The sequence below is a fragment of the Artemia sp. Qi Xiang Cuo genome, chromosome 8 (genome assembly GCF_049724085.1).
Source record: "Artemia sp. Qi Xiang Cuo chromosome 8, ASM4972408v1, whole genome shotgun sequence".
Lineage (NCBI taxonomy): Eukaryota > Metazoa > Arthropoda > Branchiopoda > Anostraca > Artemiidae > Artemia > Artemia sp. Qi Xiang Cuo.
In genome coordinates, this window is record NC_142801.1 from 61,739,154 (window position 1) to 61,879,770 (window position 140,617).

General features: G+C 35.0%; 2 protein-coding genes across 3 annotated transcripts; one reads left to right on the forward strand and one right to left on the reverse strand.

Moving 5' to 3' along the window:
- Positions 1 to 67,395: 67,395 nt before the first annotated feature.
- On the reverse strand, positions 67,396 to 68,466 carry LOC148949665 (protein CFDP2-like). The gene is made up of 2 exons (XM_089092751.1): positions 68,409 to 68,466; positions 67,396 to 68,003 (listed from the first exon to the last, which is right to left on the reverse strand). Exons 1-2 carry the CDS (start codon positions 68,464 to 68,466, stop codon positions 67,396 to 67,398), a joined length of 666 nt encoding a protein of 221 aa, XP_088948877.1.
- A 212-nt stretch (positions 68,467 to 68,678) lies between these two features.
- LOC148949666 (uncharacterized) lies at positions 68,679 to 121,418 on the forward strand. Of its 2 annotated transcripts, none has more exons than XM_089093650.1 (2): positions 68,679 to 68,985; positions 115,339 to 121,417. In XM_089093650.1, the coding sequence occupies exons 1-2, from the start codon at positions 68,968 to 68,970 to the stop codon at positions 117,715 to 117,717; spliced, it is 2,397 nt and encodes a 798-aa protein (XP_088949776.1). In that variant the 5' UTR covers positions 68,679 to 68,967; the 3' UTR covers positions 117,718 to 121,417. The 2 variants fall into 2 exon arrangements, with proteins under 2 accessions (XP_088949776.1, XP_088949777.1); XM_089093651.1 differs by lacking the exon at positions 68,679 to 68,985 and adding an exon at positions 69,108 to 69,186 and having other exon boundaries at positions 115,339 to 121,418.
- Positions 121,419 to 140,617: the final 19,199 nt, after the last annotated feature.

Here is a 140,617-nt window from a genome sequence, read left to right on the forward strand (position 1 = left end):
CCTTTGATACAGAGTGCCCTAGTCTAAACAACAACAACAACAAAAAATAAAACATTATACCCACATCGATCTTTACTATAAAAATGTCAAGCCTTCCAATCACTTTCGACTATTCAAAAAGGGCACTACTTCTTTCGATTTCCAATCGAATGAGCCCTTTTGGACATGACAACACTTTCTATAAACACCTTACATGCCCCCAGGGCATAAATTACAACCCTTACCTTAAGGTCTGTTAGGGTTGTTGTCATCCTCTTAAGACCAAATTTCCAGAACTTTCAACTGCGTTAAACAAAATGGCTATCTAAAAATTTTGATTGGATGTGTTTGGAGAAATGGTGGGCGTGAGAGGGGTGGTAGTCGCTCTCCAATCACTTTCAACTATTAAAAATGACCCTATCCCTTTCAATTTCCAACCAAATGAGCCCTTTTGAAGTTTCTACGACAAAACTTTCAATAAAAATCAATCTTATGTGCCCCCATGGTATAACTTACAACCCTTGCCCCGAGTGCTGGGGGGGTGGTGGCATTCTCAAAGACCTAATTTTCTAAACTTTCTACTATGTTGAACAAAATGGCTATCTGAAAATTTTGATTGCATGTGTTTGGAGGAATGGTGGGCGTGAGAGCGGGGTTAGTTACCCTCCAATCACTTTTGACTATTACAAAGGGCACTAGCCCTCTCAATTACGATTTGAATGAGGCCCTTTTGAAGTTTTACGACAACTCTATCTATAAAAACCTTATATGTCCCAAGGGCAGAACTTACAACCTTTGCCCTTGGGGCTCCGGGGCGTTTGTCATCCTTAAATATATAATTTCCAGAACTTTCAACTGCGTTGAACAAAATGGCTATTTCTAAACTTTGATTGAATGTTTTTGGGGAAATGGTGGGCGTAAGAGGGGGGTTAATTACTCTCCACTTACTTTCGACTATTAGAAAGGGCAATTTCAATTTCCAATCAAATGAGCCTTTTTTGAAATTTCTATAACAACTTTCTATATAAACTTTATATGCACCCAGGGCATAACTTACAACCCTTGTACTGAGGGCTCTGAGGGGGTTATTATCCTAAAAGACCTGATTTCAAGAGCTTTCAACTACGTTGATATCTCAAAATTTTGATTTGATGTCTTTGGGAAAATGGTGGGCGTGAGAGGGGCGTTATTCGCTTTCCAATCACTTTCAACTATTAAAAAAGGCACTAACCCTTTCAATTTCCAATTGAATTAGCCCTTTTGAAGTTTCTACACTTTCAAAAAAAACCTTATATGCCCCCAGGATATAACTTACAATCCTTGCCCTGAGGGCTCTGGGGGGGGAGGGTTGTCATCCTTAAAGACCTAATTTCCAAGACTCTCAACTACGTTGAATTAATTAGCTATCTAAAATATTGATTGGATGTGTTTGGAGAAAAGATGGGCGTGAGAGGGGGATTAGTTGCCCTCAAATCACTTTCAACTATAAAAAAGGTACTAACCCTTTCAATTTCCAATTGAATTAGCCCTTTTGATGTTTCTACGCTTTCAATAAAAACCTTATATGCCCCGAGGATATAACTTACAATCCTTGCCCTGAGGGCTGTGGGGGGGAGGGGTTGTCATCCTTAAAGACCTTATTTCCAAGACTTTCAACTACGTTGAATAAAATAGCTATCTAAAATATTGATTGGATGTGTTTGGAGAAAAGATGGGCGTGAGAGGGGGGTTAGTTGCCCTCAAATCACTTTCGACTATTAAAAAGGGTACTAGTCCAAGGAATTTCCAATCGAATGAGCCCTTTTTCAAGTTTCTACGACAAAGATTTCAATAAAAACCTTATATTCCCCCAGGGCATAACGTATAACCCTTGCCCTGAAGACTGTGAGGGGGGTTTCCTGCTCAAAGGTGTGGTTTCCTGAACTTTGAAGTGTGTGAAACAAAATGGCTATCTCAAAATCTTTATTGGATGTGTTTGGGGAAATGGTGGGCGTGTAAGGGGTGTTAGTTGCTTTTCAATCACTTTACTAAAAAGAGCACTAGCCATTTCAATATCCAATCGAGTGAACACTTTTTGAAGTTTCTACGACAACGCGTTATATAAAAACCTTATATGCCCCCTGGGCATAATTTACAACCCTTGCCTTGAGGGATATGGGGGTGTTATCATCCTCAAATACTAATTTCCAGAACTTAAAACTACGTTGAATAAAATGGCTATCTCAAAGTTTCGATTAGATGGGTATGGTGAAAAGTTGGGCGTGAGAGGCAGGTTAGTTGCCCTCCAATCCCTTTCGACTATTAAAAAGAGCACTAACCCTTTGAATTTCCAACTAAATGAGCTTTTTTTGAAGTTTATATGACAACGACTTCTATAAGAAACCTTATAATCCCACAGCGCATAACTTACAACCCTTGCCCTAAGGGCTGTGGGGGACTGTCCTAAAAACATAATTTCTATCTTTAAATCAACTACACTGAACAAAATGGCTATCTCAAAATTTGATTGGACGTGTTTCGGGAAATGGTGGGCGTGGAAGGGGTGTTAGTTGCCTTCCAATCACTTTCGACTATTAAGAAGGGCACAAGCCACTCCAATTTCTAATTGAATGAGCACTTTTCAAAGTTTCTACGACAACTTCTTCGATACGAAGTGCCCTGCTTTAAAGGTTAAAATTAATAAATAATACATTGTGCCAACATCGTTCTGACATGCCCCCATGGCATAACTGAAAACACTTGCCCTGAGGGTTGTGGGGGAGTGTCCTCCTCTTTACTTATTCCCCGTTTCTCGTCTCGTTCTCGAGTGTCCCCGTTCTTTACTTAGGCAGCCCGATCGCGCTGCCTATGATTTATATAATAAATTTCTATATAAACCTTATATGCACCCAGGGCATAACTTACAACCCTTGCACTGAGGGTTCTGAGGGGGTTATCATCCTAAAAGACGTAATTTCCAGAAAGTTCAACTGCGTTGAACAAAATGGATATCTCAGAATTTTTATTTGATGTGTTTTGGAAAATGGTGGGCGTGAGAGGGACGTTAGTCGCTATACAATCACTTTCAACTATTAAAAAAGGCGCTAGCCCTTTCAATTTCCAATTGAATGAGCCCTTTTGAAGTTTCTACGACAACGCTTTCAATAAAAACTTTATATACCCCCAGGGCATAACTTACCACCCTTGCACTGGGGGCTCTGTGGGGAGTTATCATCCTAAAAGAGCCAATTTCCAGAACTTTCAACTACGTTGAACAAAATGGATATCTCAAAATTTTAATTCGATATGTTTGGGGAAATGATGGGCGTGAGAGGGGCGTTATTCGCTATCCAATCACTTTCAACTATTAAAAAAGACACTGGCCTTTCAATTTCCTATGGAATGAGCCCTTTTGAAGTTTCTACGACAACGCTTTCAATAAAAACTTTATATGCCCCCAGGGTATAACTTACAACTCTTGCCCTGAGGGCTGTGGGGGTAAGGGTTGTCATCCTTAAAGACCTAATTTCCAAAACTTTCAACTATGTTGAATAAAATGGCTATCTAAAAATTTTGATTGGATGTGTTTGGCGAAAAGATGGGCGTGAGACAGGGGTTAGTTGCCCTCAAATCACTTTCGACTATTAAAAAGGGCACTAGCCCTTTAAACTCCAAATCGAATGAGCGATTTGGAGGAGGAACCTTTTTAGAGATTCTATGACAAAGATTTCAATAAAAACCTTATATGCCCCCAGGGCATAACTTATAACCCTTGCCCTGAGGGCTTTGGGGGAGTGTCCTCCTCAAAAATATGTTTTCTATCTGGAAATCAACTACGCTGAACAAAATGTCTATCTGAAAATTTTTATTTTATGTGTTTGGGGGAATGATGGGTGTGGGGGGGCTAGTTACCCTCCAATCACTTTTGACTATTAAAAAGGGCACTAGCCCTTTGAATTTTCAATTGAATGAGCTTTTTTTGAAGTTTATACGACAACAACTTCTTTAAAAACCTTAGATGCCCCCAGGGCATAACTTACAACCAGTGCCTTGAGAGTTCTTGGCGAGTTTCCATCTCAAAAATGAATATTATATCTGAACATTAACTATACTGAGCAAAATATCTGTCTAAAAATTTTGATTGGAGGTCTTTAGGGGAATGATGGGCGTGGGGGGGGGGGCGAGTTGCCCCCAATCACTTTCGACTATTAAAAAGGGCACTAGCTCTTTGAATTTCCAATCGAATGAGCATTTTTTAAGTTTCTACGACAACACCTTCTATAAAAACCTTAAATGCCCCTAGGGCATAGCTTAAAACCCTTGCCCTGAGGGTTGTGGGGGAGTGTCCTCCTCAAGAATATATTTTCTATCAGGAAATCAACTACGCTGAACAAAATGGCTATCTCAAAATTTTGATTGGATGTGTTTGGGAGAATGATGAGCGTGGGTGGGGGGGGGGGTTAGTTGCCCTCTAATCGCTTTCGACTATTAAAAAGGGTGGTAGCCCTTTGAATTTCCCTTACATCTGAATCCGGCCTTGAGATTTTGTTTATAATGGACATGCGTTGAGGTTAAATTATCATACAGTCTCAAGACATCATGGAGAGAACAATGAATGCTCTGGATTTAGCTACACATATTTATAATGTGAGTTCTGTTTAGTAAATTTTCTTAGGTTATTTCCAAATAAAATAATTTTTGTATACATGATTAAACCCCTCCAGTATATTCAAATTCAGGGTATACCCCCCCCCCAATACAAAAAATCTCCACTATGCGATGTTTATAGTCGTTAGAAAAGGTAAAATACGCTCTTTTTTACTGTGTAAACCCTCTCCCCCCACCCACCGTTAACTATTTTAATTCTTTCATTGGAATTTATTATCTTTCTCGATAAATTTATACATTTTTTTTGCTTTATATATCCTAGCTAAAAGTGACAACTTACATCCGTCAACTCTTATATATTAATATACTGATCTCCTTATTATATTAAGCCGCTAACTTGACTTTTATCCTTTCCGTAAAGATTTAAATAAGGGTAATTATTGGCACCCGTCAAATGCACATCCGGCTTTGCTAAATCCATATGAATTAGGATAGCAGAGGTTTCGCTTAAAAAAGATACTTTTTTATTCCCGTTAAATTGACTGCAGTAAATCCTTTGAATTGCTAGGGTTGCGGGTGTTAGTTATGATAAATAGTTTCAAATTGAAAATATTTTCCACTTTGATTACCCAGTGTTTATGTGGGGGGAGGGGGGTTAAGAAAAGAAACATACCTACTATGAGAGGGTTTATTGAAGCGCAGGTCATTTTAAATTATATAAACCTTTGACCCTTGAGGAATAATGTGCAAATATATGCGTTGCGTCTCTAAGCATGTTTTTATTTTTTTTTTCTAAATAATAAAAATAGGATTTCTATGCTTTTCGGGTTTTTTTTTTCCAACACGGAGGGTATTTAATTTTTTCTCTAAATGGTAAAAATAGGAGCTACTAACTGTCGCGGTATATTTTTCGCAAATTTTACTTTTTGCTTTGCTGAAAAGGGGGGATGGGCTTCATTGGGACAATGGCGGATGCTCTATAGAGAATATTATGTCTTACAATAAGTTCTGTAGAAGGGACTACTAATTTTTCTTCTCTAACAGGGAGTCGTTATTTTATACCAAATTTTTTCTTCTTTTTAAGGACGATTATGACAAATGCCCTCCACCTCCTGAAAAGAGAGCTAGAGGTAATGATGTATCTCATATACAATGGCTGGAGATGGCTGGTCCATCAAGAGCCACCCACATCCGTTCCAGACCAGCGCTGCCTGCCACAGTCCAATCCAATCAGCCACCAATGCAGCCTGGCAAAAAATTAAAGAGAGAGTGGATGACTGCTCACACGATGTTGAACCCTGCTGGTTCATCTGTGCAAGCCAGTGACATCGATGCCCCGGCTGCACAACCCTGTGACATTTCTGGCCCGGCTGCGCAAGAAACAGACGTCACCACCCCGTCCATCCCCCATCATGCTTTGCAAGGACCATTCGGCACTCAAATGCAGCCTGAATTTGGAAATGTAAGTTTAAATTTTGTTTCTCGCTAATGATTCTTTTTTCCCAAGTAAATTTGAAGAACTGAGAATTGTACCGTTAGACATAATTCCAGATTATAATTTGCGTAATGAAGGCTTTGATGCGAGACTTAACGGTCTTCATTTTTTTCAATACCTCCGGAAAATCTTGAAAATAACACTTGCATTTATGAATGTAAGGACAAACTAAATTGGTTTATAAACATTGAAAATAGGCTATTTCTAGGATATGATATGAATGAATTAGACCCCGTTTTTTTCTCCAAAGCAGATAAAGAGTATTAATATGAAATTTTTGGGGGGTTGTATGAAGAAAATCCAAACCTACTCAGTCATGTTTTAGATTGTAAATATCTTATATTAAGTTGGAAATTGGAACTTTCAGGATATATAGAGTAGTTAGAGTAGTGAATTAACCAAATGCTACTATAGGCATGCTGCTTCTGCTACTACTACTAAGCGTGTTTGAAATGATATGTAAATAGTAATCCAATTTTAAAAATAGGGTGATTTAGACACTTTGAAAATAAGCTATTTTTTTTATAGATTGTGTTGGTTCCATATTCTCTATCTTCCCCCTCATCAGTTGAAGAAGAAACAAGTCAAGAACTCATTGACACGCCTTTAGAGTTTCATGCCATTCAGGACAATGAAACATCACCTATCAACGAATGGCATGGTATCGTTAACTCTGTTGAAATACCTTATAATATTGACGATTTATTAACTAATTTTTTCAATGTAGATAATAGCACAGTTGAGCAAGGTAATGTAACAATTTAAGCGGGGGACTCACCATTCCTAAGTCCAAATACATTGCAAATTTTATATGATTTTGCCAATGAGTTAACTGAGAACCCTCCCCCCACTAATTTAATGAATACAATTCCACTTCAAACAAATGAAATGACTCGAATGGATTTAGACAGCCCTATTATTGAACAAAGTGAAGGTGGAGGGGGGGAGAAAATACACAAGAGGGAGGGGGGGTAACAATACACAATTTACAACACTACAAGAACTCAATCAATCAAATTCAATATCAAGTACAATAGTCGTCTATACTGCAACCTTCGGGATCCATTTAATACACTTATGGGGGGATGGAATTTTATATTTGACCCTATAGATATTGTTCATGTATATGTAGAAAAAAGTAGTAAACTTTTAGAAAACCAGATTCAGGTGAGGGGGGGGGTAGGGACTCTATTAAGGTCTCAATTGTTTTAAAGATATTTTATTTGAATGAGGGCAAAAGTGAGTTGTATGACCATTATGAACACACCGAGATGCTAGTGGTCTATCCTCATTTGGAAAATTGTGAAACAGTTTTTATGCAGTGGATAGACCAAATTATTAGGCATCTCGAAATTTATAATGAGAACGGGAGTGGTTCCGTAGTTTTATTTATTGAAAATTTAAGCGTTAACATTTGGAAATTTAAAAAAAGATTTTATTTTAAGAGGTGGGGCTGGAGGGCCGGGGGCAACAGTTTTAAAATATAATCTAGATTTAGAGGGTTGTAAGGGCGTTCAACGAATCTGTTTTGAAACAGGCCAAAAATGTTTCATGTACGCTTTCCTAATATCAGCATTTGAACCTCTAACACATGACGCTACAATGAGAAATTTGGACTACTGGGCTGTACATGGGAAGGAGGGCTCTGATTTTCCCCCTGTAGATTTCACTTGTTTAGATGGAAAATATCCAGTAACGCTAAGGTCAATTGATATTTTCGAACGGGCCAATGCCCATTTAAATATCGGCGTTACTGTGCTACAATATGAAACTGAATTTGAGGATGGAGCACGTTCTAATAAAAAGGGGGTGTTGTTCCCAGTAAGGGGCCTGTCAATTGAACTGGTGAAACACTGGGTTTGGTTGTTGTATACACCACCTAGTGAACCCTTTGCAATTGGCCATTTTAACCCAATTACAGACATCAGTAGAGTTCTGGAAGGGGGTAGGGATCTGGGGGTATGTTTCTACTGTCCAACATGCCTGTCCCAATTTCATAGTGATTTAAAACTACAAAATTATATGAAGCATTGTAGATGGCATGGTGATCCATCAGTAGAAATATTTTCGGGTGACAGGGCCATTTTAAGATCTGAACATTTCCAAAACACCCTCCTGCAAAGTAATAAGATCGCTTTAGATTGTGAAGCTAGGCTAGTGGATGTGAACGATCATTAATTTCCGAATCGAATCAAAGAACATCAAGCTATTGCGGTTTCCTATGCCCGCGCACAAAGAGACAACTCTAACATAATGCGATTGTTAGAAATAGTCGAAATATTGGATGAGAATGAGAGAATGAGTGAGAAATGTTGTACTGAACAAGAATATAGCGGGAGGTAGTTCAGTACTGGAAATTTCCCAAAAGCTTATGTTGTCGTTTTTTTACAATGTGTGCAAGTTACAATGGCCTAGGGAGGGGGAGGTTCAAGTTTATTATGGGGACACAGATTCTTTGCTGTTAAAATTTAAAACCGGGGATTTATTAAATGATTTAGAAAAAGGGCTGCACATCAGCTCGCGGATGGATTTCACTAACTGGAATGCGTCTCTCTACCCCAAGTTGGTGAAACGTCAAGCTCCCAATCAACTACTAATGTTAAAATAAGAGACGGGGAGCGATTTAATATCCAATGGGGTGTTCCCCGGTCCTAAATTTTATTATGTAGAAACACACAACAAAGATGTAAAGCAGGCGTGCTAAGGGGTGCCTACACATTTTGTAAAAAATAATTTCAACATGAGTGTCTACAGAAACTGTGTAGATAGTTGTCTAGTGCCAAGAGCACAGGTGCTAGCAATTCGCTCTCTACAGTATAGAAATTACACTGTTGGATTGAAAAAGAATGGCCACTCCGACCATATTCGACAAAGTCTATGGGTTCAAGGGTGGTCTAAAAGCGATTCTCAGTAGCCAATATCAATTTTCAGACCTGGTTGACTGCATAAGCTATCAAAATCAGCTCGATCATGACAAATTGAAGTAACCCTCCATAACCTGATAAATTATCTGAAATGCTCAAATGCAGTACAACACAACCTAACCTGATAAATTAACTTAAATGCTCAAATAGTACAACCTAACCTAACCTGCACCAGCGGCTATTGTACACAAAATTCCCACACCCCCCACAAAGTCCCCGGGGGTGGGGGTTTAAAAGGAAGCCGTCCCGCCCGCGACCGGCTTCCGGCCCGTGGCTCCCGCCCTCGGCCGGCCTTTGGCCCAAGACCCCCGGGAGTTGGGTGGGGGGTGTATTCTCATCTTTTAAATTCTTAGTCTAGAAATTTGTTCAACTGTGCTATTCCTATTGTTCGTGTTGTATTTTAAGTTTTTTTTTTGTCAATAAGTGAAAAATGTTGTTCATGCTATTGTTGTACAACTAGTGTGTGCTATTGCTATTCGTGCTGTATTTTAAGTTGTACAAAATGTGATGTTAATAAATGAAAAATATTGCTATAGCTATTTATGATGTCATTTTAGTTGTTTTTGTCAATAAATGAAAAAATATGTTTTCTTTGTTCTTGTTATTAAATAACGTACTAGTTAGATCTAAGCGAACCTTATTATTTGTTCATCAGACAAGTGTGGTTTACAGTTAGGTGTAGACCGACTGTTGTCAACAGCAGCAGTATGTATCAATTTAAAACACCATTCAGATCATTTCTCTGTGGACCGTCAATGTCAGGTAAAACGTTTAGAATGTTAATTAAAAAGTCAGAGATGTATGAAAAAGGAATTTTCATAGATATCGATACTACTAGCAGACTCATAACACCATTAATTATTGACTGAGTGTCAAAAATTACTAAAAAAATACTTTTGCGTAGAACAAATTCAACTACACAGATATTTCATAGCATCAAAAGGATCTTACAACATTTCACAGAATCGAGAGACTACTATTGCCATCTACCAACCTATAGCCTTAGATGGCAGCTCGAGAGAGACTACTAATGTCATCTTCACACCTATAGCTATAGATAACAGCACAGTCACTCAGACACACGGCTATAGTGTGCTAGACATGCAAAAAGTTAGGTTAATTTATGGTCACTTAGCCCACTAAGTGACCTTAAACTTTTTGCATGTCACTCACACTAAAGCCGTGTGTCTGAGTGACTGTGCTGTCATCTATAGCTATAGGTGTGAAGATGACATTAGTAGTCTCTCTCGAGCTGCCATCTAAGGCTATAGGTTGGTAGATGGCAATAGTAGTCTCTCGATTCTGTGAAATGCTGTAAGATCCTTTTGATGCTATGAAATATCTGTGTAGTTGAATTTGTTCTATGCAAAAGTACTTTTTTTATTAATTTTGACACTCGGTCAAAGACCTTGTGAGATATACATGACATGGCATTCTTTTCAACTCTAAGAGTATAGTTTCTATACCTCAGAGAGCGAATTGCAAGCACTTGTGATCTTGGCACTAGGCAACTATCTACACAGTTTCTGTAGACACTCATGTTGAAATTATTTTTTACAAAATGTGTAGGCACCCCTTTGCGCGCCTGCTTTACATCTTTGTTGTGTGTTTCTACACAATAAACTTTAGGACCGGGGAACACCCTATTGGATATTAAATCGCTCCCCGTCTCTGATTTTAACATTAGTAGTTGATTGAGAGCTTGAAGTTTCACCAACTCGGGGTAGAGGGACGCATTCCAGTTAGTGAAATCCATCCGCGAGCTGATATGCACCCCTTTTTCCAAATCATTTAATAGTTCCCCGGTTTTAACTTTTAACAGCAGATAATCTGTGTCCGCATAATAAACATGAACCTCCCCCTCCCTTGGCCATTGTACCTTGCACACATTGTAAAAAAACGAAACCATTTTTGGAAATTTCCAGTACTGAACTACATCCCGCTATATTCTTGTTCAGTACAAAGTTTCTCTTTTTCCTGTGTAGAAGAACCATGTTTGACTCTCTGCTTGTGAATGTTGTAAAATTAGGGTCGGCTATGATTCGTGCACATTCTTGGGGGCATGTCACGACTTCACAACGTGATCTGTTTCGTAAGCTTTCACACATTTTTCCAAACGCTGAATTTAAAATGAGCTTATACATTTCCTTTTCAACTTTACTTTTTGCCTGAGAGAGTTTACTGACAAAGGTGTCGACAAACGTCTTCAAGTATGGCTTCTGACTGAATTGCAGGACCCTATGTTTTTTTGTGATCTTGAAACAATTGTTCACCATCCATCGCAGAAGCACATGGTGAACAACGATATTTGGTTTAGGGTCTAGATCTGCAATCAGTTTCTGCTTGGAGGGGGTCCAGTGCATGCCCATATCATCAACAAAAGATCGATTGTATGGGCTCAGCAAGTCCTAGGTCACTGGTCTATTGACACAGGGGAATAAAAAATCTTTGACAGAATCGTGAAGTTCCAGTGGTATGTGCCCGTCAATTTCAAAGAACTATCCTTTTGACCCATTGTCCTCGATGGTGTGAATTTCGGGGATCTCACAAAGATTCTCAAGCCATTATAGTTTCCACACGGCAAAGAGTAGTGAGACATTGCCGAGGGGTACAAAGAGTTCATGTCAAGGAAAACTGCATTAGACTTTACACCTGTGTCTTGTCCACTTGGATCTGTTGTTAAAACGCAATACCCGTGAAAAACATACCCCCCCCCCCTCCCCGATCGTTCTACAAAAAGGTGTTTATCCACATCACTGATCAACCCTATTTCCTCCCTATTTTTATAATCAAGTCCATCACCAAATGTGATGTGGAAAAATAGTAACCTAAATCTAATCCAAACTCTGAATAAATTTGATCTGTGTTTATATAAACAATGTCTAATAGAGTTGAAACATCACTGGCAAAGTACATTCTACAATAATCCCACCCATTTTTACAATTACCCTTACCCCAAATCCTCTTGGCAAATTCATATTCCTCGGCAGGGCATTCACTATTGGTAAGTGAATTATAGAATGCTTCAATTGGAGGTAGTTTCACCTCACTTAACCGTGCGCCAGAACAGTAATAGTCATATGCATATATGCCTTTACAGGTCAGTAGGTCATTAATTTCACTGTCTGGAAAGCGCTGTTTAAGCAGAGAAAAACTATCAAAATTGTCACTTTTCTGCTCTTGAATCAACTGACTCAAAGCCTTGGGGAAAAACTAAACGAATCTAAGAACCAGATTTTATTCCAGCAAGTAAACCCAATATTCACTACCTGCCATTACAATTCAAGAAGTGACAGCTTCTCAGCTGATTTGAGGATAATATTGTAGGTAAATAAATTGTTTACCCATGGACTATCTACTCCCCCTCCCTCCCTGTGCATACGTACCAAAGCCTGTAAAATAAATTTTAAATTATAATTTGAACTGTGAATGAAAACCGGTATAAAAACTGCTGGCTTACATTCACATTACACGATTGATGTGCTACACCATGAAAATCACTACCGCCTGATGATATTTTCTTTGACAAAAGATTATGGTCCCTGACTTTCCCCTTTCCCCCTCTTTTCCCCCTAGTCCCTTTCCCCTTAGACCTCTCTTCAAATTACCCCTTACAAACCCAGCATATTTTTTGATTTTTAATCGCCAGACGATCCTCTGTGGACAACAACATTGGGTAATGAGTATTCCTCAAACGAGAAGTAGCTCCATTCGCAGTGACAATTAATTTAGTAAATGCCTTGATCATGCACTCATTCTCATCCAATATCTCGACTATTTCTAACAATTGCATTGTGTTAGAGTTGTCTCTTTGTGCGTGGGCATAGGAAACCGCAATAGCTTGATGTTCTTTGATTCGATTCGGAAATCGATGATCGTCCACATCCACTAGCCTAGCTTCACAGTCTAAAGAGATCTTATTGCTTTGAAGGAGCGTATTTTGAAAATTTTTAAATCTTAAAATAGCCCTGTCACCCGAAGCTGTTTCCACTGATTGAAAACCATGCCGCCTACAATACTTCATATGATTCTGTAGTTTTAAATCACTACGAAGTCGGGACAGGCATGTTGGACAGTAGAAACGTACCCTAGATCCTTACCCCCTCCCAGAACTCTACTGATATCTGTAATTGGGTTAAAATGGCCAATTGCATTGGGTTCATTAGGTGGTGTGTACAACAACCAAACCCAGTGGGCCAATGTGGCCCAGTGGGCCATTAGGCAACGAATAGGTACTATTTGAAAGATAAAAATGGCTTTAAACGATTGTTTTGCCTGAAATTTCAAGCAAATTTATGGTCCTATGTCAATTTTAAATTCTTGGTCAACCTTCTTAAGACCATAGGCGGGTCTGCCTTGTTTGCCTCTTTTTTAAATTCTTTATCAGCATGCCTAAGACTCTAGGAATGCATGCCTTTCCAAAAACTAACCTGACAAGTATGTGTCCAATAAGAGAGTCATTCATACTCCTGCCATTTACCCGTGCCCCAGCCATTTAAACATTTGCCTCTCAATTACTTGGACTATCTGTCTTGGCTTTTCTCTGTCTACAATTACCCAGCCCAGTCTTGATGCAACCTATTGCCCAAAATACTTGATAAATTCAATTCATGGGCCTTTTACTGGGAACAACACCCACTTTTTATTAGAACGTGCTCCATCCTTAAATTCAGTTTCATACTGAATCATAGTAACGCCGATATTTAAATGGGCATTGGCTGGTTCGAAAATATCAATTGACCTTAGCGTTACTGGGAATTTTCCATCTAAACAAGTGAAATCTACAGGGGGAAAATCAGAGCCCTCCTTCCCATGTACAGCCCAGTAGTCCAAATTTCTCATTGTAGCATCACGTGTTAGAGGTTAGAATGCTGATATTAGGAAAGTGTATATGAAACATTTTTGGCTTGTTTCAAAACAGATTCGTTGAACGCCCTGACAACCCTCTAAATCTGGATTATATTTAAAAACTATTGACCCTGCCCCCTTCTCTCCTGTTCCACCTCTTAAAATAAAATCTTTTTTTTAAATTTACAAATATTAACGCTTAAATTTTCAATAAATAAAACTACGGAACCACTCATGTTCTCATTATAATTTTAGAGATGCGTAATAATGTGGTCTATCCACTGCATAAAAACTGTTTCATAATTTTCCAAATAAGCATAGACCACTAGCATCTCGGTGTGTACGTAATGGTCATACAACTCACTTTTGCCCTCATTCAAATAAAATATCTTTAAAACAATTGAAACCTTGATAGAGTCCCTACCCCCCCCCCCCAAACCTGAATCTGGTTTTCTAAAAGTGCAAGAATTTTTTCTACATATACATAAACAATATCTATAGGGTCTAATATAAAATAACCTCCCATAAGTGTATTAAATGGATCCCCAAAGGTTGCAGTATAGACGACTATTGTATTTAATATTGAATTTGATTGATTGAATTCTGGTGGTGTTGTAAATTGTGTATTGTTACCCTCCCCCTCTTGTATATTATCACCCCCTCCCCCACTTTGTTCAAAAATAGGGCTATGTAATTCTATTGGAGTCATTTCATTTGTTTGAAGTGGAACTATATTCATTAAATCAGTGGGGGGATGGTTCTCAGTTAACTCATTGGTAAAATCCTATAAAATTTGCAATGTATTTGACATAGCAATGGTGAGTTCCCCTCTGAACTAGCTACATTACCTTGCTCAACTGTGCTATTATCTACATTGAAAAAATTAGTTGATAAATCGTCAATATTATAAGGTATTTCAACAGAGTTAACGATACCATGCCATTCGTTGATAGGTGATGTTTCATTGTTCTGAATGGCATGATATTCCATAGGCGTATCAATGAGTTCTTGACTTGTTTGTTCTTCAACTGATGAGGGGGGAGACAGAGAATATGGAACCAATGCAATCTATAAAAGGAAATAACTTATTTTCAAAGTGTCTAAATCACCCTATTTTTAAAATTGGATTATTATTTACGTATTATTTAAAACAAGCTTAGTAGTAGTAGTAGTAGTAGCATGTACATAGTAGCATTTGGTTAATTCACTACTCTAACTTCTCTATATATCCTGAAGGTTCAAATTTCCAACTTAATATATGATATTTACAATCTAAGACATGACAGAGTAGGGTTGGATTTTGTTCAAATAACCCCCCCCCCCTCCCCGCCCAAAAAAAAATTTCATATTAATGCTCTTTATCTGCTTTGGAGAAAAAAATGTGGTCTAATTCATTCATGTCATCTCCTAAAAAAGCCTATTTTCAATGTGTATAAACCCTCTAGTTTGTCCTTACATTCATAAATGCAAGTTTATTTTCCAAATTTTCCGGAGAAAATGATAAGATGAAGACCGTTAAGTCTCGCATCAAAGCCTTTATTACGCAAATTAGAATCTGGAAATTTTTCTAACGGTACTATTCTCAGATCTTCAAATTGACTTAGGAAAAAAGAATCATTAGCGAGAAATAAAATTTGAACTTACATTTCCAAATTCTGGCTGCATTTGAGTGCCGAATGGTTCCTGGTAAGCATGATGGGAGATGGACGGGGTGGTGACGTCAGTTTCTTGCGCAGCCAGGCCAGAAATGTCACAGGGTTGTGCAGCCGGGGCATCGATGTCACTGGCTTGCACAGATGAGCCAGCAGGGTTCAACATCGTGTGAGCAGTCATCCACTCTCTCTTTAATTTTCTGCCAGGCTGCATTGGTGTCTGATTGGATTCGACTGTGGCAGGCAGCGCTGGTCTGGAACGGATGTGGGTGGCTCTTGATGGACCAGCCATCTCCAGCCATTACATATGAGATACATCATTACCTCTAGCTCCCTTTTCAGGAGGAGGAGGGCATTTGTCAGAATCGTCCTTAAAAAGAAGAAAAAATTTGGTATAAAATAACGACTCCCTGTTAGAGAAGAAAAATTAGTAGTCCCTTCTACAGAACTTATTGTAAGACATAATTTTCTCTATTTAGCATCTACCATTGTCCCAAAGAAGCCCCTCCCCCCTTTTCAGCAAAGCAAAAAGTAAAATTTGCGAGGAATATATACCGTGACAGTCAGTAGCTCCTATTTCTACCATTTAGAGAAAAAATTAAATACACTCCGTGTTGGAAATAAGCCTGAAAAGCATAGAAATCCTATTTTTATTATTTAGAAAAAAAATTAAAAACATGCCTAGAGACGCAACGCATATATTTGCACATTATTCCTCTAGGGTCAAAGGTTTATATAATTTAAAATGACCTGCGCTTCAATAAACCTTCTCATAGTAGGTATTTTTCTTTTTCTTAACCCCCCTCCCCCACATAACACTGGGTAATAAAAGTGGAAAATATTTTCAATATGAAACAATTTATTATAAGTAACACCCACACCCCTAGCAATTAAAAGGATTTACTGCAGTCAATTTGACGGAAATAAAAAAGTATCGTTTTCAGCAAAAACTCTGCTATCCTAATTCATATGGATTTAGCAAAGCCGGATGTGCATTTGACGGGTGCCAATAATTACCCTTATTTAAATCTTTACGGAAAGGATAAAAGTCAAGTTAGCGGCTTAATATAATAAGGAGATCAGTATATTAATATATAAGAGTTGACGGATGTAAGTTGTCACTTTTAGCTAGGATATATAAAGCAAAAAAAATGTATAAATTTATCGAGAAAGAAAATAAATTCCAATGAAAGAATTAAAATCGTTAACGGTGGGGGGGGGTTAGGGTTTACATAGTAAAAAAGAGCGTATTTTACGCTATCTAACGACTATAAACATCGCATAGTGGAGATTTTTTGTATTGGGGGGGGGTATACCCTGAATTTGAATATACTTGAGGGGGTTAATCATTTATACAAAAATGATTTTATTTGCAAATAACCTCAGAAAATTTACTAAATAGAACTCACATTATAAATCTGTGTAGCTAAATCCAGAGTATTCATTGTTCTCTTCATGATGTTTTGAGACTGTATGATAATTTAACCTCAACGCATGTCCATTATAAACAAAATCTCAAGGCCGGATAGTGATGTAAGGGAAACTTTACTCCCTGATTGACCTAAAAAGAGACACGTGATCCTGTCCCCTTAGAATCGATAATTCACCGTCGATTATGCAAATCAATTTCTCAGGAATTCTGTCCCCTACGATTATGTAATCAATTTCTCAGAAATCTAGTCCCCTTCGTGGAACAATAACATTGTTCAGTTAGTATTCAGTGCGCATGTGCATATTTCGTATCGTCCTGGCACTGTCATCCCTACTTACGAAGTGCCCGGGTATGGAGAAAAAAACAAAAAAAGCAGATTTTGCCCACATCGTTCTTTACTTAGGCAGCGCGCCTAAGTTGGAATATGCATACATTGTTCGGGCGGGAAGGGGAGGAAAAATTTTCTGCTGGTAGGATTTTACGAGTGGAGAATTTTCCATGGAGAGAGAAGTTTCCAGGAGGTGAACTTTAATGGAGAAATTTTACTCTTGGTGAATTTGCCAGAATTCTTATTTGAAATGTTTAAATGTCTTGCTTTTTCTTTACCGATTCAATTTTAGGCGTGGATATGTTAAGGGTAATTGTCCAGGATAAATTCTCACCAGGATAGTATTGTCAAGAAGATATTAGTAGGGATGAAAGTGCCAGCGCTGGGCTAAGTATACATCATTGCCAGATAAGAAAGGTACTATTTAGTACTTTAAATGTACCTCTTTCTAATCCTGTTTGTTAATTGTTTTATGGTTTGATGGTTATATTGTTTGATGGTTATATGATTTGATGTTTCATAGATGGGTCAGAATGTACTGAATATATATGGTTTTGTTGTTTGATGGTTATGAGTGCTGTTTCATGGTTATATAGTTTGATGTTTATATGATTTGATGGTTCATAGATGGGTCAGAAGGTACTGAATATACATGGTTTTGTTGTTTGATGGTTATGAGTGCTGTTTCATAGATGGATCAGAAGGTACTGAATATACATGGTTATCTTGTTTGATGGTTATGGGGGTTGTTTCATGATTATCTGGTTTGATGGTTATGTGATTTGATGTTTCATAGATGGGTCAGAAGCAACTGAATGTACATGGTTTTGTTGTTTGATGGTTATGAGTGCTGTTTGATGGTTATGTGATTTGATGTTTCATAGATGTGTCAGAAGGTACTGATTACACATGATTTTGTTGTTTGATGGTTATGAGTGCTGTTTCATGGTTATGTGGTTTGATGGTTATGTGGTTTGATGGTTATGTGATTTGATGTTTCATAGATGGGTCAGAAGGTACTGAATATACATGATTTTGTTGTTTGATCGTTATGAGTGCTGTTTATTGGTTATGTGGTTTGATGGTAGTAGTATAGTAAATACAGGAGCTGGACCACATCATTAATTAATCCAATTTACCCCCTTTTCAATTGAATTCACCCAATTTTAAATGAAAATTCCCAACATTTTAACAATTTTCGATCATGAGCTTTAACATCAAAAAAGGTCTTCTGAAATAAGAATTTTTGATGTAATTTGAAAAAATATTCCACTCTTCTTATACTACTGATAAAATGTAATAATTTAATATTTATTAGATAGTTCTATATGCTACTAATTAAAATCAATATCAATATCTAGATAATTATTATCTTTCCCTTTTCTTTCATTTACCTTTAAAATCATACCTTCATCTTTTTCTATTTTTTTTAATTTCTTTTCAAAATCAGCTGCTTTAGAATCAAATCATTTTGGTGCAAAGATATTAACCATTTCTCCCTCAAAATTAACAATAATAACAAGTTTATTACCATATTTAGTTACTACGTTTTTCATTGGTTTAATTGTGTATTCTATTCCAATGTCTAAGTCTTCTTTCTTAACGGTTCGATTGCATTTATTTTCCACTTTCATTTCTCTTAAAAGTTTCTCCATTTATTTGTAAATTATTTTATTAAACAAATTTTCTGATTCGAAAATAATTTATAGATGAACATTTAATTTATATATTAACATGTAATATATAATCAATGAAATCCATGTTTGCTTTTCTTTCTGAAAATATGACGCAGTAAATGTTGTATGAATCAGCAGTCCTTTGATCTAACAAAAGTTTAATTTCTATATCAGCAGTTGATCCAGATGCATAAATATTAGGTTCATTTTTTGAAACATCAAAACAAAACAATGGATACACTGTTTTAAAGTCATTGTAGCTAACAATAGTTCCATTATCAACTTTTTGATGTTTGTACCCTAAATGTAAAAATCTTAGATAAGCATTAGCATAATCCTCATTATCATTACTAAAATCACATTTTAAATCTTCGTGTGGATATTTATAGCCATTCACTCTCACTTCAATTTTGTTAATATTGATATGATCAAATACCATATTATTTTGTAAAGCATTATCATCTTTTTTCGGTTTTCTGTAATACAACAAAAATTTTAGTTGTATTATATCTTTCACTGACGACTCTCCGTGTCAATTCTTTGTCATTTTTATTATCACTTTCATAAGTATTACACGCTTCCCATCTTAATTCAAATGAACTCTTTCTAACTAATTTACCTTCTAACTCATTTCTATTGGATAAACTAGGATTTAATGTTGGTAGAATCCAAGATAAATCTATTATATCTATTTAAAAATTTTGAGAACCCTTTTATATAATCATAATATTGTTACTATTCCTTTTCAACTCAATTTTGTTTGTAACACCTCTAAATACACGATTAATGTCTTGACAAAATCCAAATAATCTTGATAATGGTAAATACATACTAATTACATGAATTTCTTTTGTTTTATTATATCTTTTTAATAAACCGCTATTAGATTAATCATTTTTCTTTGTTTTAATTATTGGAATTTTACCTGCTTTTGCAGTTGTACAAGTACTTACAAACTCACTTTCCTCTGTAAATGAATCATTTGTTTGTGCTTTATGTTTATACAATAACACATTTGTTGCTGCGCTTCTAGAATAGTCATCAGAAAATTCTAATAGATTTTTAACGGTTGTTGATATACCAACATAATCAACAGTTTCAATTGCTTTACCATTAATGATATATTCCGAACTTCTAAACAGATTAAACCCATTATTTGTTGAAGTAGCCTTATCTACAGCATCCATATTCTTTCCATCATCTTGCGATATTTTTATTTTTGCATGAAGGTAGCTATCACTAGGAAGGATCCAAGATTCTAAATCTTTTGTTATAAAGTTAAAGTTAGATAATTTTGAAACATTAACATTTGTTTCTTGAAGTTCTGTAAATTCATATTTCGTTGTTGAATCATCAACAATAGGCTTTTCAAATATTTGCCGATAAGGAGCAACAACTTCATTAACCTCCATTTATATAGAGAAGAAATTTATTAAATAATATTTCATTTTAAAATTTTTAACCCTTTGCCTGTAATCAACGTATTTAAGAGATCTCGACCTCTTCTATCTGTATACCTTTTATTATTTCCAATACCTTCTTTCATCTATATTTTATTTTTAAATACTTCATCTAATTCTTTTCTATTTAAATCGATGAATTCTTTTCCATATTCAATACCTCTATTTTTTACTAACTCTAATCGAGGTTTAATCATACTATTATACACTGATAATCCTCCATCTTTTATATTTTTCAGGGAAGTCTTCAATAATTCCGAGTTAGGTATATTCTTAATGAAGCTACCAATACCACTACCGTATTGTCTTGTGTATAGCAATTGTTTTTTTATTAATCAACATTTATTATAGTAAAAATTTTATAAGAGAAAGAATGAATTTAAACTTTTTAATTTCATTAAACTTTTTTCAAATCCCAAACATAACCAACATTATCGCCATTCAAATCGATAAGTCTACCTAATTGATCTGTAATTGACATTTCCAAAGAATTAATAAACTCTTTTCGATTTATTAAGAGATATTGTCTTTCTTTAAGAATTTCTAGAATCAAACAACCTGGTTCAGTATTAGGTGCAAATATCGATTTTACATCAGATCGAACTCCATTGACGATTGAAATATCGACTAATGAACAATGGACTTGGATTTTATCAACATTTCTTGTAATATTCGGAACTTTTGTACCTTCATTAATTTTATCTGATAATTTAACATCATTTTCAAATCCTAAAATGATACTTAAATCACTATTAAATTTAAATTCATAATTACCATTCAATAATACAACGAATCTCATTGTTGCAGGATTTGATGAAACACTTATTGGGCAATTTTCTAAGTCATTCAAAAAATGACTTAGAAAGTAATTTAAACACTCATCATTATACATACCATTGGGTATCACAACATTTATCCATGGTTCATCTTTATTTTTTCTAATCTCAAATGTATTGTTTTTAAATTTACCAATAATATTATGCCATGAATATCATAAGGTACACTGCGTTAAGGCAATTTCATAATCATAATTACGATCTAATCTAATTGGATTACTTGTATAAGATTGTTCAATTTCACTTTTATTACCTTCAATAATATTCAAACCCAATTAATAGAATACATTTTTTTAAGAACAATTTTTTTTTTTTCAATTATTTAGAAAATTTATCTAATAATTTCAGTCTCTTATAAATGGAAATGAATTTACAAAGTAAAATTTATTGTATGCGATCTAAAAAGGTTACTGCAACTACTTCAATGACTCAAGCAGTTTCAAAAAGAAATGATGTGCCAATGATTAAAGGTATATGTGTACTATGTGGTTGAAAGAAAAATCGTTTTTTAAAAAAGGAAGCAATGAACAAAAACCCTGGGTAGAGCAAAAATCTGGGTATAAGCAAATCGAAGACAAGGTTTTGGAATTATATTACTCTAATTTTTCAGGGATTGATGATTCACATAGAAAATTAAGAGAAAATGGTTATATTGTTTCAAAAGCTAAAATAAAAGAAGGATTGCAAAAACAAAATATTTATTCTTTACACAATCCCTCTTATCACACATTTGAAAGAAGACGAGTTTATATACATAGTATTGATGAACAGTGGCAAGCTGATTTAGTTTATATGCAACAGTATAAAAAGAAAAATAATAATCTTATTTACATTCTTACAGTGATTGATTGTTTTATTAAATATGCTTGGTGTATCCCTTTAAAAAATAAAATGGGTAAGGAAATTATTAATGCTTTCACGGATTTATTTAAAAATAGAAAACCTAAAAAGTTACAAACAGATAAAGGTAAAGAATTTGTTATGAAAAACGTTCAAGTATTTTCAAAAGTCATGAAATTCATTGGTTTTCATCTGAAAGTGAATTGAAAGCTCAAATAGTGGAACGATTTAATAGAACTATTAAAGAGAAATTATGGAAATATTTTACTTACAACAATACTAAACGTTGGATAGATGTATTACCGTCATTCGTTGACAATTAAAATAATTCATATCATAGATCAATCAAAATGAAACCAATAGAAGCTAGTAGAAAAGAAAATGAAAACAAGGTATATAAAAATTTGTTTCCAGACATAGAACCTCAAACAATGAAACATAAATTTAATGTAGGTAATTTGGTTAGAATTAATAAGAAAAAAAGTGTTTTTGATGAAGGCTATCTTCCAAATTATACAACGGAAATATTTCAAATTGCTACAGTTAAACAAACAACTCCTATTACGTATGAATTATCCAATAAATCGGGTGAGTTAATTATTGGTGCTTTTTATGAAAAAGAGTTATCAAAAGTTATTGATTTATAATAATAATAATTTTTTTATATATAATTTGATCTATATAAATGGATGTTAAAGAATTAAAAAAGTTGTTAACGAATATAGTTAACAACAGGGAAATACTAAGACAAAAGGTTAGACAGAATGCATTAATACAAGAAGGATTTTATGAATATACTGAAGAGTTAAATGCTCCAGTTGTTGAAAAATCAAAAGAAAATGATGATAATTTGAAACGGCGATTTCTAAGATTAGATCAAAATTTAAGAAACGCTTTACCAGCACCGTCACAACTTCAAGGTATTGAATCATTACCAGCACCATCATCACTGCTTCAAGGTATTGAACCATTAGAAATACCAAATATAAAAACTCCTTATAAATCACCGAGATTGTATGATCTAAATTTGAATCTAGGCACTAAACCGCTGTCACAGTTAAATGAAGACGATAAAAAGTATTATCCCCAAGAGTCAACTTCTTTTTAATTTCTTAACTATCACTCGAATCATCCTGAATTCCTTCAAGACGCTTTGAAGAAATCGGTTGAATTGACTATGAAATATTGTGGGAATAAAGTACACGGAATACTTGAATATGTTAAACAAGTTGATTTTTTAAAACTTTATAGGTGGTTATTGTCAAAGGTTGCTGAAATTCATAAAATGGACATAGAAATAGCATAAGTAGGAACTGGATTGTTTTTAAATGCGAATGAAATGATTGAACGTTTATACAGTCTAATAGGTAGCAGAGCTGCTGGAAATACATCAGATGAAGTTATAAATGAAGTTGTAACTTTGTTAAATTCCTTATTAAAAAATAAAATATCAAAGAAAAATTAATATAATACAATTTATCAAAATTATCTTAAAATTTAATTAAAAATAATTTTTTATTTTAAAACAAATATAATTAAACATATAAAAAAATATAAATTAAAACAAATTAAATTAAAACAAATTTAAACAAATATAATTAAACATATAAAACAAATATAAATAAAAAAAAGCAAGGAAATTCTTCAGGACTGAAAATTTTTAAGATTCGGAAATTTATTTTACAAAATAATTTCTAAATAACTGGAGGGTATTGCAGAAGTTATTAAAAGTTGTTTACAACGAAAATCCAAATTCATCAAAACAAAAAATAAATTATCGTGTTACACAATTCATTAATTACGCGCAGCAGCTAAATTATTTGATATAAAAGCTGTTGGTAGAAAAGATGAACTATTCGATAAAAGAAAGAATAATCTTAATCATAATATAATACTTGAAGGTAATCTGATTAGGTTAAAGCGTAGTAAAAAGTATCGAGATGATAAAAAACCCTGCCGATTTAATAATATTCCAGGGTTAAAAAAGGGCTAGAAAATGAGATAATAGACAATAATGAAACTATATCAGATTTAGACAATCAATTTAACACTGTGAAAAATAAATGTATTATTGAATTTAAAAGACTCTTAAAATGAAAGCAGACTACAACCACTGGAAATTTTAGAGAAGTTAAGAATAAAGTAGAAAATTATTTAAATAAAGGAGTTGATATTAATAAAAAAGTGACTGACGAAACTCAAAAACCTATAAGAGAATTAATTAGTAAAAATAGGGTTAAAAAAGATTGGAATACTGAAATTTATAATTTATTTCTAAGTAACAAAAAAAAAGGGATGCACCAAGTATTCAAGAGTATATTTTTAAAATAGAAGAAGAACGTAATAATAACCCCCAAGTATTCATTGGATTGGAGAAAATTCCATTACAGTTATTATTTTAATAAATGCAAAGGGAACAGAATTTTGACCACTTTTTGACTAAGTTGTTACAGATTTAAAAAATAGAATGAATGAAAGATATAGTTACAGAGTTCAATTCACAACTCGGGTAATATTTTATTCTCAGAAGGATAATGAAGAACTCGAACCTATCCATTATCATAGTTATTCCTGCAGTTTTAATAAAAATAGTTATATCGATCAAAGCCATCTAAATAGTAATCACAGGAATATGTATGCATTAGTCATTGAAAATACCCTAAGATCAGGCTTACAATTTGAAAAAGTCGATGGAATTGATTATCGAATGACAAGATTACCCAATTATGTGGGAGGTACTTATAAAGAATTACCTGAATTTGTAAAAAATAAAAAAGCGTGTATTAATATAAAAAATAATGATAATAAATGCAAATAGCGACGAAGACCACACTTCCTTTCCATCATAAACAAATAAGTAGAACAACAGGTGAATTTTTATACAAGACAGTGGAACGCAAATTTAAATGAATATTTCGACCCTATATCCAAAGGCCGTCCTCAGCAAAACAGACGAAGAGAATAAAATCAATATAAAAGAAACTTACATTAACATTCAATCATTAAAACTGAAAGGTTTTTTGAAAAAATGTTTTAAAACAGCCCTAATATCATTACTTCGAGGAAGTTCAACCAAGACTCTTTTACAAGATTCTAAAAACTTTTGTTGATTGATAATATTAGCATGTTTTTTGCCTAAACTAATGAAATAAAAGATATCATAAGTCAACTGCTCCCCGTAAGCTAGACGCAAATAGCGACGAAGACCAAACTGCCTTTCCATCATAAACGAATAAGTAGAACAACAGGGAAATTTTTATACAAGACAGTGGAACGATAACTTTAAATGAATATTTCGACCCTATATCCAAAGGCTGTCCTAAGAAAAACAGACGAAGAGAATAAAAACAATATAAAAGAAACTTACATTAAAATTCAATCATTAAAACTGAAAGGTTTTCTTTAAAAATTGTTTTAAAACAGCCCTAATATCATTACTTCAAGGAAGTTCAACCAGGACTAAAAAAAAACCTTTCAGTTTTAATGATTGAATTTTAATGTAAGTTTCTTTTATATTTTTTTAATCTCTTCGTCTGTTTTGCTGAGGACGGGTATATATCCTTGGATATAGGGTCGAAATATTCATTTAAAGTTGCGTTCCACTGTCTTGTATAAAAAAAAAATCCCTGTTGTTCTACTTATTTGTTTATGATAATAAATGCTTTCTTTGGTCAATCTTACCTTATCTTCATCCATCTAAAAATCATGTAGACAGACTATCAAACTATCAAAAATATGAAAATGAGTTCAATTTTACGGGGATTACTAATTTTCCATTGGATATTCAAGATATTTATAAATTTGAAAAGAAATACAATATTAAAATTTGTTTATTTGAAATGAGTGAAAATAAAGTGATTAGAACTCATATTCCCAAAACTAAGATCAATGGAAAAACTGCTACACATATCATTCATTTACTCTATTTTAATAATCATTATGTTTTAATTAAAGATTTAAACAAACTACTTGCATCTCAAATATCAAAAACTAAATGGAAAATTCATCTTTGCATCTACTGTGGGAGACACTTTAATGAACAAGAAAAATTTGAAAAGCATGATAAAAAAGAAAATTTTGAAGATCCCGACATCATTATGCAAGAACCAGTTTCTAAAATTGGATTTAAAAGTATAGCTAAATAAATGAAGGTACCTTATTGCACAATAGGTGATTTTGAATAGTATATCGATGAATTTAATCAAAGGAAAGTAAAAATAATAACCAAAGAAGCAGAACAAAAAGTACTTGCTTATGGATTCCAAGTCTGATGTTCGTTTGATACTGTACAAAATAAATATTATGAATACTGTGGTGAGGATGCTAGCAAACATTTTGTAACTACCATAACAGAAGTTTGTAAAGAAATAGCCAATGAGTATGAAAATAGACAAAAAGAACATGGTTATCAACAAGAAGAAGTAAGAGAAAATGGAATAATACAACTAATAAAAGCTGCCATATTTGTGAAAAACAAATAATAGATAATAATTTCCATTTAGATCATAACCTCATGACTGGTAATATACGTGGATTTACACATGCCGAATGTAATAAAAACTTTAGAATTCCTAAACATATACTTATTGTAATGCATAATCTCTCAAAATATGACTCTCATTTATTTCTTAGACACTTAGTACCTGATAATGGTATTTTTGATTCACTGGTTAGTTTTACATCATTTTATAAAACAATTACTGCTAATGAAACCCAATACGAAATGCGCTTCATAGATTCATTTCGATTTATGGCTTCATCATTGGATAAATTATCTGAAAATTTAGCAAAATGTGATCTTAAATTAAATTGCAACTGTTTGAGAAAATAATTTCAAGTATACTTCTGCTGTATTTGAAAATACTGAAGAATTTAAAGAAATAATAAAGAAAGGTGTATATCATTATGAATATGTCGATGGATATGATAAAATGAATGTTAGAAAATTACCTTCAATTGATAAGCTTTATTCTAGATTAACAGGAAAAAATATTTCAGAAGAAGATTATGAAAGAGCACACACTATTTGGAAATTATTTAAATGTAAAACGCTATTAGATTACACTAAATTATACCTAAAAATTGATGTTTTAATTCTATCAGATGTCATTGAAAATTTTAGAAATGTACCTTTAAATAATTATAAACTATATCCATTATATTTCCTCTCAGTACCAGGATTAATTTGGGAAACTTTTCTAAAACATTCTGAAGCTAAAATTCCATTATTTTCTGACGAAGATATGTATACATTTATCGAAAAAGGTATGAGAGGTGGCGTATCTCAGTGTATGAAAAGATATGCTAAAGCAAATAATAAATATATGAAAAACTTTGATAAAACAAAGCCTTCTAATTATTTAATGTATTTAGACGCTAATTATTCGTATGATTTGGTAATGCCCGAAAAATTACCGGAAACAGATTTTACGTTTATTTATATAGCAGAAAGTTTAATATAAAATAATTCTTTAGATTACTACCAACAACTAAAACAACATATGAAATCAGAAATGAATAAAAATAATGTGTGAACCATTTATGAAGTTGATTTAGAATATCGAAGAGATTTACACAATTTACACAAAGATTCACCACTAGCTCCTGAAAATTTTCAATATAAATTAAGTACAACTTTAAATAATAAAATAAACTATGTTGTGTATTATAAGAATTTAGAATTTTATTTAAAACATGGCTTAGTATTGAAAAAAGTACATAGAATACTAGCATTTACTGAAGCACCCTATTTAAAAGAATATATGAATCGTAATACTATATTCTGAAAAAAGTAATGGAATGATTTAAAGAAATATTTGATTTAAATAATGAATAATGTTGGTTTTGGGATAACTATGGAAAATGTTAGGTAAACAGCTAACATGGAAATGCTCATTAGTGATGAACAAAGACAAATAATAGTTAGAAGATATAAAATTATATCGGAAAAAATCTCGATCAAGAGATTAGCAGAAGCTAGAATGGCCAAGTTAAAAATAAATCCGGATAAGCCTATTTATATCGGATTCATTGCATTATAGTAATCCGAGTTGTGAATGTTTTAACTTAATCATGAATGCGTGATACACAAGTACGATAAAAATACTGAATCTTGCAACAAAGGTATGGATAGTTTTATTTATGATATTCGACCTGAGGATTTTTATGAAGACATTAAAGCTGACCTCAAAGAGAAATTCGACACTTCAGATTATAAGAAAGATAATCCTTATAACTTCCCTGCAATCAATAAAAAAGTGATAGGTTTAATGAAGGATGAATTATTTGGAACAATAATGTCAGAGTTTGTAGGTTTGAGGTCAAAACTATACGCTTATTTAAAAGAGGGTGACAATGAAACTAAAGCAAATAAAAAATTAAAAGGTATCAAAACTAATATCGTCAAAGATAAAAATAACATTACAGAATTATAAAGATTTACTATTCGGAAAGGTGGAAAGCTTATCAGAAACCCAGTATACTTTAAGAGAAAATAAACACAGAACGTTCTTAGAGAAACAAAATAAAAAAGCTCTAAACCCCAATGACACTAAAATAGAAGTATTGAAAAATAAAGTTAACACATTGCCGTGGGGATTTAACCCATAGTTAGGTAGTTAAGTTAGTTAGATAGTTAGGTTGTTAAGTTGGTTAGGTAGTTAAGTAGGTAATTAGTTAGTTAGTTAGGTAGGCAGGTAGTTAAGTGAGGTAGGTAGGTAGCTAAGTTAGGTAGGTAGGTAGCCAAGTTAGGTAGGTAGGTAGCTAAGTTAAGTAGGTAGGTAGCTAAGTTAGGTAGGTAGGTATACTACATTATGCACTACTAGTACTTTATCTATTAAAATTTTATACTAAGTAAATGAATCAAAAAGCACCTATTAAAGTATATGATTTTAAACGCTCAAATAGTCAATTGCAGGATAAACATCCACTAGCACCTCAATGGCCTTTTCGACAATTAATTTGCGGAAATTCGGGTAGTGGTAAAACCAATTTACTTTTAAATTTAATATATGATTATGTATATTTCAATAAAATTTATTTATATGCTAAAGATCTTGAAGAAGACAAATATCAAGACTTAATTCAAAGCATAAATTGTTTAGAAGAAAAAAGTGGGCAGGATATATTGTTTGCAAGTAATGATAAAAACGATATCGTAGAAGTAGATGACTTAGACCCTAATTATATGAATTTAGATATCTTTGACGATTTTGTAACAGAAAAGGATCAGAAAAAATTTGAAAATTTATTCGTGAGAGGTAGAAAACGAAATGCCTCAATAGTATATATTTCTCAAAGCTATTTTTGCTATTAAAGCTATCAAAGCTATTAAATTGTAATTATTTTGCATTTTTCAAATGCTCTAATCGAAGCGAAATCGGTAAAATTTGACAAAATCATGCATCTGACTTAAAAGAATATAAATTTCTCAATTACTTTAATCGTGCTACAAAAAGGATCATGGATTTTTACTTATTGATCTGAAAACAAATCTGAAATCTTGATCTGAAAATTTCGGGTATTAGCATTCAAATGAAAGCAAAGAGGAAAAGAAAGGCCTACTCTTCTACTAATATCATAAACAATATCTTGTCTACATGCCGGTACTGTTACCTATATAAAAATAATGTTGTAATAGAGAGTGGAATTGATGGAAAAATAAAACGTACATTGGCGGACAATATCACTAAGGATTACAAAGATGAATCAATGAAAAACAAAGTGCCAGCAAACGTTATTACTACTATTAATCATATAGTCAATGAACCTAATTATACCAAAGATGAAACACATATTGAATCTTTCGATGACACACAAGTAAATATTGTGTATGACTCAAAATAGAATAAGGATTATTCTACTGATTACGAACTAAGAGAAGACAATAGCTACATTATCAAGAGAGAACATGGTGAACTATTTTATGGAACAAATTCAAATGACCAAAGCTACTCATTGATATTAATAATGTATCACCATATATTTTTTGTATTAACATTCTACATGACATTATTTCATTAAAAATGTACTATGCATTACTTTGTTATGTGTTCATTATTTTTAGGATATGCTAGAACTTCAAACGTTTAGAATATCCACTAAAACATCGGAGATGTAAGAAAAGGAATTTGCATGCACCTATTGTCAGACAAACGGGATAACATTGACAAAATCTAAGTATCAGTGAATAAATTCTTTATCGACATCCTTTGTCGGATACGTTGGATAACATTGTCAAAATCTAAGTATCAGATTGAATAAATTCTTTATCAACATCCTTTTCCGAATACATGGGGTAATATTGTCAAAACCTAAGCATCAGAATAAATAAATTCTTTATCAATATCATTTGACAGATACGTTTGTTAGTGTCATAGTGAATAAATTCTTTATTAAGGTCCTTTGCCAGTTATGATTGATAAAATTGAGAAAATCTAAGTATCAGAGTGAATAAATTCCTTATCATCATCCGTTGTTGGATATGTCAATATGAAAAATTGTAAATAAGTAAGAAACTCATCCTTGAATTCACCTCTTGGATACACAATACAGAAATTTCATTCAAGAAACTATGAAAAAAATCTAAGTAAGTAACAAACTCATTCTTGAATTCACCTCCTGGTTACACAATACAGAAATTTCATTCATGTAATTATGAAAAAATTGTAAGTAAGTAACAAGTTCGTTCTTGAATTCACCTCTTGGATACACAATACAGACATTTCATTCAATAATTTATAAGAAAACTGTATGTAAGTAACAAACTCATTCATGAATTCACCTCCTGGTTTACACAATACAGAAATTTCATTCATGTAATTATGAAAAAATTGTAAGTAAGTACCAAAGTGCAGAAAATTTATTCAAGAAATTATGAAAAAATTGTATGTAGGTAACAAACTCTTTCTTGAATTCACCCCTTAGACACACAATACGGAATTTTCATTCATGAAATTATGAAAAAATTGTAAGTAAGTAACAATCTCTTTCTTGAATTCACCTCTTGGATACACAAAACAGAAATTACATTCAAGAAATTTAGAAAACATTTTAAGTAAGTAACAAACTCCTTCTTTAATTCACATCTTGAATACACATTACAGAAATTTCATTCAAGAAATCATGAAAAATTTGTAAGTAACTACCAAACTGTTTCTTGAATTCATCTCTTGAATACACAATACTGAAAATACCTTCATGAAATTATGAAAAATATTAAGTAAGAACCAAAACGCAGAAATTTCACTCAAGAAATTATGAAAAATTGTAAGTAGGTAACAAACTATTTCTTGAATTCACCTCCTGAATAGACAATGCAGAAATTTCATTCATGAGATTATGAAAAATTATAAGTAGCTAACAAACTCTTTCTTGGACTCGCCTCTTAAATACACAATACAAACATTTCATTCAAGAAATTATGAAAAAATTATAAGTAAGTACCAAACTCTTTCTTGGATTCATCTCTTGAATACACAATACAGAAATTTCATTCATGAAATTATGAAACAAATTGTAAGTATGAACCAAAATGCGGAAATTTCATTCAAAAAATTATGAAAAATTGTAAGTACGACACAAACTCTTTCTTGAATTCACCTCATGGATACAAAATACAGAAATTTCATTCAAGAAATTATGAAAAAATTGTAAGTAACAAACTTTCTTTAATTCACCTCTTGAATACACAATACAGAAATGTCATTCAAGAAACTATGAAAAAATTGTAAGTAACACTCCTTTTTGAATTCACCTCTTGGATACATAAGTGACGCGCCACTCTAAGTGAACCTAGATCAGTGAACCTCACGCGCCACTCAGTGACGCGCCACTCGAAGTGAACCTATATCAACCCAACTTTTTGGATATCTCTCTCACTATTATTGTGTGTCTGAGCGGGTATGCTGCCATCTATAATTGATCTACCCTAAACTCAACGAACTGATGCATAGTCATATCTCAATGCCTGTCACTGTTGGTTTGTATGTCCGAATCAATATATTTTCATGTGTTTTTATCTCTCCCCCTCTCATTGCCTATGTGTCTGGGTTGATACTTGCTTCTCCCGGTGCCTTTCTTTGTCGGTTTGTATGTCAGAATATATATATTTATGTGTTCTTGACTCTCTCACTCTCTTTGATTATGTGTCTGGGCGGGTGTTTGCCTATCTCAATGCCTGTCATTGTTGCTTTGTATGTCTGAATCTATATATTTGCATGTGTATTTGTCTCTGTCACTCTCTAGGCCTATGTATCTGGGCAGGTTTTTGCTTGTCCCAGTGACTGACTTTGTCGGTTTGTGTGTCAGAATCTATATATTTATGTGCTTTTGTCTCTGTCACTCTCTTTGCTCGGGGTGTTTGCCTATCTCAATGCCTGTCATTGTTGCTTTGTATGTCTGAATTTGTATGGCAAAACTTAAAAGGAACCGTGATAACCACCGGTTCTTTATATTAAAGTTTGACGTGTGCTTTCCTGAAAGCATTTTAAAATAAACAAATACAAGCCAGTTGGTAATTGCAAGTATTTTGTTTAGTGATTAGTGTTCCAAGCATTTAAGCTTTTTAATTTTATTGTTCGGAACAAATGTAAGTAGATGAGGTCTATCATTCTCAATCCACACTGGGATGAAGGTGGAGGGTGCGTAGCTGTGTTGGCCTCAGGTGGCTTGTGCTGCAGTGACTTGTTAGCAGCAGGGGTTGCCAACTGGACATATTTTGTGTCCAAAGGACGTATTCCTATGTGCCGGGATACAATGACATAATAGGGCCAAAAAGGGACATATTTTAGAAATTTGGGACATAAAAGGGGCATATTTTGCAAATTTATGACATAAAATAGAATATTTCCTTGCTGGATACATATTTTTGTAAAAACAAAAGGTCATTTTTCACCAAATCGGTATTAAAACTACTTGTCTAGCACTAAATTTACTTAACTAATTATTTTCTACTAATTTTTTTACCATGTTATTTTCTTACAAACGTTATTATTTTTCGGAGTTGCTTTGCAACGTTATATTTTTATGTGCTTTTGTCTCTCTCACTTTCTGAGCCTATGTGTCTGGGTGGCTCTTTGCTTATCTCATTCAAACTCTTACATTTCACGGTAAAAAAAAATCCAAAATGAACTTTGAAACATTTAGAGAATAAAAAAGTGGCAATGTAAACCACGCCAAAACACTATTAAAATAATCCAATTCTTACATTTCAACGAAAAAAAATCCAAAATGAACTTTGAAGCATCTTAAGAATTTAATAACGACATTTTAAACACTGACAAAGCAATGTTTAAATGATAAAGATATGATATTTAAACGAAAAAAAATGACATTTGAATCATTAAGATATTTTAACGGTGACAGGATAAAGTATAACAAAAAACAAATGAAATATTCCAACTCTTACATTTCAACAAAAAAATCAGAAGTCAACTTTGAAACATTATGAGAACGAAAAATTGACAATGTAAATCATGACAAAACACTACTGAAATATTCCAACTCTTACACTTCAACGAAAAAAAAGGTCCAAAATGAATTTTGAAATATCAAGAGAATGTACCAGTCACAAGTTGAACCACGAAAAATCACTACAGAAACGTTCGAACTCTTACATTTCAACGAAAACAAAATAATCAAAAATGAACTTTAAAAAATCTTAAGAATGTATCAGTGACATGGTAAAGCAAGCTAAAACACTACTGAAATAATCCAACTCTTATATTTCAATGAAAAAAAATCCAAAATGAACTTTGAAGCATTAAGAGAATGTAACAGTGACAAAGTAAAGCACGAGAAAACAGTACTTAAATATTCCAACTCTTACAGTTCAATGAAAAAAAAAATCAAAAATGAACTTTAAAACATCTTCAGAATGTAGCAGTGACAAGGTAAACCACGACAAAACACTACTGAAATATTCTAACCCTTACATTTCAACGAGTAAAATCCAAAATGAACTTTGAAACATCAAGAGAATGTAATGGTGAGAAGGTAAACCCCGACAAAACACTACTGAAATAACCCAACTCTTACATTTCAACGAAAAAAATCCAAAATTAACTTTGAAACATCAAGAGAATGTAAAAGTGACAAGGTAAACAACGAGAAAACACTACTGAAATATTCTAACTCTTACAGTTCAATGGAAAAAAATCAAAAATGAACTTTGAAACACCTTCAGAATGTAGCGGTGACAAGGTAAACCACGACAAAACACAACTAATATATTCCAACTCTTGCATTTCAACGAAAAAAATCCAAAATGAACTTTTAAGCATCAAGAGAATGTAACAGTGACAAGATAAACCACGACAAAAACACTACTGAAATAATCCAACTCTTACATTTCAACGAAAAAAAAAATCCAAAATGAACTTTGATGCATCAAGAGAATGTCATAGTGACAAGGTAAACCTCGACAAAACAGTAATGAAATATGCCAACTCTTACATTTCAACGAATGAAATCCAAAATGAACTTTGAAACATCAAGAGAATGTAACAGTGACAAGGTAAACCACGACAAAACACTACTGAAATAATTCAACTCTTACATTTCAACGAAAAAAAAATTAAAATGAACTTTGAAGCATCAAGAGAATGTAACAGTGACAAGGTAAACCACGCAAAAGTATCATAATGAGTATTATTTGGTTTTTTCTTACTTTGTTTTTTTTGTTATCAAAACTGTTATATTTAATTTCTTTACTTTGTGCCACACTTTTCCTGATTTTTGTTATATAAGGTTTTCATGTTATAAAGTTCTAGTTTTTTGTTTATGTTTGTCTCTTTCAGATAAAGTTCTGGTTACAATTGTGTCTCCTTTAACTCTCCGTATGGTTGGTAAGTCACTTTTTGTCAATAAGTATACCCAGCATCAAGATAAGGGATAATAGAATTCGTAATTTTGAGGACCACCCCCTTAATTTAGGTAAAATATTTGAGCATTTATGCAATGATGACGATGCTTTTTATATGATGGTTCATTCTATCCCAAAAAATAAATATCTACTCCCCACCCATGTTTTAAATAAAGGCTCTAATTTTAGAATGGTATTTTTGAACTGTCGCGGGTTACTAAATATTTTTGATCAAATATCCCTGTTTATTTCTCGTCATAATATAGATGTCTTCGCCTCTTGTGAAACATTTTTAAATGATTCGACAAAGACATTTATTAATAAACAGGATTATTCTTTTTTTCTTAAGAATCGGATTAATAAAAAACAGGGAGGGGTAGGTTTTTTCATTAAATCAACAATTCAGTCAGATCTGGTGAGAGAATTTGATCACCTATATCTTGAAATGGCGTTTGAATTTTTGGCAGTTAAAATAGATGTAAATGGTATGAAACTTTTGTGTTGTGTTTTTTACCGGCCTCCAAGTTCTCCTGCTTCAAAATTCATGGAACTTCTTGATGATTTTGTGCTTATTGCCTCAAAAAGTATCCAAAAATAGTTTTCATGGGTGACTTTAATATTGATTTATATAATTCTAATAATTCAAGTGGTAATTTCCACGGAATATCTTCTGACGGGGCTGACTTGTTATCAGTTTGCTTATCCAGTGGTCTCTTACCAGCTTATGGAGTCCCAACAAGAATAACAAAAGATTCTGCTTCCCTTTATTGATAGTTTGTTTACGAATCTGGAACTGAAGTCTAGTGATGTGGTTATTGAAGATTTTTCAGACCATTTGATGCTTGTGACCGACTTTCACTTGATTACAGAGTTTAATAGGCCTACTAAAAAAAAATGAGGATGACTAATAGAAACTCCTTAAGTAAACTTAAAGTATTGCTTTCTTCAAGTGACTTTTCTTCTTGTTTAGAGTCTTCGGACCCTGATTTTACTGCTGAATGTTTTGTGAATCAGTTTAAACGTTGTTTCAATAATGCTTTCCCTCTCCGTCAAATATCAAGAAGAATAGTATAAAGCCGATTAAGCCTTGGACATCTCCTGGATTGCTGGTATCAATAAAAAATAAGAATCTGTTATATAAGGCATACTTAATGCATCCATCTGAAGTTAAATTAGCTGAATTTCGCAGATACAAAAATTATTTAACAAAAAGTTTAAGATCAGCAAAAAGTCATTACTTCGCCGAAGCATTTGTTGAAGCAGAAGTGTCCCCCAAGAAAACATGGAAAATAATTAATAAGTGCTTAGGAAAACATAAGACCCATGATCTTCCTGATGAATTAATAGCTGAAGATGGAACTAAACTGGCTAAAGGGAAAGTGGAAGTTATCAATGCATTAAATATACACTTTGCAAAAATTGGTGAGGAAACCGCATCAACTGCTGGAAACAACCTGGGCCATCATCTGGATAATGAAACTGGAGAGGACTTTCAATCATATCTACCCCTGTCTCACAATTGCTCCATTTTTCTTACTACTGTAACCCCAGATGAACTTTTACTTACAACAAACCTTTTAAAGAATGGATCTTCGGAAGGGACCGATGGGTCATCGACTAATCTGATTAAGTGCATAGCACCACATATTGTAAACCCGCTTTCCTATGTGTTCAACCTCTGTTTTAAAACTGGAAGATTTCCTTCTTGTTTCAAGTCTGCAAGAATTATCTCTTTGTATAAAGGAGGAGACCCGAAGAACCCAACAAACTATCGGCAAAATTCAATCCTGTCTACTTTTGGGAAGTTGCTTGAAAAGTGCCTATATAACCGTATAGTCAGCTTTCTAATGAAATCTAAATTTTTTAGTCCGATGCAATTTGGGTTCCGGAAGTGTCACTCAACGGAGCATGCTATTATGGCAATGACTCAGTTTGTTCATGACGCCTTCGACAAAGGTGATATTCCTGCTACAATTTTTATTGACATTAAAAGGCATTTGATACGATTTCCCATAAAATATTGCATACTAAACTTGATAACTGCGGCATAAGAGGCCCAGTTAATGACTTAGTAATGTCATACCTAAAAAACCGAAATCAGTTTGTAGACGGAGGTGATACTTCTTCCTCATCAGTATCTCAATCTCAGTCAGTCGGAGTCCCACAAGGCTCTATTTTGGGTCATCTCCTTTTTCTTATCTATGTTAATGATATCAGTAATAGCATCAATGATATTGGCATTAACACATTATTTGCCAATGACACGGCATGCAATGTAAGCAGCCCCGACTCTAGATCTTTGAAGCTTAGATTGTAATCAGCACTGTTGAAGCTTATCTTATGGTTTTAGAGAAATAAATTGAATATTAATTGTACTAAGACAAAACTCATCATCTTTTCTCGTACTGGGAAAACAGCACCGGAAATTATGATGATTAATATTCAAGGCCCACCTATTGAAACTGAAAGAGTTGATGATATTAAATATCTCGGGATAATACTGGATTCAAGTTTATCATTTAAAAGCCATGCAATTTATCTTCGAATGACACTGGCAAGAAATATTGGTATGATGAATTATCTGAAATTTGTTCTGCCGTTTTTTGCCCTGAAATCTCTTTATCATTCTCTAGTGCATTCATATATAAATTACTGTCCCATTATTTTTTTGAATACTTTTGAAACTCATATTCTTCCTCTTCAGAGGCAACAAAATAAAGCTCTGTATCTATTGAAAAATTGCCTGACTAGCCCGTTTTCTTACCCTGGTAAATCGTCAACAGAAAGTATGTATCAAATTTTAAATATCCTTCCCCTGGATCTTTTCTCTTCTTTCCATTCTGTTCTTTATATGATTAAACACGTTCAAGGTCTTTTTCCTGAGTATTTTTATTTTCATAATAATTTTTTTCAGGATGATATTCAGGTTTTGCATGCATATTGGACCAGTGGCAGTTACGTAGTCCGTCAGGCTTTAATAAAATCTGAAAGGTCCCATTTTTCACCAAGGCATAGCATTATATATAATTGGAATAAATTTCATAGTTTTATAGATTTGAATAATTCGTTGGTTAATAATAAAATTAGATTAATGAATCATGTAATCAGTAATTATTGATTTGATTAACTTTCTGGGGTGGATGCTCCTCATTTCATTGTATTTATTTGGTTATTTTGATTTTTTTCGGATTTTGTTTGTTGTTACCGTACGGAGAGTTGAAGAGCAGACTTTCTATTCCAGTATCTGGAGAAAGTATTAGTTATTTACTGTTGAGTGTGTATAAACCCACACACGAGTTATTCTCACTGTGAGTAATTAATTTGATAGTTTTGTCAAAAAATTTTTTTTATTGATTAATAAAGAACTTGAACTTGAACGAGAAAACAGTACTGAAATATGCCAACTTTTGCATTTCAACGAAAAAAATCCACAATTAACTTTGAAGCATCAATATATGGTAATAGTGACATTTTAGACCACGACAAAACAGTAATGTAATATGGCAACTCTTACGTTTCATCCAATAAAATCCAAAATGAACTTTGAAACATCAAGAGAATGTAACAGTGACAAGGTAAACCACAACAAAAAACTACTGAATTAATCCAACTCTTGAATTTCAACAAAAAAAATTCAAAATGAACTTTGAAGCATCAAGAGAATGTAAAAGTGACAAGGTAAACCACAAAAAAACTGTGCTGAAATATGCCAACTCTTGCAGTTAAACGAAAAAAATCAAATATGAACTTTGAAACATCTTCAGAATGTAGCAGTGACAAGGTAAACCACGACAAAACACTACTGAAATATGCCAACTTTTGCATTTCCATGAAAAAAATCCAAAATGAACTTTGAAACGCCAAGAGAATGTAACAGTGACAAGGTAAACCACGACAAAACACTAATGAAATATTCCAACTCTTACATTTCAACGAAACAAATCCAAAATGAACTTTGAAACATCAAGAGAATGTAACAGTGACAAGGTAAACCACAACAAAACCAATACTGAAATAATCCAACTCTTACATTTCAACGAAAAAAATCCAAAAAGAACTTTTAAACATCAAAAGAATGTACCAGTGACAAGGTAAACCACGACAAAACACTACTGAAATATTCCAACTCTTACATTTCAACGAAAACAAAATCTAAAATGAACTTTGAAACATCTTAAGAATGTAACAGTGACATGGTAAAGAACGCTAAAACACTACTGAAATAATCCAACTCTTACATTTCAATGAAAAAAAATCCAAAATGAACTTTGAACCATCAAAAGAATGTAACAGTGACAAGGTAAACCACGAAGAAACACTACTGAAATAATCCAACTCTAACATTTCAACGAAAAAAATCCAAAATGAACTTTGAAGGATCAAGAAAATGTAATTGCGACAAGGTAAACCACGAGGAAACACTACTGAAATATTCTAACTCTTACAGTTCAACAAAAAAAAATCAAAAATGAACTTTGAAACATCTTCAAAATGTAACAGTGACAAGGTAAACCACGACAAACACTACTGAAATATTCCAACTCTTACATTTCAACGAAAAAAAATCAAAAATGAACTTTTAAACATCAAGAGAATGTAATAGTGACAAGGTAAACCACGACAAAACACTAATGAAATAATCTAACTCTTACATTTCAACGAAAAGAAAAATTCAAAATGAACTTTGATACATCAAGAGAATGTAATAGTGACAAGGTAAACCATGAGAAAATAGTAATGAAATATGCCAACTCTTACATTTAAACGAAATAAATCAAAAATGAACTTTGAAACATTTTCAGAATGTAGCAGTGACAAGATAAAACGCGAGGCAACACTACAGAAATAATCCAACTCTTACATTTCAACAAAAAAAAATCCAAAATGAACTTTGAAGCATCAAGAAAATGTAACAGTGACAAGATAAACCACGACAAAAAACTACTGAAATATTCTATCTCTTACAATTCAACAAAAAAAAATCAAAAATGAACTTTGAAACATCTTCAAAATGTAACATTGACAAGGTAAACCACGACAAAAACTACTGAAATATTCCAACTCTTACATTTCAACGAAAAAATATCCAAAAAGAACTTTGAAATAACAAGAGAAATGTAACAGTGACATGGTAAACCACGACAAAACAATACTGAAATAATCCAACTCTTACATTTCAACGAAAAAAATCCAAAATGAACTTTGAAGCATCAAGAGAATGTAACAGTGACAAGGTAAACCACGAGAAAACACTACTGATATATTCCAACTCTTACATTTCATCGAAAGAAATCCAAAAAGAACTTTGAAACCTCATGAGAATGTAACAGTGACAAGGTAAACCATTACAAAACACTACTGAAATATTCAAACTCTTACATTTCAAAGAAAAAAAAATCTAAAATGAACTTTGAAACATCAAGAGAGTGTAACAGAGACAATGTAAACCCTGACAAAACAGTACTGAAATAATCCAACTCTAACATTTCAACGAATAAAATCCAAAATGAGCTTTGAAACATCAATAGAATGTAACAGTGACAAGGTAAACCACGACAAACACTACTGAAATATTCCAGCTCTTACATTTCAACGAAAGAAATCCAAAATGAACTTTGAAATATCCAGAGAATGTAACAGTGACATTGTAAACAACTAAAAAAAACTTATGAAATATTTTAAAACTTACATTTCAACGAAAAAAAAAATCCAAAATGAACTTTGAAACATCAAGAGAATGGAACACTTACAAGGTAAACCACGACAAAAACACTACTGAAATAATCCAACTCTTACATTTCAACGAAAAAAATCAAAAATGAACTTTGAAACATCTTCAGAATGTTGCAGTGACAAGGTAAACCTCGACAAAAAAGTACTGAAATATGCCAACTCTTACATTTCAACGAATGAAATCCAAAATAAACTTTGAAACATCAAGACGAATGTAACAGTGTCAAGGTGAACCACGACAAACACTACTCAAATATTCCAACTCTTACATTTCAACGAAAGAAATCCAAAAGAAACTTTGAAACATCATGAGAATGTAACAGTGACAAGGTAAACCACGACAAAACACTACTGAAATATTCCAACTCTTATATTTCAAGGGAAAAAAAATATAAATGAACTTTGAAAGATCAAGAGAATGTAACAGTGACAAGGTAAACCACGAAAAAACACTTCTGAAATATGCCAACTCTTACATTTCAATGAATGTAATCTGAAATGAACTTTGAAACATCAAGAGAATGTAACAGTAACAAGTTAAACTACGACAAAACACTACTGAAATATTCCAATTCTTGCATTTCAACGAAAAAAAAATCCAAAATGAATTTTGAAACATCTTCAGAATGTAACAGTGATATGGTAAACCACGACAAAACACTACTGAAATATTCTAATTCTTACATTTCAGCAAAAAGAAATCCAAAGTGAAATTTGAAACATCAAGAGAATGGAACAGTGACAAGGTACCGCATCGTGTCTCTGAGGAAGCATAGAGTACAATTGTTAGAGCCATTAGCATATTTCATGTCATTTTAAGATATGTAAAAAAAAGAAAAAAGTTGAATAATTTCGAAGTCCAAAAAAAAATTCATTCCAATAAAAAAAAAAGTGCTACTACAAACAGTATTTTTCTAATAGTAAAAGTTCCGACTAACATTTCTATATTATTCTCATTTTTAATTTGGAAAATATTAAATGAGATTTTTCTTTATGTTTTAAGTATGTTTCATGTCATTCTATGAGATGTAAAAAAAAGTTGAAAAAATTTATCATGTTAAAAAAATAATAAAAAAAAGTTTAAAAAAAAAAACTCAAAAAAAAAATCAAAAAATGGGGGGGAACTTGCGGGGAGGGGCCCAAAACGTGGGGGGGTGGGGGTCCCTGGTGGTTAGGGACATTGGTGCTTATGATCCTAGACGGTTCATACTCATATCTACCTCACTACTTGATTTGCAAGGATTTCTAAGGGTTGTTCTGAATTTTATTATTAAAATTCTTTTCTTGACATCTACATCTCTATTAGTATCAACTTTTTAGTATACTATAACGTTAGACCATATTTTATATTGACAACACTGTTCAAACGGTACTTGTGAATTATACAGAACACATCGGTGAAGTAAAGCTAGGTCAACTCACAGGGTCATTTTATCATCGTTAACCATTCCCATAGATTGATGCTATTCCAAATTTATAATAAATGGCCTGCGTTAACAACCCCTTCGGGCTTACCTTAACTGGTAATCAGTTTAACCCTTTTTTACCACCTTCATACGATCCGATCACTAATTTGGATCATTCACGCTAGAAAAAGACCATCTTTCGAACATGAAATATAAGGAAGTTCAATTTTGAATACTGAACCAGGAAAAAAAACATGTTATGGTGATAGATGAACGAACTTGGTAAAGCATGTATCGTCTCACCCAGTCTGATTACATTACACAATCTCCACCACGGTTCCAAATATAGCTTGTTTGATCGCTTTATAGGTCTATAATATAGAGGGCTTGGTTGCTTTTTGCGATGTGCTCGTCAAACTGCACTGTATATTCATGCCTCAGGCCTTATCCCTTCCGGACCTTATTCATAGATACTACTTATATATTTGCACATAAGGGGGGGGGGGCAGATTATGGGGATAGTTTGAAGTCAGAAAATAATTCTTACTTCGTGACATGCAAAATAATTGTATCTAACATATTTTCAATGCAGCCCCGCTATACTCCCCCCCCCCTCCTTATGTGCAAATCGATTGCCAAAATTTGTTTATAAAGTAACGAAGAAACCGGTTTGTTCTCGTGTTTTACACATAGTGTAAACTGGAGTGAGTGGTGCATAATACACAAGTACCAAAATTTCTTTTCCCAACGGAAATTAAAAAACTAAAACTCGAATAAAATTCTCAAATTTGGAAAGCCTTATTTTCCACAGGGGGTTATTTTCCTGGGGGAGGGGATTTTCCGCTGGGGGGTAATTTTTACGAGGCGGTATTTTATGGAAGGGGGTATTTTCCGGGGGGTAATTGCCGGCCACCTAATAAAATAATGTTGTAAATACGTTTCAAAAACTTATACTCTCAAGACTAGAACTGTCAATTTCTGATCTAAAGAGCACCCTCGGAAGTTTTTACGATCATGAGACGGAGTTGTGGATGGGGAAGGGCATTCCATCTTTTCTACAAAATAAATTATGTTCATTTTGGGGTTTAATTTTACTCTTTATATTCATAATAACAGCATAGACCAGAAATTTTCCCAGAAATCAAGAGAGATTAATTATCAATTTCACATTTTTGATACGTTTTTTAAAGTTCCTTTTGTACCCCCTCTCCCTAAAAAAATACGTCCTCGCCCCAAAACAAATCCTGGTTATGGCCTTGGGGATTATACATCAATTCCTACCTCCACACTCTCCTCATCTTCCCGTTAGAACTAATTCCAGTAGTAAGAGTATAATAGATTGAAAACTTACATTCAAGCGTACATTCACGCCTACAAGAATATGGTTAAAAGTGTAATAGATTGAAAACTTACATTCAAGCGTACATTAACGCCTACAAGAATATGGTCAAAAGTGTAATAGATTGAAAACTTACATTCAAGCGTACATTCATGCCTACAAGAATCATTTTACCAGTAAATTCAAATTCAGGGGCATAGGCCCCCTTCCCCTCCAACAATACAAACCTTACGATAGTATGAGTATACTCGCTATAAAACGCAAAGTACGCTATTTTTTCTATTATGTAAACAAAAACCCTCCCTCACTGCTCTATAGAAATAGTTATTTCGTTCAAAAATGTCCTTGTTCCAATTATCAAAAATCTTTTTCCGGTCTAACTAAAGGCATCTGTGTTTGTAATTAGAGAAAGAGTCCCTTTTGAAGCAAAACTTCGCACGTGTCCTATCTGAAAACAAAAGCTTGGTGATGAAGACGGGTTTTGTGTAATTCTAGCCAGAAACTCAGAATTGATATGGGAGCAAGATGGAACGATGCCACATTGACTGTGTGTGTGAGCGGTGCATGCGCTGTTTATTTTTCTGTCTACTCGATAATTCATTGAGTAAGTATAATGAATACTGCAAATTCAACAACAACGTAATGATTTTCACTATTTGGTTGTTTGCGTGCCAGTGTGTTTGTGTGTGTAGATTCTTTTTATTGTCAAATTAAAGGTGAGTAAAGCCTTTGAAATGCGATGCATAAGTGATGTTTGAACAATGTTGTCAATTTAACAATGGGTCTAGCGTTATGGTATACTAAAAAATTGATATTAAAATCATTAATTAAATAATAGTACACTAAACTCAGAATTGACTTTAGGGGGTAATTCATATCATGGGAAGATTTTTTTGAAATCCCCCTTCCCCCCAAACTCAAAATTTTCCAAAATTTTACTTTGGAAGCTTTTTAAATATTTCTAAAGCGCTAAGACATAGAGCGCAACAAACATCAGAATTGAATTTAGGGGTTAATTTATATCATGGGATGATGTTTTTGAAATTCCCCTTCTCCCCAAACTCAAATTTTCCAAAATTTTACTTTAGAAGCTTTTTAAAAATATTTCTAAAGCACTAAGACATAGAGCGCTACAAACATCATAATCAACACTAGAGGATAAATTATGTTATGGCAAGATGTTTTTGAAATCCCCCTTCACCCAAACTTGAAATTTTCCAAAATTTTACTTTAGAAGCTTTTTAAAAATATTTCTAAAGCGCTAAGACATAGAGCGCTAGAAACATCAGAATTGACTTTAGGGGATAATTTATATCATGGGAAGATGTTTTTGAAATCCCCCTTCCCCCCAAACTCAAAATTTTCCAAAATTTTACTTTAGAAGCTTTTTAAAAATATTTCTAAAGCGTTTTTACGTGAAAAAAAATTCAACCGTGCCCAGCCCCCCGCGATCAGAAATTAAATTATAAAAAAGTTTCTTCAACTGAAAGTAAGGAGCAACATCAAAACTTAAACGGGCAGAAATAGAGGCTGTTTCCAAAGAGTTAGGATTCATTAACTTTAGTGTTGCCAGTCAAAAGCTCTGAGCTTGAGAAAATTGCCTGATTATCGAAAAATGGAGAAACACCCTCCAAAAGTCGACAGGAATGGAATTTTAATGAGGGGGGAATTTTCCATGGAAGAGGGGAAGGGTATTTTTACGTGAAAACAACTTCAACCGTGGCCCGCTCCCCGCGATCAGAAATTAAATTATAAAAAAGTTTATAAGACAATAACTACAATATCACATTACAATATCACATAATGAACACATTACAATGTAATGCATAATATATTTTTAATGAAATAATGGTATGTAGAATATTAATACAAAATTATATTTTGACACATAGTCATACACCTCTTCACTCTTAAATATCCAGAAACGATGGTCCTATGATATAGAATAGTTTTTACCATGTCTTATGCATTTATCACGATCAGGTACGTCCTTAGGTATCAAGTGCACGAAGAACCTGACCTCGTCTTCAGGACGGTGATCAACCGCTTCAAATTTAGGACACTTAAATTCTTCTAGATTTAAAAGTGGAATCCTAGGGTCACACTTTTGAATTAAAACTTTATCCGTAGGTACATTACCCTTTACATAGAGTGCTTCAACCCCGAAAAAGCTGCAAATTTCACTGACTGCCTCCTGGACATTTCTCAGTTCCTGAACCCTATTATTAAGTGGTGTAATCCTCTATCGTAGAATCCCAGTCTGTTTATACGATGTAATGTAGTACTCCACAATCTTTTATCATACTCAAACATGTTATAGTTCACTATCCAACGATAACAGTCAATTTCTTCGAGTTCCATTGACAATAAGAAAAATGCACATTCAAAAATAACACCACAAGATGATTTTTTCAAACCGATAAATTCGGTGTCATAGAGTCCTATCATCTTGGAAGCTATTAATGGTGTTGTTAAGAAGAGAAATACATCATCAAACTTTTATACCTTCGCTCAAGGTTGAATGGAGTTATGGCTAGGGGGATGACTCCTAAAACCATCTGAATTCATTGTGGGGAGGAGTCATAAAACCCTTAGAATTCATTGCGGGGAGGAGTCATAGAACTCTCGGTATCTATTGCATGCAAATGAAGTCTGGAAATTACAAAAAAAAAATTTAATTTCTGTATTGTGCATCCAAGAGGTGAATTCAAGAAAGATATTTTGTCATTTTAAGATACGTTCAAAAAAAATAAAAAATAAATAAAGTTGAATAATTTCGAAGTTTAAAAAAAAAATAGTTTGTTTTAGGAAAAAAAAAATTTAATTAGAACCATCAGTCCTCATCATTATGAGTATCCAAAACTGGACTTAAGTTTCACATTTGAACTAGAGAATTGTATTTTCCATAATTTTCTTACAAGAAACTAGAGTTTACGGTCAAAAAACGTTATGAGCTCAGGTTTTAAGGAAATGGTTTTATTTTTCGATCCAAAAATTGACAAATTTCACATTTGCACCAGAAAATTTTATTTTTTATGATTTTCTTGCAAAAAACCAGAATTTTCGGTCAAAAATCCTTAATAGCTCAGATTTAACGGAAATAGTGTGTCTGACAATAGATGTACGCAAATTCCTTTTCGTACATCTCCGATGTTTTAATGGACATTCTAAACGCTTGATATGCTAACTTACTCTAAAATATAATGAACACATAACAATGTAATATTTTTAATGAAATAATTCTATGTAGAATATTAATACAACAATATATTATGATACATTCTTAATATCAATGATTAACTTTGAACATTTTGAATTTGTTACATTAAATAGTTCACCATGTTCTCTCTTGATATTGCAGTTATCGTCTTCTTTTAGTTCGTAATAAGTGGATTAATCATTATTCACCTTTGATTCAAGAACAATTTTTATTGGTGTCTCATGAACAGGCTCATTATGCTTTTTTTCTTCGGTATTATTTGATTAATTGGCTGTTTGATCAATGCCAGTAATGTTTGCTGGTGCTTTGTTTTTCATTGTTTCATCTTTATATTCCGTAATGATATTTTCTGACATTGCCATTTTTATTTTTCTGGCAATTTCACTGTCTATTAACACATTATTTTTACACAGGTAACAGTTGCGGCACGTAAACAAGATATGGTTTATGATATTAGTAGCAGAGTAGAAGATTATGATATTAGTAGCAGAGTTCAAACGTAAATTTTCTATAAACTTACTTATAATGTTATATTTGTTAGAGCAGCAGAAACTTTTTTTCCACAAAGAATATTTTTTCAAATAAAAGTAAAGAGCTGCTACATTAAATCAAAGACGTACAGAATTAAAGTCGAATAATTGTTTAAGCGTAAATTTTCCCAAACTATGAGATGACATTTTTTCTGAACAAGAGAAATGTATTATCATATGATTTTATTGTATAAGCCACTATACTTTATAAAATTCATTATATCATTTTTTATCTCTTTAAAATTTCCTGAAAGTTTCAAATTAATATACCCAATCATACAGGAGTTCGGATTTTATTACGGAGTTCTGAAAGTAAAAGTAAAATCTTTAACGTTTAATAAAAAATAAAATTTTAACTTACATTAGCCATTGAAGGACCGGCGACTTCATTTGGGGTATTTACTACTATATTTATATATATATCTTTATTTCAATGTGCACCAAAGTTAAAACCATCAAACACAAAATAATATACGGTAATAACGGTATATTTCTTTCAATAATTAAATTAACAAATGTTATCTAGAAGTACAGAACAAGTTCATATATGACCCGTCCTAGCCTGAGGTATGTTTCCATTCAGGGGTTGTAAAGTGGGGTTATGTAAGACAGGAGAAATAGAGTAAAATTTAATTTTATTTATAAATATATATATAATTAATGAATCGGACTAAAAAGCTGAAAAGTTTGGAAGAAACTAAATAAAAAAAGTGCTACAATTTGAAGTTACTTTTGACTTTTTCGCTGTGATCCATGCCGTGCAAGAGTCCAAAATATAAAAACACAAAAACAATTGCGGAGGAATAAATTAAAAGAATATAGCATTTTCAATCCGGCCAATTAATTTCAATTTTTTTTTTGAATTTATAGTACTTTCGATTGCTTCAAATTTTCCATTTCTTAGGCTCCAGACCTTTTTTAAAAAAAGCTACCAGGTGTCAGATTAGATTTTTTTCTATTTCCTGGGAGTTAAATCAGAAAAAAAAGGCCAAATTTTAGATTCTTGTCCAAAGATCATTTGTGCAAAATTTCATTGTGCTGGTATTTCGGGTCGGAGAGCAAGATCTCTTTTCGTAGCATAGAAAAATGAACATTGCAATGAATTTAGCGACATTCACCTTAAATGGTTCCATTCTGAAATTTATATATTCACCCATCAAAAAGGTAATCAGCAAGTTTTGTGTCAGTTTTTAGCCGTCCTGATGTATAAATTATTCAATGTAAAACGACAATCTTGATATCGTTCGATAAATGAGAGTTAGCTTTCAAATTTTGAAATTTGCTTAGAATTTTTCTTTTTTGTGGATTGAAAAATGTGTTAAAGACATGCAAAAATTTGTAGATTTTCAAATTTGTCGGTATATTTATAACATTCTTTAAGAAAAAGTATATGTAATATTCTAGTTCTGTCTCGCTGAATGCGTAGATTTGACACTAATGAATTATTGGTGGATACAGAATTTTTTAGGGGGGGGGGCAAAATAGGTTGATCCGATAAACTTGTGTTAGAACCAAGTTTAATTAACGCAAACGTGCGTTAATTAAGTAATTTACACTACTTTAGACTATTTTATGGGGATGGCGCTCCCCTCCCACCCCTTAAATCTGCCACTGTAAAGAATGCGACAATATTTTCCTTTTGTGCAAATTACAGCTGTAGGCTCGTTGCAAAATTGAATCTTTAAAGGGGAACATAAGCCTTAACTATACCGGTTCTGCACCCTTATTAATTAAAAAAACTTTTTTCACAAAATAAGTTTTTCAAACAAAAGTAAAAAACTCCATTAAACAAAAAATGAGCAAAAATAAAATAAAATAATCTACCAAGCGTGAAACTACCACAAAAGTAGGGAGTCAGGTATTACTCCGAACAGGACTTAATTTATGCATGTTTTTATGGTTTTTCTCACTGAGGATGTTTTTTCATGGTTTTTTTCACTGTGGATGTTTTTTCAAGTTTTTCTCATTGTTTGATGGATGTCAACATAAGTTCAACAACATTGCTGAATGTAGACATCTGGTTATTCGATGATTATTTGATGGTTATAAGTTTTAGTTAATTAATTTGTTGTTTTCTTGGATGTCAACAAAAGTCCAACAACAACTTGGATGTAGACATCAGGCTATTGGATGATTGTTTGATGGTTATGAGTGTTGGTAAATTTATTTTTTGTTTTCTTGGATGTCAAAATAACTCCAACAACAACAATTGCTGGATGTAGACATCTGGTTATTGGATGTTTCTTGGTTGGTTATGAGTGTTGGTCAATTTGTTTGTTGTTTTCTTGGATGTCAACATAAGTTCTCATCAACAATTGCTGGATTATCGACTCTAACGGGACAAGGTCAATGACACCTCTTACACGGTCAATTTGTTTGTTGTTTATAAGTCTAGTGATCGAGTCTAACGGGACAAGATCATGTGTCTCTTTCTAAGCCAATCAGGGAGTTAAGTAAGGTTTCCCTGTACATCACAATTCACCCTTGAGATTTATAGTTTTTATTAGTGTGTGAATAGAAGTTCACTAAGTCTATAGTTAGCAGTGTGATAACATGAGTGAACAAGTTGAGTTAGAAATATCCTTTTATTGCAACTGTTCTATATGTAAGGGACATTATCATGATTTCAAACATTTTCATGAACCTACTACATGTTTAGACAATGTAGACGTACGGATAGAGGAGAAAAATCTGGGGGAAATAAGGAGAAAAATCATACATGATATGGAGAGAAATTTATACAGATTCCAAGCAAACTCACATAGAACAAGGTTTGATATGACAGAAAAGGAAGATCGAAAGAAGAGACTGGGAAAAGAGGGCTTTCTCTACAGAGATGCCTCAAAATATAGTATAAAAGACAATGACGAAAACTCGAAGAAAATGTCCATAGTGCAAGATATAGCAGTGAATATTATAATTAATATGATCTAAGAGAAGGGAAAAAGTGGCCCTTTAAGAGACAACATAAGAGTTTATTCAATGGAATGGATTTAAACATCAAAAATCGTTCTAGAAGAGTTCTTTTATACCATTTTACAATAAATCTCATTATTGAATGGATTGATAAGTTATGTATCGTAACCTTGCAGTAAATTTGTTAGTACTATATTAATTTTGTCCTAATCAATAAACCTAAAGTATGAATACCAACAGAGACTTCTGTACATGAATAGTTCAGATTGAATAGATCACCCTTTAGAGTGTTATCAATCCTCAGTCAAGTTTTCTATCAAAGATAAAAAATAAATCATTCTTCTAATCTTTATTCTTTTGATATATCAATATTTATAATAGTTTTTATGTATACAATCTCGGGTTCAATTATCTGAATCTCGTCTTCTTCAATTACCAATATATCTAGCAGAGGGGGCGGTATACATACAATCTCGGGTTCAATTACTTGAACCTTGTCTTCTTCAATTACCATTATATCTAGCAGAGGGGGCATCTCCTCAAATAAATTCTCCCGTATTCTTTTGGGCAAACTGTCAACCAACCGCTCATCGTCCTCTATACAGAGTCGGCCCAAAGGCCCCCGCCGTACCAAATCCTCCGTTGTGTAAGATAGACCATCTTCTGCATAGTGGATCTCCATTATATCATCAGTACTATCTTCATTACTGTTAAAAAGAAGGAACTCTTCTTCAGATTCAGTTAAAATCCATCCGTCCCATATGTTCTCTCCCTCTTGGACGTACTCGGGGATATTCTATAAATGTAATAAACAGGATTACTTAATATTTTTCATTATATCCATAATTTTCATGTCTAAAATTCATCAGTTAGCCAGATATCTAAATTTTATTTTATTTTTTTTATATACATATGGGACGAGATTTAATGTCCTTGATAAAAGCCTCTATGAGATTTAATGTCTTTAATCAAACCTGGAAAAAGCCTTTTTTTCCACAATAGATATTTTTCAAAGTAAAGTAAAGAGCTGCTACACTAAATCAAAGATGAGCAGAAATAATGTCGAATAATTCTTTAAACGTAAATTTTCATTAAACTTACTTCTAATGATATGTTTGTTAGAGTGACAAAAACTTTATTCCACAAAGGACTTTTTTCATCTAAAAGTAAAGAGCTGCTACACTAAATCAAAGATGAGCACAAATAATTTCGAATAATTGTTCAAACGTAAATTTTCTATAAGCTTACTTCTAATGGTATAATTGTTAGAGTGACAAAAAAAAATTTTCCACATAGGATATTTTTCAACTAAAAGTAAAGAGCTGCTATACTAAATCAAAGATTATCAGAAAAAAAGTTGAATTATTGTTCAAACGTTAATTTTGCTTGATCTTACTTCTAATGGTGTATTTGTTTGCGTGACGAAAACTTTTTTTCCACAAAAGATTTTGTTCAACAAAAAGTAAAGAGATACTACACTAAATCAAAGATTTGCAGAAATAATGTCAAAAAATTGTTCAAACGTATATTTTCTGTAAACTTACTTCTAATGGTATATTTGTTAGAGTGGCAAAAACTTTTTTTCCACAAAAGATATTTTTCAATTAAAAGTAAAGAGCTGCTACACTAAATCAAAGATGAGCAGAATTAATTTCGAATAATTGTTCAAACGTAAATTTTCTGTAAACTTACTTCCAATGGTATATTTGTTAGAGTGACAAAAACTTTTTTTCCACAAATGATATTTTTCAACTAAAAGTAAAGAGCTGCTGCACTAACTCAAAGATGAGCAGAAATAATGTCGAATAATTGTTCAAACTTAAATTTTCTGTAAACTTACTTCTAACGGTATATTTGTTAGAGTGACAAAAACTTTTTTTTCAACAAGAGGATATTTTTCAACTGAAAGTAAAGATCTGCTAAACTAAATCAAAGATGAGCAGAAATAATGTCTAACAATTGTTCAAGCGTAAAGTTTCTGTAAACTTACTTCTAATGGTATATTTGTTAGAGTGAAAAAAACCCTTTTTTTAAAAAAAGAATGTTTTTCAAAGAAAAGGAATGAGCTGCTACACTAAATCAAAGATGAGGAGAAATAATGTCGAATAATTCTTCAAAAGTAAATTTTCTTTAAACTTACTTCTAGTGTTATATTTGTTAGAGTGAAAAAACCTTTTTTCCACAATGGACATTTTTCAACTAAAAGTAAAGAGCTGCTGCATTAAATCAAAGATGAACAGAAATAATGTCTAATAATTTTTCAAACGTAAATTTTCTGTAAACTTACTTCTAATGATATATTTGTTATAGTGACAAAAACCGTTTTTTTCCACAATGGATATTTTTCAACTAAAAGTAAAGAGCTGCTACACTAAATCAAAGATGAGCAGAAATAATGTTGAATATTTGTTCAAACATAAATTTTCTATAAACTTACTTCTAACGGTATATTTGTTAGAGTGAAAAAAAAATTTTTTCCACAAAGGACATTTTTCAACTAAAAGTAAAGAGCTGCTACACTAAATCAAAGATGAACAGAAATAATGTCGAATAATTCTTCAAACATAAATTTTATGTAAAGACACTTCTAATGATATATTTGTTAGAGTGACAAAAACTTTTTTTTTCACAAAGGATATTTTTCAACTAAAAGTAAAGAGCTGCTACACTAAATCAAAGATGAGAAGAAATAATGTCGAATAATTGTTCAAACGTAAATTTTCTGTAAACTTACTTCTAATGATATATTTGTTAGAGTGACAAAAAAACTTTTTTTCCACAAAGGACATTTTTCAACTAAAATTAAAGAGCTGCTACACTGAATCAAAGATGAGCAGAAATAATGTCGAATAATTGTTCAAACGTAAGTTTTCTGTAAACTAACTTCTAATGGTATATTTGTTAGAGTGACAAAAACTTTTTTTCCACAAAGGATATTGTTCAACTAAAAGTAAAGAGCTGCTACACTAAATCAAAGATGAGCAGAAATAATGTCGAATAATTGTTCAAACGTAAATTTTCTATAAACTTACTTCTAATGTTATATTTTTTAGAGTAGCAGAAACTTTTTTTCCACAAAGAATATTTTTTCAACTAAAAGTAAAGAGCTGCTACATTAAATAAAAGATGTACAGAAATAAAGTCAAATAATTGTTTAAGCGTAAGTTTTCCAAAACTATGATATTACATTTTTTTTTAACCAGAGAAATGTTTGATCATATTATTTTATTGTAAAAGCCACTATACTTTATAAAATTCATTATTTCATGTTTTATCTCTTTAAAATTTTCTGAAAGTTTCAAATTAATATACCCAATCATACAGAAGTTTGGATTTCATTACGAAGTTCTGAAAGTAAGAGTAAAATCTTTAACGTGAAATAGAAAATTAAATTTAAACTTACATTAGCCATTGAAGGACCGGCGACTTCATTTGGGGTATTCATTACTATATTTATATATATCTTTATTTCAATATGCACTGAAGTTAAAACCATCAAATACCTAATAATATACGGTAATAACGGTATATTTCTTTCAATAATTAAATTAACAAATGTTATTTAGAAGTACAGAATAAGTTCATATAGGAACTTCATTCATTTGCAAATGACCTTCACAGCCCCCTCTCAATGAAACAGTTATATCAAATCTGATAAAATATTAAAATGACATTGAGAAAAAGAAGAATTCTAATATCGCATTGGAAATTAATAACATTATGCCATTGTATGACTTGTTTTTCAGCAATAAAGTTGCATCTATTGTTCACGAAGGATAATTAACATATTAAATGGCATTGAGAAAAAATTGTCATTTATGCGTAAGAGAACCACCATCCCCCCCCCAACACAACCTACTTTCAGAGAATATTAGCGGATTCTGAATAAAATCGAAACACATCTGCCACACTTCCCAATGCCAAAACTATGTTTCCGTTATCCAATTACACTTAAATTAATGATAAATGAAAAGCTAAAAACTTTTCATTTATTCACAAATAATTTCTTTTAGATGTATTAGAAATCTATAAGGGGCGTTTTGGATTAGGAATAGAAATCACATAAGGTTATTTCCCCCTTTTTTCATAAATTAGGCAAATTTTCTCAGGCGCGTAACCTTTGATGGGTAACATTAAACTTGATCAAACTTATATATTTGAAATCAGCATACAATTCTGATTCTTTTGATGTATTTATTGCTTTCAAAACTCAATTTTTAGAGTTCCGGTTACTATTGAGCCGGGTCGCTCCTTACTTAAAGTTCGTTACCACGAACTGTTTGAAATTTGCTATTCACGTGATTCCTAAACACATTTTCTAGCGTGCTCTGGAAAATTACAATGCATGTAACTGTTTATTTTCCCACAGAAGAGCTCGTAAGAAATCGTGGGTAATCTGAACAATTTCTAAGGTATGTCGGAACTAGTGGTTACTGTTTTACGGTTTTTCGAAGCAATAAGAATTCCGTATTTTTAAAATCAACAGTGATAAAAGTTTTTTCTTCGCAGGTGAAAAATCTCGGTGAGCGATGAAATTCCACAAAAATTGTGGCGTTTTCTGAGCATTGTAGGAAAATTCATTTTCAATTGCAAATTTTCATTTGGAACATATAAAATCTAATTTTAAATTTGTTGGTTTAAGTTTGGCATGCTTGTAAAGGCCAAACAAATTTCAGGTTGACTGCGCTTGACATTGAAAAATATGTTCAATAAAATTACCAGTAATGGCATAAAGTTTGACATGGCTTTAGGCGTCACACATAGCCCAAGTTGACTGAGCTTGAATTTGATAAATATTTTCGATATAATTAGACAAATATGGCGGTATTGTCCCAGCAATATGCGAAAATTGCACTCCAATTGCAAATTGGCATTGTGAATGTAAAATTTGGATGTTTCAATTGCAAATTTTCATTTGGAACATGTAAAATCTAATTTTAAACTGTTGGTTTAAGTTTGGCATGCTTGTAAAGGTCAAACATATTTCAGGTTGACTGCGCTTGACATTGAAAAATATGTTCAATAAAATTACCCGTAATGGCATAAAGTTTGACAAGGTTTTAGATGTCACACATTTGAATTTGATAAATATTTTCGATATAATTAGGCAAATATGGCGGTATTGTCACAGCAATATGTGAAAATTGCACTCCATTTGCAAATTTTGCATTGTGAATGTAAAATTTTTATGGGAAGGTTAGGTTAGGTTTGGCTTGATACCAGTAGATACATCAAAAGAATCAGAATTGCATGCTGATTTCAAATATATAAGTTTGATCAAGTTTAATGTTACCCATCAAAAGTTACGTGCATGAGAAAATTAGTCTTATTTATGAAAAAAAGGGGGAAATAACCTTATGTGATTTCTATACCTAATGCAAAACGCCCTTTATATATTTCTAATACATCTAAAAGAAATTATTTGTGAATAAATGAAAAGTTTTTTGCTTTTCATTTATCATCATTTTAGTGTAATTGGATAACGGAAACATAGTTTTGGCATTGGGAAGTGTGTCAGATGTGTTTCAATTTTATTCAGAATCCGCAAATATTCTCTGAAAGTAGGTTGTGTTGGGGGGGGGATGGTGGTTCTCTCACGCATAAATGACAATTTTTTCTCAATGTCATTTAATATGTTAATTATTTCTCGTGAACAATAGATGCAACTTTATTTCTGAAAAACAAGTCATACAATGGCATAGTGTTATTACTTTCCAATGCGATATTAGAATGCTTCTTTTTCTCAATTTCATTTTAATATGTTATCAGAATTGATATAACTGTTTCATTGAGAGGGGGCTGTGAAGGTCATTTGCAAATGAATGAAGTCCTGTATGAACTTGTTCTGTACTTCTAAATAACATTTGTTAATTTAAATATTGAAAGAAATATACCTTTATTACCGTATATTATTTGGTGTTTGATGGCTTTAACTTCAGTGCATATTGAAATAAAGATATATATAAATATAGTAATGAATATCCCAAACGAAGTCACCGGTTCTTCAATTGCTAATGTAAGTTTAAATTTTGTTTTATATTTCACGTTCAAGGTTTTACTTTTAACTTCAGAGCTCAGTAATGAAATCCAAACTCCTGTATGATTGGGTATATTAATTTGAAACTTTCAGGAAATTTTAAAGAGACAAAACATGAAATAATTAATTTTATAAAGTATAGTGGCTTTTACAATAAAATTATATGACCATACATTTCTCTGGTTCAATAAAATGTAATCTCATAGTTTGGGAAAATTTACGCTTGAACAATTATTCGACTTTATTTCTGTACATCTTTGATTTAGTTTAGCAGCTCTTTACTTTTAGTTGAAAAAATGTTCTTTGTGGAAAAAAAGTTTCTGCTACTCTAACAAATATAACATTATAAGTAAGTTTAAAGGAAATTTACGTTTGAACAATTATTCGACATTATTTCTGCTCATCTTTGATTTAGTGTAGCAGCTCTTTACTTTTAGTTGAAAAATGTCCTTTTTGAAAAAAAAGTTTTTGTCATGCTAACAAATATACCATTAGAATTAAGTTTACAGCAAATTGACGTTTGAACAATTATTCGACATTATTTCTGCTCATCTTTGATTTAGTATAGCAGCTCTTTACTTTTAGTTGAAAAAGTCCTTTGTGGAAAAAAAGTTTATGTCACTCTAACAAATATGCCATTAGAAGTAATTTTAGAAGTAATAGAAGTAATAGAAATTTTACGTTTGAACAATTATTCGACTTTATTTCTGCTCAACTTTGATTTAGTGTAGCAGCTCTTTAATTTTAGTTGAAAAATATCCTCTTGTGGAAAAAAAGTTTTTGTCACTCTATAAAATGTACCATTAGAAGTAAGTTTACAGAAAATTTCCGTTTGAACAATTATTCGACATTATTTCTGCTCATCTTTGATTTAGTGTAGCAGCTGTTTACTTTTAGTTGAAAAATGTCCTTTGTGGAAAAAAAAGTCTTTGTCACTGTAACAAATATACCATTGGAAGTAAGTTTACAGAAAATTTAAGTTTGAAAAATTATTCGACATTATTTCTGTTCATCTTTGATTTAGCGTAGCAGCTCTTTACTTTTACTTGAAAATATCCATTGTGGAAAAAAGGTGTTTGTCACTCTTACAAATATACCATTAGAAGTAAGTTTAAAGAAAATTCACGATTGAACAATTATTCGACATTATTTCTACTCATCTTTCATTTAGTGTAGCAGCTCTTTACTTTTAGTTGAAAAATGTTCTTTGTGGAAAAAAGTTTTTGTCACTCTAACAAATATACCATTAGAAGTAAGTTTATAGAAAATTTACCTTTGAAGAATTATTCGACATTATTTCTAGTCATCGTTGATTTAGTTTAGCAGCTCTTTACTTTTAGTTGAAAAATGTCCTGTGTGGAAAAATTGCTTCTCACTCTAACAAATATACCATTAGAAGTAAGTTTACAGAAAATTTACGTTTGAAGAATTATTCGACATTATTTCTGCTCATCTTTGATTTAGTGTAGCAGCTCTTTACTTTTCTTTGAAAAACATCCTTTTTGGAAAAAAAAGGTTTTTGTCACTCTAACAAATATACCATTAGAAGTAAGTTTACACAAAATTTGCGTTTGAACAATTATTCAAAATTATTTCTGCTCATCTTTGATTTAGTGTAGCAGCTCTCTACTTTTAGTTGAAAAATGTTCTTTTGTGGAAAAAATTTTTTTGTAACTAACAAATATACCATTAGAAGTAAGTTTACAGAAAATTTACGTTTGGACAATTATTCGACATTATTTCTGCTCATCTTTGATTTAGTGTAGCAGCTCGTTACTTTTTGTTGAAAAATATCCTCTTGTTACAGAAAATTTACGTTTGAAGAATTATTCGACATTATTTCTGCTCATTTTTGATTTACTGTAGCAGCTCTTTACTTTTCTTTGAAAAATATCTATTGTGGAAAAAAAGGTTTTTTTCAGGTTTTACTAAAGACATTAAATCACATAGAGGCTTATATCAAGGACATTAAATCTCGTCCCGTATGTATAAAAAAAATACAAAATTAAGATATCTAGCTAATTGATGAATTTTAGACATGAAAATTATGGACATAATGATAAATATTAAGTAATCCTGGTTATTATATCTATAGAACACCCCCGAGTATGTCCAAGAGGGAGAGAACATATAGTACGCATGGATTTTAACTGAATCTGAAGAAGAGTTCCTTCTTTTTAACCGTGATGAAGATAGAACTGATGATATAATGGAGATCGACTATACAGAAGATGGTCTATCATACACATCGGAGGATTTGGTACGGCGGGGACCTTCGGACCGACTCTGTATAGAGGACGATGAGCGGTTGGTTGATAGTTTGTCCATAAGAATACGAGAGGATTTATTTTAGGAGATACCCCTCTGCTAGATATAATGGTAATTGAAGAAGACGAGGTTCAAGTAATTGAACCCGAGATTGTATGTATACCGCCCCCTCTGCTAGATATATTGGTAATTGAAGAAGACGAGATTCAAGTAATTGAACCCGAGATTGTGTATATAAAAACTATTATAAATATTGATATATCAAAAGAATAAAGATTAGAAGAATGATTTATTTTTTATCTTTGATAGAAAACTTGACTGAGGATTAATAATACTCTAAAGGGTGATCTATTCAATCTGAACTATTGATGTGCAGAAGTCTCTGTTGGTATTCGTACTCTAGGCTTATCGAGTAGGAGAAAATTAATATAGTACAAACAAATATACTGCAAGGTTACGATACATAGGCTAACTTATCAATCAAATCAATAATGAGATTTATTATAAATGGTATATGAGAACTCTTCCAGAACGATTTTTGATATTTAAAATCCATTCCATTGAATAAACTCTTATGTTGTCTCTTAAAGGGCCACTTTTTCCCTTCTCTTAGATCATATTCATTATAATATTCACTGCTATGTCTTGCACTATGCACGTTTTTCTTCGAGTTTTCATCCTTGTCTTTTATACTATATTTTGAGGTATCTCTGTAGAGAAAGCCCTTTTTTCCCTGTCTCTTCTTTCGATCTTCCTTTTCTGTCATATCAAACCTTGTTTTATGCGAGTTTGCTTGCAATCTGTATAAATTTCTCTCCATATCATGTATGATTTTTCTCCTTATTTCCTCCAGATTTTTCCCCTCTATCCCTACGTTTACATTGTCTAAACGTGCAGTAGGTTCATGAGAATGTTTAAAATCATGATAATGTCCTTTAAATATAGAACCGTTGCAATAAAAAGATATTTCTAACTCAATTTGTTCACTCATATTATCACACTGCTAACTATAGACTTAGTGAACTTCTATTCACACTCTAATAAAAACTAAATCTCAAGGGTGAATTGTGATGTAAAGGGAAACTTTAAGTAACTTCCTGATTGGCTTAGACAGAGACACGTGATCTTGTCCCGTTAGACTCGATCAATAGACTTAGAAACGACAAACAAATTGACCTTGAAAGAGGTGTCATTGACCCTATCCCATTAGAGTCGATAATCCAGCAATTGTTGATGAGAACTTATGTTGACATCCAAGAAAACAACAAACAAATTGATCAACACTCATAACCATCCAAGAAACATCCAATAACCATATTCCATGTGGACTACCTTATGATCAATCAATCAATCAATTTATTCAACCAATAAATTTACGACAAAAACACTTCAATATAGAACCCCTCGTAAGGTTCTATGGCTATGAAAAAAAAAACAGGGGAAAAACAGAAATAGCATAAATACTAAAAAAAAAAAAAAAAAAAAAAAAAAAAAAAAAAGTAATTTCAACATATCAACCTTTCAAAGACTCAACACACACACACACACACATACACAAAACAAAAAAAAAAAAAAAAAAATAATTAAAAGACCCAAACAAAATGCGATTTTTATGAGACCCCACCCCCAAACAAAAAAAAAGAAGAAAAAAAAAGATGTAGGACAATCCTATAAATTAAACCAAATTCCAAAAATATAATTGAAACCAAGCCACAAAAAATAATAGACAAACTCAGTACCCCTCACACCAAACGTTTCCAACCCAGGCTAGTCAAAGTAGTTTGTTCAAAGTAAAACACTAAAACTAAGATTAAGAAAATCAAATAAAACTTTTAAACATCGTTTTAAATCTGATAGGCTCAAAGTCAAGTAACTTGTAAAAACATGAGATTTCAAATCTTAGCTGGTAATAAAAAAGTTTTTTGGCCCATTCTCAGAAAATAGTTTCAAGCTTTTTTGGGTCCATAAGGCCTCCCTTACACAAGAATTTGGAACATGTTTAATCATTCTCCCAAACACAAAATTTGGAGTCTCCTTGTCCCTTGCTTCTCCTAGGCTACTTGAAAGTTTCAACTTACCCCCAGGCTGTTCTGGAGATATTGTTCATTTCTAGGCTTGATAACCTGGAAGCTGAGCCGGAGTTAGTTTTTTTTTCAGGGGCAAAATGTACTTTGCCGCACCATCAATGCTTAAACTATTAGAATTTTCACCAAAAAATACTACAATTTAAGGTTTCTTTTGCCCCGGTCGTGCTACCCAGGATTATTTCCCTCTCTAACCCCTCTCCTAGATCTGGCCTGCCTGGATGTACATAATCGTTAATCATTTTCGCTGCTATACAAGCAGCCCTTCAACATCACATAGGATGTCATATTGTCAAAACGTTTATGGATCAGAAACACAAATGTTCCGTCACTTCCCCCTCCCCCCGCCCATACAAAATTTGGAGTTCCCTTTCCCAGCCCTCCCTTCTTCATTTTCTCCACATTATCTGATAGTTTCAGCTTCATTTCCCAATTTATTCCCAAGATGCTATTTATGCTTTTCAATTATGCTATTTCAATGACATGGATCCACACAGTGTCTGTATATTTAACTCTTCTCCCTTTTCCAATTCAAAAGTTGAGGTACACTTGACTTCTCCCCCCAGCACTTTTTGAAAGTTTTGAATAGTTTTGTGTTCTTTTAGCGTATCTTTTGAATAACCTTAATTGTACATAAATGGAAAATCTTAATGGAAGTTACAGTGCAAAACATTTCGGTAGGTCAGAGACAATATTTTATAACCCCTTTCCTCTCTTCCAGCGTAGTATTTGTAGTCCCGATGCCCCATATCCCTCCCTTTCACGTCCCAAAATTGTCGAAAAGTATCCAAGTCATTCCCGTAGCCGTTATCGTTGTATTACAGATATGCTATTTCAATGACTAGGAAATGCACCGAGTCTTTTGATCCATCCCTGCCTCTACCTTAATTTGACACCTTAATTTGCAGATAATTTGAATACCCGGATGGGCATAACGTCTTTTGGTTTACTCAGATACGCGTTTCGTATGGAGAGTACACCCTTGGAGAACTATGGGAATTTTGGTCTAGCTAACGATTCTTAAGAGCTTTTTACTAAGATCTACCACTGAACAATGAAAAATTTGCATATTTTAGATCATTGCACATGGAGCTGTGTGGATTTATGTTGACCCTGAAAACTTATTTATTTGACTTGCCCCCGTTTCTGAATGAAATGACTGACTCAAAATTTGGATTCAATAGTATCGGGCTTACAAGAAGCGGTGAAGCAAATAAGGACATGAAAAGGAGGCTGAACACCCTGAAATCACCTTTGCCCCGCTAAAAACATCATTAAAACTTCAAATTTCCAATAGAATGACCCCCCTCCTAAATTTCATGTACATCTCGTCCATTAAAAAATAACCAGAAAAAAAAATTTGGTATCTTGTGAGGCATGTTTCCGGGGAGCCAATAGTTTTGTTTCCTTTCTGCATTGGATTGCCTCTGGCCCAAGGACTGATGAATTTACGGTTCAATCCAATTAGGAAAATGGATTGTAGTTCCTTTTTGGGCCGAATTCTTGGGAAGGAGGCTTACTCTACTTTTTTTCTTAAATTAGATACTCTTTGAGTAACATATTTCAACCTAAAAACTATGCAAAAAACCTGACTCGATTCCACTTTCCTGAGCTACAGTGAAAGAAAGGGCAAAATGGCAAGCCGTGTTTTACGGATTAAGGATGAATGATTAATGATAAGGGTAAATACGGATTAATGATTCCCAAAGATCCTACTTTTTCCGTCTCTGATCGGCTGATATTGCGTAGAGAGAGAGAAAGAGAGAGAGAGAGAGATTTATTCTAAACAAACAAACAATTTAAAATCAGTTTAGCAGCCACCCCAAGAAGTAAAAACTTGACGTAGTTAGAATGTTTACCGCCCAGTGTAGAGTAGCAACGGCAAAAAAAAACTTGACAACAATTACGATCGTTAAAAATAACAAGTGTGTTTAGGGCCAAAGAGCTTGGGGAACCAGATATACAATACATGTTTTCATTTGTCCCTTGCCGAACCCATATTCCAGCTTTAATTGAATAGCACATAAATAGCAATAAAACCACAAAAACAAAAATACTAACGGGCCATGATGATTGACCCATTCCCGAAAGTTTCTTTCAATTTACAAGAGCTCTTGGATTACCCAAATGGCTATTATAAATTAGAAACTGCGAACAAAGCAAGAAGAAAATTTTTCTTTTCTAATTAGCGCTATTCTAAACGTATTCTAAGGCCTTGGGTTGAGTTCAGTGAAACAGAGCTTGATTTAAATGGGGGCTGAGTTACATAATGTTTGAGCTAAGGAAGGTTTTAGCCAAACAGAGGTTCAGTTGGACGAAGGTTCACTCCAATTGAGTTTAGTTGCACAGGGGTTCAGTTAAATGGGTAGAGTTACATGGGTGTTCAGTTGCACGAGAGCTCAGTTACATGGGTTTCAGCTGCAAGAGGGTTCAGTGGTATGTGTTTGGTTACACGGGGATTCAATTCAGATGCATGAGGGTTCAGTTACACGAGGGGTCAGATACACGAATACCATTATCGAGATATGTTAAAAATATTCCTGTTAAAGCTTTTCTTAAAAGGGTCTATTTAACAACAAGGTTTTTTACTAATTTTGTTTTATTTCTACTATAATTTTTAGTACATTAGTAGCACCATAGCATTATAGGGCTGAAAAGTTAGACCAGTAATCTTCGAAGTTATCTCCGATTTTCAAATTATTCGCGTAAGATTAGTTGTACTGACCAAACCGCACACAATAGAGCATAATAATTGCGCTTATTCAATAAATATTTCCGATAAGCTACACTGGACGCACGAATTACAAATACTCGAGGCGTCACTTGGCCTGCTTGGCCCTAAACAAGGAAATATTTCTTAAGCTTTTTTATTCTAAAGCTGTTGGCAACCAAGGGAGGCAATTTCAAACGAATCTGGATCAGGGCTGCTAATTTGCACACTTTCGTAGTTTTACATTTTTTTTTTTACCTCACTGCACTCTTTTCTTGCTCGGGCAGGAATTGCACTTTTTTTGACATTTTTGTCAAAATCCCTCCTTTTTGCACTCTTTTATGAAATGATTATAGAAAAATACTAGCAAAACAAAAAACCTCAAATAAAATTATTTGAGTATGAAAGATACAACAGTGTGATCTGTATTATCTCTGTTTGTGCCTTTCCCCAGTCGTCCAGTTGTCTTCCCAGCATTTCCAATCATTTAAGAAGACGTAGATCTAAGTCAAATTAACAAGTGTAAAAGGGGAAAGTTTAAAATCAAATTTGATAAAACAAGTCAAAAGCTTTTTGACGCAACCATTCTTCTTGGAAATGAAAAAGTGTATATGCGGTAACGTGATAAAGAAGCAACGACCAAAACAAAGCTTTTTAAATTCTATTTTCAAACTTATAAGATTTTGCAAGGACTTTCTGCCTAGCACTATTTTAAACATCGAGCAATCTATCTCAGCTTGTGATAGCCCAAGAATTTGTCTTGGATGGGCCCATATTATCAGATAATTTCTGCTCACACTGCTTTACTGCTATTTCATTAGAAATTTATGCCGCAACAAAGGTTTCTTTTAAATAAAAGAGTGATCAGAACAGTAAAATGGGCAGTGCAAATTTTTTTACTTGCACTCTTTTTCTTAGCCAAAACTCCTCTTTTTCGGTCTTCATTTAGGCTCTTTTGAGATGTTAGCAGTTGGCAACCCTAATCTGGAATGTGCATGCTTTCAAGTCAGGGTTACCAAAACTTTTAAGGACAAAAGTGTCCAAATCAGACAAAAATGGACACTTTTAGTGTCCCTGTAGAAAACTAGCTAATATACAGGGTTACCACTATAAATTTTGAAAGCCTGTGAAAAAAGTGTCAAAAAATCTGTGAAATTCGTCCTTCTTTGTTCCGCTACCTCGCGGTCTATTACCTGCATGAGTTCGGCAAGTATTTCCGTCTTTGTCATTAACTCTACCGATAAATTAAGTTTAATACTTGTTCAACTTGAAGATATGCCATAATAAAATCGTCATTAGAATGCCAACAGAGCGAAATTTTATATCGATTATCAATATCACTACCTATCTTATTCGAAAGGTAAATAACCAATCATAGAGATTCATTTTCAATTCAGGATTTTTACAAGTTATGCGAAAAAGATGCGAGTCGTTGATCTTTGGTAGCAATTAAGGATATGTTTGGGCAACAAAGTCCGAACGGCTGTAGCAACCAAAAGTCTATTTTTACCTACATGGTTTAAAAGTTCAACAAAATAAGTCAGCCTCCTTAACCACTCAGTCAACTGGTTGGTCAAGGGGTTAAAATCATTAAAAAATTCCCATTGTTGTCGTTTTCTGAAAATTTACAAGTAGCCTGGAGAAAAGATGACCTTTTTGAGAACTATAAAAGTGAGAAGACAAGACCAATTGAAATAAATACGCTTGAGTTATATTCGATAGAAACTGGCGACAAGTGTTAAACAAAAAATCACAGCTGAAAGTATAGAATATAAAACAGAAACATTCGCTAACAGCTATAAATAAAATTGAGCTGCAACACAGCTTTTCGGTGAAACTCCTTTCTTTCTATGACAGCAGTATAATAACAACCTTGTGCTTACTTGTACTTGTTGCACGTTCAAGCCGTATCCAGACTCATTGTGGCGCCCAGAAGATGACGACATGTCTCCTTCCATAGGTTTCGCTTGAGAGTGACAGGCTCGACCATTTCAAGCCACTGGCAATCCCAGCGAAGGCCATATTTTCGGAATGCTCCGATTGGCTCCAGATCAGACTTAACTGTTGTTAGCCACGTCTTCTTTAGGCCTCCTGCCCTCTTCTTCCATGCCGGTAGTGGTAGACATTTTAGACATATTATGCTTATATGGTCATCTGGTCTGCGCATTGTGTGGCCAAACCATCTCAGTCTCCTGTGCTTAACAATTTCAGAGACAAGTGGGTAATCCCCACATCTTCTCCTTACTTCTTCATTCGAGATTCTATCTGAGAGGCGGATACCCAGGATATATCGCAGGCATTTGTGGTTGAATATATTCAAGCTCAGTGCTTTGGTTACTTTAAGTGACCATGTTTGACATCCATAGAGGAAGAAAGAGAGAACCATAGCTTCATACACTCGGAGCTTTGTGCGTGGCGATATTTTTCTCTGCTTCCATGCTTCCGTAGTTGAAGGAAGACACTCCAGTCTGACGATATGTGGCTCTGGATTTCTTCTGAAGATTTGCCGGCAAGGTTTACCATCAATCCGAGGTATTTGAATGACTGGACGTCCTCTATCTGATTACCATTTAGTGCAACAGGGGTTTCATCCATCCCATCTGTTTGCATGGATTTTGTTTTTGGTAGGCTTATTTGGAGACCAGTCGAGAGTTCCTTGACTGCCATGTCATTTATCATAGCCTGGGCTTCTGCAACAGATTCAGCAAGCATGTCCACATCGTCAGCATAGTCAAGATCTGTGATGGAGAAGGACCGACTCACTGCAACGCCAGTATACTTGTCCAGGACCCTGAGGATCCAATCGATGACGAAGTTGAACAAAGATGGTGAAAGGACACAGCGTTGACATACACCCTCCTCGATCAGGACCAGATCTGAAAGATCGATTTCGACTTTTACCCGGGTCTTTATTCCAGCATAATACGCCTTGAGGAGATTGATGATCTCCTCAGGCACACCGTCCTCTCTCATTACTTCCCGTATTGGATCACGATGGACCAAATCAAACACGGTAATGAAGTCTATGAAGATTTGGATTGTCACCTGATGGTGTTTAAACCGGTGTTCAAGGAGTTGCCACAGGCTAAAAATCTGGTCACAGCAACCCATGCCAGGCCTGAATCCTGCTTGGTTGAGTCCCATTCGTCTGTTTCTGGTGTCGCTGAATCTATTTAAAGGTATAACTGGGAACAGCTCGGCAGCAATGGGGATAGGGGATATACCTTGGTAGTTTTTGCAGTCCATTAGGCCTCCTTTTTTGAAGATAGGGACAATTATTGAGGTCTTTCAGTCATCTGGGATGTATTCATTGTCCCAGCCTTCAGTTATCACGCTATGAAGTTTATCCATCACCACATCAGGGAGAGCTTTCAGTAGCTCCGCAGGAATCCCAGCTATTCCTGGGCTTTTATGGTTTTTCAAAACTTGGATCGCCTTAATTAATTCATCCCTGGAGGTTGGGTCCGTACATACATTTCATAAGCCTGGTTGTGTGGGCGGTTCTGCGTTGCAATAAGTGGCTGCTTTCGATTGCTATTGTCTTCTGGTCTTGATAGCTCTTGGAAGTGAGCACAACATCTTTCGATATGCTCCTGGCTGCTTGTTAGTATTTTCCCAACCTTCACCTTAAGCGACAGGATGGTAGTTTGCTTCTTCTTCCCAGTGCATTCTCCAAGTATCTGATAGAGTTTTCGTGTATCGTTCCATGATGCGGCTCTTTCCATATCACTGGCAATATTAGACCAGTAGGATTTTTTTTCAGCTCTTACCGAGTTGTGACATTCTTGTCGCAGCACTTTGTATGTGGGAGATTTTTTGTTGGTCATTTCTTTTTTCTTGGCAGAGTTTGAGTGTCTCTTCTGAGATCCATTTCTTGGTTTTACGCTTGACAAACCCAAGTATGTTTGAGGCAGCTTCATTGATGTGGTCCTTGAGTTTGCTCCATTTCTTTTCAATCTTTATCTTGGGGCAGTTGGGGCACTGATCAGTCGGGGTTGCCTCCTCGGTGTCATCTTGAAGGACAACGAGTCGGTTTGAGAGTTTAAGAACAAACACTCCTCAGTACTCATCTACTTTCAGCTTCAACACGTCTATTTTCTGGTACGGCATAGTAGTCTTCCTTGAGCTGAGTCTGTACTTTAGCCTTGTCTTCAGAAAGAAGCGGTAAGATCTGTTTTGTGATTCCGTGTCAGCACCTCTGCGCCCTCTCGGGTCCAACACCATGGATTTCCATCATCGGAATACAAGGAGATAATCTATTTGGGTCATTACTCTTCCATCACGAGATATTCGTGTATACGCATGACACGACTTGTGCCGAAACCAGGTGTTAGCCATAGCAAGATTGTGCTGCATTGTGAACAACAGAAGCCTGTTTCCATTTCTGCACCGCTTTCCGAGGCCGTACTTGCCAATCACCTGTTCCAAGTTATTCAGTTTTCTGCCAATTCTGGCATTGAAGTCGCCTCCAATTAGGAGGATATCTTTCCGGGGAATCTTATCAATGACTGTCTGCAGGTCCCTGAAAAACTCATCTTTTTCCTGTTCAGTGGTATCTCTTATTGGGGCATAAACGCTAAGGATAGTCAGATTGTTTGTACGACCTTTAATTCTTGCCAGTACGATTCTCTCAGACACAGGCTCATACTCGATGAGCCCAGTGATTGGAATGGGGGACAACAGGATACCTACTCCTGCCTGGCCAGATCCATCTAATAGTCCTGAGTTAAAAAAAGAGACCGCCTTCCCAGCCGAGAATTCAAGGGTCAAGATGTTATGTCCATTTAGTCTCGTGTCAGAAACACACAGATTATCAAAGTTATAAAGATAATATTCGTCTGCTACAAAAAATTGTGTCAACAAACATTAAATCGAGCACAGGTTCCAGCAGCCAATATTCAGGTCTTGTCTTCTTGATAGGACGGTAGCTAGCATACTTTTCGGCGAGAACGGCATTCTCGTCACATTGCAGAATGCCGGGGATGCCATAGCCTAACTTTCAATCATCATATTTGTTATCATTCTTGAGCGTTTCTTGGGGATAAGGTACATCACAAGGTCCCCAGTCTTGCAGTCACCCAAAGCGCGTTGACCATCACCTTACTCGGCGTGGAGATCGGTGATGTTTACACCCCTTCATCACATTGAGGTGCGCTAGTGGACTTCCTATCCAACCTTCGGACGGAGAGTCAAGCCTCATTGCCTGGATGCCCACCATCGCCGTGGAAATTTCCAAGCTTAGCTACCCCTTTGCTCCCACTTAGAATCAGTAATAGGCTTCAGAAGGCTTATAATATCAGCCATGTGCACACGGCTACACGCCACAGGGCTTTACGTGGGGCGTTTGGCTGGAGGGTATGCCATTCCCTTCTTCTTTCTAGCCTTCTCAGTGGCCTTGGTGATTTTGCCAGCAGTAGGTAGGTATTTGAAGTTGACCGACTTGATGACAAACGTCAACCGTAGGATAGAAGAAGAGGATGGACTTGATAGTTCTAGCATACCACATTGGTTAAGACTTTAGGTCCTATTTGGTTGATAAATAGTGCTTGCACAGGGCACAAAAACATTTAAGAAAAATCCTCAAGCCGTTACCAAAGCTTAAAAGTAAAGTACAAATTCAAAAAAAAAGAAGAAAATAAAGACATTTAATTTTTGATTTGGAAAAGTGTCCTTTATTTCAAAAAGCTGCCTTTTTTGATCCAATAGTGTCCTGGTGTCCTTCAGTGTGAAAAAGTGTCCAAAAGGCACTAAAAGTGTCCATTTGGCATCCCAGTTTCAAGTTGTAAATCTGCCTGTCCTTAGCTCATGTGGAAAGGATCCAAGGTAAGACACTAGGCCTAGTATAGTGGCTTTTTGCTATTTTCATGCAGTAGAAATTAAAATTTGTCATTTATCTTTCGGTGTGGTTGAGTACATACTTTACCAGAATACTAGCCTATGTGAAACGATTTTTAAAGTTTATAAAAATGAAATAGGGTAGGCCTATGCTAATGTCATAAATAAAATCATCCTGCATATTATAAAGTAAGAATTTATTTTATTAGTTTTTTTCATTTAAGTTAGTTTTTATATATTCACTAAGGGCTATATAGGCTTAGGATCATCAGGTGAGGTATTTGCATGTGAATTTATTAGTTTATTATGATTTCAAAGATTACAAGATAGGTATCTAGTTGTTTGTTCACGTTGCTCTGGTAAATTTATATATATATTGCCAAGAAGAAAATTAATGGGCCTACATCACTTAATGATTTTATTGGTAGAATCCTATTTTAGACACTATGCTATCTTGGAAAGGGGTTAGGTTAGGAAAATAAAACTTCCAGTAATGAATCCAGGGCCAAAAACATACTATGGGAAGGTATTGTCAAGCCTCAATGTTAACCCTCTTCTGAATTTCAAGTCTCAGAAATTTGCTTACTTGACAGTTCTAGGCTAACCTATTGAAATTTTTTACAACACAACATTTTACCTTAATTTTCAGTTATCAGTTGTTTTTTTCTCTGTTTTTAGTTCTGAAAATGCAATTCCTGTTATTTGATTAGAATTTTAAGCCATATCAGTGATTTTTTTCTGAATTTAGGAAATGTATTTACAGATATGTAAAACCTCATAAATTGGGATTAAGCAAAGTTGTGAAGGTGAAAATGGTTTTGTTGTATTTCATTTAAGTAGAACATCTATTTTAAAAGATTTCATTTATAATACAAATATTTTTAAAGGTCAGTGCCATGGGCGTAGGCAGCATATTGTCTAGGGGAGGGGGCAGTCAATAGTGTGATGAAGTTTTATCAACTGCTTTTTCCAAACAATCTGCTTTTTCAGCCATATCTAATGTAAATTTGAAGGTCTAGGGGGGGGCACCTGCCCCCCCCCCCCTCCTCCCTACACCCATGGTCAGGGCCCTCTTGAGAGAGAAGGAGTAGAGGTAGGCACTTCAAAATACCTTCCCAGGACACACTTTGGTACTTGTCTAGTAGCTGGGCAGCATGCAAGAAGTGAAGTTTGGTTAATGCTAATGAAATAAAACAAAGTATGATAAAAATATAATAGATTACAAACAAATTTGGGCTATATATTTACACATTAGGGGGGGGGGCAGATCATAGTACATATTAAATACATAACCCATTTTAACCTAGGTACCTTTTTTGCCCCTTTAACCCCAAATAACTCAAGTTTAAATATTTTTCCCAGAGTGAGCAATACCTCACTAGACAGAAGAAACCTGTTTTTCAATAGTATTTTTGACATTCTATATGTGGTTCTTCTTGCATGTTGCCTGGCTACTAGATAAGTACCCACACTTTAGTCTGTAGACCCATCACTGAAAGTTTTGTTTTCCTAACCAAACCCCTTTCCAAGATAGCAAAAGGAGCTAAACTACAATTCTACCCTTTTTTATGCTTTTTTTAAATTCAATTATCACTTCTGGGACAATTTCCTTTTTAAGCCTTTAATGAGGCCCAAAAATGTAATGTATTACCCTATCTATAGTTTTTGGACTATGATGTCAAGTTAATAAATAAGTAAAACATAATTTGATATAAAAATTAGCTTCTAAACAAGTCCTTAAACAACTCTTGATGATGCTTCTGTGCCCCGCTAAGAAGAACAAAAAAAAAGAGAAAATATCAGTGCTACCTACCAAAAAACAGTTTTCCTTGTTGTTCAATGTGGAGGGCTATAAGTTTCTTAGGCTATTTAGAATTTTCAACAGTGGTGATTCAAGTGTTTTTTTTTTTTTTCTTCTTTTTTTTTTTTTTTTGGCATAATGCCTTTTAAGGGGTTTTAGGGTCTTTTTAAAAATTCCTGGAAATTTGTTTTCAAAATAACATTTGGTACTTGTCAGTTATCAGAAACACACCGAAAAAGTGAAGTTAGGTTAATACTAATGAAAAATAACAAAAGATGATGATAAAATAACACTTTAGAAACGAAATTATGGAAGCCTAACATAACTTAACCCCTTCCCTTAATAAACAAATACATAGTCCAGATTATACAATTCCAATGCATTCTGTCTAAGTCTAATGCATTGTATCATCCATCACTTGTTTTTGTACCTACAAAACCAGTTTTCTAAGATGTAATCTAAGTGTTATTCTTGAATGTGTTTCCAATAGCCAACAAGTACCTAGCATGTTACTATTAAACTAATGGAAATAATAATTACCATTCCTAAATCAGGTACAAATAGCAATTTTTTATCACCAAAAGAGTTTTTAGAAATACATTTTTAAACTTCTAGTTGTTTCAGAACTGAATTTACATCAGAATGTATTCACTGTCTTTCTATCTAAATTATATGAGTATGTGTACATTTACTCTTGTCTAAGTCTAGCTCAGAACCTTGGAAACTACCTGACACAAGATTTTTCAATAGCTATGTTACTCACATAGGGACAAGTTGAGCACACTGCATGATGCCTTTTTTTTAATGCTGCCCAAACATAATAATTGTTTCCAACTGACAACACAGGATTAAAGATAATTACAATGACAATTCAATATATAATATGTGACAATTGAAGATATGACAATGATAAATAAAGATAATTATAATACCTGACAATGCAAATAGATAGTAACAATAAAAGCAGTGCTGTTGTATATCTTATTTTAGGCTCCTTCTCAACATAATAGTCATTATTGTGACATTGCAACCCCCCCCCCTCCCCTATGGTTCCATATATAGTGCTAAATAATATATTTCTTTGCTGTTTATCATTTCATGAATAACCATGTTAAAATGGGTTTAGTGAACTCTTGACTCATGAAAACCACTATATTTAGCCTAAGTGATTTTAGTAGAATTGTTAAAATTGGGTATTGCTTTTATGGCTTTAAATTGCCTTTACAAGTGAAATGATTATTTTGTTTAGAAAGGGCAGCAAATGCATCAAACCCTGTGCCTATCTTGTTCCTATGTAAATAATAAAATTGTGTACACATTTACCCAAACTGTTCAAAATTAAATATCTTAAAATATAAACTAGTCCGTTTGTCTTTAAAAAAAAAACTTTTAAAGCCTTATAAGTAGGGTAGGGAAGTCATAGAGATAGAGGCTTGCAAAAACGTTTGAAGGCCTTATAGTGGAGGAAAAATACAGGAAAAAATAACCAAACCTTGTGAAAATTGCAAAATAATTTTTTTACACCAGTATGTTCAGAAAAATTAGCTGAATTACACCAAAAAATCCACCAAAATCCCCCTTGCACAAGTGTCCCAAATTTTCCCTAGAAGGGGAAATCAATTTTTGTGTTTATAAGTGTTTTGGACTTTTAATAGTTGTTTCTTATCAAATCAAGCATGTTGACTCCAAATCTGAATTCAGGTTTTCAATTTTCCTTACCCTTATGCCCATTTCTACCCTAAAACGATTGGAAGGGATCAAAATTAAGAGGTTGTCTTATTTGTTGACTGCTTCTAAAGAAATGCATAGTGGCGAATTTGAAAATAAAGTTAAAAACTTGATTTTATGTAGTCAAGTACCTCATCTTACCAAAAACAGTTGTGAAAATTGACCTGTATGAACTAGTTGTTTAATCATTTTTGGTCGATTCACCATTTCCGATCAACCTAGGAATGACGCCTTAGGATACGAGTCTCGAACAGTTTAATTTCAAACCAGTATTTTAGAATCCCCTTCCCCCTCCAGTTTGCGGTTTCCATTCCTTAGTGCCATTATTTAGCTGATCTAATCGCTGGAGCCATCTACCATTGTACTTGCCTCCACCCAAGAAACAGAAGGGAAGTCCATGCAATAATGCAAGGAAAGCTACTCTGAAAGAAGTACTTCAGTTTTATGGCAACACTGAAGAGCCTTTACCTATGACAATCATTTTAAGAAAGATCATTCACATTCTCTCTGAAAATGACTGTGATGGTTTGGCCTACAGCTCTGCCAAGGATATACTAGTCAGTGAGTACAGCAAACAAGTAGTTGTGTCCAATTCAAACAGGAAAGAGGCACTCATAAGAGATACAGTCAACAGGATATTATGAGAACTTCACCAAGAGGTGAAAGCACAGATTCCTACAAATTTCTTAACAAATTATTGTCAGTAAAGAAGTGTTTGAACTTTGTGTGCCCATCTTTTTGTCTACTGCTTTCATCAACAGGGGTCAACTTGCCTCTTCTTATATCTGCTATTAGACAGGCTGTAATGCAGGCATGCAGACCACAGGGTTTAATGTCTCTTGTACAAATAGGACTGGGTTTGCAGCTGCATCACCATTTTTCATCCCAAATTTTAATTTACACACTGCACAATCCCAGCTTCTGCTCTCTGTACTAAGAAGTAAAAAAAAAAATTGTAAGATGTGCAGCAGTAAATCAAATATTGTTGGAAGAGTTCAAAGAGGAAACACATTTTTATCAGTATTTAGGAGACAACATCAATCATGATGTTGCTACTATTAATGACCTGAATACCTTTCATGGAATGGACCTTATTGAAGGGTCTACACCTGAGTTGCTGGCAATGGAGCTTTCTGTATTGAAACTACAAGTAAGTGAAGATGAGTTGAAGTCAATTGGCATTGCCATTCTACACTTACCAAAAACCTGCCACATTGCAACTAAGTGCTTTTCTTTGCTTGACAAACAGTAGTGACACTCATGACAATGAATGGAAGGTTGAAATGCTCTGGTGCACCTCTGGCTTTTTTGAAAGCTCATACATGATGTTTGTCAACCTTTATGTTTGTCAATACACCAAAAGCTACCTCATCTGGGAAAGTCAAATATTTGTTATGCCATGATTATCCACATCCCTAGCAATATCTTGTGTTTATTCTACATTTATGCATGCTAACGAGTGCACTAGCCAAGCTGGAAAAACTCGAGTTATTACCTTTGACCAACTGCTTTACTGGAAGGCAAAGTGTATTGTTGATGCAGAGCCTGCCACAAATGCTTTAAGAAATACTATTGTTGTCCTAGGTGGATTTCACAACTACATCAGTTTCCTAGGAGTCATTGGCTTTCTTATTGCTGACTCAGGACTTTTAGAAATCATAAGTTAAGTAGACATGCATAACACTGGGCAAAGTATGTTACAAGGCAAAGTTGTCTCTTGTGCTATGCAAGGCCTTGGTCTGTTGGAGCTAGCCCTTTATGCAAACGTTTTATCATCAGAACTGAATAGCAGAGTTTTTGATGACATTGACATGCTACCAGAACCCCTTGAAAAGGCAAAACAGGCATAAAAGTCACTCCTTGAGGGATATACCACTGACAAAGCACAGGTACTGGAAGCAGCAAAGCTTATCCATTAAATATTTCATAGTGTAAAAGAACATTTATCCAAGTCCTTCCTGTGCTTCCAGCCACAATCTTTGCACAGAGTCACCTGGGCTGTTTGTGCAGTCTATTTTTCAGTTGATGAAAGACAGCCTGGAGCAGTACAGAATGTTACAGGAATTCCTGTCCATCAGGAGGACTGACAAATACTGGGCAGCACTTTCTCCTTATTTGGCAATTGGCTTCGTTATGGCTGAGTCAGGAATTTTGGAAATCATAATTCAAGTAGACATGCCTAACACTACAAGTATGTTACAAGGTAAAGCTATCTTTTGTGCTATGCAAGGCTATGGTCTGTTGGAGCTAGCCCTTTATGCAAACCTTTTATCACTGGAACTGAATAGCAGAGTTTTTGATGGCAATGACATGCTACAAGAACCCCTTGAAAAGGCAAAACAGACATACAAGTTGCTCCTTGAGGGAGATACCATTGACAAAGCACAAGCGCCGGAAGCAGTAAAGCTTATCCATGAAATATTTCATAGTGTAAAAGAACAATTATCCAAGTCCAGAACTGCCTTTGCTTCCAGCCACAATCTTTGCACAAAGTCTACTTGGCTGTTTGTGCAGTCGATTTTTCATTTGATGAAAGACAGCGCAGAGCAGTATAGAATGTTACTGGAATACCTGTTCATTGGGAAGATGGAGAAATGCTGGGCAGCACTTTCTCTTGATATGGCAATCAAACAAATGTTAATGAGAAGTATGAAAACGAGTGAGGGTCTGACAAGAGGTAGAGGCATGACTGAATTGCTGCAAATAACTTGAACATCTGTTATGCTTACTTTGGTTCTCTTTAACAAATGCTTGCAGAACCTGACTGGCCTTGCAGAGTTGACTATTGAAAACCAAACAGAAGTGATATCTTGAAGGAAAGCAAGAGATCTGATGGACATAGAAAAGATAGTTCAATACATTGAGGCAGGATTCATAGCTGTTGAATGTGGTTACTGGTGTCTGCACTTCATCATCTGTAAGTGTAGACAATGCCAAATCTGTGGGAGAAAAGATTTTAAAGGACATGGAAGCTAAAGAAATTGACAAATATGTTTTTCAGGAGATTAATTAAAAAAACTTTTTACACAAAATAAGTCTTTCAAAGAAAAGTAAAAATTCCATTAAACCAAAAATGAGCAAAAATAAAATAATCTACCAAGCGTGAAACTACCACAAATCAGCATCAATAAATAAATGAAACCCAAAATGATCAGAAATTACAATAAATAACCAATTCAAACTCAGAACAAGCAGAAATTAACATGAGTTGGGCACAAACCCACTGTGCCTTCCCAAGGCCATAACATAATTTGCACTTTACTGGAAAATATAATTTTTTTTACTTTTATAACTTTAATAAATCAAATAATATTAACTTTTTGATTACTAAATATCAGTATATGTGTATTAAACTGACAATGCACATTCGATTGTATTTTTCATTAAAGTGCAAATTATGTACTGGCCTTGGGAAGGCATAGGGGTTTTGAGCCCAACTCATGTTAATTTCTGCTCATTTTGAGTTTGACTTGGTCATTTATTGTGATTTCTGATCGTTTTAGGTTTCATTTATTTATTGATGCTGATTTGTGGTAGTTTCATGCTTGGTAGATTATTTGATTTTATTTTTGCTCATTTTTGGTTTAATGGAGCTCTTTACTTTTCTCTGAAAAACTTATTTTATGGAAAAAGTTTTTTTTAATTAATTTCTGTTCGTTTTATATTGACATAGTCTTTTCAGGGAAAAAGAAATAATTCTAAAAATCTTTTCCTATTTTTAAGAATCTATAGTTTGGCCTGCTATTTGTATACCGGAGAAAAATTTTCAGCCATTTTTAACAACATAGACCCTTTTAAAAATCCGGACACAAATAGTAGTATTTAATTTAGTTTCATACCTCCTCTAGATGACCTGAAATGGAAAACTTGATACCATTTGAAAAAAAATCTGACTACTTTCTTTGATAGCTTTGATACATTTAAGCTATTTTGATTTAATTAAATCCTAAAAGAACAAGCACCCCCAAAAGTTTGAACATAATACCCTCAGTCATTCTTGGAATACTGCTGAGATGCCTTATTGGAAATTAACATTAACACAGTGCATTTTGATTTAATCTTTAGGCAGCATTTAGTTTTTAAACATAATGGGCAAATGGGATGGTGGGCGTGGGAGGGAGGTTAGTTGCCCTCCAATCAATTTTGACTATTAGAAAGGGCACTAGTCCTTTCTATTTTCAATCAAATGAGCCCTTTTCGAAGTTCCTATGACAACTCCTTCAATACAAAGTGTCCTGTTCTAAACAAAAAAATTAATAAATAAATTGTACCCACCTCGATCTTTACTATAAAAGTGGCAAGCCTTCCAATCGCTTTCAACTAAGAAAAAGGGCACTAGGCCTTTTGATTTCCAATCAAATGAGCCCTTTTTGAGTTTCTATGATAACGCTTTCTATAAACACCTTATATGCCCCCAGGCATAAATTACAACCCTTACCCTAAGGGCTGTGAGGGGGGTTGTCATCCTCAAAGACCTTATTTCCAGAACTTTCAACTACGATAAACAAAATGGCTATCTCAAAATTTTTATTGGATGTGTTTGGGGAAATGGTGGTCATCAGAGGGGCGTTAGTTGCTCTCCAATCACTCTCAACTATTAAAAAGGCACTAGCCCTTTCAATTTCTAATCAAATGAGCCCTTTTGAAGTTTCTACGACATCACTTTCAATAAAAACCCTATATCTCCCCAAGGCATAACTTAAAACCCTTGCCCTGAGGGCTTGGGGGGGGGTTGTCATTCTCAAAGACCTAATTTCCAGAACTTTCTACTACGTTGAACAAAATAGCCATCTGAAAATTTTGATTAGATGTGTTTTGGGGAATGCTGGGCGTGAGAGGGGGGTTAGTTACCCTCCAATCACTTTCGACTATTAAAAAGGGTACTAACCCTCTCAATTTCCAATTGAATGAGCCCCTTTTGAAGTTTTTAACAACGCTACCTCTAAAAATTTTATATGCCCCCAGGGTATAAGTTACAACCTTTGCCCTGGCGGCTCTAGGGGGTTTATCATTTTTAAATACTTAATTTCCAGAACTTTCAACTACGTTGAACAAAATGGCTATCTTTAAACTTTGATTGAATGTTTTTGGAGAAATGGTGGGTATGAGAGGGGGTTAATTACTCTCCACTAACATTCGACTATTAAAAAGGGCACTAGCCCTTTCAATTTCTTATCAAATGAGCCCTTTTGAAGTTTCTACAACATCACTTTCAATAAAGACCTTATATGTCCCCAGGGCATAACTTACAACCCTGGCCCTGAGGGCTTGGTGGGGGGGGGTTGTCCTCCTCAAAGACCTAATTTCTAGAACTTTCTACTACGTTGAACAAAATGGCTATCTGAAAATTTTGATTGGATGTGTTTGGGGGAATGGTGGGCGTGAGAGGGGGGTTAGTTACCCTCCAATCACTTTCGACTATTAAAAAGGGCACTAGCTCTCTCAATTTCCAATTGAATGAGCCGCTTTTGAAGTTTTTACAACAATGCTATCTATAGAAATCTTATATGCCATCAGGGTATAACTTACAACCTTTGCCTTGGGTGCTCTAGGGGGTTTATCATTTTTAAATACATAATTTCCAGAACTTTCAACTACGTTGAACAAAATTGCTATATCTAAACTTTGGTTGAATGTGTTTGGGGAAATGGTGGGCATTAGAGGGGGGTTAATTACTCTCCACTCACATTCGACTATTAAAAAGGGCACTAACCCGTTCAATTTCCAATCAATTGAGTCCTTTTTAAAACTCCTACAACAACTTTCTATAGAAACCTTATTTGCGCCCAGGGCATAACTTAAAACCCTTGCACCGAGGACTCTGAGGAGGGTTATCATCCTAAAAGACCTAATTTCCAAAACTTTCAACCACGTTGAATAAAATGGGTATCCCAAAATTTTGATTGGATGTGTTTGGGGAAATGGTGGGCGTGAGAAGGGAGTTAGTTGCCCTTCAATCACTTTTGACTAAAGGGCACTTGCCCTATCAATTTCCAATTGAATGAGCCCTTTTTGAAGTTTCTACTACATTGCTTTCTATAAAAAAAAACATATGCCCCCAGGACATAACTTACAACCCTTGCCCTGAGAGATGTGGGGGGGGGGGGAGAGGTTGTCATCCTTAAAGACCTAATTTCCGAAACTTTCAACTAACGTTGAATAAAATGGCTGTATAAAAATTTTGATTGGATGTGTTTGGGGAAAAGGTGGGCTTGAGAGGGGGGTTAGTTGCCCTCAAATCAGTTTTGATTATTAAAAAGAGAACTTGCGCTTTGAATTTCCAATCGAATGAGCCCTTTTTCAATTTTCTACAACAAAGATTTCAATAAAAACATATGTCCCCAGGGCATAATGTATAGACAAACGAAACTCAGAGAAGAGAGAAAATAACAAAATGAAAAATAAAATCAAAAAGTGTGAAAAAACGAGGATTTTGTCAGCCAGCGAACCATGAAGAAGACAAAATATAAGCAAATATATCGACAAGGACCTCCGCCAAGTCGTCCTCAGTGCTAAACAAAAACAAAAAAGAGAAGAAAAAAACGAGAATCTAACCTTTCGAAGTTTCCTGTACAAAGACAGAATAGACACTGAATAAAAAAACCAGGCAGGAATCAATGAAAATGAAATTTACCAAGATGATTGTGTAAGGATCTTTTGTCTTGCATTAATTTTGGCTGGTCTACAATTTTGGTTTTCATTAGATATGCAAATAGGTTCTTTTAAGTTTTTTTGGGTGAAAATATTGAATGAGTCCTTCAAGATTAAACTGTCGTAAATTGGGCTTAATGAAATATCTCCAGTATCTCTATTTATTGCTAAATTTTGGTTCATATATTTTTTATCTCAATTATCTCCTTAAAAGTTTGTGGTACGTCATTAACAGTTGATATTAAAGTTGCCTCGTCAAAGAGAACTAGATGGGTCGGGTTTACGAAAATATGCGAAGCCAGTGCCGAATCAAAGTTGTCATTGTTATTTTTTAATCTCAGGGACTTGTCTATTGAAATTTTGTGCTCATGCGAACGTTCACCTAGTTGTTGATGGGTTCTACCAATGTAAAATTTTCCACAAGAACACGGGATTCTGTAGACACTACTACCCAGTACAGGGTCTGTTTTATCCTTTCCTGAGTTAAAAAAATGTTCAACCTTTTGTTCGGTTCTGAAAGAAACAGAGAGATTATGTTTATTTAAAATTTTTCTAAGTTTATCGCCAAGTTTCGGGATGTATTCTCTGAGTTTCGTTTGTCATGTATAGCCAGTGTGGTCTAAGAATGTATTTGCATAATGTATAGCCCTTGAATTGAAGACTGTGGGGGGAGTGTCCTGCTCAAAGGTATAATTTCCAGAACTGTCAACTGCATGGAACAAAATGGCTATCTCAAAATTTTGATTGGATGTATTTCGGGAAATGCCGGGCGTGGAAGGGGTGTTAGTTGCCTTCCAATCACTTTCGACTATTAAAAAGGGCACGAGCCATTTCAATTTCCAATCAGATGAGCCCTTATTGAAGTTTCTATGACAACGCATTCTATAAAAACCTTATATTCCCCCAAGGCATAACTTACAATCCTTGCCCTGAGTGCTGTGAGGGGGTTGTCATCCTCAAAGACCTAGTTTCCAGAACTTTCAACTACGTTGAACAAAATGTTTATCTCTAAAATTTTGATTGGATGTGTTTGGGGAAAAGGTGGGCATGAGAGGGGGGTTTGTTGCCCTCAATTCACTTTTGAATATTAAAAAGGGCACTAGCCATTAGAATTTTCAATCGAATGAGCCTTTTTGAAGTTTCTGCAACTACGCTTTCTAAATAAATAAAAAACCTTATATGCCCCCAGGGCATAACTTACAACCCTTGCCCTGAAAGCTGTGGGGGAGTGTCCTCCTCAAAAACATAATTTCTATCTGGAAATCAACTATGCTGAACAAAATGGCTATCTCAAAATTTTGATTGGATGTGTTTCGGGAAATGTTTGGCGTGGAAGGGGTGTTAGTTACCTCCCACTCACTTTCGACAATTAAAAAGGGCACAAGCCACTCCAATTTCCAATTGAATGAGCCCTTTTCGAAGTTTCTATGAAAACTTCTTTGATACGAAGTGCACTGGTCTAAAGGAAAAAAATGATAAATAATATATTGTGTCAACATCATTCTTATATGCCCCCAGGACATAACTTAAAACCCTTCTCCTTAGGGTTTTAGGGGGAGTGTTCTCCTCAAAAACATAATTTCTCTCTGGAAATCAACTATGCTGAACAAAATGGCTATCTCAAAATTTTTATTGGATGTGTTTGAGGAAATGGGGGGCATAGAAGGGGTGTTAATTGCCTTCCAATCATTTTCGACTATTAAAAAGGGCACTAGCCACTCCAATTTCTAATCGAATGATCCCTTTTCGAAGTTTCTACAACAACTCCTTCGATACGACGTGCCCTGGTATGGAAGACAAAAAATAAATAATACATTGTGCCAACACTGTTCTTTACTTAGGCAGCGCGATGGCGGTGCCTATGATAGTTATAAGTATGGCTTAGATGTCATCTGTTGTGATAGATAGTGAGACGGAAAATGTTGAACCAGCTCTAATCTTCCAACATCTATTCGCAGTGGCTAGCACCAGTGGTTCTGACTTGAACAAGGTTCTGTCATTTGAGCTCTGTACTTTTCCGCCATTTCCCTTTAGTCCATTCAAGGTGAAGAGGACAGCTGACAAAGCATCTCTAACAAATATACTGATGAAATTTGAGGGGATTCATGGTCCAGTGACATTGCCAACCTCTCAGAGACTTTGAACAGTAGCTGAATCTTATGTAGATTATGTCAAAAGACATTTTGGCCTGGCAGTGGTAGTTTTTAACTGTTGCACTGATACACCAACAACAAAAAATTGCACACAGCTGAAGAGAACCGAAGGTTTTTTTGTGCCCAATGATTGAATTCTCTTCTAACATAAAGATTGTCAAAAGTAAGGAGGAATTTTTGAGAAGTCCCAACAATAAACAATGCTTCATCAACCTACTAACTGAGAGGCTGGCAAACTTTGGATGTCAAGTTCTACATGCTCAGGATAATGCTGATGTCTTAGTTGTACAAACTGCAGTTAGATGTGCTGGAACTATGTCAACCACTTTGATTGGGAATGATACTGACCTATTAGTCCTTCTGCTGTACCATGGAAAGCTTGATGTTTGTGATTTCTTTATGCAGACAGACACACAAGAAAATAACCAACAATAGTATGACATAAAAAGGATTAAAAACAAACTACAAACCAAAGCGCCAGAAAATCTACTCGTTTGCCATGTAATGTTTAGCTGCAACACAACATCTAGACTTCAGGGTGTAGGGAAACCATCAGTGGTTTCTTGTCACTTAAAGATGATACTTTTAAGAATGCTTGCAAGATCTTCATGGCACCAGGATCCAACCACCTGGAGATCCCCAAAGCTGGAGAGAAAGCTTTGCTCTGTATATACAAAGGGAAAAGTAATGAGAAGACCCGGAAGGATGTCCGGTAGCCGTTATTTACTATGCGGGTTGCAAGTTCAAATGCTTTTGTTCAGCCTGAGCGGCTTCTGCCAACTTTGGCTGCTTCAAAGTACCACCTTTACAGGTGCTATTTGCAAATAATGAAGTGGCAAAACACGTCCAATGTGCTAAAGCTTGAAGAGTGGGGCTGGCGCTTCTCTTCATCGCAAAATATATATCTTCCCATTATGACAGATGCTTCACCAGCACCAGAAAATCTGCTGAAAATGAGGCAGTGCCAGTGCACTAGTTGGTGCGAGTCTCATATGCAGCTTCTGTTGGAACGGTTTACCCTGCAGCTTTGCCTGTGGGGAGTGCAAAGGAGGGTTATGTGCTAATGCTGCAGCAAAACAGGATGAGGACAATAGCAAAGACAACTAGGAAGAAGAATTAGCTCTAGGTTGTGCTTTAAAATCAAAATGTTTTATAACTGATTGATCTGAAGTTTTGACCTCAATTAAAGAATTGGTTTTCAAGAAGTTATACCTATCAACCCCTCATATTACAGTGCCCTCAGATGTGGAAATCAGGTAAATAGTAAACAAAATGCTTTTTGACCTCATATTTGGCAATACACTACTTTATTTTATATAAAATGATCCTTTAGTCAAATGAATCTGTCAAATAATTATCTGTGTACTTTACCCATGCCTCCTCCCATTCCATGAAGGTGAAAATTGATACCCTGATACGGAAAACTGGATTTCTAACGTCGTATTCGGATTCATCATGCTTGATTCGATAAGAAACGACTATTTAAGCTCCCAAAACATTTATAAACACAAGGTCAATTTCCTCCCCTCGTTTTCCCCCTTCGAGAGCAAATTTAAGACACTTATGCAAGAGGGATTTTGGTGAATATTTTTTTGTGTAATACAGCTGATCTTTCTGAACATTTTGGTGTAGAACAAAATTATGTTGCAGTTTCCCCAAGGTCAAACCATATTTTTACTCCACTATTAATTTGGACTGAGGTCAACTTGCTCAACAGTTTGTCATGTTAATATATTCTAAAATTTTATTGTAAACTTGGGATGTTCTCTATCTTCTCTGACCCATAGCCTAAAAGTGAATTATTCTGGAAAACATGAAAAGGGTTAAATAGCAAAAGTTTTAGTTTTTGTATTGGATATAAATTTATATTAAATTTAGAGAACATTTGCAAAATATCAGATAAAATTTCAGTAGTATTTGAGTAAAAAAGGTTGTATAGATTTTGGTGTATAACCATATGGGTTTTTGTTTGCCTTTGGCAATTGACAGCCTAACTCGTTTCTTTAGATGCATACACCTTTCATATGTGCAATGTATGAACAATTTTCAACATTTGCGTTGGTCTATAGAGTATCACCAGTATTATTTTTTTTTTTTTTTTACCTTAAACCACACTTGCTAGCAATAGGACATCCTATGTCTGCCAGTTTCAGGGATGATAGTTAGTCCTCTGTGGTGATCCATGGTTTATTGAGCCACACCCTGTCCACTGATAACTTGAACATATACATGCTGGTACAGGTCACTGTTTTTTCACTGAGGTAGATCCACAAGCTGAAAAATCTCTTCGAAATTAACTTTTTCCTTAGTCTGGTATTTGCTTGTTTCTGGAAAAGCTTATGAGGGTAACCACAAGTTTTCTCTGAATTGTCTGGTTGGAAAAGGTCAGGAATGGTATCCTCAGCATTTAGAAGTTTGTATGCTATTATCACATTGCCTTGTTTGCATCTATATGTTAGGGATTGTATTCTGACCCTATGGAGATGGGATGGGTAAGGGACATCATAGAGGTCTTTAATGCATTTTGCTGCCCTCCTCTGGACTGATTCCATGGCTGCTTGGTTAGTCTTGTTGATTCGGCATGCAACGCACATACCAAACTCTAACCCTGGTCAAACTAGATATTATATAGCTTAGTCATAACAGTTAGAAATCTGCTAGTGAGTGTTCTTTTGATTAAGACATGTGTCTGATCAGCCTTTTCCATAGTTGCTTGTGCATGACTGTGAAAATTCAACTTGTCATCTAACAGGAAACCAAGATCTCTCTCCACTTGGTTGCTGGAAATAGCTTCATGGGATCCATCACTACAATTCATATACTGAGTGTGTGGGTTTTTCTTCCAAAGTTGGAGTCTTCCATTTTACTGCATTGAATTCAAGCTTCCAAATGCAAGTCCAGTGAGTAAATGTATGAGAGTCCAGTTTTGTTGACTCAATATTTTCCACTGTGTCTACGCAACCAATACGTTTCAAGTCATCAGAATAGAGGTTTACTTTGCTATTCAGGATTTCTGCTTGTCATTTATATACATATATCGATGGGCACACCACTTCCAACAGTAACTACCTTGGAGAAAAATGTTCTTCCATCCTTGCCAAATATTTAACTGTCTGTTTCCTGTTAGGAATTGGTTTACCCAATGAACCACCTCCTCCTTCACCCCAATAGCTTATAGCTTGATTTGAGGTCTTTTATGGCAGATTTTGTCAAATGCCTTTGCCAAATCCAGAAGGATAATGTCAACAGGAAACCCCTGGTCCAGATGATTGGTGACATAATTATAAGTATTAATCAGGTTTGTTTTATCCAACCAACCAGACCTAAAGCCATGTTGACATGGTGAAGATAGTTTATTGGTTTTCAATTGTTTCAGGATTGCAGTGTTAACAATTGCTTCTAGTAGCTTCCCAACTACAGAGGTGATACTGATTAGCTGGTAATTGATTGCATCCTCTTCGCTACCACCCTTGTGTATAGGGGTTATATGTGCCATGCACCAATCCTGCAGGATACACTTTTTCATCAAGGGATTTCTGAAAAAGCTGAATGAGTGGGCCCAGCAGTTCAACATGCAATTCTTTTAGAAGCCTTGGGTGTACACCATCAGATCCCTCTGATTTGTTTGGGTTCAACTTTTTAAGTGTGTCTCTACATCTACCCTGTTGACTATAATTGGGGGTATAGGGGTTATGATGATATAGTTGGGGGGTTTGTAAGAAGGGTATTATCAGGTGAAATACAGATGTAAACTGCCTATTTACAGCATTATCAATTTCTTTTGGGTTGTCTACTACACAGTCACTGTCTTTTATTCGTGTAATTGAGTGCCAGGCTTACAGGCTGAGGCATAATTCCAAAAGCGTTTTGGATTTGACTTGCTTGCTGCTGCTATAGCCTCCTCATGTTTATCAAATAGATTTCTGACTTAATTTCGTGCCTTGGTATATTTTGTGTTGTGATTCTTATTGTGTGTATTCTGCTTATATAGTTTTGAATACTTTTTCTTTTTATGATGCTGTATTATCTGGTGAGAGAGAAGGAGATGTGTTGAGTTTGTTAATTAAAGTTTAGCTTGCTGAATAAATAGTTTTAATAGTAAGGAAAAGTAAATTTTGAAAGTTCCAGTTGTCCTAGGTCAGTCTAACTTCCAGCAATGGATGTACAGGATAAATGAGATCCTTGGAAGGTGTCCTCAAGCTCCTGTCCCCAATCCCTTTCTTATGCTTAATAGTCTATAAATCATATTTTTCATTCTAAGAGCTCATGAATTGACTTGAGAATCAAATGTATGTTTGATATTAAACTTGCTAAAGAGAAGACAAGCCATAGGCCAACCTTTGCTTGCAAAATTCATCAATGCTCACAAATTGGTAAGGGTTAGAATTAGGGGACCAAAAAATTAATTTTCTAAAACCTAGGTGGTGCAATCTTGTTTGTTTTTTGGTTAATGAAAATGCCAGAAAAAAAATCCATCTTTCAATGAAAATATGAAGAAAGGTTATCTTCAAAATCTACAGGGGGGGGGCCAAAAAGATATTTTAAGGATAAATGCTCCCTCCCCTAATTGAAATTATGACGTAGGAGCTTGAAAGTACTCATCTTTTCTTGAAAGTCTAATTCATAATCATCACTATTTTCCAAAACCGAAAATATATATGATGAGTAATAGTTTGTGGCAGACAGAGAAGTGTACTAAACAATAAGTACAACAACAAAAGACAAATACATCACCATATTTCCCCTGCAAAGCTCTGTGGCTGGAAATACAGGGACTCAAAGCACACAAAAAGTATTCATAAAAAATAAAAACATCTGTATAGCCAATGAGAAGGAGGCAGTGCTTCCCTCTCGCAGAAGGAGACTAAAATACATATGAGTTACTGTACATGTGAGTTATATTCTCAAATAAAATTTGTAGTGTAAACTTGTAGTTTTGGGACATTGCGGTATTGTTTCCAAATGTACCTTAAACTACCCTAAATCTCAGCATCAGGAGCGTCCCATGCACTTTGCCATGGTTTTATACACCATCCACTGAATTTTTGAAACCTTCAGCACTGGAGACAGTCACTGTTTTTTTTTTGCAAGGGACAGTCACTTTTTTTTTCACATGTTCATGACATGATTTGAGAAGAAGGTGTTTCCTTGGGTGGAGGGAAGGGGGAAGGTATCCCCCTCTAGAACTTCAAATTTACACTAGATATTAATGAGAACTTTTCATACGTTGTAATTTTTCTGTTGGATGTTCACTGGTAGATGGTTGAAAAACTGGAAAATAAACAGAAATTTCTAAATGTTGTTTCCCATATTGATATTTAGGTTTCGATATTCAATATTCATTTTTGGTCCAATGTATCAATATCAGTTTTGATATTTGCTATTGCCCAACTTATAAACTTTGAAATGGAATTCTTAAAACAAGAAGCTGCTATCTTACCATAATATGATTTGTGTCACATGTCACATTTTATGGTGTTTATGTTTTCTGGAAATTGGAAGTATGATAGTAGGTTTATTATATTATAGTATTGCAAGAAGGTAATAAGAGCATAATAATCCAAGAAGATTAATGCTGAAGGTAATTGATGATTTATGATTTTTGAATTTTGGTAATTATTAATGGATAAAGATTTCAAAAGGTAAGATAGAACTTACTGGTGATGTGAGGTTTTGTGAACTGTCAATATACCGTCAGCTTCCTCCCCCTCCATCACAGAATCGGCTCCCCTCCCCCCCCGGTCCCAGCCATGAAGCTGCCTGTGCCCATGGTTGTTTCTCAACTTAGTTGTTGCTCTTTGAAATAACTTGATTGGGTGGCCTCTTGTTCTGGCAGAATTATTCAACTGAAAGGAAAATTCTCCAGGATTTAACAGCTTTTAAGCTATAACTATATCTCCCTTTTCCTTCTGCAATGTAAAATGGGAAGCTGATTCTCTCAAGATGCAACTGGCAATTACTATATTTCACGTCTTTTATGTACTTGTTGACAAGTCTTTTTACAGACCCCGGTGCCTGCTGGCCTCCCTTGTTGAGACAGGTGGCAATGCACACATACTCCATTTCAGGGTGTATTGTTCTCTTCTTTGTTTCTTATTTTACACGTTGAATGACCCAAGCACCTACAAAAATAAAAGAAAACACAAGAATTTAAAATGTTCTGCATCTTCTCTTTTCTGAAACCAGACAGTGTTAGATCTTCATGTTGCCAATGTAACTTTCCCAATCGAGGCTGAGGTTCATGTGGATTACAGGCTTCACTGTTCTTCCGGAACGTTTAGTTGGACAACGTCCAGTATTTGATGTAACCGGGTTGGTTTGGTCGTCGGGGTAACGTCCCTGCAGTTTTTGTCGGGTAAGTCACTGGGTAAGGAACTGGTCGGTTTGGTGTCACTGACGTTGTTACCAGGTAAGTCCGGGTAAGAGCAACCTCCAAATAGATATTCGTAGATTGTTTCTTTATGGGTGTCGTTGTCTTGGATATATATCTTTCTCAAGCAGATAAATCGGCTATTGCACCTAATCTTGCTACCACTATCTAGAAGTATGGTATAAGATCTAGGCGGGTATGAGAGCTGTTCAGTTACAACTGCTTTTTTCCATTGTTCATTTTGTTGCAGCTTCACCCAGATCTTTTCTCCTGCTAGGACTGAGATTTTTGGCTGATCTGTTGTAATACATCTGCTGGATTTTTTGCGCACTTCTCCTTCTTTTTTCTATCTCTACCGGATTTGGGTATCTTGGCATTAACGCTTGTGGTACAACTGGCAGTAAGGACCCAAGGTGTCAATTCATGCTCAACTGCGCTGGAGACTGGAATCCATCAACAGGTGTGTTTACCGAATTTGGGCATTTCGGCATTAACGCTTGTGGTACAACCGGCAGCATGAACCGAAGCTGTCGATTCATGCTCAACTGCACTGGAGACTGGCGTCCATCAACAGGTGTGTTCCTATACTCCAATAATGCAAGATATGGATCGCTTCTGCTGTCCAAAGCTTTAGCCATAATTTGCTTTGCTGTTTGTACTACTTTCTCACTCATTCCATTTGCCTGTGGATATTGTGGACTCAAGTTTATATGTTCAATGTTCCAGTTTTCAGAAAATTTCCGGAACTCTTCCAAAGAAAACTGGGGACCATTGTCAGAAGTCATTTTTTCGGGTAATCCGTATCTTGAAAAACTTGCTTTGAGCCTGACTGTAACTTGATGTGAGTTGGTAGAACTCAACTTGTCTACTTTAAACATATGGCTGTAGTAGTCAACAGTGATGAGATATTTGCTACCTCAAAAAGTGAATAAATCGACACGGATTTGCTGGAATGGTTGTTTTGGTATTTGTGTGCTGATCATTGTTTCTTTTTGTTGTCTTGGTACATATTTAGCTCAGACTTCGCACCTGGTTACCATTTCTTCGAATATCTCTATTGATATTTGGCCAGAAAACCGTTATTCTTGCCCTTTCCTTTGTTTTGGCCATTCCTAGATGTGAGATTTGTAGTTGCTCCAAAATACCTTTTCTCAGCGAGCTTGTAATGATGATCCTTTCTCCTTTCAAAATCACGTCTTCATTGACGGTAAGTCGGTCATGATGATTCCAAAACGGCGTAGCGGCTGATGGTGTCATCCTTCGGTTGTCGAGCCATCCCTTATCTATAATACGTTTCAGAATTTTCAGTTCGGAGTCGTTTTGAGTCTCTATTCGGATGTGGTTCATCATTTTACTCGAAATCGATAGATCTCTAAAGAATGTACACACATCATATCTATTTCTTAATTCTGAATCGGTATCTACATTGGGTAGATGCATTCTAGACAGGGCGTTGGCCACTGGAATTTTTTTTCCAGGCCGGTAGTTAAATGTCAAGTTGTATGGTTGTATACTCAACATCATTCTTTGTGGTCGCGGTGGCACTCTGTTGATTGGTTTGCTCAGTATTGGCTCAAACGGTTTGTGATCAGTAGTCACGCGTGCTTTCCGGCCGTACAAGTAATGATGAAAATGCTTACACGCGAAAGCTATTCCCAGCATTTCTTTTTCTATTTGCGAATAGCGTTTCTCTGTCTCTGATGAAGAACGTGAAGCAAACGCTACTGTGCCTCCATCTGCTATGAACTTTGCTCCAAGGGCATGCTGTGATGCGTCTGTAATAACCTCTACGTCGATAGCACTTTGGTCAAAGCATGAGAGGTTGTCACAAATTGCTTTCTGGGTGGCTTTCCTAGCAGCATGGTGCTCTTTTTTCCACTAGAACTCCTTGGCCTTGGCTAGTTCTCTCAGTGGCTGATTCAGAGTTGACAAATTCGGAATGCATCTAGATAGATAGTTGTAAATGCCTATCAGTCTTTGGAGCTCTTGTTTGTTTTATGGCGATGGTATTTCACTGATATCACATGTTTTGTTTAGATAGGGTTTGATTCCCATGATTTTCAACAGGCGCTCAAAATAGGGTACTCTTTCTTGGTCAAAAATGCATTTGTCTTCGTTAAATCTCACTCCTTGTTCTCGTGCTTTCTGTAGGACTGACCATAATACCCGATTATGCTCGTTGTCATTTTTTCCAGCTCCAGCAAATTCGTTGATAATCAGTCCTATTGCTAAGCCTTCGGACGCTGATTCCATGCGTTTTAGATATTCTTCTTGTGCGGATATGAGTTCGACCGGGTATCTTTTAAAGTTAAATGTAGTGAGATTTGTCGATTCTTCATCTAATATCATTGACCAGTATCTGCTCCTAGCGTCCAGCTTGAAAAACTTTTTAGCTCCATGACACTTGGCAGCCACGTCTTCAAAGCAAGGTATTGGGTGATAAGGTCTTTTTATCCACTTGTTTAAATTGACAGGATCTAAACATATTCTCAAGTCTCCATTTATTTTGTGAACCAAGACAATGGAGTTAACCCTTTCTGTGGGGTTTTACGCTTTTTCTATTATGCCAAGTGACTCTAATCTGTCTAGCTCTGCTTTCAGTTTTGGCTGGATAGCAAATGGTACGCGTTTTGGCAGCTGTACTGTTGGAATTGCCCCATCCTTCAGATGTATGTGGCAGGTCCCTGAGAGCGTGCCAATGCCTTCAAAGACGTCTTTGTATTCTGATAAGGTTTGTTGCACCTCTTTCCGCATCTTAGTTGATGAAATTCATGTGTATCGCTAACGCCAAAACTTAGTATGAACTAGATCTAGATCATCTTTTCACTGGTTTGTCAACTCAGAATTGGTCCCTTGTCCGTATCAACAATATAAAACAAGTGTTATTGTTTGGTTTGCTTGTACTGTATTCCGATTATTGTTGTTCCTAGCACTGGCAAGCTATTGTACGAGTAACTGGTAAGTATATCTCTGGTTGACAACATCTCTGCTTTCGGGATTAACTTTTTGTATTCACTTGCATGTATAATATTGACCTCTGCGCCTGTGTCAATGAGTCTGATCTTCGTGTTGTAGTCAGGTAAGTCTAGTTGAACGAACGGTTTCTTTTGTTCCGCATGCGTTTCACCTTTATCAATGGCTTCAGTGCGGAATTCTTCTGGGTTCTCAGGTTCTCCATCGGATTCCTGCTCCAGTTGGTGAACAGATTTGCTGCACCAGACTCTGGCAAAATGATTCATCTTGTTGTATTTTGAGCAGCTCTTTCCTTTGGCTGGGCATCTGTGTCTTTATAAGTATGGGTTTTCACATTTGTAACAGCTATTCGTTCCTAAGTTTGAATTCTGCTGCTTCTTCATGGCTTCAGTTTCTTGTTTTGTGTCCGTGATCCGCTCTTTGGTTCGTTTGTGCTTGGGTCTCCTGTATCGTCTCAATGACTCTACTGATCTAGATGGCTCTATTCAAGGTAAGTTCGCCTCCTTCACTTGGTATTTTTTTGCGTATCCGGTCACTATAGACACCAAAACAAGTCTATCCCTAATCATTGTGTCTTTGCTATCACCAAAGTCATAGTCTATTGCAAGGACTTTTAAATCAGTGACATAATCTTCTATAGTCTCACCATCTCTTTTATTCCTCTTGTGAAAAATGAATCTTCCGAATATCGGATTAGCTGTAGGCTCGACATAAAACCGGAACTTATCAAGATACACTTTTATCCTGTTTGTTTGTGCATCTGTAAGGGCCCATGAACTGTACCGGCCTTTATCACCTACCCAAATCAGGAAGGTATGAACACTTGACAGCTTCACTTTTCTCCACCAGCAGTCCGTAAAACATAAGTTCGCAGTGTTGCCTGAACCTTTTCCAGGCTTATTTCAGATTGTGTGATGACCAGTAAATTGTTGGAATTGGTGTGCCTTCCATCCCACTTCTGACACCATCTAATGCTCCCTCCTTTGTTTCTTATGTTATACGTTTAATGACCCAAGCACCTACAAAAATAAAATAAAACTCGAGAATTTAGAATATTCTGCAGATTATGTCTTTGAAAAGCTTGTCCAAGATATCAGGTGACCTGCTACTAAAGGTCTATTTTATTGCACTCAGTGTTTGCTCGGCCTTTGCTGCAGTTGTCCAAGCAGGATGCCCATAATTTCGGCTCAGACTCTAATATAATTTTCAGTATTTCTTGGAAAATGGAGACGCTATGATCCATCTGCTGAGGTAATGTAATGCTGCTACATCTGTTTTTGTTTCAAAGTGGTTTATTTTACGCTTCTGGATATTAAAGTGCGCCAAATTTAAGAGAATTCAGTATCAAACATTACTGCATCATTGTTATTTTGACATTCTTGGCTCAAAGTGTTTATGTTTAGTATTATTAATTTCTTAAATACCAATTGCAAATATCAATTACTGTTACTTGAAGGTAAATAAAAAAAAAACCTTTCTTTCCATAAAAAGTAAAAAGCAATTTCTAATTTCATATAAATTAAATTAGCTTATAATGCTGCATTTGAAACTACAATGAGCAGTGAAGTCGTAAGTTAAAACAAACACGAATCGTCCCAAATAAGTGTGCTACCTTTTCCTCAAACCTCCCAACAAAAAGCTTGCGTATTATTTATTTTTATTGAAAACTACAAAGATTGCTTAACTGAGAATTCTTGTTTACCCATTTGATTTCCTCTATATTGGAAAGGCAAGGCCATACCCAGGGGGGTAGGGGGCTCCATTAACCCCCCCCCCCGAAATGTTTGTCTGACTCGTAAAAACGTAACAAAAATGAATATAAATAATTTTTATATGTGTTTTTTGGTTTTTTTGTGTAACCCCCCCCCCCCCCGAAAAAAAATCTTTGAGTACCCCCCCGAAAAAAATCCTGGGTACGGCCTTGTGGAAAGGAATTGAATTAAAATGAAGACTGTATTGAAGAAAATGTTCCTCATTTAGAAATAGTATGGCCTTTTTAGTTGTCCCAAAAGTTTTTGTGTCAAGAAAATTCTCCCTGGAAAATATACTGAAATTTTACTTTTTTTTTACAGAACCAGCCAAAATCCTTAGCCAATTCAATGTGTGATATAAAATTTAAGACTTGAATTTATGTTTGTTTTGATTTACCTTTTCTTTGTCAATTATTCAATTCATATTTTAATGAAGATTAAATTTCTTTTAATTATTTTCAACCAATTTTTAGTTAATTCCAACCAAATTAAAAAAAAAAAATTTTTCTTCTTCTTTTAGAAAATATTGAATATTCCCTATTCTGAAGTTGAGTTTTGATCTTCAACTTTGCAGTGCGGGTTTAGAGACTAGAGTTATGTGTGAAAACTCATTACATTGCTGACAAAGCCTGACAGAGCGGGTCTGATTATATTTATTACTTTTTATCAATACCTGATTGTAATTATTTGTTTACTGGATAAGTAAACCTACTCTGGCTTTTCTTATGCATAAAAATCAGATCTGTTTTGATTTCAGTACAGGGGCGGATCTAGAGCAAACTCTTGGGGGAGGCCCAATTTGATAAGGGCGCCAATGAGCAAAATATTGGGGGGGGGGGAATGTAACAGAGGTGCCAATAATTGACTAAATTGACAAATTTATTCTAAAAAAAAGAGGGAAAAGACAAGATAAGAGGGCACCAGAATAAACCTTGGAGGGGGAGGGGGAGGGTCCCCCCGGCTCCCTGGATCCGCCAGTGTTTTACTATACATTAAAAAGGGTATGAAATGTCACGTTTTAGACAATTGCCATTGGGGAAATGGGTTTGAATGCTGATAATTTTATATTTTTAATCATTTTTTTCTCCCACAAGTTTTGAAGGGGTTTATGTTGGTCTGAGAGTGGGAGGGCGTTTATTTCTTGTTATTCAAGTGTTTTGTAAGTTTAATTATTTATGGTAATTTTTGCTTGTTTCGACTTCACATATCTCATGTTTTATTTAAGTACTCAAAGGAAGAAGTAGTCATGGTAGTAGCGGTAGTAGTTATTGTTGCTGCCGTAGTTATAGTAAAGTCAACGATAGTTCTTTTAGGAGTGGCAAATGTTAAGGTAGCAATAGTACTTAGGGGAGTCAAGTTCAGGGTAGTTGCATTTTACAGTTTAGTCATCCATTCCCCTGTGCTCTAAAAGAAAATGTTTGTGGGTCTTGCTGAACCATCATTTTAAGCTTTTTATGTGGAGAGCTCATGATTTTATGTATATCTACAGTAGAAAGGCCTTAATGAATCGTGATACCCACCCCTGCTGCCATCTACAATTTAGTCTAACTCTGTCAGTTTCCGAGAACTTGATTGCGTAATCGATTGGGAATTTGGAACACCTGTGCTGTCAGTCATTAATCAAATTGTTTCCAGGCAAAGTTTAATAATGTCTAACAGGTACTGTCAATCATTAATCAAATTGTTTCCAGGCGAAGAAACAATTCTCCAGGAATAGATCCAAGTCATTAATGTCTTTGCCTCGGAAACAATTCTACTGGTCGAACTCCAAAAGATATTAATAAACATTGCCATGGAAACAATTATCCAAGAAACATCTTAGCGATGAATAGATTAACACGGGAATCAGGTTTCTTAGTAATTTCAAATGTGACAGCGCAAAGATGTCAGAACAAAAGGAACAAGCTGAAATTGCGATTAGGGATTATTTGAGCGAAATCGTTTTAGACATTTTAGGGAATTATTTCGATGAGAACAGTTAGAGACATTTTAAAAGATGATTTTAGAAGATGATTTTAGAAGAGGATTTGAGGGTGAAACTCTGTGGTCGTTATACTACACAACTTCCATTTGAACAGTGTTGTGAGGTGCTCTACCCCAACCCAAAGGCCCTCCCCCGGTCCCCAAAGGTCCACTGAGCTCCCAAAGCACCACCCGACCCTCAAGGGCCCCCCAGACCCCCAAAGGCCCGCCCCTGGTCCCCAAAGGTCCCCCGGGCTCCCAAAGGGCCACCCGGCCCTCAAGGGCCCACAGACCTCCAAAGACCCTCCCCGGGCCCCCAAAGGCCCTCCCCCGGTCCCCAAAGGTCCCCCGGGCTCCCAAAGGACCACCCAGCCCTCAAGGGCCCCCCAGACCTCCAAAGGCCCTCCCGGGCCCCCAAAGGCCCTCCCCCGGTCCCCAAAGGTCCCCCGGGCTCCCAATGGACCACCCGGCCCTCAAGGGCCCCCAGACCCCCAAAGTCCCTCCCCGGACCCCCAAAGGCCCTCCCCGGGCCCCCAAAGAGCCCCCTGAGCCACCATTTTTTAATACTTTTTTATGCACTTTATCTTTTCAGAACAAGTTCCTTTTCTTAATTTCATTCCTTAACCTATTTTTACAAGTCGAAGTACCCATCCTTTTCACCACAACTTTACTTTATTGCTTTTTGGATACCCCAACATCAAGCAATAGTTTTCAAAAGACATTTCAGAGCAACTTCATTTCTTATTGTTCATTCTAAACCCATTTTCCAGCTTAAAGTACCCATCCTTTTCACCCACAACTTTACTTTACAGCTTTTTGGATACCTCAACACCAAAGAAATACTTTTCAAAGACCATTTCAGAGCAAGTTCCTTTCTTTATGTTCATTCTAAACCCATTTTCCAACTTGAAGTACTTATCTTTTTCACCCACAACTTTACTTTACAGTTTTTTGGATACCTCAACACCAAGAAATACCTTTCAAAAGGCATTTCAGAGCAACTTCTTTTCTTAATGTCCATTCTAAACCCATTTTACAAATTGAAGTACCCATCCTTTACATCCGCAACTTCACTTTACGGCTTTTTTAATGCTCCAACACCAAGCAATACTTTTCAAAGGAACATTTGAAGTAGCCATCCTTTTCATCCACAACTTTACTTTACAGCTTTTTGAATGCCCAACACCAAGCAATACCTTTCAAAAGGCATTTCAGAGCAAGTTCTTTTCTTAATGTCCATTCTAAACCCATTTTACAAATTGAAGTACCCATCCTTTTTACACACAACTTTACTTTACAGCTTTTTGAATGCTCCAAAACCAAGCAATACTTTTCAAAGGGCATTTCAGAACCAGTTCTTTTCATAATTACCATCCTACGCCCATTTTACAAGTTGAAGTACCCATCCTTTACATCCACAACTTTACTTTACAGCTTTTTGAATGCTCCAACACCAAGCAATACTTTTCAAAGGGCATTTCAGAACAAGTTCTTTTCATAATGTCCTTCCTAGACCCATTTTACAAGTTGAAGTTCCCATCCTTTTCATCCACAACTTTACTTTACAGCTTTTTGAATGCCCAACACCAAGCAATACTTTTCAAAAGACATTTCAGAACAAGTTCATTTCTTAATGTCCATCCTAAAACCATTTTACAAGTTGAAGCATCCATCCTTTTCACCCACAACTATACTTTTCAGCTTTTTGGATACCTCAACACCAGGAAATACTTTTCAAAGACCTTTTCAGAGCAAGTTCCTTTCTTAATGTCCATTCCCAAACCCATTTTACAACTTGAAGTACTTATCTTTTTCACCCACAACTTTACTTTACAGCTTTTTAGATTGCTCAACACCAAGCAATACTTTTCAAAAGACATTTCAGAGCAAGTTCCTTCTTAATGTCCATCCTAAACCCATTTTCCAACTTGAAGTACCCATCCTTTTCACCCCCCAACTTTACATTAAAGCTTTTTGGATACCTCAACACCAAGAAATACTTTTCAAAAGACATTTCAGAGCAAGTTCCTTTCTTAATGTCCATTCTAAACCTATTTTCCAACTTGAAGTACTCATCCTTTTCACCCACAACTTTACATTACAGCTTTTTGGATACCTCAACACCAAGAAATACTTTTCAAAAGGCATTTCAGAGCAAGTTCCTTTCTTAATGTCCCTTCTAAACCCATTTTACAAGTTGAAGCATTCATCCTTTTCACCCACAACATTACATTACAGCTTTTTGGATACCTCAACACCAAGAAATACTTTTCAAAAGGCATTTCAGAGCCAGTTCTTTTCTTAATGTCACTCATAAGCCCATTTTCCAACTTGAAATATCCGTTTCACCCACAACTTTACATTACAGCTTTTTGGATACCTCAACACCAAAAAATACTTTTCAAAGGCATTTCAGAGCAATTTCCTTTCTTAATGTCCCTTCTAAACTCATTTTACAAGTTGAAGCATCCATTCGTTTCACCACAACTTTACTTTACGACTTTTTGCATACCCCAACACCAAGAAATACTTTTCAAAAGGCATTTCAGAGCAAGTTCTTTTCTTAATGTCCCTCCTAAACCCATTTTCCAACTTGAAGTACCCATCCATTTCACCCACAACTTTACTTTACAGCTTTTTGGATACCTCATCACTAAGCAATACTTTTCAAAAGACATTTCAGAACAAGTTACTTTCTTAATGTCCTTCCTAAACCAATTTTACAAGTTGAAGCACTTATCTTTTTCACCACAACTTTACTTTACAGCTTTTTGGATACCTCAACACCAAGAAATACCTTTCAAAAGGCATTTCAGAGCAAGTTCTTTTCTTAATGTCCCTCATAAACCCATTTTCCAACTTAAAGTACCCATCCGTGTCACCCACAACTTTCCTTTACAGCTTTTTTGGATACCTCAACTCCAAGCAATACTTTTCAAAGGCATTTCAGAACAAGTTTTTTTCTTAATGTCCTTCCTAAACCATTTTTACAAGTTGAAGTAGTTATCTTCTTCACCACAACTTTACTTTACGACTTTTTGCACACCCCGAGATCATGCAATACTTTTCAAAAGGCTTTATTATATCTTTTCAGAACAAGTTCCTTTCTTAATATTCTTCTTAAACCAATTTTACAAATTCTAAATTTTTTTTTAGTAGATAGAAAAAGGCTATAGCATACTTGTGAATATTTTCCCGGAAGATAAAAAGTTCTAGTTCAATGTTTAATTTTCTCAACGAAGTGAAGAAAAGTTCGAATTCTATTCTGAATTTTCTAAATGAAAATGAAATTAGTTATTGATCATTTCTATTTTTCCAAATAATATAAATATTTTCCAACTTCAAAATGGACACACACAAAAACTTACACACACACAAAAACTTACACACACACACAAAAACTTCCACACATACAAAAACCTACTCACACACACAAAAACTTACACACACAAAAAACCTACTCACACACACAAAAACTTTATTTCAGAGCAAGTTCCTTTCTTAATTTCCCTTCTAAACCCATTTTCCAACTTGAAGTACCCATCCGTTTCACCCACAACTTTACTTTACAGCTTTTTGGATACCTCAACACCAAGCAATACTTTTCAAAAGACATTTCAGAGCAAGTTACTTTCTTAATGTTCTTCCTAAACCCATTTTACAAGTTGAAGCATTCATCCTTCTCATCCCCCAACTTTACTTTACAGCTTTTTGGATACCTCAACACCAAGAAATACCTTTCAAAAGACATTTCAGAGCAAGTTCTTTTCTTAATGTCACTCATAAACCCATTTTCCAACTTGAAGTACCCATCCGTTTCACCCACAACTTTACATTACAGCTTTTTGGATACCTCAATTCCAAGAAATACTTTTCAAAGGCATTTCAGAACAAGTTCTTTTCTTAATGTCCTTCCTAAACCAATTTTACAAGTTGAAGTACTTATCTTTTTCACCACAACTTTACATTACGACTTTTTGCATACCACAACATCAAGCAATACTTTTCAAAATGCTTTATTATGCCCTTTCAGAACAAGTTCTTTACGTAATGTCCTTCCTAAACCAATTTTACAAGTTGAAGTACTCATCTTTTCCCCCACAACTTTACTATAAGGCTTTTCGAATAACCCAACATCAAGCAATACTTTTCAAAAGGCTTTATTATATTTTTTCAGAACAAGTTCTTCACGTAATTTTCTTCCTAAACCCATTTACAAGTTGAAGTTCTTATCTTTTTCACCACAACTTTACTTTACGACTTTTTGCACACACAAACATCAAGCAATACTTTCCAAAAGGCTTTATTATATCTTTTCAGAACAAGTTTTTTTCTTATTGTCCTTCTTAAACCATTTTTACAAGTTGAAGTAGTTATCTTCTTCACCATAACTTTACTTTACGACTTTTTGCACACCCCAAGATCAAGCAATACTTTTCAAAAGACTTTATTATATCTTTTCAGAACAAGTTCCTTTCTTAATATCCTTCTTAAACCAATTTTACAATTTCTAAATTTTTTCTTAGTAGATAGAAAAAGCTATAGCATACTTGTGAATATTTTTCCGGAAGATAAAAAGTTCTAGTTCAATGTTTAATTTTCTCAACGAAGTGAAGAAAAGTTCAAGTTCTATTCTGAATTTTCTCAATGAAAAAGAAATTAGTTATTGATCATTTCTATTTTTCCAAATAATATAAATATTTTCCAACTTCAAAATGGACACACAAAAACTTACACACACACAAAAATTTACACACTCACATAAAAACTTACACACACACACAAAAACCTACTCACACACACAAAAACTTACACACACATAAAAACCTACTCACACACACAAAAACTTTATGTCAGAGCAAGTTCCTTTCTTAATGTCCCTTCTAAACCCATTTTCCAACTTGAAGTACCCATCCATTTCACCCACAACTTTACTTTACAGCTTTTTGTATACCTCATCACCAAGCAATACTTTTCAAAAGACATTTCAGAGCAAGTTACTTTCTTAATGTCCTTCCTAAACCAATTTTACAAGTTGAAGTACTTATCTCTTTCACCACAACTTTACTTTACAGCTTTTTGGTTACCTCAACATCAAGAAATACCTTTCAAAAGGCATTTCAGAGCAAGTTCTTTTCTTAATGTCCCTCATAAACCCATTTTCCAACTTGAAGTACCCATCCGTTTCACCCACAACTTTCCTTTACAGCTTTTTTGGATACCTCAACTCCAAGCAATACTTTTCAAAGGGATTCCAGAACAAGTTCTTTTCTTAATGTCCTTCCTAAACCAATTTTACAAGTTGAAGTACTTAACCTTTTCATCAAAACTTTACTGTACAAATTTTTGTAAACCCCAACATCAAGCAATATCTTTCAAAAGGCTTTATTATACCTTTTCAGAGAAGGCTCTTTACGTAATGTCCTTCCTACACCAATTTTACAAGTTGAAGTACTCATCTTTTCCTCCACAATTTTACTATAAGGATTTTCGAATAACCCAACATCAAGCAATACTTTTCAAAGGCTTTATTATATCTTTTCAGAACAAGTTCTTCACGTAATTTTCTTCCTAAACCCATTTACAAGTTAAAGTACTTATCTTTTCCCCCACAACTTTACTTTACGACTTTTTGCACACCCAAACATCAAGAAGCAATACTTTTCAAAATGCTTTATTATATCTTTTCAGAACACGTTTTTTTTCTTAATGTCTTTCTTAAACCATTTTTACAAGTTGAAGTAGTTATCTTCTTCACCATAACTTTACTTTACGACTTTTTGCACACCCCAAGATCAAGCAATACTTTTCAAAAGGCTTTATTATATCTTTTCAGAACAAGTTCCTTTCTTAATATCCTTCTTAAACCAATTTTACAATTTCTAAATTTTTTCTTAGTAGATAGCAAAAGCTCTAGCATACTTGTGAATATTTTCCCGGAAGCTAAAAAGTTCTACTTCAATGTTTAATTTTCTCAACGAAGTGAAGAAAAGTTCATGTTCTATTCTGAATTTTCTCAATGAAAAAGAAATTAGTTATTGATCATTTCTATTTTTCAAAATAATATAAATATTTTCCAACTTCAAAATGGGCACACACAAAAACTTACACACACATAAAAACTTACACACTCACATAAAAACTTACACACACACAAAAACCTACTCACACACAAAAAAACTTACACACACACAAAAATCTACTCACACACACAAAAACTTACACACACACACAAAAACCTATATACACACAAAAAAAACTTCTCACACACAAAAAAACTTACACACACATTTATTCAATGAAGCACAAAATGTTCAAGTTCCGTTCTAATTTTTTAAGGAAAATAAAAAGGTTCCACTTCAGTTCTGTTTTTTTTTTCTCAAAGAGATGAAAAATATAAAGTTATGTTCTAATTTTAAATTTTACCTCCTTTGTCTTATGGATTTACCATTCAAATTTTTAAATTAGAAAATGAGTGACTCGTTCTACTATTAAAGAAAATCATTCAAACTCGTTCATCTAACCTCCAAAACAATAGGTTAGGTATAAATAAATATTAATAAATAGAAACATTTCTCCTTGTTTAAGTTAGGTTAGGTTAACTTATCTTGAGCGCTCATGATAAGTTAACCTAGCCTTTTCCGGTGAGTATGGTTAGGTTAGGTTAGGATAGATTAAATTAGGTTAGATTAGGTTAGGTTAGGTTAGGTTATCCTACGTACGCTTCACTTAGGTTAGGTTAGGTGAGAGACAGGCAAAAAGTTAGGTGAATGGTTAGGTTAAGTTAGACTAGATTAAGTTAGGTTAGGTTAAGTTAGGTTAGGATAGGTTAGCCTACGTACGCGCGCGTACGTAGGCTAACCTATCCTAACCTAACTTAACCCAACCTAACTTAATCTAGTCTAACCTAACCTAACCATTCACCTAACTTTTTGCCTGTCTCTCACCTAACCTAGCCTAAGTGAAGCGTACGTAGGATAACCTAACCTAACTTAACCTAATCTAACCTAATTTAATCTAGCCTAACCTAACCTAACCATACTCACCGGAAAAGGCTAGGTTAACTTATCATGAGCGCTCTTGATAAGTTAACCTAACCTAACTTAAACAAGATAAATAAAAGTTCAAATAGGGATAAAATCCTTTTAATAGACAGTGATGATAGAAATTCACAAAAATACCAGATATTTCGGTCACATATACAGTGACCGTCATCAGTAGTTTTACTACTGATGACGGTCACTGTATATGTGACCGAAATATCTGGTATTTTTGTGAATTTCTATCATCACTGTCTATTAAAAGGATTTTATCCCTATTTGAACTTTTATTTATCGTCATGGAAAGGCAGTGTGGTCTCCGAAATTATCAACTTAAACAAGGAGAAATGTTTCTATTTATTAATATTTATTTATACCTAACCTATTGTTTTGGAGGTTAGATGAACGAGTTTGAATGATTTTCTTTAATAGTAGAACGAGTCACTCATTTTCTAATTTAAAAATTTGAATGGTAAATCCATAAGACAAAGGAGGTAAAATTTAAAATTAGAACAGAACTTTAAATTTTTCATCTCTTTGAGAAAAAAAAACAGAACTGAAGTGGAACCTTTTTTATTTTCCTTGAAAAATTAGAATGGAACTTGAACATTTTGTGCTTCATTGAGTAAATGTGTGTGTAAGTTTTTGTGTGTGTGTGTAAGTTTTTGTGTGTGTGTGTAAGTTTTTGTGTGTGTGTGTAGGTTTTTGTGTGTGTGTGTAAGTTTTTGTGTGTGTGAGTAGGTTTTTGTGTGTGTGTAAGTTTGTGTGTGTGTGTGTGTACGTTTTTATGTGAGTGTGTAAGTTTTTATGTGTGTGTAAGTTTTTGTGTGCCCATTTTGAAGTTGGAAAATATTTATATTATTTTGAAAAATAGAAATGATCAATAACTAATTTCTTTTTCATTGAGAAAATTCAGAATAGAACATGAACTTTTCTTCACTTCGTTGAGAAAATTAAACATTGAAGTAGAACTTTTTAGCTTCCGGGAAAATATTCACAAGTATGCTATAGCTTTTGCTATCTACTAAGAAAAAATTTAGAAATTGTAAAATTGGTTTAAGAAGGATATTAAGAAAGGAACTTGTTCTGAAAAGATATAATAAAGCCTTTTGGAAAGTATTGCTTGATGTTTGGGTGTGCAAAAAGTCGTAAAGTAAAGTTGTGGGGAAAAAGATAAGTACTTCAACTTGTAAATTGGTTTAGGAAGAAAATTACGTTAAGAACTTGTTCTGAAAAGATACAATAAAGTCTTTTGAAAAGTATTGCTTGATGTTGGGTTATTCGAAAAGCCTTATAGTAAAGTTGTGGGGAAAAAGATGAGTACTTCAACTTGTAAAATTGGTTTAGGAAGGACATTAAGTAAAGAACTTGTTCTGAAAGGGCATAATAAAGCCTTTTGAAAAGTATTGCTTGATGTTGGGGTGTGCAAAAAGTCGTAAAGTAAAGTTATGGTGAAGAAGATAACTACTTCAACTTGTAAAAATGGTTTAAGAAGGACATTAAGAAAAAAACTTGTTCTGAAAAGATATAATAAAGCCTTTTGGAAAGTATTGCTTGATTTTTGGGTGTGCAAAAAGTCGTAAAGTAAAGTTGTGGGGGAAAAGATAAGTACTTTAACTTGTAAATGGGTTTAGGAAGAAAATTAGGTGAAGAACTTGTTCTGAAAAGATATAATAAAGCCTTTGAAAAGTATTGCTTGATGTTGGGTTATTCGAAAAGCCTTATAGTAAAGTTGTGGGGGAAAAGATGATTACTTCAACTTGTAAAATTGGTTTAGGAAGGACATTACGTTAAGAGCTTGTTCTGAAAGGGCATAATAAAGCCTTTTGAAATGTATTGCTTGATGTTGGGGTATGCAAAAAGTCGTAAAGTAAAGTTGTGATGAAAAAGATAAGTACTTCAACTTGTAAAATTGGTTTAGGAAGGACATTAAGAAAAGAACTTGTTCTGAAATCCCTTTGAAAAGTATTGCTTGGAGTTGAGGTATCCAAAAAAGCTGTAAAGGAAAGTTGTGGGTGAAACGGATGGGTACTTCAAGTTGGAAAATGGGTTTATGAGGGACATTAAGAAAAGAACTTGCTCTGAAATGCCTTTTGAAAGGTATTTCTTGGTTTTGAGGTATCCAAAAAGCTGTAAAGTAAAGTTTTGGTGAAAAAGATAAGTACTTCAACTTGTAAAATTGGTTTAGGAAGGACATTAAGAAAGTAACTTGCTCTGAAATGTCTTTTGAAAAGTATTTCTTGGTGATGAGGTATCCAAAAAGCTGTAAAGTAAAGTTGTGGGTGAAAAGGATGGGTACTTCAAGTTGGAAAATGGGTTTAGAAGGGACATTAAGAAAGGAACTTGCTCTGAAATAAAGTTTTTGTGTGTGTGAGTAGGTTTTTGTGTGTGTGTAAGTTTTTGTGTGTGTGAGTAGGTTTTTGTGTGTGTGTGTGTGTAAGTTTTTATGTGAGTGTGTAAATTTTTGTGTGTGTGTAAGTTTTTGTGTGTGTCCATTTTGAAGTTGGAAAATATTTATATTATTTGGAAAAATAGAAATGATCAATAAATAATTTCTTTTTCATTGAGAAAATTCAGAATAGAACTTGAACTTTTCTTCACTTCGTTGAGAAAATTAAACATTGAACTAGAACTTTTTATCTTCCGGGAAAATATTCACAAGTATGCTATAGCTTTTTCTATCTACTAAGAAAAAATTTAGAAATTGTAAAATGGTTTAAGAAGGATATTAAGAAAGGAACTTGTTCTGAAAAGATAGAATAAAGTCTTTTGAAAAGTATTGCTTGATCTTGGGGTGTGCAAAAAGTCGTAAAGTAAAGTTATGGTGAAGAAGATAACTACTTCAACTTGTAAAAATGGTTTAAGAAGGACATTAAGAAAAAAACTTGTTCTGAAAAGATATAATAAAGCCTTTTGGAAAGTATTTTTTGTGTGTGCCCATTTTGAAGTTGGAAAATATTTATATTATTTGGAAAAATAGAAATGATCAATAACTAATTTCTTTTTCATTGAGAAAATTCAGAATAGAACTTGAACTTTTCTTCACTTCGTTGAGAAAATTAAAAATTGAACTAGAACTTTTTATCTTCCGGGAAAATATTCATAAGTATGCTATAGCTTTTTCTATCTACTAAGAAAAAATTTAGAAATTGTAAAATTGGTTTAAGGATATTAAGAAAGGAACTTGTTCTGAAAAGATATAATAAAGTCTTTTGAAAAGTATTGCTTGATCTTGGGGTGTGCAAAAAGTCGTAAAGTAAAGTTATGGTGAAGAAGATAACTACTTCAACTTGTAAAAATGGTTTAAGAAGGACATTAAGAAAAAAACTTGTTCTGAAAAGATATAATAAAGCCTTTTGGAAAGTATTTTTTGTGTGTGCCCATTTTGAAGTTGGAAAATATTTATATTATTTGGAAAAATAGAAATGATCAATATCTAATTTCTTTTTTATTGAGAAAATTCAGAATAGAACTTGAACTTTTCTTCACTTCGTTGAGAAAATTAAACATTGAACTAGAACTTTTTATCTTCGTGGAAAATATTCACAAGTATGCTATAGCTTTTTCTATCTACTAAGAAAAAATTTAGAAATTGTAAAATTGGTTTAAGAAGGATATTAAGAAAGGAACTTGTTCTGAAAAGATATAATAAAGTCTTTTGAAAAGTATTGCTTGATCTTGGGGTGTGCAAAAAGTCGTAAAGTAAAGTTATGGTGAAGAAGATAACTACTTCAACTTGTAAAAATGGTTTAAGAAGGACAATAAGAAAAAAACTTGTTCTGAAAAGATATAATAAAGCCTTTTGGAAAGTATTGCTTGATGTTTGGGTGTGCAAAAAGCCGTAAAGTAAAGTTGTGGTGAAAAAGATAAGAACTTCAACTTGTAAATGGGTTTAGGAAGAAAATTACGTGAAGAACTTGTTCTGAAAAGATATAATAAAGCCTTTTGAAAAGTATTGCTTGATGTTGGGGTATTCGAAAAGCCTTATAGTAAAGTTATGGGGGAAAAGATGAGTACTTCAACTTGTAAAATTGGTTTAGGAAGGACATTACGTAAAGAACTTGTTCTGAAAGGGCATAATGAAGCCTTTTGAAAAGTATTGCTTGATGTTGTGGTATGCAAAAAGTCGTAAAGTAAAGTTTTGGTGAAAAAGATAAGTACTTCAACTTGTAAAATTGGTTTAGGAAGGACATTAAGAAAAGAACTTGTTCTGAAATGCCTTTGAAAAGTATTTCTTGGAATTGAGGTATCCAAAAAGCTGTAATGTAAAGTTGTGGGTGAAACGGATGGGTACTTCAAGTTGGAAAATGGGTTTATGAGTGACATTAAGAAAAGAACTTGCTCTGAAATGCCTTTTGAAAGGTATTTCTTGGTGTTGAGGTATCAAAAAAGCTGTAAAGTAAAGTTGGGGGATGAGAAGGATGAATGCTTCAACTTGTAAAATGGGTTTAGGAAGGACATTAAGAAAGTAACTTGCTCTGAAATGTCTTTTGAAAAGTATTGCTTGGTGTTGAGGTATCCAAAAAGCTGTAAAGTAAAGTTGTGGGTGAAAAGGATGGGTACTTCAAGTTGGAAAATGGGTTTAGAAGGGACATTAAGAAAGGAACTTGCTCTGAAATAAAGTTTTTGTGTGTGTGAGTAGGTTTTTTGTGTGTGTAAGTTTTTGTGTGTGTGAGTAGGTTTTTGTATGTGTGTAAGTTTTTGTGTGTGTGTGTAAGTTTTTGTGTGTGTCCATTTTGAAGTTGGAAAATATTTATATTATTTGGAAAAATAGAAATGATCAATAACTAATTTCTTTTTCATTGAGAAAATTCAGAATAGAACTTGAACTTTTCTTCACTTCGTTGAGAAAATTAAACATTGAACTAGAACTTTTTATCTTCCGGGAAAATATTCACAAGTATGCTATAGCTTTTTTCTATCTACTAAGAAAAAATTTAGAATTTGTAAAATTGGTTTAAGAAGAATATTAAGAAAGGAACTTGTTCTGAAAAGATATAATTAAGCCTTTTGAAAAGTATTGCTTGATCTTGGGGTGTGCAAAAAGTCGTAAAGTTGTGGTGAAGAAGATAACTACTTCAACTTGTAAAAATGGTTTAGGAAGGACATTAAGAAAAAAACTTGTTCTGAAATGCCTTTGAAAAGTATTGCTTGGAGTTGAGGTATCCAAAAAGCTGTAAAGGAAAGTTGTGGGTGAAATGGATGGGTACTTCAAGTTGGAAAATGGATTTAGGAGGGCATTAAGAAAAGAACTTGCTCTGAAATGCCTTTTGAAAAGTATTTCTTGGTGTTGGGGTATGCAAAAAGTCGTAAAGTAAAGTTGTGGTGAAAAGAATGGATGCTTCAACTTGTAAAATGAGTTTAGAAGGGACATTAAGAAAGGAAATTGCTCTGAAATGCCTTTGAAAAGTATTTCTTGGTGTTGAGGTATCCAAAAAGCTGTAATGTAAAGTTGTGGGTGAAACGGATGGGTATTTCAAGTTGTAAAATGGGTTTATGAGTGACATTAAGAAAAGAACTTGCTCTGGAATGCCTTTTGAAAAGTATTTCTTGGTGTTGAGGTATCAAAAAAGTTGTATTGTAAAGTTGTGGTTGAAATGGATTGATTCTTCAAGTTGGAAAATGGGTTTAGGAGGGACATTAAGAAAGGATCTTGCTCTGAAATGTCTTTTGAAAAGTATTTCTTGGTGTTGAGGTATCCAAAAAGCTGTAAAGTAAAGTTGTGGGGTGAAAAGGATGGGTACTTCAAGTTGGAAAATGGGTTTAGGATGGACATTAAGAAAGGAACTTGCTCTGAAATGTCTTTTGAAAAGTATTGCTTGGTGTTGAGATATCTAAAAAGCTGTAAAGTAAAGTTGTGGGTGAAAAAGATAAGTACTTCAAGTTGTAAAATGGGTTTTGGGATTGACATTAAGAAAGGAACTTGCTCTGAAATGGTCTTTGAAAAGTATTTCCTGGTGTTGAGGTATCCAAAAAGCTGAAAAGTATAGTTGTGGGTGAAAAGGATGGATGCTTCAACTTGTAAAATGGTTTTAGGATGGACATTAAGAAATGAACTTGTTCTGAAATGTCTTTTGAAAAGTATTGCTTGGTGTTGGGCATTCAAAAAGCTGTAAAGTAAAGTTGTGGGTGAAAAGGATGGGAACTTCAACTTGTAAAAGGGGTTTAGGAAGGACATTATGAAAATAACTTGTTCTTAAATGTCCTTTGTAAAGTATTGCTTGGTGTTGGAGCATTCAAAAAGCAGTAAAGTAAAGTTGTGGGTGTAAAGGATGGGTACTTCAACTTGTAAAATGGGTTTAGGATGGACATTATGAAAAGAACTTGTTCTGAAATGTCCTTTGAAAAGTATTGCTTGGTGTTGGTGCATTCAAAAAGCTGTAAAGTAAAGATGTTTGTAAAAAGGATGGGTACTTCAACTTGTAAAATGGGTTTAGGAGGGACATTAAGAAAAGAACTTGCTCTGAAATGCCTTTTGAAAGGTATTTCTTGGTGTTGAGGTATCCAAAAAGCTGTAAAGTAAAGTTGTGGGTGAAAATGATGGCTACTTCAAATGTATTGCTTGGTGTTGGATCATTCAAAAAGCTGTAAAGTAAAGTTTTGGGTGTAAAGGATGGGTACTTCAATTTGTAAAATGGGTTTAGAATGGACATTAAGAAAAGAAGTTGCTCTGAAATGCCTTTTGAAAGGTATTTCTTGGTGTTGAGGTATCCAAAAAACTGTAAAGTAAAGTTGTGGGTGAAAAAGATAAGTACTTCAAGTTGGAAAATAGGTTTAGAATGAACATAAAGAAAGGAACTTGCTCTGAAATGGTCTTTGAAAAGTTTTTCTTTGGTGTTGAGGTATCCAAAAAGCTGTAAAGTAAAGTTGTGGGTGAAAAGGATGGGTACTTTAAGCTGGAAAATGGGTTTAGAATGAACATTAAGAAATGAAGTTGCTCTGAAATGTCTTTTGAAAACTATTGCTTGATGTTTGGTATCCAAAAAGCTGTAAAGTAAAGTTGTGGTGAAAGGATGGGTACTTCGACTTGTAAAAATAGGTTAAGGAATGACATTAAGAAAAGGAACTTGTTCTGAAAAGATATAATAAAGTGCATAAAAAAGTATTAACAAAATGGAGAGCCCTTGGAGGGGCCCGGGGAGGGCCTTTGGGGGTCTGGGGGCCCTTGAGGGCCGGGTGGTCCTTTGGGAGTCCGGGGGACCTTTGGGGACCGGGGGAGGGCCTTTGGGGGCCCGGGGAGGGCCTTTGGTGGTCTGGAGGCCCTCGAGGGCTGGGTGGTCCTTTGGGAGCCCTGGGGACCTTTGGGGACCGGGGGAGGGCCTTTGGGGGCCCGGGGAGGGCCTTTGGAGGTCTGGAGGCCCTTGAGGGCTGGGTGGTCCTTTGGGAGCCGGGGGGACCTTTGGGGAGCGGGGGAGGGCCTTTGGGGGCCCGGGGAGGGCCTTTAGGGGTCTGGGGGGCCCTTGAGAGCCGGGTGGTCCTTTGGGAGCCCGGTGGACCTTTGGGGGCCGGGGGAGGGCCTTTGGGTCGGGGTAGAGGACCTCACAACACTGTTCAAATGGAACTTGTGTAGTATAACGACCACAGAGTTTCACCCTCAAATCCTCTTCTAAAATCATCTTTTAAAATCATCTTTTAAAATGTCTCTAACTGTTCTCGCCGAAATAATTCCCTAAAATGTCTAAAACGGTTTCGCTCAAATAACCCCTAATCGTAACTTCAGCGTGTTCCTTTTGTTTTGGCATCTCTGCGCTGTCACATTTGAAATTACCAAAAACCTGATTCCCGTGTTAATTTATTCATCGCTAAGATGTTTCTTGGAGAATTGTTACCATGGCAATGTTTATTAATATCTTTTGGAGTTCGACCAGTAGAATTGTTTCCGAGGCAAAGACATTAATGACTTGAATCTATTCCTGGAGAATTGTTTCTTCGCCTGGTAACAATTTGATTAATGATTGACAGTACCTGTCAGACATTAATAAACTTTGCCCGGAAACAATTTGATTAATGACTGACAGCACAGGTGTTCCAAATTCCCAATCGATTACGCAATCAAGTTCTCGGAAACTGACAGAGTTAGACTAAATTGTAGATGGCAGCAGGGGTGGGTATCACGATTCATTAAGGCCTTTCTACTATCTACCGGCTCTCGTGGGCCTGTAGATCCTTGTTTAGGCCGGGGGGGGGGGGGGGTTAGTGGGCCTGAAGCCCAAAAAATTCCTTTTTAAGTCAAAATATTCTAACTCTTTATCGATACCCTCGATAAAGAGTTAATCCGAGAATATTCTCGGATTAGACCTGTAAAATGGATGATGCGGGATGATACCTCCTTTTTTACTGTTTTTTTTTTTTACATTCATTTGCTTACCAACACATAGTTTGGAAAAGTGGAAGGGACGTCATGAGTACCACCAGAAAATTTCTTACGGGAGAAGGAGTACTTCCCCAAACTGAGTTTTCACCGAAATTCAAATGCGAATATTTCTAATTTGCTACTTACTTATGTTTTTCAACGTTTCTTGTTGTCCTCGGGGCATTGTCCCCCTGGACCACTTGCCGGTGCTCTTGGGGGGTATTCTTATTAAAAGAAAAAAGAACTCACTTTGAAAACCATGGAAATAGTAATAGCACAAAATATTGGTCAAAATTTCAGGTAAAATAAATCCTTCTGCTGAGCTCAGAAAACTTTTGCATGCTGACCAATGGTACGTGTAGTGCAGGTATCGATCTCCTGATTCTCGGTCTTTGGCCGGGAGTGTAATGCGCGGCTGGGGGCAAATCATCTGACACTTGTCGTGCCCCCCCCCCAGATTTCTCAAGGTACCCTTCTGGAGCTGAGTCGACTCTGTCTCGTTTTTAATATTGCCATTTGACTGGCTGTCTCTCAAAAAGTAACCTATCCGCTTTCTAGGGCTATAATGAAAGAAAGGCTGAACTGGCTAGGACATGTTCTGTGGATGAAGGATGACAGATTGCCAAAGGTTGTCCTTGTTGGCCTACCATCTAGGGCTAAACGAAAATCAGGTTGTCTTCAAATGGGATTGGAGGATGTCGTAAGGAAAGATTTAAGGGAAATGGAACTTTTTGGGAGAGTGTAAAGAGAGAGGCTGTGATTAGATTTGGATGGAGGATAATCGTGTTTAGAAGTGTTGGCCTCAGACGGCTTGGTACTGCGAGGAGTTGTTAGTAGTAGTAGTTGCTCAAAAAATTCAAAATAACACATTGCGTAAAGCGCAAGATCGGCCAAAATGCTGTGCAAGCGCTAATGGAAGAGGTTTTTCGTTTTATTCTTCCGTGTTGCAGGAAACACAAATTCATCTTTTTCAATATCAACTTGGTGACAACTTGTAATATTCTAAACATTCTCTAGACAGTTTTATAGTCGTGACATTGGTATGGGAGAACACAGGGCTAATTGCCAAATGGTTTATTATAGGGTTGCGAAATTCGACATGGCCAGACACTGGTCTTATGGGATCCATAAATACTAAGTTTTAGCATACTGGAATAGCCTATACCTCAATATGACAGGCATAGTGGTTAAATACGGGGGGATGGGAGGCCTAGGGCCCTCCAAGGCAAAGCTCGGTAGAGCCCTGTGTGCGTATATCCTCAAGCTAATTCATCCCAAAACCTTAAAGGTTTTACAATTTCCCCCTTTATTTCTAGTATCTTCAATATGCCCGTCAATTTCTCTTTCATTTTAAATTGGCATCCCTCACAAAATAGATTGCTGCGCACGTGTCTCGAAAAGTTGGACCCGTAGCGAGGCCAGGGACCTTTCACTCGTAAGAATTGAATTTATGGATACCTGAATATGCGTTTGATAAGAGGGAGAGGTTTGGAGTCGTCTTTCTTTTTTTCATTAATCCCCAAAAAAATAAAAATTTAAATATTCTTCGCCCTTTTTAAATATGAATTTTCTGCATTCATCATTCAAATGCTCCTTATATTCATCTCACTAGTATTTATTGTACTGCCTTTTATGATGTATGTAGTGATGGGGGGACTCGTGTCTCTACCACCCCCACCTCTCTCCTCCCCTGAGAATTAATAATCGTTATTATTTCCTATTATCCGTATATACAGAATTCAACAAATTTAAATATAGAGAAAACGGTTAGAATATTTTAAAATAAACCAATGGATAAAAAAAAAGCAACAACCTTAAAATAATAAAGAAATACGAATATTTTGAATTCACGTCTGAAACCCTTTATCAACGAAAAAAAAATGCGAGGTTGAATTAAATGCAACATATAAAGAAAAGGAAAATAAAAACTATATCCTAGTAACTTTGAATATCACCATGCAAATAGCACGAATGGGCACAACAGAATGATAAATTAGGTTGTCTCTAGTACATTTGGAGTTTGAAATATCTTAGAAGATATTTCAAACTCAAACTGTACCAGTGGCAACCTAATTTATCATTCTGTTTTGTGCATTCGTGCTTTTTGCACGGTGATATTGGAAGTTATTAAGATGTGTTTTGTTTTTTTAGAGAATTTCTATGGCAAATCCAATCATTCGTGCAGAAAACTGTTGAAAATTTAAAGCAAAATATTCAAAAACAGGACAACGTAGAAAAGAGGATGACCGGTATATATGCTTAGAACATTGATTAAGAATTCATAACTGCTAATCAAGGCTGTACCCAGGATTTTTTTCGGAGGGGGTTTTACTCAACGATTTTTTTGGGGGGGGCGGGTTACACACAAAAAACTAAAAAAACGCATACAATTTTTTTTTATATTCATTTTTGTTACGTTTTTACGAGTCAGACGAAAATTTCGGGGAGTGGGTTCAACCCCTCCCCCCCTTCTGGGTACGTTCTTGCTGCTAACTGCGATATTTCTTGACAAAACTCTTGAACAAATTGGAAACCAAACTTTATCCAAAAAATTGAAGACAAAAATTGGTTTGGCTATTTTAACTTGACCAATAGATACACTGTTTTTGCTCATTTGCTCACAAACAATCCCTGAAATTTTCAAGCCTTTTTTCAGAACTTGTATTTTGTTTTTAATTTCCCACCTAATTATCATGTTTCTGCAAATTGTTTTTTTCTCTCTCTAAGAATTCTTATATTCTTTTTTTTCAAATTTTTTCTAAAATAATTCTTTTTCTTTAATCTTTAATGATTTTTTTGGAATCATTAGAATAATTTTTAGACTGATTTATGATATTTTTTCAAAAGTTCTAAGAGTTTTTGTTAGATAAACATACTGTTTCCGCCGTCCTAGCAAAAACTGTTTCTGAACATTGTTTGCTATCAACTGAAAGGCGGAAAAAAGCCTTAAATGGGAAACATTTCGAATATAGTCTGTTAGACAAAAATACTATATTTTGCATTCATGTATATTTTTCATTCTATTTATATCAGTATCAAGTTTGGTTTTTTAATTTTTGTGTCTTTTGTCTGTTTTTGATTGGCCTGGCTGATGGGCGTTGGCTATATTCTCGAAATGCCCTAATTAGTCTGGTTTCAAAGGCGATTTTAGGGGGGGGGGGCTTGCCCTGAGCGCAGAAATTATAGGGGCGCATAATTTCAAATGAGTAATGTGATATTTATAATTATTTTATAACTTTTAAATTTTGTTCTTGACGAAACAAAGTAGAGTGCGCAGCTGGCAGTTAGTATAAGCAAATTGAATCCGAAATTTTACTTTTTCCCATATCTTGTTCCATATAAAGTAAGAAAAGTCGGATTTAAATAAATGACAAATTTTGGTGATAAATAAAAAGTTTTTTAATAAATGCAAACTGTTTAAATTTGACCTGAACATTTTTTGAAAACGGGTGGGGGGGAGGGCTAATCAAGATTTCGTGCCGGACGCAAGAGAAGCCAGAACAACCACTGTCCGGTTTAGCTTTGTCTTTTTGTTGTTTTTGTTTTTTTAGTTGGAAGGTCTATATTCTCAGAATATACATTGGAGGAAGAAAATGTGTAATTAAGGTGGAGCTTTTTCAGAGGCGAGGGTAAGACCTGACTTGTTGGCGTTTGTACCTCCCCTTCAAGGATTATAGTTTTTGAATTTCAACGGACAACGTCTAGAAGCGTAAAGAATTTAATAGAAAGACGGGATTATATTCTATCAAGAAAACACGGGAATTTTTAATTTGGGAACGTCGCCAAATTGTTTTAGTAGATTTTTGCCTTTTATCCCAAAGGTTGTAACTGACATATTTTTGAAAATAAAGCTAACAGCAGTTTTTACATCTCATATTAAGGGATCACTGATTAAAATTTTGACCTGGAATATCTACTAACACCCTGAAGAGATGCTTCATTTTACGCTCGGTCTAGCTGTGTTTCTTCGTTTCCTCTTAACTTTCTTAAAAATAACAGTTGCAACCTTTGCTTGGGCAATGATGATACGCCTTTACGCCTCTTTCCCACGACAGGCAGCCTTTAGTTCAATTTGAACGAGCCGAATGGCTATTAAGAACTTTACCGTGGACGGTTTTAGTAGGGATTAAGTAAAAATGAGGTTTTGAAAAGAGGGAGAAGGGGTATAGATAATTATTCAAATCAGCTTCCATTCAGTTTACATTTTGCTGTGCTTCCAACTCCCTGTTTCAACAGGCTGGCTGGCTGGGAAGTTGGCAGGATATCGTTGTCATTACCGGTGTTCGGCATATCAGCAAATTAGCACGGCACCTCTTAAAAGAAATTGACTTATCAGTCATTAAAGCTGCTGACTTAATAAATAATATAATTAAATCTGATTTTCATAGGCCAACTCAAGTATTTGGCTACTAGTTGAGTTTCCTACTTTGTTCTGTTTGTTTAGAATTATGTCAAATTTTGTCTAAACAACTTGATTAGCGAATAATGTTGTTTTTTCGTGGGAGCCGGTGTTTACCCTCCCGCAAGGTTGTTTTTCATGGGAGTCGGTGTTTACCTTCCTTCTCCCGCTGAAAATACTCCCTTTGAAAATGCCCCCTGCGGCAAATACCCCCCCCCCACCCTTCCCAGAAAATTCCCCCACACGCAAAATTGAGCAGCCAAAGAAAAAATACAAAACAGATATCTCAAAATATTCCTCAGATACCTCAAGATACCTCAATACTTCCGATTTATAAAAAAAAGGACTAGAACTCTAAGAAAATGTCCATATGTTTCCCAATAGCAAATACAGTCTGTAAGCATTATGCAAATTGCAAAACTGACAGCCTTTCCGTAAGGGCTGTGGAGGGTCATGTCATGCCTAGAGGCATAACTGTTGAACCATTCAATTATGATGAACCAAATAGCTCTCCCAGAACTTCATTCGTATGTCTTTTGGGGAAAAGGTGCAGAGTAAGGGGGCTAGTTACCCTCCATTCTGGCTGGTTACTTAAAAAGGCACTTAAACTTTTAATTCTTCTTCGAATGAGCTCTCTTCCGATCTTCTAGGGCCCTTGGTTTGATATGATCATCCTAGGGGAACTTCTTGTAAGTTTTATTTAATTTGGATAAATACAGAATTGGTTGTAAGGGAGAGACGAGGGGAGGGTGGAGGTAGAAATTGATATATAATCCTGAGGGCTATATCCAGGACTTCTGATTTGGGGGGTTTATTTTTTAGGGAGAGGTAAAAAAAATTTAACATTAAACCACAAAACGAGCAGAATTTATTCCGTTATAGGAGGGTGACAAGTCGAAAGTGATTGGAGACCAACCAGCCCCTGAACTAAAATTGTTGTTCATTTCTGGTCCTTTTGTTACCCCTTGGAACATCTGATCGACATGACCTATTTTGTACTTTCTCATTGGCTGCTCAATTTTGCTTTTGGGAGAATATTCTGCGGGAAGGGGGGGGGGGTTACACGCCTAGACCCGTTTTTCATAACCAAACTAAAATGTATAGTTTCTGTCGTAAACATTTTACACCCCTAAAATTTAATATAATTGTTTTTATTTCAGATGGATCTTCCACCAGATTGGATAAAAGTAGAATCAAGAAGAAAGCCAGGCGTATATTATTATTTCAACAGTGTCTCTGGTCAATCTTCATGGGATCCTCCAAATATACGAACATATAAACCTCCAACTGACGGTGATACTAGACGTTGGGTTGAGACAGTTGCCAATGATAACAACCAAAGTGAGAAAATAGTGGTTAATCTTTCAGCGGTGGATGCTAGAAACAACGAAAATAGAAAGCGATCAGTTGACGCAATTACAAATAATAATGAACCTGAGAAAATCATTGTTAGTCTCTCAACCGCTAATGACAGGCGTTTAGTGAAAGCCATAAGAAAGACGAATCAACCAAATCCAGCTGTCTCTATGAATTCTTGCAAAATCCCAGTTAGACATCCAGAAATACAACCTGCTATAGCTTGTCCTGTTCCACCTAAAAAAAAAATCTATTCAGAGTGTGCTGTGACAAAAAATAATGTTGTAAACCTTACAAAAAATAACACAATAACTATAAATAAAAATAGGCCAACTGCATCTAGATTTAACAAAGGAAAAACTGACACAAGGGATAATTTTAAAAAGTCGGAAACTAACCAGAAGCAGAAGCCAAATGCAGATAAGAATAGACCTAGTACTAGTGTTGGCAAACATGTTAATAAAGCAGACGAGCAGATCGTCAAACCAGTTCATCAGACCAGTGTTGCTGACGAAGTCAAATCGGAGAGGCGTAGTTCTTTTCAAAGTAGAATTGAATACCCCCATGGAGGGTTCAAAAATCAGACGTCTACTTCTCATTCAGCATCTCCTAGTGCATCTACTTTGATGAGTATGGATCGACGTCCTTCGTCTGAATTAAGTTTAAGAAGATTGTCAAGTGGTTCGCAGAACAACATCTTTGCTCAGTATGCGGCAGCTATGGATAGTGATGGTGAAATGGACTGGGATCCCATTCCTGAGGAAGTAGTTACCAAGTCGATTCTTAATATTAGACAAGCATCAACTTACCAAGAGATCAATGTCCAGATGGTTGTTAACAATTATGTCATTGCTGAAAATCAGCTTGTTATTGTTGTTGACACTAATATATGGCTGAGTCATCTATCAATTCTAGTGAAACTTCGCGAGATGGCTGAGAGGAATGTAGTGAATATGATTTTGTTAATACCGTGGATTGTTGTTCACGAGCTTGATTGCTTAAAGTCAAATCCTGAACTTGAAGTTGTTGCCCGTAAGGCTGGAAAATATATACAGAGGGTGTTGGAAAACAAGGAGACAGGACTGGTTATTCAGACAACTCAAGATGCAAAAGACGCTGAAAGTTTATTTGATTCCAGTGTCAATGATGATAAAATTCTGAAATGTTGTCTTCATATGAAACAAAAAGGATTTGATGTAGCTCTCCTCTCTAATGATAATATGCTTCTGACCAAAGCTATGGGTCATTCAATAAAAGCCTTTTCAAGGAATGATATTGCCCAACAAATAATTGACTTTGCTCTGCCCAAGCCTGATGTGCAACTAATAATGACACCGAGAAGACTGCTTTCAATGATTGAAGAAGCGATGATTTGTGTTTGTAGTCAAATGATTGAAAAACGATTTGAGACAGTTTTCGAGGAACTATGGCCAAAAATAATATGCATTAAGCCACCATTTTCTGATTTAAATCAAGTGTTCCAAGTGTATTTGAAACATTGGATTGCTGTGTTTGGTGAAATTTATCCTCGAGGACGTGAGTCAGATCTGAAGATGTGCAAAGAACTAGTTCTAAAGGCGAAAGATAATAACATCAGCTTCGCTCAAGTTGATGTCTTTGTGAAAAATTTGCTAAGATTCTTGGAAGATAGCAAACCCAAATACGACCTTCGAATGACAATAGATGACGCTATCTCGTTGATTGAAAGTTATTACAATGAATTTAAAATGCAAAATAAAACAGAAGACAAAACAAGTGCATCAGTTTTGTGCCTTTTTCAAGCAGTTTGGGCAACTATTCACAAAATTTGTGGTTCTTTTTCCGAAACTCTTGGAGTTGCATGCGATGGGTATGAAAAACTCTCAGTCCCAGTGACCATATCAGATATGAGGGAACTAATGCCGTCCATAGCACACAAGACTAGAAAACTTCAGCAACAAGTTGAAATGTTCCTTAGACAACCGTATGAGGAATTGAGTGCTGTTGAATTCTTCACGTTTCTTGTAAATTTTTTGCCTCGATTGGGTGTAGGAATGAACCCTGAAGGTGTTGAGAAACTGTCTCTACAGTGTTTGCTTGATTTTGTCAAAGATAAAGAAAATTTTCGACTACTGCAAAATGGGTTGGAGCAGGTCAAAGGATTCTGCAGTAGGCTTGATCATCTATGGTCACTTTTAGTTTAGTTACCCAAAAAATTCCATTTTTCTTACTATCATTGTTATTGTTATTATTATTGTTATTAGGGCATTTCTGCTTTTTTTTTCTTCTTTTTTTTATAGTCAGGCACGTACCCAGGAATTTATTTGGGGGTGGGGGGAGGGGGGCAATAATAAGAACATCGATGTGATAAATTGAATAAATGCAACATATAAATGGACAAGATTTAGGATTTCGGGAAACGGGCCCTTGCCTTCTTCTGCCTGTATACCTACCCGCCCCTGTGCCCACCCCTTCTGTATTTTACACCCACCCGGGACTGTAATACGTTTTGTGAAAAGTTTTAGTTTAATCTTATTCCGGACCTGCACTGCCATGTAGGTTAATTGATTAATCAATTCAGTTAATCAAACAATTAAGTGTAACCTTCTCCTCTCTGCTGCCCCTTTCGGACAATTTTGCTATGGTACCAAAGACGGAGTATATGTGTAAAAAAATAAGATGACTCTTTCCAGAAAGAAAATTGAAGTTTCTTGTAAGTAAAGACTTTTCCAACAGCGTGCGTTGAAAACAATATTAAATGCTAAAAATAAACATTACTAAAAAAGTGAAGTTAAAAATAGCAAATTTCACAAAAGTTTTATTTTCGTTACTAAAGAATTTCATGGATTCTGTATTAGCATCATCAAAAGAGCATGAATTACAGAGATTATCAGGAATACATGCAGGTGAGGGAGGGGGCAGTACCTTCTCTCTGAAACAGTGAATTTTTCTGAATATTTTAGCACTTCTCATTCAAATTATTAAACAAAATTGCTTTATCGTCCTCCCCCTTGTTAAAATATGTGTATGTGTCTGCTTACGGTACGTTGTTTGGAGATATTCTTGATTCTCTGCTTTCATAAAACGTTGAAATTAGCAATTGCTGATAAAACGGCGGACTAATCTATTAGTGTGGTTAATCTCTTGAAAACCAGATCGGTCCACGACATTCGACGACGCACGTGAATTCTACGACGTTGGTCCAAAACGTCCACGACGTTGCGCTGTTGGTCCTGATATTTCAAATCTTATATTTTTTAGTTTAGTTTATATAGTTTAATTTGGTTATACATTGTAATTTTTTTTTTTTTTTTTTTTTTGTCCACTATTGTGTTGATAGGGATTTGCTATTTTAAACTTTAATTACTATTTAATTTTCATGAATTACTAGGAAAAAGAGAATATCAATATAGCCAACCATACACATCCTGCCCATGGGAAAGCTGAACTGGGGCAATATTCGATATAGAAACCCAAGATGATTCAGATTTCCCATGGGCAGGATATACCTCATTGGCTACCTTGATCCTGGTATAATTAAAACCCCCGGAATTTAAAAACTGAGTTTTTTTTATAGCCTCAGAAAACTATGCACTTTTAAGGGATTTTATAAGCCAAAGAATAAACATCGAAACCAAGTATCTACTTAGTCTAAATTTTTCTCTTTTTCAAGTTCTGAAATTTTTTAACTCTTGTCTTTCAATTTTCTCGTTGAAAGACTACAGCCAGATACTAACAGCTTTATTGCTAGATTCATCACTCAACTTAAAAAAAATAAATAAATAAGACGGTGTTTGATTCTGCATCGAGTTTATCACATGATGTCGTTAAATACTGACGCCCCTGTGACTGATTGTTCCAAACGAGCAATGAATATAAATATAGCCAATTATACACATTCTACCCTTAGGAAATCTGAACCATCTTGGGTTTCTATATCATATATTGCCCCGGGCGCAGAAAAAATTTTAGGGTCGCTAAATTTGAGGTAAATAACCTAATCGTTATAATCATTTTGTAATTTTTGCATTTTGTAATTCATGTTCTTTCAAGTGTATGTTCTATTTTTTCTCAGCTTCTTAGATGACCTTCCTGAACCTCCTAATACTCTTCCATCTTTTTATCTCTGATTGAACTAAGTATCATCTTCACAATATAAATCATTTTAAAATTTGTTTTACTCCATCTATGAGGTCGTCTCAGAAGAGAGAAGAGGTATGAATTTAATCATTGTTGCACACCCTGCCCATGGGAAGTCTGAACCATCGCGGGTTTTTGTATTCCAAGCTTGGAGACTCATTGTATAAGGTGTTTACCGCGAAAGAGAGAAAAAAATAATGTTTCAAGTAATTCCAAAATTTAAACCTAAGAATTGGAATCCTCTGACCTAATCCTCTAAAACCGTGGCTGTATGTACCTATGAAAACTATTATATTCATCATTTAGTATGTCATCACGTGTGTCTGCAGTTTTTCTTTGGGGCAGTGGTGGCTCTGGCCTCTCGGAACAAAATCTTGATTTCTCTCAGGACAAAATCTTGATTAGCCCCCTCCCCTATTGCCCAAAAATTTTCGGATCAAGCTTCAACAATTTTAATTTATTAACAACATTTTTGTTTATTTAAATCTGACTCTTCTTGTTTTTAACCTCTGCAAAATTATGAATTATTAATAATTATTATAATAATTAAAAATAATTATCTCGTCCCTCTTGATTGCTTCTAATTCTTTAATTCGATCTACTTACTTTTTGATTACAATTCAATTTGAAATAGCTTAAATATCACATACAAATTCAGAGGGCTTCCGTATACTTTCCGGATTTTGTACTCATTGCAGATTTAAGATGCAGATCTTTTTCTGTAGCCAAAAGAATGTTGGTTCAAACCATTATCCATTGTACACATTTAAAGCATATCACGCCAAATACTGTAGCCTTTGGCGTCTGCTATCTTTAATTATGCCTTTAATATTCCTTAGTCTTATTTGTAGGTTTATGGAGGAACCTTAGGAAACTTTCCGAGGGCTAAGATTGTTTTAATCTCATAAATTGTTGACTTACTTATTGGCGGTGGCAGTGGCGGGCCATTAGCATAGCCGTTGTACAAATGGGGATGTATTTCTCCTGGAAATAGCAAAACCAGTGAACTATGGAAATTTCTGAAAAATAATGAGGCCTTTTGAACTAGGTTTGTTGCCACTTCACCCTTCAACAACTTCGGTCTGCATTCCTGCCATACACCATAACTATATGTACACAAGAGACTTACCGCAAAAAAAGAGGGTGTGTATTATTGTCTTAATTGTGTAGTCCAGTTAAATGATGTTTTAAAAATAAATGATACAATTGTTTTGCTTTGTCGCTAGTGATTATAAATACGTCTGTGTTTGATTTAAAACATTTAATACTGAATTACCTGCTGCAGAAATGAAAAATGTCCAACAATCATCAATCCCAAATAGGGCTCTAGTACCATTGGGTACCGTACATTTTCTTTACTTTTGAAGCAGAAATGTCTAAAAAATAATAGTTCTTTTTTCTGTTGTTATATTTTGAGTTTGAGAATGTCTCCTTTATAAAATAAGTGATTTAAACAGCATTTAAAACTTTAATTTTATTTGTTTGCCTTCTATCTGTGATGGTTCTCTTTTTCTGTCTGTCTCTCCGTTTCTTTTTCTGCCCCTCTCTCTCCTTCCCTCTATCTATCACCCTGCCCCCCTAAATAGCGTCGCCGGTTTGTCGTTTAGTCAAGGGTATATTGTTTGTAAGTGATTAGAAATGTTGTAATTTTAAGTTTATAATATACGGTTCTGAATCTTATTTGGAATTCTGTCCCGGTCTAACTTAGTCGGCATTATATTCGACTTGTGAAATTTAGTTTTGCTGTGTCCTCTTACTTGGTGTAATATATGTTTTTTTCATTCTTCCTTTGATACATCTCAGGAATTGATAGTTTGTGTTTAGGCCATTATGCAGTGACGTAGCTAAAGTTTCTCAAATCTGAGATGCTCTCCCGAAAATTTGAAAACTACACGCGTCGGTTGGAGTCAGAAGCACAATTCCCTGTTTTCGAGAAATTCACAGGAAAAAAATAAACTCAAGTTCATTGATTTTTGATTGAACAAGTTCATTGAAGTTTTCTAGCTTCCGTCTGAAAATATGTGAAAGTTTTGCTAGAAGAAAGATCACAGGTGCATGTTTATTTGTTCTGTTTTATTTATTTATTATTTTTTTTTGCCAAGATCATCGTATCGAACTAATAATCATATAAAATCGGGAGAGGGCTCGCTCGAAAGGAGATTACAGTTCTAGTTACCCATTTCCTAACGAAACCGATTGGAGATTCCCCCATCCTCCCATGCTACTTTTTAACCAAAGTCATCCATAAAAATTTTGAGATAGCCATTTTGATCAGCATAGTTGAAAGGTCAGATATCATGCCTTTGGGTATGACACGACCCTGCAAATCCGTGTAGAAAGGGTTGTAAGTTATGAAATTTGTCTAGTATTTACATGTAATTATTATTGTTGGGAAGTAAACAGACATTTTGGGGGCATAGTGATTTTTATGTGGGGGGGGAATTTCCTATAGGGAGAATTTTCCATGGGGAGGAAAGTTTCCGAGGAAGAACTTTCAAAGGGAAACTATACACGGGGGAATTTACCAGAATTCTTATACAAAATCCTTTTTATTTGATTACTTTCTCTTTGCAAATTTAATTTTACATCTGGAGGTATTCCGAGAAAATTGCCGAGGGAGGATTTTTAAAGGAGTTACGATTGTCTGGGGGATTGTTCCGTGGGGAGAGGGGGAAATTTTTCACGGGAGAGATTCTCCATGGGAGAATTTCATGGAGACAAAATTTCCATTAAGGCATTGGGATGGGAGAATTTCCAGGAAAAATTTTCCACGGAGGAAAAATTTCCGGTATGTTTTTGAAAAACGGTTAGAAATTAGAAGAAAAACTGTTTTTTTTTTCAAATGAAAGTAGGTTAAAAATAATTTCCCTGGCGGAATTGTCCGCAACAAGTTTTTTATGTGAATTTTCAGCAGGGATGGAATTGTCTGGGACTCTTACGCGAGAAGAACTTTCCAAGAAGAAATTTTCTTTGGGGGGGGGGGGGTTTCCATGGATAGAAAAGGCGAATTTTACAGGATTATTTGAAAAACGATCAGAAATTAAATGAAAAACTAATTTTTTACCTAAAATTAAGGAGCAAAATTGAAACTTAAAATGAACAGAAATTATGCCGTATATGAGGGCAAATCCCCCTCTTCAATATCTCGCTCTTTACACTATTTTTTACATTTTGTCCCAATTATTTAAAAACAACTGAAACACAAGAGCCGTCTAATTAGAGTAAGGAGGTTGTTAAAATACATAAAGAAATTTTGGCGTGAAGAGTAATGAGGGATTATACCTCTTATATAAAGAACAGTTTCTGTTCTTTTAAGTTTTAATGTTGCTCCCCACTTTCAGTTGAAAAAAATACGATTTTTTTATCTATTTAATCGCTGAAAGGCTGAACCAATTCTCAATGGAAAATACTGACATGTTACTGATTTGAATAGCCAGTAGTTTATTTTTCTTTATCCTGAGTCCGAGAACTTCCAAATCAGTGTTTTTTTTAATATTCCTTCATGTAATAAAAGTTTTTCTGTATTTTACTCAAAGATTGGAAAATTTTTGTGTAAATTTTCAATTTTGTTATTGAATTGCTATGTTATTGAATTTTACCAAACCCTAAAGTTAATCTGAACAAAAAAAGTGATAAGAAATATCGAAATCGATATATCGAACATCAAAAGTAATAATATCGATATATCGTTTAATCAAATTATCGCCCAACACTAGGTCCAATAGGCCTTGTCTACAAATCTTGTAAGTTGCCAATATTAGTTTTAATTTCTCATCCTTTTTGCGTAAGGGTCCGTCTGCCCAAGAAAATTATTGCAGTTTGGGCTTTTTTCGGATGAATCACATTTTTAGTAGATAAAAGTCTTTTATCACTCATACCCTATCCCATGAACATAATATGTTATATTCCCATAACCCTCACCACGAAGTCCCCGGAAATTTTAACTTGATATTGACAAATTCTCTTGAGATATTACAGATACCTATTTTTATTGCATATGGCGGATATACGTTTTTTCTTTCTACTCCCCTACTGCACCTATAGTAAATTCGGATGAGGACAGTAATACCAAAATTTTTTGGGACCTCAAGACCCAAATTTTTTGCCCTTGCCACCTTATCATTTTAAAACAAATTCCTATCCACTCTATTCCTGTCTTTTGTCTCGAATAGCTTGTAAAATGTTATTTCAAGATCACGCTTATGAGAATCACGAAAAATAGCCTGAAAACCCTAAAAACAGCGTCAGGTCTAAGAAAAAATACTACGCTGGCAGCGTCGTGGCCCGAAACTCTGTAAATGGCTAGCACTGATTATATCCTGTTTTTTTTTTTTTTTTCTTCTTCTCCACTGCTAGCGGGAGACAGGAACATCATAGAGAGCTGTAGAAGGGATCATTTTGAAGGAAACTGCTATATCTACTTGGTTTTGTAATTAGCAAAACACAGTCTTAAAATAAAATCGATTTTCTTGATGTATCTTCTGATACAAGATGTTGTATCACATGCATCTTTTCACAAGAAATGATATATAACACATATCGTTTGAAAAAAATTTTTATGGAGTATGACATCATATTTGAGTGAATCTGTTGCCCGAATCCCTTTAAAGAAACAAAAGGCTTTTTTCCTGCGTGTTATAATGTAACACTTTTACAATTAAATTATTCATGATGAACTATATAGCCCAAAACAATATAACACAAAAAGAATTTCCGAGGAACTTTACAGACAGGTAAGAGCTTAGAACTCGACAATGTAAAAGTAGGATGAATCAATTCAATGTAAAAATATTAATAATAATAATACTGCCAATTGCTCATTTTACAACTAAAAAATGCAAACATATAGCAGTATATGCTTCTATAGAACTAACTTATGGGGATAGAAGTAACTGGTATAAATTTTACTCGCAATTACAGAAACAGTATCCCATGTATAAATATGGCGTTTTTATTAAGAAAATTTAAAGCCCAGGTTGTATCCCAAACCTGGCATTCTAGCCTAGACAAGTTTTGTGTAAGAAAAAAAGATAGTAACGATTATAGGACACCGAAATCTTGTAGATACTATATGACAATCTAATTAAACCTGAATTGTATTAAGACATAAAACAGCCCCTAAGTTACCATGATACATCATGATAAAAACGGTACGCCTTATTGATCATGCTATTGTAAACCGAAGACTTGCAGGATCGTTGCAAATACCAAACGTAACTACCTTTCGGGCTGAAGATTAAGCATGGACACAGTTCTGTTTTTCTGAAGAAACACAAAAAAATAACCAGGGCTTAAATGAAACGGAACAGAAACAGAAAAGATCAACAAAAAAACAGAAGACCTTTTACTGTTTCTGTTCTTTTTTTTATAAAAACAGAAAACAGTTGTTTTCGTTCAAAAAACAGCTGTTTTTTAAACACCTAAGGCTTAAAGAAGAAAAAGCATTTGCAGCATTGCTTGCCAAAAAGAAGTTTTTCAATAAAGTAGCGAAAAACTGTCTATGCCCACAACATCACCATCCTTTTTTATGGTTATTTTCTTCCATTTTCCCGTTCCTTTTTTCCAAAAACACGCTTCTATGTTTGTACAGAATCTCCTAGAATTTCCCAGAAATGCATACTGGTTATTTGAGACATTTTAAAAACAAAGTAATATTCGTCGTCAAATTGCGCTGTCAGCTCAAATTCATTAGTGTTTAAAAGGGCCCATAGTTGCTTTTGCGGGGGACAGTCTCCCCTTCCCCCATCCTGATGTTTGGAAGTCATCTGAAACAATGTATGAAAGAAGAAAAATGCACGGGAAAATGACACTTCTTACCGTCAGTCAAAAATTTTCGTTACTTCGCGGCTTAAAACAACTTTTTAAGATTAATTATTTCCTAGCCAATTTGTGTGAGAGATAAATCAAAAGGAAAATTCATGGTTTAAGGGTGTTTTGCATATTTTTACGGCGCTTTGCGCTAGAAAATAATGTTCTAGGCCCGCGACCGAATTCATTCTTGTGTAAATATGTAAAATTAACTTTCTCAAATTCTGAATTTCAAAGAAACTTAGATCATATGCTGCACAATACTTTCTTTGGGCATTCTCTTCTGTTAAATAGGTTTTCAAAGGAATGAGAATATAAGAACAATTGCGCTTTTTGATAACCTGTTTCAAATAATTTCTTTCGCTTTGCGGCAGAAAATGCTTTTTCCAACCCATACACTTGCTTTATTATAGAAAGTGTTACTACTTCAAACTTTTGTTTTAAGAATACGAGTGGGCATACTTTTGATTATTTAGGCACGTTTTCGTGGTTCATTCCCAAAGGAAAAGGGGTAGTGACAACCTCGACTATCAATGTTTGAGCAAGTGTAACGTGTCTTCGGGTAGTCTGTGCTACAACCTAGTTTTTTAACAGACACCCAGCTCCCCACTCTTCTTCTCCATTGCTTTCACCGCCCCCTTCCTTAGACACTGCATCAGTTTATTCAGATTCTTCAGCAAACGATTCTTCATTTTCGGAGTTTTCAGGACAAGGAACAAAAAGACCACCTGAGATCTGAATCATTTTCACCAGTTGGACATGTTCGACTTCATCCAAGAATTCCAAGCAATCTTCTTCAGGGATTTCATAGGCTAAGCTTCGAGTGGACCAAAATCCAAGAACACGTGCAACAGATGAATGAAGACAATGTTAAAAACATGAAGTTTAGGAAAGGGCTCATATCCTACAGACTTTGGTGACATTGTTCCCAGAATCAGTCACAACACGGAACATCTTATCTGTCATTGAAAACTTCCTGATTGCAACTTGGATTGATGAAAGGATGTTAGTAGTTGTATGAGAATGCTTATGCCACTTGAAGTGTGAAAAATAGTGGTGCAACCTCTGATCAATTTTCATCTTCATGTGGTAATAGGCAGTGATACTTATAAAGCCAGATCCTTTTGCAGACCAGCAGTGAAAAGTCAAGCCAGTCTAAGTGGCAGATCTTAAAGTAGTCTCTGAACTTCTATTTTTCTGGCAGCAAAAGTTGTGTGATGATGGACGGTTCCCCAAATGGTGCTTTCAAGCTCCCTGTTTTTTTTTTTTTTTTTAAATAAGGTGTTTCATATCTTGCTCATCAAGAACAGAAAGTGGGAATTGGCCCTTAAACAGGGTTTTGCAGCAGAGCATCCGCAGATCAGATTGTTTTGATCGATTGGAAATAAAGAACCGTAGTATCTTTGCTCTTCTTATTCCGGATTTCTCTAGTCCATTGTTCTCTGTGTTACTTGCTTTACTATCTGGAGCTTTATCAAGGGAAGCAGCCTGACTTGATATATTTTTTTTTAGTTGGTTTGGGTTTGTTATTTGCTGCACCAGCCGCATATACTTTGTCTTTGTGCATATCAATTGTGTGCTTCCTTTTCAGATAGTGCATAAATATCATGGCAGAGACTCCCTTAGCCTTTAGAGACACTCTTCAGAAGTTGCACCTAATATTTTCTTTGCTTCCTTTTTACCGTAGAGGACCCAGAGAGATGTCTTGGAACATCCAAGTCGCCATCAGAAAATAACATCATGTTTGTCTTAAAACAAAGGTTGATTTTAGGATTTTAAAAAAATTAGAAGCACCTTCCAGTAGCCTATAATTTTGAAAATTGCACCTCCAGCCAAATGTCTGACCTCTTTCACCTCAGTGGCGTAGGGGCCAATTTCCCCCTGATCGGTTTCGTTGGCGCAATGAGCCAAGAAAACCTGTCGGCAAATAAAAGCAAAATGACAGCTCCTATGTACGGTTTCCTAAAAACTTAGACAATTTGCCGCATTAATTTTTAGGGGAATTTACTTGTTTACTTGAAAAATATTTTTTTGTTACCCAGTGTAATAGATATTTAAGAGACAGATACAAGAAATAATATACTGCTTAGTGACAATTTTTTTTAATTTATTGTGCTGTATTACCGTGTTCACCGGAAGATGTGTTATCCTACAGAATGAGAAAAGTGTATCAGCATTATATAAGACTTTGGAAAGCTTGGCCAGAATCAGCTAGTTAGGCCACTGTTTCAACTCTAGGCTTTTCTCTGAAAGGGTTTTCATTGATTATATGTAGAGATGGTTTTATTAACATGAGAAAAAGTATATTTGGCATCTTGAAAAAAAAAAAAAGTTATGTTGATGCAATAAAACGTGCTAGCAAAAACCTGTATTTCTACTGGACAAGGCATCAATGCATTTACATTCCCCTCTGAATAAACATTTCAGAAAATTTGCAATTAATAATCGGTATTTATCATATATAGGTTAGTATGGTATTCATAGCAAGTCACTGTTATCTAGCAGCATAAATCCAATAAAAACCGCTGAATTAAATTTTTCCCGGTTAAAGGTGCAGATTACTTCCCATGTAATGTAGGATACAGACGCCCTACCAATAGAACCAGAATATACAGTAATTAATGATTTGTTTGAATCCTGCTTCACATTGACAGTATCTATGCAGCTTTGCTGCTCAATTGACTGACTAATTTACACTAAAAAAAAAAGTTGTTTTAGTGGAACAAAACTGCACCTTTTACCGTTTGCCCATTTACATACCTACCTACTCTCATCTGACTCCTAAGTAAGCATGGGCACTGTTCTGCTTTTCTGACGAAACAGAAAAAAAACAGGGCTTAAATGAAATAGAACAGGTAAACAAAAACAGGAGACCTGTTTCTGTTCTGTTTTTGCTAAAAACAGAAAACGGCTGTTTTCGTTCAAAAAACAGCTGTTTTTCGAACACCTAAGGCTTAAAGAAGAAAAAAAATTGTAAATGAAAAGTTTTGGTTTATTTTCAGTACTATTGCAGCATTTTTCCGCCAATACGAACTGTTTTTTAAATGTAACGTGTCTTCGGATATCTGTTTATTCAGATTCTTCAGCAATCGTATCTTCATTTCCAGAGTTTTCAGAACAAGGAACAGAAAGACCGTCTGAATCATTATCACCAGTTGGATCGACTTCTTCGACTTGATCAAAGACGAAGGATACGCTTCGAGTGGACCATTGGATACGCTTCGAGTGGACCAAAATCTAAGAACGCGTGCAACAGATGAATGAAGAGAATGTTAAGAACATGAAGTTCAGGAAAGTGCTCATATCCTACAGGCTTCGGTGACATTGTTCCCAGAATCAGTCGCAACACGGAACATCTTTTCTGTCATTGAAAACTTCCTGACCGCATCTTGGATTGCTGAAAGGATGTTAGTAGTTGTATGATAATGCTTATGCCTCTTGAAATGTGAAAGATAGCGGTGCAACCTCTGCTCATTTTTCATCTTCCTGGGGTGATAGGCAGTGATACCTATAAAGCCAGATCATTTTGCAGACCAGGAGTGAAAAGTCAATCTAGTCTGAGTGGCAGATCTTAAAGCAGCCTTCTGAACTTCTTTTTTCTGGCAGCAAAATTTATGTGACGATGGACGGTTCCCCCAAGTGGTGCTTTCAAGCCCCCTGTTGTTATTTTTTTTTTTTAAATAAGCTGTTTCCTATGTGGCTTATCAAACAGAGAAAGTGGCAATTTGTCCTTAAACAGGGTTTTTCAGCAGAGCATCCGCAGAGCAGCTTGTTTTGATCGATTGGAAATAAAGAACCGTCACATCTCTGCTCTTCTTATTCCAGATTTCACTAATCCATTGACCTCTGTGTCACTTGCTTGACTGTCTGGAGCTTTCTCAAGGGAAACAGCCTGACTTGATACATATTTTTTTTTTTTAGCTGATTTGGGTTTGTTATTTGCTGCACCAGCCACATATACTTTATCTTTGTGCATATCAATTGTGTGCTTCCTTTTAACATAGTATATAAATGTCATGGCAGAAATTCCCTTAGCCTTTAGAGACGTTCTTCAGAATTTGCACCTAATACTTTCTTTGCTTCTTTTTTCCATAGGATACCCAGAGAGATGTCTTGAAACATCCAAGTCGTCATCATAAAATGACATCATGCTTGTGTTAAAACAAAAGTTGATTTTAGGATTTTTCACCAAATTAGAAGTACCTTCTAGTAGCCTACCATTTTGAAAATTGCACCTCCAGCCATATATCTGACCTCTTTCACCTCAGCGACGTAATTAGAGGGAAATGGGCCAATTTCTCCCTGAGCGGTTTAGTTTTCGTAATGAGCCAAGAAAACATATCGGCAAATCGACAGCTCCTAACTACGGTTTCCCAAAAACTTAGACCATTTGCAGCACAGCATTAATTTTTACGGGAATTTACTTTTCTATAACACTGGATAACAGCCAAAAAATCGCCAGGGATATCTCAACTGATTTAGACTAATTTTGGTGTTCTGAGTCCGGATATCACATTCATTTTGCTCTATAAGGTCAACTTTTTGAGATACAGCCATAGACCTTTCTGGCAAGCAATACGTATTCTAATATCATGGGTTTTGAATTCAATCATATTTTTCTTGAAGAATATATCGAACTACAACATTATTTTCTCTAAAATAGCTGCATACGTTTATCCGTGATTGCAAGGCTATTTAAATAACCCTTAGCCAATCAAATTGATTCTAGATTTCATTGCCTGACGCTAACCTGCAATTTTTTTTTTTCACTTGATTGATAGGGCTTCCATGTGACGGTCATGCAAAAATGATCCTGACGTTTTCTGCTACATCTGCAACGCTACGATCACGTTTAAATGCTGTCAGTGGATAGGAGGAACATCACAGGATTTTTAAAGCGCACCTGCGAGGCTTACTTTAAAGTCAAACTAGGTTACCAAGATAAGTCTTGGGCACCACATATGGTGTGCAAGACGTGCATGAAATACCTCCGGCGGTGGACAAAGGGTGCGAAAACTTCACTGAAGGTTGGGATTCGGATGGTTTGGAGGGAGCTGTTAGACCATGCTTTGGATTGTACTTCTTCGCCATCAATACTACTGGCGTCAACCGGAAGAATCGACGCAGCCTCCAGTCCCCCTACCTTCCGCCTGCCCACCATCCAGTTGCTCACTGTGAAGAAATTCCTGTACCAGCGTTCACAGAGCTTCCCGACAGCGACGACAAGGTCACCAGTGCAGATGAGGAAAGATATACAGAAGAGGAGCAAAAAGCGCAAGATTGTCTGCAGCCGTTTTCACAATGTAAGGTTAATTATCTGGTATGGGATCTCAGCTTGTTGAAGACTTCCTCTGAGCTGTTGGCCTCCAAACTCAAAGAGAAAAATCTTCTTGGTGAAGACGCGTATATCACTTTCTTTCGTAGAAGCAATGAAGACTATGTGGGCTACTTCTGCCAGGAGGAAAACCTCGTGTACTGCCAAGATGTCGCCGGTCTTCTTGGTAAACTCGGCGCTCCACAATACAATCAGAGAGATTGGAGGCTTCATTGACAGCAAAAAGTGCTCTTTGAAGTTTTTGCTTCTCCATAATGGGATCCAGTTCGCCTTAATCCCCTTTACGCACGTTACAACTCTCAAAGAATAATACGAAGCAGTGAAGTATGTGCTTGACAAAATCCAATATGAGTAGCACCAAAGGACAATCTACATCGACTTCAAGATGGTGAACTTTCTACTTGGTCATTAGTCCTGGTTCATGAAGTACCCATGCTTTATATGTGTGTGTGTTAGTCGAGATGGATCCCAGTACTATGTATAGAAAGAGTGGCCAGTGCCAGAACCATTAGCACCTGGGGCGAGACACATCATAAGTAAACCCCTTATTAACTGGGAGAAGATATTGATGCCACCGCTACACGTGAAGCTTAAATTAATGAAGCAGTTCACGCATGCTCTGGAAAAGGATGGAAGGTGCTCCAACTATCTGTGCCAATTCTTTCCTTGACTGACCATTGAGAAACTGAAGGCCGGTATCTTTGATAGCCCACAGATACGGTAGCTCATAAAGAACACATAGTTCAAAAACTCATTGAACACGCTAGTGTGCGCCACGTGAAAATCAATTGTTCAGGTGGTGAACAACTCCCTGGGGAACACGAAGGCAGCAAATTGCGTCATACTCGTCAGCAGCTTGATAGAGGCCTTCCAAAAACTCGGGTGTTTGATGAATATAAAGATGCACTTCCTGTTCTCACACGCAGAGAAATTTCCTTAAAACTTTGGGGTGATGAGTGGCGAGCAGGGAGAAAGGTTCCATCGGTGCATGCGCCATATGAAGAAGAGGTACCAGGAAAGGTGGGACGCAGTCATGATGGTGGACTACCGATGGTGGATGAAGAGAAACAACCCAGCCGCTGCTCACACACGGGAATCAAAGAAATGCCGATTTATGCCGCTAACTCTAAAATTGTGTGTCACGTAACGCTCATTCTTTTACTAATATTATGAATTATGCCCATCAAATTTGATTGAGTAAATAAAAACAGAATTTGGATACGTAGACTGTTATTTCTTGAGCAAAACGGAAAAGATCGTCAGGGATTTCCCAGCTCATGATCCGCAGAATTTCTTCTTTTTTTACACAAAATAGATTGGTTTTTTTTTATTTTTTAGCAAAAAATCCTGGTCTGCTTAAGCAAAACCAATGTCAATTCAAGATTCAGAGCATCAAAATTAGTCTAATTCAGCTAGAAAACCCTGGACGATTTAAAAAAAAATTATTTTTTTCATTACCCAGTGTAATAGGTATTTAAGAGATAGATACAAGAAATAGTATACTGCTTAATGACAACTTTTTTAATTTATTGTGTTGCATGGCAAAAATTACCGTTTTCGCCGGAAGATGGGGTATCCTACAGAATGAGAAAAGTGTATCAGCATTTATAAGACTTCGACCACTTAGGCCAAAATCAGTTAGGCCACTATTTCAACACTAGGCTTTTCCTAGATAGGGTTTCCATTGATTCTATTTAGAGATGGTTTTATTAACATGAGAAAAAGTATATTTGGCACCTTGAAAAAGTATATCTTGTTATGTTGATGCAATAAAACGTGCCAGCAAATACATATATTTTTACTGGACAAGACTTCAATGCATTTACACTCCTCTCTGACTAAACATTTAAAAAAATTTGCAACTAATAATTGGTATTTATTATGTATAGGCTAGTATGGTAATCATAGCAAGTCTCTGTTATCTAGCAGCAGAAATTCCATAAAAACCGTTGAATTAAAGTTTTCCCGGTTAAAGGTGCAGATTACTTCCCATGTAATGCAGGATACAGAGGCCCTACCAATAGAACCAGGATATACAGTAATAAGTGATTTGTTTGAATCCTGCTTCACCTAGACAGTATCTGTGCAACTTTGCTGCTCAATTGACTCAATAATATACACTAAAAATAAGTTGTTTTAGTGGAACAAAACTGCAACTTTACCGTTCTCCCATTTACACACCTATCTATTCTCATCGGACTCCAAAGCCCTAATTTTGCCTAGCTGAAATAATATAGCAGCTCATTTGGTATGTTAGACACACTGAGTGCCATCATTTTACTTACTTCTACTTTATATTGACGCTCCAATTCCAAAAACTGTATGGGGCATAACCACGCTTCTTTAAAATTTCAAATTATGATTTAAAACACTATTTTGTATATTTGAAATTTTTTAATATATTATTCTAGAATCAATAAAACAAAATCGAGAACAGAAGAAAAACAGGTAGAAAAAAAAACAGAAACAGGACAAAATAGTTATTATAAAAACAGAAACAGAACAGAACAGGTAAATAAAAAACAGGTCATCTTTTTCTGTTCTGTTTCTTTTTTTTGTAAGAACAGAACAGAAACAGAAACATTCCCACTATATATTCATCAAAAATAACAAAGTGTCTTTCCATCTATAAGAATTCTATTTTACACCTTCTATTACTACTACTATGATAGAGTTAATACGATCCTTACACCCGCTTACTATTAAATAAACTAAACTTTTATGTTATTCTATGTAACTAATGAAAAACATAAAATTAGTTCAATTAAAACAAAAAAAACTACCTTGTAAAGCGGAACACGATATTGAACTGTTTTTAACAGCTATTGCTGATTTAGTTGATCACAATACTTTTTAGATTAGGCATGTCCTTTATTTTTGAATCACTATCAGTTTCTTCAAAGAAGATTTTCTGAATTTTACCATCGGTAATATTTTGTAGATGTAGCTGTAAGTAACTACCTTTTTGAACAAAAATTGCATCTTCAATAGTATACTGAGAATGGTAAGTATCGTATAATTCGTATCCCGGAGTTTCTAAGAAATTAATCATTGTCACTAAGTAGTCGTTGTGTCCGTCATATTCAACAGCAATAACATGAATGACTATTCTTTAAAAAAGGAATTGTTTTCAGGATGGTCAATTCTTGTCCTTCAATGTCTAAGAATAGTATATCGACTTTAGTTACATTCAGTTTGTCCATAACGGTTGAATAAGGATAACAAGAGACGATAAAAACCTCATCAAATCTTTCTTCGCCTTGATAATCTTTTGAATCCTTCCCAAAGCCAGAATGTCCTTTTTCATGGTACAATACTCGGTCATTCTCCTTGTTTAAGTTTTAAAAAGAAATGAAAAAAATGGTAAAACACAAAAATAAGGTCTAGAAATAGAGTATTTTTATTAATAGAAAAAGTATGTATTTTTAGAGTCAACATCTAAATACAGGCTATTTAAAATATTGAAAATACCATTTATATTTATTTAATCAATTTATTTACTCAGTGAGTCAAATTTAATTAACTTTCAATTTAAAATTTTAGTCGAGTCTGACTAGCATATGGTTTAAACATAATACCTACACCTACAATATCAGCTACCAAGACAGGGACATTATACTAGGCCCTTTGAAAGCATGTAAACTCATGACCTTAGATTTCTTTGTAATGTCTTGCCCTTTCGACTTTCAAAGTTCCTTCTATCATACTAACATAAAGAATGTTATTTTATATTTAACATTATAATATATTAATTGCAAATAATACAGACTTGATTAAATCAGTTAGTGTTGTGCGTATAAAAATTATTATGCTTTTAGTTTTCAACCCTTAATGTAAGTTAATACTTGCCTATAAGCAGAAGGAACTTATGGTAGTCATTTCTTCACATATCTGGATCCTTTTCTAAGCATTAATATCATTGAAATTTTATTATTTATTTTTTCTAAGCCAATATAGTCAATTTTCTCACTGCTTAGTGGATAAATTTCCAAGTTTAATCCCTCCTCATATATATTTAAATGACATTTTACAAATGACATTGCAGGCTTAAGACGGTTTGAGTAATGATATTATTCATTCAAATTATCTCCACTGTCTTGCAAAAAGATTTCCCTATTGTTCTTCGTACTTTTGTTTGTTTTTTAATGATATTCTTATTCTTACTTGAGACTTTTGTTTTGTTAAAGTTTGACTTAGTTAGTCAGTTAAATCTATATTTGCTTTAGTTGTCACTTGTATTATTCTTAGTAAATTTTGGTGCTATAACTTTTAAAATATTACTGTGTTTTTTCTACTTATTGATTTTGATAAGCAGTTTTTTTTTTCTTATTACATTAATTGAAATTAACTAGTAGACACTCAGAAGTGTAGCAGAATTAATAAACTACAGGCATTGGGTCTTTTTTCCTTGGTAAAATCCATTCCCAGTGGCATTTCAAATTTTTTTTTTTCAAAATAGAAATAGAGTGCCTTTGGAGTTTTGTTTTATTTTTTTGTCAGTAAACTAAACACAAAAGTAATTAAAAAAAATTGTTTGCGAAAAACACTTGAGCTTAGCTGCTCAACTTCAAAGTGTTAGAATCTCTTTAATTTCTCTTCGTCTTATATGTAATTTTTTGGGTGATAGTAAATAATATTTCTTTCTCTTTGAAGTATTAATTATTTCTGCACGCTATACTACCCGTTCTGCGTTATTTCCACCCGTCATATAACTTTATTTCTATACGTTAAAGGTTTTAGTGAGCTTTTCTGTTTCTTTTTTAGCTCAATAATAGTAATTAGCTATTGAAACTTGTCAGGAATAATAAATTTCATGCATTGCTACTTTTTTGGTCAGCAAAAACCATGGCTAGTCACAATTCATTGCAATCTCAAGGCTTATTTGAGGAACTGCTAACGCATAAATATTTTCTAACCATAACAATGACACAGCATTCTTAGCAATATTACGGTATTCGTGAATTTTGTTTACCACGGACGGGTTGAAGAAATTGTGTGAATGAATATTCACACAAAAGAAAGACAGCATGGGGAATGATTGTAAAATTTTGATTCTATTACTCTACATAATATGATTTTACTCTACATAAAAATAACAGCCTGATTGAAATGAAAATTAATCAGCAGAAAGATACCAAGTCAAAAAAGGATATTTTTTTGTTCAAGGAGTTTTATTCCCGGAAAATATTCCCTGGAAAATACCCTCAAGGAAAAGACTTCTACCCCCCCCCCCCCGGCTAAACACCCCCTATCAAAAATACCCCCACAGAAAATACCTCCCCCAACCGAAACATACCCCCTGAAATACCCCCCCCCCTCCCGAAGAAAATACTCCCGTCGAAAATACATCCCAGAGTATACCCCCACCTGGAAAAATACCTCCCACCACGGAAAACCACCTCCCCCCTAGAAAATACCCGAGGCGGTAAAAAGGGTTTACAAATTTGAAAATTTTATTTGAGGTGAATTTTTCTTAGTTTCCTTGAGAAATTCTAAACAAATTGAAAAACAGAAATTTACATACCATAAGTAACTTAAAAACTTACAAAAAAAACAACCATAAATCCATATTTCTTGAAAAGACTTCCAAAGGAGTACCTACAATTTTTGGCATTAGTGAGCGCAAAATTAAAAAAAGAAGAAGAATAAAAAAAATTTTGGTGAAAAATCATCAAAATTAACCTAAAAACAAATGACACCAAAATGTTTGAGAAGGCTTATCTTTTCTTTGAAAGTATATTTGGCTTTTGGAACCTACCAATTCTTATTGTTTTAGTTTTTAAGGACGAAAGTGTCGTCAAATTCTACGAGCTAGTTTTTTTTATCTTCCATGTGTAAAACTACCACAAATAACCATTAATAATGAAATGAAACCCAAACGAACAGAAATTACGATAAATAACTTGCATACTCAAAGCAAAAATTAAACGGAGTAAGGCTGACAACCCCCATGTCACCTCAAGACCGGAACATAATTTGTACGTTACTAAAAAAATACAACGAATAACCTTGGATCCTCAGTTTAATATACATATTCTGATATTTATTCCTTAAAGTCTTAATACTTTATAATTCATTAAAGGCGAAAAATTAAAAACTTTTAAAATGTATTTGGTTTTCAGTAAAGTGCAAATTATATTTTGGTCTTGAGAAGACGTGGGAGTTTTCAGCCCTATTCATGTTAATTTTTGCTCGTTTTGAGTTTGACTCAATTATTTATCGTAATTTCTGTTTATGTGGGGCTTAGTTTATTTAATGATGGTGATAAGTGGTAGTTTTAAGCTTGGAAAATTATTTGAATTTATTTTTAATCATTTTTTGCTTAATAGAGCTCTTTACTGTTTTTCGACAAGCTTGTTTTGTGGAAAAAGTTTAAAAAATAAACTAATTGATCATAAGGACCAATGTAGTAAGCTGTTCGTTCATACATCCTTCCAAAAAGGACAGGCAAGGTAGACGGGGCATCATTAACTGACAAATTATTGATGTGGTACTGATTTTTGGTGCACCTTGGCAGCTACATCAAAAACTTTGCAAATTTAAAATAATTAGTCCGCAGTTTCTTCCTATTGTTTTTAAAGAGGATGTGATAGAAATCAGGTTGGTAATAGATAGCATGGGCACAATATGCACTATATTGGCAACCAAGTGCCCTCCGGTTGAACTGTCCGCGATTTGGCGAGATATTACCGTAGGCAATTCTGAAATTATGTATGCATTCATTTATAATAAGTGAGCAGGTTGAAGCTAGTGAATGACCAAATACCTAACCACCTAATACGGTCCTTAGAATGCAGACACAAAGAATCATAATAAAGAGAGTGACTTGATTTAGTAATAAAACAAATAAATTCACACTTAAGAGTTATTAATAGACAGATCTGCCTTACTCAATGCTGAAGACAGCTTTTTGAGATTATTGATCAGACCTTGGCGTGTACGAATGACTAGAAGGACATCATCTGCATAAGCATTATGACTAATACCTAAATCTTTATAAAAACAACTTGGCGAAAGACTACAAAGACAGCCTCCTAAAACACATTTGAAAAAGTAAGGTGAAAGCACCCCTCCGTATCAGTAGAAGTGACCCTAAAGCTCGTGTCACGCACCCCTGCTGCCATCTACAATTTAGTTTAATGCTGACGGGACATAATTTATTCAAGGATTATCGATCGAGTCTAATGTGGGTGTGTCAAGGTCAATAGATCTGTTGTTGTTTGGCCACGTGCGAATGACATGAGGGATGATGTACATAATCGATGGGGGAATTATTGATTCACGAGCTTGGGGATGACTTTACATAATTTTTTCATTTCTGTTCGATAGATTGTTTTTTGGGTGTGTCAAGGTCAATCGATCTGTTGTTGTTTGACCACGTGCGAATGACATGAGGGGTGATTTACATAATCGATGTGGGAATTATCGATTCACGAGCGTTGGGACTTATGAAACAATATGGTCATAGAGTCCCTAGGGAGAAAGATTACGTAATCGCTCAATGACCTCTTTTTCCAAGATCGATTTATTTGTTGTTTCTATGTGTAATAACTCGAGGGGCGAAGGTTGCACATGCGCATTGAATTCTAACGGGAACAATGTTATTGATCTAGGACTCGAGGGGGAAGTGAATTTCCGTGGATTTACATAATCGCTAGGGGAAATTTTTGATTCACGAAGGGGAAATTATGAAACAAACATGGCTTCATTGTTGTTTGGCTAACCTAACCTGAGAAATTGATTTACATAATCGGCGGGGAAATTGTTGATTCACGAAGGGGAAATTAAGAAACATTAAGGTTTCTTTAATCTTTAGGCCTGACCAGTGAACTTGATTTACATAATCGGCTGGGAAATTGTTGATTCACGAAGGGGAGAATTAAGAAATATTAAGGCTTCTTTAATCTTAGGTCTGAGGGATAAACGTTCTTTAGGACAGAGAGAAAAATTAATATTCTATTTTTAAATAGGGCTTCATTGATCTTTAGTGTCAGGAATCATAAATGACATCACTTGTTATCTTGGAATTATGCGGGAGTCTAAAGAGATAGAAATTCTATTTTTAAATACGGCTTCACGGAGCTTTAAGTCGGAGAGATAAATTGATATTCTAACGAAACCATAATAGTTTAGCTAGGAAAATTTATGAGATGAAGAGATTAACGTAGGAAAGGGTTTCCTAGAAATTTGAAATGTGAAAGTACTGAGATGCCAAACAAAAGGAACACGATGAAATTACTTTTAGGGATTATTTGGGCGAAACCGTTTTATCCATTTTATGGAATTATTTCGGCGAAACCGTTAGAGACGTTGATTTAAAAGATGATTTAAAAGATGATTTTTGAGTGTGGTCGTTATAATACACAAGTTCCATTTGAAAAGTGTTTTGAGGTCCCCTACCACAACCCCAAAGAGCCCCGATCGCCCTACCCCGATCCAAAGGGTTCCGATCCCCATACCCCAACCCCGAAGGAAGCCCCCGGTCCTCAAAGCCCCCCACACTCCCAAAGGCCCTCCACCGGTCCCCCAAACGCCCACCCCGCGCCCCAAAGGCCCTCCCCAGGCCCCAAATGTCCCCCAGGCTCCCAACTGTCCCCCCGGACACTCAAAGGCCCCCCAAGCTCCCAAAGGGCCACCGGCGCCCCAAAGGCCCACCCAGACCCCCAAATGCCATCCCCGGGCCCCCCAAAGGCACATCGAGCTCCCAAAGGACCAACGGGGTCCCAAAGGCCCTCCACCGGTCCCCAAATGTCCCCCAGGCACCCCAAGGCCCTCCCGGCGCCCCACAGATCCCCCCACACCTCCCAAAGCCAACCCCGGCCCCCCAAGCCCCTCCCCCCGTCCCCAAAGGTCCCCCCGAGCGCCCCAATGACCCCCGACCCGCAAGGGACCCACAGCCCCTCAAAGGCTCTCCCCGAGCCCTCGTCTTTCGTTGATGTGTGTTTTCTGAAACCGATGATTTGGGATGTGTAGTTTGCTACTTCAGGCTTTTCTGAGCTAAGGTTTCCTAGTATTTCCTAGGTGAATGTTGTCTGAAACCAATAGTTTGGGATGAGTAGTTTGCTATTTCAGGCTTTTATGAGCTAGGTTTCTTAGCCTTTCGTTGATGTGTGTTGAGTGAAACTTATGATTTGGGATGGTTAATTTGCTATTTTTGACTTTTCTGAGCTAGATTTCTTAGCCTATCATATGTGTGTCCTTTCAGAAAATTATGATTTGGGAGGTATAGTTTGCTTTTTGGACTTTTCAGAGCTAGGATTCTTAGTCACTCATAGGTGTTTGTTGTCTGAAACTTCGAGTTTGGGATGAGTAGTTGGCTATTTCAGACTTTTCTGAGCTAAGGTTTCTTAGTATTTCGTAGGTGACTGCTGTATGAAACTGGAGGTGTAGTTTGCTTTTTGGACTTTTCAGAGCTAGGATTCTTAGTCACTCATAGGTGTTTGTTGTCTGAAACTTCGAGTTTGGGATGAGTAGTTGGCTATTTCAGACTTTTCTGAGCTAAGGTTTCTTAGTATTTCGTAGGTGAATGCTGTCTGTAACTTATGATTTGGGATATGTAAATTACTATTTCGGGCTTTTCTGAGTTGGATTTCTTAGTCTTTCATAGGTGTGTAGTGTCTGAAACCTATGATTTGGGATGTGTAGTTTGCTATTTTCGACTTGTCTGAGCTAGGTTTCTTAGCCTTTCATAGGTATGTGTTGTCAGAACATTATGATTTGGGATGTGTAGTTTGCTATTTCAGGCTTTTCTGAGCTAAGGTTTTCTAGTATTTCGTAGGTGAATGTTGTCTGAAACCAATATTTATGTATTTTTAATTTGC

Excerpts from the sequence above, each read along its gene's own strand:
- LOC148949665 (XM_089092751.1), bottom strand. The coding sequence starts at position 68,466 with ATGGCTGATATTATAAGCCTTCTGAAGCCTATTACTGATTCTAAGTGG. Across the intron at positions 68,004-68,408 it reads TTCTAAGTGGGAGCAAAGGG|CAGACGAATATTATCTTTAT; the intron begins GTAGCTAAGCTT and ends AATTTTTTGTAG.